The sequence below is a fragment of the Vigna unguiculata genome, chromosome 7 (genome assembly GCF_037176805.1).
Source record: "Vigna unguiculata cultivar grain cowpea cultivar isolate G323 ecotype 2 chromosome 7, ASM3717680v1, whole genome shotgun sequence".
NCBI lineage: Eukaryota > Viridiplantae > Streptophyta > Magnoliopsida > Fabales > Fabaceae > Vigna > Vigna unguiculata.
Window position 1 is genome coordinate 1,453,850 of NC_140798.1, and position 140,066 is coordinate 1,593,915.

At 32.7% G+C, this 140,066-nt stretch overlaps 24 protein-coding genes and 12 pseudogenes across 33 annotated transcripts in view; 17 read left to right on the forward strand and 19 right to left on the reverse strand.

Moving 5' to 3' along the window:
- The window catches only part of EMB2016 (mRNA methyltransferase EMB2016), a 19,408-nt gene extending 3,398 nt beyond the window's left edge, over positions 1–16,010 (reverse strand). For both annotated transcript variants that reach the window (XM_028081456.2, XM_085675629.1), the window contains exons 1-25: positions 15,779–16,010; positions 15,450–15,538; positions 13,695–13,818; positions 12,408–13,064; positions 11,884–12,252; positions 11,688–11,792; positions 11,343–11,525; positions 11,009–11,150; positions 10,739–10,920; positions 10,518–10,603; positions 10,387–10,435; positions 9,752–9,818; positions 9,172–9,650; positions 8,999–9,098; positions 8,598–8,731; positions 4,071–4,138; positions 3,775–3,991; positions 3,376–3,591; positions 3,114–3,269; positions 2,970–3,023; positions 2,663–2,871; positions 2,512–2,581; positions 2,030–2,355; positions 117–300; positions 1–29 (exon numbers count right to left, since the gene is read on the reverse strand). The exon at positions 1–29 is cut by the window's left edge and continues 1,333 nt beyond it. In XM_028081456.2, the coding sequence (XP_027937257.1) occupies positions 1–29; positions 117–300; positions 2,030–2,355; positions 2,512–2,581; positions 2,663–2,871; positions 2,970–3,023; positions 3,114–3,269; positions 3,376–3,591; positions 3,775–3,991; positions 4,071–4,138; positions 8,598–8,731; positions 8,999–9,098; positions 9,172–9,650; positions 9,752–9,818; positions 10,387–10,435; positions 10,518–10,603; positions 10,739–10,920; positions 11,009–11,150; positions 11,343–11,525; positions 11,688–11,792; positions 11,884–12,252; positions 12,408–13,064; positions 13,695–13,818; positions 15,450–15,538; positions 15,779–15,853 (4,370 nt within the window). In that variant the 5' untranslated portion in view covers positions 15,854–16,010. The remainder of the gene's footprint in view (positions 30–116; positions 301–2,029; positions 2,356–2,511; positions 2,582–2,662; positions 2,872–2,969; positions 3,024–3,113; positions 3,270–3,375; positions 3,592–3,774; positions 3,992–4,070; positions 4,139–8,597; positions 8,732–8,998; positions 9,099–9,171; positions 9,651–9,751; positions 9,819–10,386; positions 10,436–10,517; positions 10,604–10,738; positions 10,921–11,008; positions 11,151–11,342; positions 11,526–11,687; positions 11,793–11,883; positions 12,253–12,407; positions 13,065–13,694; positions 13,819–15,449; positions 15,539–15,778) is intronic.
- A 2,657-nt stretch (positions 16,011–18,667) lies between these two features.
- Positions 18,668–28,922, reverse strand: LOC114191075 (RNA helicase family protein). Of its 4 annotated transcripts, XM_028080234.2 has the most exons (16): positions 28,558–28,922; positions 27,789–27,934; positions 25,207–25,306; positions 24,921–25,133; positions 24,689–24,784; positions 24,118–24,393; positions 23,246–23,449; positions 22,989–23,144; positions 22,605–22,697; positions 21,761–21,975; positions 20,812–20,971; positions 20,339–20,612; positions 20,055–20,247; positions 19,757–19,943; positions 19,238–19,606; positions 18,668–18,987 (listed from the first exon to the last, which is right to left on the reverse strand). In XM_028080234.2, exons 1-16 carry the CDS (start codon positions 28,837–28,839, stop codon positions 18,859–18,861), a joined length of 3,093 nt encoding a protein of 1,030 aa, XP_027936035.1. In that variant the 5' UTR covers positions 28,840–28,922; the 3' UTR covers positions 18,668–18,858. The 4 variants fall into 4 exon arrangements, with proteins under 4 accessions (XP_027936035.1, XP_027936036.1, XP_027936037.1 ...); XM_028080235.2 differs by lacking the exon at positions 28,558–28,922 and having other exon boundaries at positions 24,921–25,128; XM_028080236.2 differs by lacking the exon at positions 28,558–28,922 and having other exon boundaries at positions 24,921–25,128; positions 25,207–25,310; positions 27,789–27,930.
- A 5,867-nt stretch (positions 28,923–34,789) lies between these two features.
- Positions 34,790–37,658, forward strand: LOC114189854 (syntaxin-121-like). The gene is made up of 2 exons (XM_028078571.2): positions 34,790–35,491; positions 36,884–37,658. Exons 1-2 carry the CDS (start codon positions 34,927–34,929, stop codon positions 37,309–37,311), a joined length of 993 nt encoding a protein of 330 aa, XP_027934372.1. The 5' UTR covers positions 34,790–34,926; the 3' UTR covers positions 37,312–37,658.
- Positions 37,659–38,566: 908 nt separating this feature from the next.
- LOC114189855 (syntaxin-121-like) lies at positions 38,567–40,294 on the forward strand. Its single transcript, XM_028078572.2, has 2 exons — positions 38,567–39,415; positions 39,592–40,294. Exons 1-2 carry the CDS (start codon positions 38,863–38,865, stop codon positions 39,945–39,947), a joined length of 909 nt encoding a protein of 302 aa, XP_027934373.1. The 5' UTR covers positions 38,567–38,862; the 3' UTR covers positions 39,948–40,294.
- Positions 40,295–42,070: 1,776 nt separating this feature from the next.
- LOC114190150 (33 kDa ribonucleoprotein, chloroplastic-like) lies at positions 42,071–44,820 on the reverse strand (annotated as a pseudogene). The gene is made up of 5 exons (XR_014983909.1): positions 44,392–44,820; positions 44,131–44,232; positions 43,166–43,462; positions 42,934–43,061; positions 42,071–42,618 (listed from the first exon to the last, which is right to left on the reverse strand). The product of XR_014983909.1 is annotated as a 33 kDa ribonucleoprotein, chloroplastic-like (transcript).
- A 1,561-nt stretch (positions 44,821–46,381) lies between these two features.
- On the reverse strand, positions 46,382–46,934 carry LOC146884506 (auxin-induced protein X10A-like). The gene has a single exon (XM_085665138.1). The coding sequence runs from the start codon at positions 46,830–46,832 to the stop codon at positions 46,548–46,550; it is 285 nt and encodes a 94-aa protein (XP_085521264.1). The 5' UTR covers positions 46,833–46,934; the 3' UTR covers positions 46,382–46,547.
- Positions 46,935–47,544: 610 nt separating this feature from the next.
- LOC114190173 (indole-3-acetic acid-induced protein ARG7 pseudogene) lies at positions 47,545–48,083 on the forward strand (annotated as a pseudogene).
- Positions 48,084–49,841: 1,758 nt separating this feature from the next.
- On the forward strand, positions 49,842–50,518 carry LOC114189929 (indole-3-acetic acid-induced protein ARG7-like; annotated as a pseudogene).
- A 1,336-nt stretch (positions 50,519–51,854) lies between these two features.
- LOC146884507 (auxin-induced protein X10A-like) lies at positions 51,855–52,409 on the reverse strand. The gene has a single exon (XM_085665181.1). It carries the CDS (start codon positions 52,291–52,293, stop codon positions 52,009–52,011), a length of 285 nt encoding a protein of 94 aa, XP_085521307.1. The 5' UTR covers positions 52,294–52,409; the 3' UTR covers positions 51,855–52,008.
- A 726-nt stretch (positions 52,410–53,135) lies between these two features.
- LOC114190174 (indole-3-acetic acid-induced protein ARG7 pseudogene) lies at positions 53,136–53,706 on the forward strand (annotated as a pseudogene).
- Positions 53,707–55,204: 1,498 nt separating this feature from the next.
- Positions 55,205–56,479, reverse strand: LOC146884508 (auxin-induced protein X10A-like). The gene has a single exon (XM_085665140.1). It carries the CDS (start codon positions 55,715–55,717, stop codon positions 55,433–55,435), a length of 285 nt encoding a protein of 94 aa, XP_085521266.1. The 5' UTR covers positions 55,718–56,479; the 3' UTR covers positions 55,205–55,432.
- Positions 56,480–56,514: 35 nt separating this feature from the next.
- On the forward strand, positions 56,515–57,201 carry LOC114190696 (indole-3-acetic acid-induced protein ARG7 pseudogene; annotated as a pseudogene).
- A 2,122-nt stretch (positions 57,202–59,323) lies between these two features.
- LOC146884509 (auxin-induced protein X10A-like) lies at positions 59,324–59,973 on the reverse strand. Its single transcript, XM_085665141.1, has one exon. It carries the CDS (start codon positions 59,855–59,857, stop codon positions 59,573–59,575), a length of 285 nt encoding a protein of 94 aa, XP_085521267.1. The 5' UTR covers positions 59,858–59,973; the 3' UTR covers positions 59,324–59,572.
- A 561-nt stretch (positions 59,974–60,534) lies between these two features.
- On the forward strand, positions 60,535–61,248 carry LOC114190695 (indole-3-acetic acid-induced protein ARG7). The gene has a single exon (XM_028079677.2). The coding sequence runs from the start codon at positions 60,777–60,779 to the stop codon at positions 61,053–61,055; it is 279 nt and encodes a 92-aa protein (XP_027935478.1). The 5' UTR covers positions 60,535–60,776; the 3' UTR covers positions 61,056–61,248.
- A 1,162-nt stretch (positions 61,249–62,410) lies between these two features.
- Positions 62,411–63,094, forward strand: LOC146884510 (auxin-induced protein 15A-like). Its single transcript, XM_085665137.1, has one exon. It carries the CDS (start codon positions 62,494–62,496, stop codon positions 62,920–62,922), a length of 429 nt encoding a protein of 142 aa, XP_085521263.1. The 5' UTR covers positions 62,411–62,493; the 3' UTR covers positions 62,923–63,094.
- A 972-nt stretch (positions 63,095–64,066) lies between these two features.
- Positions 64,067–64,639, reverse strand: LOC146884511 (auxin-induced protein X10A-like). Its single transcript, XM_085665139.1, has one exon. It carries the CDS (start codon positions 64,514–64,516, stop codon positions 64,232–64,234), a length of 285 nt encoding a protein of 94 aa, XP_085521265.1. The 5' UTR covers positions 64,517–64,639; the 3' UTR covers positions 64,067–64,231.
- Positions 64,640–65,144: 505 nt separating this feature from the next.
- LOC114192526 (indole-3-acetic acid-induced protein ARG7 pseudogene) lies at positions 65,145–65,944 on the forward strand (annotated as a pseudogene).
- Positions 65,945–66,715: 771 nt separating this feature from the next.
- LOC146884512 (indole-3-acetic acid-induced protein ARG7 pseudogene) lies at positions 66,716–67,509 on the reverse strand (annotated as a pseudogene).
- A 505-nt stretch (positions 67,510–68,014) lies between these two features.
- On the forward strand, positions 68,015–68,587 carry LOC146884513 (auxin-induced protein X10A-like). The gene has a single exon (XM_085676286.1). It carries the CDS (start codon positions 68,138–68,140, stop codon positions 68,420–68,422), a length of 285 nt encoding a protein of 94 aa, XP_085532412.1. The 5' UTR covers positions 68,015–68,137; the 3' UTR covers positions 68,423–68,587.
- Positions 68,588–69,559: 972 nt separating this feature from the next.
- LOC146884514 (auxin-induced protein 15A-like) lies at positions 69,560–70,242 on the reverse strand. The gene has a single exon (XM_085676285.1). It carries the CDS (start codon positions 70,158–70,160, stop codon positions 69,732–69,734), a length of 429 nt encoding a protein of 142 aa, XP_085532411.1. The 5' UTR covers positions 70,161–70,242; the 3' UTR covers positions 69,560–69,731.
- Positions 70,243–71,405: 1,163 nt separating this feature from the next.
- Positions 71,406–72,121, reverse strand: LOC146884515 (indole-3-acetic acid-induced protein ARG7). Its single transcript, XM_085676289.1, has one exon. The coding sequence runs from the start codon at positions 71,875–71,877 to the stop codon at positions 71,599–71,601; it is 279 nt and encodes a 92-aa protein (XP_085532415.1). The 5' UTR covers positions 71,878–72,121; the 3' UTR covers positions 71,406–71,598.
- Positions 72,122–72,669: 548 nt separating this feature from the next.
- LOC146884516 (auxin-induced protein X10A-like) lies at positions 72,670–73,330 on the forward strand. The gene has a single exon (XM_085676288.1). The coding sequence runs from the start codon at positions 72,797–72,799 to the stop codon at positions 73,079–73,081; it is 285 nt and encodes a 94-aa protein (XP_085532414.1). The 5' UTR covers positions 72,670–72,796; the 3' UTR covers positions 73,082–73,330.
- Positions 73,331–75,452: 2,122 nt separating this feature from the next.
- Positions 75,453–76,139, reverse strand: LOC114190443 (indole-3-acetic acid-induced protein ARG7 pseudogene; annotated as a pseudogene).
- Positions 76,140–76,174: 35 nt separating this feature from the next.
- LOC146884517 (auxin-induced protein X10A-like) lies at positions 76,175–77,449 on the forward strand. The gene has a single exon (XM_085676287.1). It carries the CDS (start codon positions 76,937–76,939, stop codon positions 77,219–77,221), a length of 285 nt encoding a protein of 94 aa, XP_085532413.1. The 5' UTR covers positions 76,175–76,936; the 3' UTR covers positions 77,222–77,449.
- Positions 77,450–78,947: 1,498 nt separating this feature from the next.
- LOC114190442 (indole-3-acetic acid-induced protein ARG7 pseudogene) lies at positions 78,948–79,518 on the reverse strand (annotated as a pseudogene).
- Positions 79,519–80,242: 724 nt separating this feature from the next.
- LOC146884518 (auxin-induced protein X10A-like) lies at positions 80,243–80,799 on the forward strand. The gene has a single exon (XM_085675399.1). It carries the CDS (start codon positions 80,361–80,363, stop codon positions 80,643–80,645), a length of 285 nt encoding a protein of 94 aa, XP_085531525.1. The 5' UTR covers positions 80,243–80,360; the 3' UTR covers positions 80,646–80,799.
- Positions 80,800–82,135: 1,336 nt separating this feature from the next.
- Positions 82,136–82,813, reverse strand: LOC114189956 (indole-3-acetic acid-induced protein ARG7-like; annotated as a pseudogene).
- A 1,757-nt stretch (positions 82,814–84,570) lies between these two features.
- On the reverse strand, positions 84,571–85,108 carry LOC146884519 (indole-3-acetic acid-induced protein ARG7 pseudogene; annotated as a pseudogene).
- A 693-nt stretch (positions 85,109–85,801) lies between these two features.
- Positions 85,802–86,293, forward strand: LOC146884520 (auxin-induced protein X10A-like). Its single transcript, XM_085665167.1, has one exon. It carries the CDS (start codon positions 85,888–85,890, stop codon positions 86,170–86,172), a length of 285 nt encoding a protein of 94 aa, XP_085521293.1. The 5' UTR covers positions 85,802–85,887; the 3' UTR covers positions 86,173–86,293.
- A 4,642-nt stretch (positions 86,294–90,935) lies between these two features.
- LOC114190800 (nuclear transcription factor Y subunit A-10-like) lies at positions 90,936–95,306 on the reverse strand. 5 transcript variants are annotated; one of them, XM_028079839.2, is made up of 7 exons: positions 95,212–95,306; positions 94,659–94,761; positions 94,224–94,524; positions 92,576–92,688; positions 92,413–92,481; positions 91,859–91,999; positions 90,936–91,726 (listed from the first exon to the last, which is right to left on the reverse strand). In XM_028079839.2, exons 3-7 carry the CDS (start codon positions 94,486–94,488, stop codon positions 91,325–91,327), a joined length of 990 nt encoding a protein of 329 aa, XP_027935640.1. In that variant the 5' UTR covers positions 94,489–94,524; positions 94,659–94,761; positions 95,212–95,306; the 3' UTR covers positions 90,936–91,324. The 5 variants fall into 5 exon arrangements, with proteins under 5 accessions (XP_027935640.1, XP_027935645.1, XP_027935644.1 ...); XM_028079844.2 differs by having other exon boundaries at positions 95,243–95,262; XM_028079843.2 differs by lacking the exon at positions 95,212–95,306 and adding an exon at positions 95,144–95,163.
- A 13,836-nt stretch (positions 95,307–109,142) lies between these two features.
- Positions 109,143–111,659, reverse strand: LOC114192197 (uncharacterized). The gene is made up of 3 exons (XM_028081836.2): positions 111,238–111,659; positions 109,753–109,857; positions 109,143–109,659 (listed from the first exon to the last, which is right to left on the reverse strand). The coding sequence occupies exons 1-3, from the start codon at positions 111,550–111,552 to the stop codon at positions 109,348–109,350; spliced, it is 732 nt and encodes a 243-aa protein (XP_027937637.1). The 5' UTR covers positions 111,553–111,659; the 3' UTR covers positions 109,143–109,347.
- Positions 111,660–114,981: 3,322 nt separating this feature from the next.
- LOC114192223 (RING/U-box superfamily protein) lies at positions 114,982–116,019 on the forward strand. The gene has a single exon (XM_028081866.2). It carries the CDS (start codon positions 115,299–115,301, stop codon positions 115,809–115,811), a length of 513 nt encoding a protein of 170 aa, XP_027937667.1. The 5' UTR covers positions 114,982–115,298; the 3' UTR covers positions 115,812–116,019.
- A 2,857-nt stretch (positions 116,020–118,876) lies between these two features.
- On the reverse strand, positions 118,877–119,803 carry LOC114189497 (agamous-like MADS-box protein AGL62 pseudogene; annotated as a pseudogene).
- A 3,190-nt stretch (positions 119,804–122,993) lies between these two features.
- Positions 122,994–125,057, forward strand: LOC114190076 (Immunoglobulin E-set superfamily protein). The gene is made up of 4 exons (XM_028078841.2): positions 122,994–123,214; positions 123,857–123,958; positions 124,300–124,460; positions 124,688–125,057. The coding sequence occupies exons 1-4, from the start codon at positions 123,127–123,129 to the stop codon at positions 124,793–124,795; spliced, it is 459 nt and encodes a 152-aa protein (XP_027934642.2). The 5' UTR covers positions 122,994–123,126; the 3' UTR covers positions 124,796–125,057.
- A 2,015-nt stretch (positions 125,058–127,072) lies between these two features.
- On the forward strand, positions 127,073–128,010 carry LOC114189967 (Glutaredoxin family protein). Its single transcript, XM_085675564.1, has 2 exons — positions 127,073–127,158; positions 127,290–128,010. Exons 1-2 carry the CDS (start codon positions 127,073–127,075, stop codon positions 128,008–128,010), a joined length of 807 nt encoding a protein of 268 aa, XP_085531690.1.
- Positions 128,011–131,820: 3,810 nt separating this feature from the next.
- LOC114190698 (structural maintenance of chromosomes flexible hinge domain protein) lies at positions 131,821–135,157 on the reverse strand. The gene is made up of 4 exons (XM_028079680.2): positions 134,695–135,157; positions 134,287–134,442; positions 133,466–134,155; positions 131,821–133,210 (listed from the first exon to the last, which is right to left on the reverse strand). Exons 1-4 carry the CDS (start codon positions 135,028–135,030, stop codon positions 132,053–132,055), a joined length of 2,340 nt encoding a protein of 779 aa, XP_027935481.2. The 5' UTR covers positions 135,031–135,157; the 3' UTR covers positions 131,821–132,052.
- Positions 135,158–140,066: the final 4,909 nt, after the last annotated feature.

A 140,066-nucleotide genomic window follows, 5' to 3' on the forward strand; every position in this document is an offset into this window, starting at 1 on the left:
AATGACAATGACTTAACAGACTCGGAAACCTTACATAAAAAATGAGCAGCAGAAGTTACAGAGTAATACGGGTAAAAAATACTAAAGAAAGAGGCTATATTCAAATGGCTATAAACCTGATGCAATGGGATTTGTGAGTAAGCGGTAACCAAACAGTCATCCATAGCAGCTTTGGAACTTAACAGAGCACTTAATTGTAGTATGTAATTTATATTTTCCTCAGGAAAGCCGACTGATGTTGTCGTATCATCCAAAATCCCAAAGAGGTACTTCAACGCAACCACTCTGTCGGAATTCAAACTAACCAACAAAAGAAACTGTAAGTTATCCTGCCATAGGATCAAAAATAATAACAGCAAGACAAAGTACGCAGAAATTTCCATATACATCAATCAAACCCTCCTTTTCAATGCTCTAAGAAACTTAGGATATCAACGTATAAAATCAAGATTTCAGATATCTACTTGATGTAATATAATCTGTTTGTTGCACTTCTTCACGTATATAGATAATATAAAGTCGAAATTTCAAATTGTTGTTTCTCCTTAAGAACGTATGAAAATAACCTACAAAAAGATTTTTTTCACTAAAATTGAAACAATATTGATACAACCAACAATTGAATAGTCTAAATTAGTTACGTTGAGAACTAATGCAGTAAGTATATAGTAATTCGTATATTTCAAAAGCATGACTCTGACCAAATATTAAAGTAATATCTTTCACTATCCTTTAGGATTATACATAGTTATCAATCCCAAATAATTGTACATAGTACCAATCCCTGAAAACATTAAATGACCACTTCACTGAGTTTTGAAATGGACTAAATAGTTTACTATACACAAAAATAAAATAAGACAAACAGTAAAAAGATAACTACTAAAAGCGAGAAAAGAACGAGAGCAGAAAATTGAGGCATGCAAGGCATGAAACTGAAAAAAAAAAAGCAAGCACGGCTGGTGAACCCAAGGGCCTGGCCAGACTTTGGTGAGAAGTGGGCCCAATCCAATCAAAAAGCTGAAAAGTATGTGAGACGGTGCCTAATAGATACGGAAGTGATGATTGGTCAAAAATTGACCATTATAATTTAACCAAGAGTCATGTTGGACAATCCCGTGATTCAAAGTCATGTCAAAAATAGCTTAACATGTGAAACGTGTCATTCTATTTTAAGGTTTTAAACTTTAAATTTCAAGTTATTGTTTATGTCTTATATTTTTCTTCCTTGGATATATTTTAGAATATTTTATCTAGATAGTAAAATAAAAAGTTAATAAGTATTACAGAACATTTAATTACATATTAAGTTAAAAAAAAAACATTTATATATACATACATACTTTGATAAAGGAATTGTTTCATAATATGAGCTTTTCCAGTTTACATGAATAACAAAAACCAAACATAGATATAGAGGCATGCACACAAAATTTATGCTAAAGAACAATGATAATAATAAACTGGTTGTAAATAAAATATGATAATATTAATATTACTTTATGTAATTCATAATAATAATAATAATAATAATAAATAACAATAATAATAATTATTATTATTATAAAATATATGGGCAGTAAAAAGATATTTTATTAATATTTTTAATAATTCCATATTTTTATTGACTACAGTAATTATTAGTTATTGTATAATAATATAAAATATAGATATAACTTTATCACAGCATAATTAATAATAGTAACACTAATCGTGTGTGTGTGTGTGTGAAATTAAAATATAACATAACATAACATAATATAATATAATATACAATTAATTATTTTGTTTTTGTATATATAATATTCTCCCGTCAGTTTTAATAAAAAATTATTTATTGCATAAGCAACGATTTCTTCCGTGAATCCTCACCACAAAAATTGTCTTAAATCTAAAAGCAAAGCAATTACATGGAGATCTGAGTACACGACTATGACTAAATGATTTTTTTTTTTGAAAACATGTTATCATAAGCACATGTGCAGGTTATTCAGCAGCAGTAATCCAGATATAAAATACGAAAACTTACCTATTACCATTCATGCAAAACTGTATGGACCCAACAGATAACGCATAGACAGCCTCAATTGCATAAGTTGACAAACCCTCCTTTGTATCATCCATAGATTTCAACAACTTCATCCAACAGCTGAGTAAAGGGGGGCATTTTCTCCATTCAGCTACACTGGAGACACTATAATTCATATTCCTATCACCTTTCTGAGGATCGAGTTCATAAGAAAGAGAGTGGATACCCAAATGAGTAGTTCCAAATGCCATTTGGCCTTCACCACAAGATGCTAATTCTTTGAAAGCTGTAAGACAAGCCAGTAACTCTTTTCCAACAGGCAGGACCTTGAAACAACAGAATTCTTAGTTTACAACTATACAGTGACTAGTAAGACAACTGAATTTTGGCACCCCTTTTCCCAAGGACAAGTAAAGACAAATCATTATCAACAAAAAATCTAATTAGATCTACAAGTACATACAGAAAGTATTGAGAGTCACCTGACAACCCTTCAAAATATATCGTAAAATTAGGGCACAATCTTCATCACTCATTTTTTCAAAATTTTTACTGCCAGAACACCAAAAAAATCATCACTGAGTTGTAAAACTTGAATAAAACATAATATTTACAGGAATGTAAACTGCTCACAAGTCATGTCTTTGAGGGTAATGTTCAGAAGTTTCAGAATGAAAAAGGAGCATGATAAACTTGAATATTGGGAGACACCAATTATAAATATTAAAGCTGCATCTTGCAGAACTTCTATCCGGAGTCTGCTTTCCATCATCAATAATAACAAAACATCTATCCAGTAGTTTAGTTAGGATCTGAAGAGTGCCCTCCCTCAACAATAGGGCCTGACAGAGAGAAAGTGTACCAGCTTTAAAACTGCATCGGTAATTATAATCATATCAAAAGTAAGAGACAAGAACAAATGGAAAAGCAGATAAATCACCTTTCCAAGTGGATGCTCCAACAGGCTTACAAGAAAATCAAGAAGCCTCAAAATCTAAAAATAAAGAAACAAAATTCCTCAAAATGTCAAAGTAAAAAGAAAGAAATACAAGATACAAATTTTAGGGGCAGAAAGGAATCTTACCTTGTATGCATCTGTATCTGATGGAGATGATGATTCCGAAACATGATGAATAATTGAGGACAACACTGGTTTTATAAGCATGGATGCATACTTAGGATTTTGGCAGGAGATTCGAATAACGAAAACCCGCAGAAGATCTTGAATGACCCCTAATGCCTGCCAAAAAATGAGAGCAACAAAAAATCATTCACGCAAGCTCCACCAATGATGCCTACTCTGTATTAGAAATTTGGAAGTTCATATTTAGGAATAAACTACATACAGAAATTGCATAATGTTCTATAATCTCAGCAATTTTGTCAAGATGTGGCCCCAGCTGACCAACCAGTTTCTCAAGGTGTCCAGATTCCAAATACCAGTTGACATGTCTCTCCTTCTGAGGCCCTAATATGGTTCCAATACCCAACATTCTTCGTGCAGTTAACAACGGCATTCCACTAGTCCAAAGCCATATATCTTCTTCAGGAAATAAATCACTCTTGAAATAGAAAACAAGACCAGAGGAGTTAATCATACAAACAGTCCAGTAATCTTATTGTACACAGCCTAAAAATAAAAACATAAATTTAAGAATGGAAAAGCACCAAGCAATGTATAGTTTTGATGAAAACCATCAACAACACAACCTTGCATAGTAAAACTTCAAATGGAATGGACATACCAAAAGATAGAGTAAACTGCAAGTTTCTTTTGGACCTAGAGTCAACAGTGAAGAACTCTGAACACTGGCAAGAAGGGTGTTAAAAAGACCTGGACTCCATCCATGCACTGGCCAGAAAGCAAGTGCTGATGCAATAAGATGACAGACAGCTCCATAACCAACAGCATAATCAGGATATGGAGATACTAAATCTGCTGCACATGCAGCTAGCTTGGGGCTACAATTACCAGGATTTGATCAGTGTAAAGAAGTAAGATTCTCTAACAAGATGCAAAGCAAAAGGAACTAAGAGATACCTTATTTCCCTGTGCAATCGTAAAAGAGCATTCATTAATTTTGTATTTCTGTGTTGCTCCTTTGCTTCCTAAAATGCAATCAAAACAATCTTAGTTTTTTACCTTGTGTTGCAGAAGGTACTGTACCTCTAATAGAAGAATTTCAGTCTTTTACCAAAAAGAAATTGAAGATAAAAGAAGGGTAAATATAACACAAATAGCCAGAAAAGAAACCTAAGCTAAAGATAACACAAATAATATAACACTTAAGTCCTATGGATACTCCTCAAATAGCATCATACGTGCTCATTAGTTAAAAACCATAAGATGTTAAAATGTAAATTCATCAGTGCTATCGATATAGATAACAGAAAATATTGGTGACCCAAAAAAAAATCATTTATGAAAAATATTGAAAGTAATTACTGGTAATGCAGAACCATTGCAGACAAAAAAGAAAATCAACACATGCATATAGTTAATTTACAACTTCAGAAATAAATTGTAATACTAAAATTATCAAAAGAAAACCAAATAAGTAATAATAACATAACCACAAACTCAAATAACAATAAAACCAAATTAAAACACCACCAAATTCATGTTATAGACCTAAAATAACAACTAAATATAAGATAATGTCCGAAATTTCTAATTATATAATGGATGTTCTTGAACTAACATGTTCAGATGCCGTTCAAGTTGCTGTAAAATAGGTGACCAAACGTTTCAGATATTCAGAGAATAATTATTGAGAAGAAAAAAAGAATTTAGGGAGGGTCGGAGGCACTGAACAAAGAGGAAATATAAAGAAAAATGAAAATAAAAGAGCACTTGCAGTGGAACTAGAGGTGCTGCAGCAGCAGGAGGACGACAGCAGGAAGGCAGTGATGTGACAGCACCAGTGTTGTATTGGGACAGCTGCACTGGAAACAGAGCAGGATGCATAGGCATGGAGTGTGTGAACCATAGGAGCTGCAGGTGGGGTGCTTAAGGATGGGGTGGGCTGTGTTAAGTTTATTTTCTGATGTAGATGTTTGGGTTTGGGTGGGGTTGTTTACCCCAAACCCTCTGCTTTAAAAAGAAAGGCTATTGGGCTGACCCAACATGCATTACTCCGAACATAGAAATATAAGAGAAAAAAATTAAGGCTCCAAGCGCCTTGGGTCAGATCCCATTGACCCAAGGCTTCTTCTTTATTTATGCAGATGATGGCCTCGTTGTTCAAGATTTCCCCCATTGCCACACCCAATTGCACTTTGGATGCAAGGGGCCACTATGAGCCGCCATGAAAAACCTGATTTGTCACCACCATGTTGTTGCAGCCAACAGAAAGTTGGCCACCAAAACCGTGGCTATTTTTCAAAAACACTGATTCTTTAAGGAACAATATATTTCTTGAGTATTGATAACGATTCAAAAAGATTAACTAATTACCACAATCTGAAGTTAAAATCTATAGGCTAGACAGCAACAATGGGTAAAAAGAAATCTTAGACAGAAGGAGTAAAAGAATGTATCTAAATCTCCATCTAGTTCCTTGGACATAATCCACTATCTTCGGCAAAGAGTCATCTGGGCGTGAGTTAATTCTGCCATCACATCTTCCTTCAACCCATTCAAGACCTCATGCATATTTGCTTTAACCCAGTACCATTTCATACAGGTTTTGCATCGCCTAGGACTGGAACCTCCAATCACAGCATCAAAAAAATCAGTCCAGGATAGGTTTTGTAAGTAATCCTCCCACCATTGGAATGGCATTGACAAAACCAGTCCAAGGATGTACACTAGTTAATGTGGGATCTCATAAAGAAACCATAGTAGCACTAAACTTCTAGCAAATCAATAGCCTCCATGCCACACCCTTCCCCAATCAGTCACTCTTTTGAGTTCAAAATATAATTGAACCTAATTGACCCATTCATCCAACCATAAGCATCATCTCTAAGGAATAGGGTAATCTCCCAATTCCTGAATCATACTTCAACCCATCCAGTTCTTGCTCCTCCTTTCACCATTTCCAACATTTCTAGCACCTTTAATGTTGTTTCCACCCAAAAGATTCACCAGGTTCTTCTGCTCTTTACATGTTGAAGTTGACCCTTAAGGTAGATCTTCCAGTTTCTTTATCCTCGTTAGTCAATCTTTAAGTTGAAACTTCATCCCTCCCTGTTTCCTGCCAATCACCTCTCCATTACTTATCCAAGATTCAAAGCCTCTCTCCAAGAACTCTAAAGTAGCCTCTAATTACCAATTTCAAACTAACTATCCCAACTAAGCACCTGTTTGGTTTTTGAAGCAATATAGCCTAACATACATTTGAACAAGCACACAAAAATATTGCTATCACGTTTTATGTGCCTCATAGCATTTGCAACAAATCCCACATGAGTAACAAATCACCCATACTCAGTATATATTACATCATTTAAAAAAGGCTTAGTTAAGTTTTAAATTCTTGATAAATTGGGGAACTTTTAATTAAGTCCCTATTAAATTTTTATGGCCTATTGGGTTTTCAACAAAATTAGATTTTCAATTGGGTTTCTACTGTTTAACTTTTCTGTCAAGTGGGTCATGTGAGTTTTATCTTATACATCACCTTGAGTTAGGAGACTGCGGAACAAGGGTGGTGGTGTTGGAGTTGTGCATAAAGGTCGTGTAGGACATCTGATAGAAAGTTTTGGATCACAGAAACAACATCGTATAGGGGAGATAATGGTCCCATGAGGTAAACTTGCCAAACACTTTCACTTTTTGAGAACTGTAATGAGCTAATTTTTCTTATAGTCATACCAATGAAGTGAAAGTGTTTATTCTGAATGCTAAGGTGAATGCTAATGTGAAGCATGACAAGGTAGAAGAAAACACAGATTTTTTTTTATAAAGAACTAAGGAGGATTTTATTTGCAGCCAGAAAAGAGGAAAGAGTTGGTGGAGAATTATAAAATTATAAAATAACAAAATTATAATATTATAAAATAACATGTGATGACAACTAAGCAAGGTGACGGAACAAGATAACCGCCACCCATGTCACTCAGTTAATGGTCACAACATCCGGTTAACAATAAAAATTAAGTAGTGGGGACTCAATTGAAAAATATAATTCATTTGAGTACCTAATAGACCATACAAATTTAATAAGAACTCAATTGAAAATTTTCAAATCTATCATGGACTTGAAACTTAAGCCTTTAAAAGGGGTTTTCATGGCAACCAAAGAAACCCAAAACTTAATTAAGCCTTTAAAATGGGTTTCATGGCAACCAAAGAAACCCAATCACATATGTTTAAAATTGAGTTAGGCTTGTCACATTTTAATATGGTATTGAAGTCTATACCCAATATGAACATTGAACCACACATATATGTCCAGTCCAAGGCATGAGAGAAGAGTTAATGTTCCACAAAAGCTAGTCTTATCTCAACCTCACCAACAGGTTTGTAAGATGAGAATTACATCCCTCTTATATAGTATAATTCAGCTTTATTCCTAGTCGATTTGAGGTTTCTAACACACCCACACGTGTCGAGGAATGAACATCACAAGTGTGAGATTAGATAACTATGAATGGTCTAACAAGAGCCCGATAACGGTGGTATAATGGCCCCAAAGAACTAGACTGATAGGCTTTGATACCATTTCAAATTTTGAGAGAACAATATATCTCTTCTATATTTCAATAATTAAGCCATTGGACCAGTAAATACGTGTGCCTGCTGGTTACTTTAGGAAATATAGAGAGATAATTTTAAGGAAACAAATCCATGTAACTATGGGATTGTTTTTAAATACATAATTCTAGTATTAAAAGCAAGATACACCTATAATAAAGAATAAAATTATGGCATGGATAAGACACAAAAAAAATCCTAACACACATAATGAACAACACAGTTTTGACATTAGAAAGTAAGTTTAAATCTAACTCATCTTCACTAAATTGGCTTGTAAGGTGACTATTGCACCCCACTTATGTATTATAATCCGGTCTTATTTGTAGTTGATGTGGGATCTTCAACAGCTAGCTTTTAAAGTTATGTTATGCTCAATATTTTTCTAATAGAGACTTCAAATTAAATTTCACAGAAACTTCAATTAAAGGAAAAATTAAAAGCAAACCAACTGAAGTAATAAAGACTCCTTTATTAACTGGTTTCCATAGTTATCTAGAACACATAATAGCGTGGCACATCTCCATAATAGGAAAGGCCAAAGATCCTTTGCTCAATGATAGACATCATATCATGCTTCATCAAGTGGGCCTCAGTTAGTGGCCGTCAGATGCAAGGGTGACTTTTTTAGCTCAGACATAATGTAAACCCAAACAAAACTACAAATGTACAAATTTTTAAGGTTTGAGATGTAATTACCAATCAAAATGTAATAATCAATTCCAACTCTATAAACTGTTCAAACTCTTTATAAACTATTTTTTTTGTTAGTAGGATATGTGCTCACATTTCAGATGTAGATTGTTCCGAAATTCCAATATAATCAAACCATCACATAAAAACACCAATATTCTATTAAGGACAGACCTGTAATTTCTGCAGTAATGTAATAAGTAGCACCAGTGATGGAACCAAGAGATCAACTATGTTCAGCTCACGATTACGTTCTAGGAGTAAATCTGAAGTAGTATTGCATTCTGTACCCTCGTCTACAAGATAATCTGTTCAAAGATATGGAACATTACATTTTGCAAACCTATAGAGAAGTAACTAATCTAATTGCATAAATTTAGTAGCCTACCCTAACCAGATACCAGAATTAACAATTAAATGTATGATTATGAAAAAATTTAAGACAATATAACATGTCTGTCAAACAGCAATTTTCTTGAAAAGTGTTTGTAGCATTAACTAACTAATCTGATACATAATGCATATCAAATATTATGAAGAGAAGGCAACCTATTCTAAATTTGTAATGAACTTACCATAATTGTTCGTGGACCTCTCAAGCATGAATCTGCAGTTCACCAAAATGGCATAAATAACTATTACAGCACCTTCATCATAGAGTGTCGCAGCAACAATCTGCATTGGTTAAAAGTGTCATAAGAAAGGACATAATTTTAAATGGAATTATTCTAAATAGATTATTACATACTGGGTTCTCAGAAATAAAAGACAAAATCCTTATTGCTGTTGTCAACTGTGCCAAAGAAGAATCACGAAGAGTGACACCATCAAAGGACTTTTCAGATATAAATTTTCCAAGATTCTCCATAACATTAATATCAGAGCCACTAGAAGGGTCTCCAACAACATTTTCCACATCGGTCAGATCTGAAACTAAGATGCTAGTCGAAGTTAATTGGGCATCCCCTCCTGAAGCCAATACAGCAGCATAACGCAGGAGACCAATTCCCCCATGTTTGTGGTATACTACGCCAGCATCAATCCATTCCAACAACCGCGAGGGAGCATCTTTTCTATTGGACCCTGGAGAAGAGAAATGCAAAGCCCTATGTAGTTCCATGGCATGTCCAATCCATGAACCCAAAGAAGAAGATGTGGAATCTGTAACAATGGCTTCAATGATCTCAGCAACTGAGTGAAATATTGTAAGATTTACCGCTGAAGATCCTGAATACAGTAGAGTTAGAACTAGCAGTTTAGACCACTAAAGAAGAAATCATGTCAATACCATGTCTGTGTATAAGAAAGAGATAGAGTGACTTGAGTACCACTGTTTTTCCCAAGAGATTCAGATTCCTTGAATGAACACAGTGCTTCAATTAAGATGGAAACAGCCTACAGAAAAGAAAATAATCATACTATAAAAGAGCGACAAATAAGCAATTTATTACGTACTAAAATGTCTAATACCACAAATAATAACTCCATTCTGGAACCCAAACTACCTTTGTAGCATTTACATCTAATTTCTGTAACTGCAGATTAGCACTGAATTTATTATGGACAAAAGAATGAAATTTCACAATACGCTAGGAGGCATTTGTAAGAGTTTCCATAGATATTATGTGGGTTTCTACCCTTATAAGCACCTTTTAGCTTATTTAAATAAGCTTCTTGGCACACAAATTATTTCTAACTTCTTTAATTGGTTTTACGGTCAAATTTGAGATAATCTCTAATGTGATAAGAGCTACCCTAGTGCTTAATAAAGTTGTTCACTCAAACTCCTCAGACATTGAAGAGTTCTGCCGGGAAAATTCACAGCTAACATATATGAGCATATTACTTAATAATAATCCAGCCACCCAAGTGAGTAAAAGCCAACAGACAATACAAACAAATACAATCATATAGCATAAGCCTCCTTATGCAGTATTATTGAAGCTAATATTTCAGTGCATACCTCAGGAAAATTTCCCAAAGCTAATAATGCCTGGCGCCCACAATCAGATCTACAAATCATCCGCAAGTTTAATTTAGAACTTAAACTGTATAAGAATATTTAAGATTCAATTCAAATAAGGCAATTGGCACCGTAAAAGCATAGAGAGTTCCCAGACAATCCATAGGAACTCTTCTGACTGTGGATTCGATGAAAGCAGACTGTCAGTGACATTGGCCTAGGCAATCACAGAAATCATCTCAATTAGATACAAACCAAAAACAAAGTTAAAACTCCAGGGAAAAACCAGCAGAAAGAGCAGTAACAAAGCAAAACAGTGGGCGTGAAATTATATTTTTGTTGCACAACTAACCATTTTTAAATGCATCTCAATTATCATCCCTATCTCCAGTGGACTACAAAAGAAACCCTTTGAAATCAAAATGGAAGCATATTGAAGAGGAATACAATTTTCCTTATTGCCTCGGTGACCACCCCTAAGAGCAAGGATTAATGTACTCGAAAGTTCAGCATCCTGCAAAAGGAATATCAAGCCTACAACGGTAGAGAGTTAATCAAATTACTTGACATCTCACCTGCATAATAATTGATGAAACTGATGAGAGTGTTATTTGTAACCAACCTGAACGACTAAAAAGGAAAGACAGGATCACAGCCTCAACTGATGATGTGACATCCATGAAGAGTCCCAAGGCATGGCCCCTCTCCGAGCGCAAAAAAGATGATGACAACAATGCGGTTGATAATGAAAGAAAACCCTTCTCCTGCAAAATGAAAATAGTCTCCAGCTCTCACATTCCAATACCATCTCCTTTATTAATTTACAGATACAGAAAAAATTACAGATTTTACTTGAGGCAGACACATGATGTTTAAGTTAGACAAGATGCATCTCAAACAACAGCAGGCAACATTTCTGAAAAAAAAAAAAAAAAAACATTGACAAAACGGTATACCTTCAAAAGCCCCAATAAATGTGAATCAATATCACAATCTGAAAAGCAACAACTTGAAGAGCTTATCAAGCTGGAAGTTGTTTTATATGACAACAATCCATCTGTTTGACCAGTAATCAGTGATCTGCTTGCACAAGCTATGGGAGAAGGATCTTCAATTGGACCACGCGAATTTATCAATTTCTGCATTAGTACTTGTTAACAAACATTAACAATAAACTTTTTTAAAGTTAAAATTGAAAAAAACAAGTAAAAAAAAAACATAGTGGGGAAATATAAAATAGAATTCTGCATATTACTACTTTATAATACTGCTAAGCCATAATTGATCAAATTAAAACTGACCAGGAGCTTTCTGAGCAAAATTTCAGCTGAGCTGAGCATATTCAGTGTGACATCTGTAATCCTGCCAACAGTACTGACATTTTCCAGCACAGAAAGAACTGCTGACTGGCAAAAATTAAATTATTACAAGATAAAGATGGAGTTTAGAAATGCAAAGAAACATTTATATCAAGCACAATCATTGGAAAAAAAATACCTCATATCTAGAAGCAATTTCATAAAATCGTAAGCGATGAAGCAAATAGGTTGCAAGAGAAGCAACATCGTGACGAGGTTTTGACAATATCAGCTTCACCAAATGGCTGTAACCTTCACTGATACCAGAGGGAATACTTTCATCTTCCCGAGGCCACCAACCTAAAAAGGCTTCACATCCCACAGAATACCTAGTAGCCCGCTCTATAACACCAAGAAGCAGTAGCATGATAGTAGTAGAATTTTGCCCATCCTTGGAAAAGAACATCCTCAGGTGCTCCATTCCCCCACCACTAACAAACTGAAAACAACTCTCTCTAGCAGAACATAGCAAATAAGACATGCTCAATCCTAATAAGGCATGCTCCTTCTGCAATTAAGCAAGCAGATACATTAGCGAGGGGGGGAAGATGAACAGAAAACACACGCAAATAAGCAATATAGGGAGAAATGCAATTTGATTCTAACTTTCTCAACTAATAGGAAGATGCTAGTAGAAGAATTGACAAAAAAACAATTTATTACCTGGGAAAGGCAGTTATCCCCTATACATGAAGAGTGTATTTGGAAATGAAAGTACCGGTTAAACATATCCACTAACATTTTGGAATCCAACATTTCAGCTTCCATTTCAAGATAATTGCCCTCTGATGAACACTCAGAAGATTCACTCCTAGATTTCTTATGAAGAACCTTATAAACCTCAAGAAGCTCTTTTCTTGCCTCATTAATAGCACTGTGCAGCTCTTCCAAATTCTCAGACCCCTTCCACATCTGATATCTCCCACTGATTGATTCACATATGTCACTGGAAATGTAAGAAGAAATTGCAGACACTACTGTATTTACAATTTTATGTCCAGCATCCCCAAGATCTGAAAACTCCAAAATTTTTAGCATCAACTGTAGAAAAATATTGACTTCAAGAGAAATATTTGTTGCAGGAACTGGAATAGACAACACGTTCAGAGAAGAACGTGAATCACGAATTGTAAAATTAGTAGAGTGTAATGCAGGCGGCAGGTCTTCAAGCTTCCCCTCAGTAGAATCAACAAGATCAGTCAATGCATTGTCATCAATATCAATGTTAAACTGACCCAGATCTTCTGCTGTGTTGCCATATATAACCAAACTCAGACTGCGATAGCTGCCCCTTACAACTAAATGACTTGTAACAACAGCCTGAGAAAGAGAAAGGAGTAAACACCAAAACGGTACAAATCTTTTGATAGAAATCTTTTTTTAAATAATCATTTTCTTAATCTCCCTTGGGACATTAGCAAAATAAGACAGTATTCCTTCAAAATAAACAACCAGAACACAACCTTAGGAAATAAGGTGAAATAACGAGGACAATGCATCCACCAAACATCTTTGGCAAATTAATAGTATACATTACTCTTGTAAAAACATATATGATAAGCAAACAAGATCATACCTATTCGGAATTTCAATAATATCCTTTTCACTAGTATCAGTCACCAAACAAATTATATTAGATCAAATCATGTGAAAAAATAATATTTACTTAACTATTCTATGATAAAAAGAAAAGAACTTAGAAACTAAGTTTGACATACAAATTACTTCTCATGAAATACATATTTTACATCTATTTGTTAAAAAAACAAAAGTTAAATAACTACACCATACAATTAGTAGATCAAACAGAAAATACAACAATATTAATACACCTTTGAACAAATCCAAACGGAATATAGAAGCAAATTAATATTAAAAACAGTTTGAGTAAAAAAAACCAGACACTTAATAATAGCCAGATTAGAAAATTATCTAAAATTTCATAAATACCTCTACTTCTAGTACATTTGATGAAGATTGTGAATAGAGAAAGGGCTGACAAAGTCTTCTAAACCTCGTCTCTCCCTCACAATGAACAAAAACCTCTATTGCAAATGATGGAGGTGAAGTCGCCCTGAAAATGTCACCAGCAATGAACTAAACTATTATAAAAACTTCAAAAGTCATCCAAAACCACAAATGCAAAGTGCATCGAGTAAACATGAACCCTAAGGCCCAATTAAACATGAGCAACATGGCAGAGTGCATCAAGTTAAAAACTTAATTCAGCACTTACTTTAAGCTTATCTATAAGTGCATATATCACAAGCTTACCATGAAGCTTACAGAAATAATCTAAAAAAAAAAAAACTTATTTTAATAACTTTCAGCAATTACCATGAAACCTATTGCAATAAGATTAAAAGAACTTATAACAAGGTCATAAGCCACTTTAATAAGGATAAATAAGTGGGTGCTTGGAAGACCATCTCACGTAATTTTTCACATTTAATGTGAAAAACTAGTGCAAATAGCTTCAAAAATTCATGTATCATTTGCACAATAAATGAGTTCAACACAACAAAACAGAGTATAAACTTCTAACCACAATCATAAATGCAAAATAATCCTAAGGACAAATGAAACATGAGCAACACCAAGCCAGAGTGCACTAAGTAAACAACTTAACTCAACTTCTTTTTAGCTTATCATAGACATGCTGATATCATAAGCTGATCATAAATGCAAAATAATCCTAAGGACGATATAAACATGAGCAACACCAACAAAGCCAGAGTGCATCCAGCAAACAACTTAATTCACCCCTTTTATTCAGCTTAACATGCATGCTTATACTATACGCTTCACCATGATGCTTACAGAAATAAACTAAGAAAAATAACTTATATTGATTTGTTCACAAATTACCATGACACCATCAGATCTATTGGAATAAGATTAAAAAAAAAAAAAAACTTACACCGAGGTCATGAGCCATTTCCATAGGAACAAATAACCAGGTGCTCTGAAGCCCATCCCACTAAATTTTCACGTTTAATGTGAATGCTAGTACAAATAGATTTAAAAATTCATGTATCATACACACGAAAAATGAGTTGGACACCATAAAACATAAACTTCCAACCAAAAACAGAAGCAAAACAATCCTGAGGATAAATTAAACATGAGCAACACCAAGCCAGAGTGTACCCAATAAACAACTTAATTCAGCACTTACATTCAGCTTATCACGCGTGTGCGTGCTTATTCCATAAGCTTAACCATGAAGCTTACAGAAATAAAAAAAATATATATATATTTTAATCCTTTCACCAATCACCACTATCACAAAAAGATTAAAAAAATCTGATAAGGTACAAGCCTTTTTCATTAGCACAAGTAAGTAGGCGCTTGTGAAGCCAATCCCACGTAATTTTCACAATTAATGTGAAAAGTAGTACAGATAGCTTTAAAAGTAATGTATCATACATTAAAAAAAAAAATGGGTTGGACACGCAACTAAACAGCATAAAATTACTACAAACTCTTCCAACCAATTCCGAAGGATATAAAGTGTTCTTCTACATTACATTACACAATGTGGTCATCTAAAGCAAGCAAGAACAACCACAAACTACATCACACTTTGAAACAAGAAAACAATCCAACTCTCAATACCACCAAGCAAGAAAGTATCCCCACTATTCAGTCCACCCTTCTATCACTCCAAACAAATTTCAAAAACCCAACACAAAAATAACATACCCAATGAGTGCCACTGCTTGAGCAACTGATGACGCACTCTGTTCAAGAAACTCACACGCGGTGATAACAATGGGCTCTGCGAAAATCACCTGCAAGAAAGGACTCTCAGTTACTACACCCAACCACAAGAAACCCACCAAACCCACTGAAACACATTCCAAACTTCACAGTCGCTAATACCACACAACTACGATGAGGAAGAGTAGCGAGTAGCCAACACCAACCACGCTCAAAGCTTACCCAAAAGAGTTCATTAAATTCCCACTCGGCAATGCGATTGAAAGAAAGAATCGCGTTGAGAGATAGAGAGAAGCGAAAGATGACGTTACCTCGTCGACGTACTCATCGAGGTGTGGATGAACGAAGGTTTGGGAGAAGAGTACACATGGCTCTGGTCGACCCATGAGAAAATTGAGATCAAGAAGAAAGACACATGAAAATTTAAATTCTAGGGTTTATGAAAGTGCCTCTCTCTCCTGGGTGGAACGCAGATTTGGTTTTATGGGTTCCGCGCTCGTGGCCGACCTCTGAAGACGAGAGAGAGTGGTGCTTAAGGAGAGAGGGAAAGGGAATTCTTAGTTTTTTATTTTCATTTTCATTTTCATTTTCATTTTCATTTTCGCGAGTTTGGGTGAATTACAAATAATGCTATTCTTCATCTTTTTCCTAAATCATTGGATGTCAAATCTAAACAATTAACCTTTAACTATGTTAAGCGTAGCTACATATCTATTCATTAATGAATAAAATTATTATATTTATAATTATTTTTTCAATTAAAATAAAATTTTACTATTTTTTAACTTTTTTATATACACTTTTTTATTATTTTTCTCTTCTAAACTTAAATAATTGTGTATAATGAAAAAAGAAATTGCCTACAGTAAAATTTATTTAGTTTGATAATTATTTTTATGGAAATTTTTATAATTTTATTCTAAATTTTGGTAACATTTTTAATTTAATAATTACTCTAATTTTTTTTGTTATCATAAAAAACCGGGCCCTTTTGCATTTTCCACGAGTTACTATGAGCAAATTTAGGAAAATTAAAAATTATTAGTTCTAAATTTTAAAATATGAAAATTTATATGTCAAGAAATAAATGCTTTTATTCATGTTTTTTTTTTTAATTCTTAAACAATCGTGTCTTTTTTTACATAAAAAAAGTTGTGAAACAAAACTAAAGTAAGAAAGAGTGCGAGAAAATAAGCGATCTAAGAAAATTTAGATTTACTGAAAAACCCTTATTCCAATAGAGTTGCTAACAAAAATTACGTATTGATTCATAAAAACTCTTATACATTAAAAACTCTTTGTACCACTTGATAAAGAAAGAAGAATACATTAACTCCAAGTTTTAAACCAAATAAATCAAAGAAAATATATATGGAATATAAATTTGCACAAATGTAAACAAAGAACCAACAAATGTTAAATTTAAAAACATAAGAGGAGATTATAAATGGAGAAACACGCTACCTTTATCTTGGAGTAGAATGATAAAACTTGCTACTTTAAAATTTTCAAGTTAAGAATCAAACTTATATAATCACGAATAGTGTAGAAGAACCTGAGTATAATATATATAATTTTTAGGTTTGTCCAAAATCTCATAGCAATTGCATATAATAATATATTTGTATGATCTAAAATGCAACATTGATCCATTAAAATATATGTCAAAACTCAGAATACAGTAATTATCAAAACTAAATAACATGAGAGTCAAATCCTAACCCACCAATTTGTGGTGGATTACTCCTAACCAACATTTTAACACATCATAAATAAGTTGAGTTAAATTAACCTATTTATTAAGAGGTGTGCTTTTACATATTTGTTTTTAATTTGATGTCTTAATCCTTAACAAAATCATTAATAATTAAAAATCATGCATAGTATTCAAATGTGTTTGCTTATCAATAGAGTCATTTGTTCATGTCTTAAATTAGGTTTTTATGATGATGATTCACTCATTTGAAAAAAAAAATGCATTGGTAAATGGGATGTTATTATGGTTATATTAAATTAGCCATCTTAGAACAAGATCATATTAAGTAGGAATGACAAAACGGACTGACCCGACTCGATTTTGGCCTTGCTGAAAACAGGTCGAGTCGGGTTAGAAGGTTGAACTTATCTCGTTTATTGGGGGCCTGACGGGTTGGCTCGCGCCATTTTTTTTTTCTTCCTCAGTTTACGTATCCCCTTGTATCCCTTTCCATCAAATTCATCCATAGACAAATCCCTAATTCATGCATCCCCTCTCGTTAAATTCGTCTAGAAAAGTCCCTAATTCATGTTGGAAATCATCTCATTTCACAATCACAACCAAAAATTAACAATTCGAAATCGTAACAAACAAATCCACAACATCATTACAAGGTTTACAACAAGAAACAAACAACAGAAAACTTGATGCAAAGAATAGTAATGAAGAAATCCAAAATCAAACAAGTTTGTCATTGTGCCGCCACAAAGACTCCCCCTAGTTGCCGCCATGAAGAACAACTTTAGGAACCCTAAATCATAAAATGAGGAAAAAGAATTGAATCAATGTCGCTGTGAGTATCGTCGTTATAGGTGAGGTCGCCACTAAGAAAAGTGTTCAGAGTCGCACTTGTACTGAGAGAGTCGTCGGAGTCGTGCTCTACGTCTACGATGTGGGTTTCACCGTAGGTGATGCCGCCATGAGTGAAGTCATCGTGGATCAGGATGTCGTCATGGTGAGGTCACTGTCGGTGCTACTGGAGTCGCACTCCGTGAATACATTGGAGAAGAACCTATAGAGCTTGAAGAATGAACACAGCTCAACAAAGATTGACGAAGAAAGATTAGGACAAAAATAAAAATTACGGATCAGTTGAGTTAGCCAGTCTTATGGCCCTACGAGCAAAGTTCTTACGAATTAATGGGTTCAAATATGTAACCCGACTTGCCTTTTCCAGTTGAGTTGAACCCGATTTGACATCCCTAATATTGAGAATTGGTGTAACCCTACTAAAATTGAACCAATATCATTTAACACTTTCTTTTTTAAGTATTAAATATGTTCATCTATAAATAAAATCACGGCAATAAATTTATTTAAAGATATTCTGATAGTTTTTTCTAAAATAAAGTGTTATTATAATACATAAGTTACACAAGCAGTCATATTTAAATCTGTACTTTGAAATTTTAAAAAGGCCAAACCTATTTAAACAAAACCTTGGTTGGGTAAACTCATTCCCATTGCTATCTTCCTTTTAACCAAGGAAATCAGATATTGCACATAAATATTCTAGATAAATACTAATGCTAGCAATCAATAAAAACTTTACCAAAATCGCAAAATTTTATGCTAAATATACTATTTAATGAATGGCAGGACTTAGAACAGCATGATTGAGCCCTGGAAAATAAATTATCTAATGACTTGACTGTGCAGTAACTCAACAGCAGCGGCAACCACACCCCTTCCTTCTGAAGAAACGTCAAATCCAGGTTCTTCAATTTTTCTGTTCAGAAGCTTGTCAAGCTCCCCACGTAATTTCTGCATTATTCCATTACCGAGAGATTGTTATGCTCAAGTATAGGTAAAATAGGATTAGGATCCTCTAAAGCGAGGAGTGCACTTTAGAGGATAAAATCCAATGATAGCACTTGGTTAGAAATTGAATGAACTACAGATTTTACTATATATACATTTGCTTTTGTAACAAATAATCATTGTGAGATCTTTTCTTTAAGTTATAAAGCCAAAACATAAGAGATTTGCTGGGAAAAGTCAGGGGGAACATTACCCTTATTAAGTCGATAACACTTTTTGAAGCAGAGAAATGAAGGTAACCTTCAAGCATGTCAATGCCCTCACCACTTTTGCTGGGGACTAAATTACCACCAAATAGAAGTAGGGCATAATCTGAAATATTCGTAGAGTCTCTAATATAGATGCTGGTTGTTTTCACCTTTTCACTATACACAATGTAGGGCAGAGGAAAGAGATGAACCCCAGCATTAACAGAAGCAGGATGGATGTCAACCTTCCCTACTTCTTTAGTGTAGAATGCTGTCCTTTTTCCTCTTCTTTTGCACTGCACAACATTGGGGTACAGCCCGGCACAAAGAATTGCACAAACCATCTCCAAATCGTGACTGTACTGGTTGTAAGCCTGCAAAGACATCATTGTGCTTGATAACCCTTTTCCTAATACTTGTTCAGAATTTAGCCATACATTCGAAAGAGAGGGAAACTAAACTGGGGGAAACATGGGTATAAGTATTTTATTTGAAAAGAAAAGCAATAGAGACTATTGGCTTACATTAGGTCCCCTGGACTTGTCAACAAATCCAATGTCAGATAATAAATTAAGAAACTGCATCCTCATATCATCAATCAACCTCAAGGTTACAGGGGACAGGAAATTATCCCAACAAAACTGCTTCTCATTCCCACTTCGCTTTGCATCCTTCCACCCTTCAAAAGCTTTGAGAAGGGCTATGTGATCACTGAGTCAAAATTATATTTATATTATAATTGAGCACTAGCGTGATATGCAGTAAAATTTGAATGAGCACCACTAAAAGGAACAATTTTCCAGCACAATATGATGGACTTACCTGCAAGAATCACCAGCAAAAGATTGTTTTGCCGCATCAGCTTCCTCTTTTCTGTTTATGGGTAAGACAAACGGGTTGCGGTAAGCAAGAGCAGCAGCAATAGTTAAGGCAGGATTGAGGCACTGGAAGATAGAGCCCATGAGAAGCATCTTTCCTATATTTGGGTCCAAAGGTATGTTACAAAGATGGCGACCTGTAAGTATCAAATTAGCTAAGCCTCAGATAACATCCCAAGTCTAGACTCTATATAGCTTAAGGAGACAAACTTATTCAGCATAATATACCCAGTGGAGTGAGCTCCTCGTGTTCATCTAATGCCCCAACTGTTTTAAGAAGTTCAATAGCATTCTTAACAGCTAAAGGATCTGGTGGTTGAAGTGCCTTTTCTAAAAATGATCCCACAGTTCCAAGCCGCAAACTTTTAATATGAAGGCACAACTCTTGCAAAGGTGTTCGGAGGATTTCAGCTAACTGGTATTGAGGCATTGCTTCATGGATCAGTTTTGGATACAACCTATAACAAACTCCAGGTTGCACTCGACCAGCACGTCCACGTCTCTGAAAAAGTCTACCAATTAGTAAAAGTAAAACATTGCATGTTTCTCCGTCTTTTATCTTTGGAAATGGCAAAGGGAGGGGAGCAGGGGGATTAGAGTCAAATACAATGTTTAACAACTAAGGGGCTCAGCCTGAAGAGTCACATGTTCAATGAAAGCAATAAATATGCTGTGAAAAATATATTGAACAACTTCAATACCTGATGAGCTGAAGCCTTTGAAATCCACGATGGCAACAAGCAGGCAAGCTTATTTAGAGCATCATAGCTGGTCTCCTTTGCTTTGCCACAGTCTATGACATACACAACGTCATCTATGGTGATGCTACTCTCAGCAATATTTGTTGCTAGAACAATTTTCCTACAACAGCAAAAATAACAATCAAATGTCAAGAAAACAAAATATACAAGAGAGAAAAATACCTCACATCTTAAAAGATCATTTGATGGATATTCAGTAAAGCAAAAAGCCAATTACAGTATCAATACATAAAATCACAAAACAAAGCAGAAAACAATATCAATGCAAGAAGTTAGGTTTTCCAAGAGTTTAGACTATGCAATTAATGAATGGTTATTCAATAGGTACCTAATTTCCCATGGTTATTTCAAGTTAATGAACAGCCACACCTTATAACAATATTATTTCCCGGAAACAATCTTCCTCTAGCAATTAACATGTTTCATTATATCATACATCAATTGTTAAATTCCGCAAATTGACACTAATGCACAATAATATTCAGTTTCAAGTATATTATTATTAATCTGCTGAAACTTTTGCAGCCTTTCTCCAAATTATTATATTTTGAGGACAACTTAAGTTTCTTGCCAACCTAAGCTTTTCTTATGAATAAAAACAAAGTACTTTCTCCTGGAATCTATCTTAAGCTACTTCTGAATTTGGTGAGTTAGCAATAGTACAGTTTATACAGGGAAAATCCCTGAAAATTAAACAAAGGAAACTAGATCAACCAGTCTACATTCACCAGATCCCCCCATTCAAGTCCAATATGTAGTTTGGCTTCTGGCTTGATCTTTACCCCACTTATCTATAGAGCATGTTAACTTTCTACCCATGAACTTCTCCAAGCATATTTCTAAAATGGAAGACGATATACAATGAAATTGACAAAAGAAACATGCTTGCCTCTTGTTTGGAGGAGGACGATCAAATATTTCACATTGGTTGACAGTTGGCATTGAGCCATGTAAAGGAAGGATCAAAAACTTGTGAGGGTCTCCAAGTAAGTTATTTCCTTTAAGTTTGTCAAGTAGTTTAGAGATTTCATCCCAGCCAGTGAGAAATACAAGAATTGCTCCACTACCTTCATTCCGACATATATATTCGATTGTAGACTCTACCTGAAACATTATAGTAATAGAATGACACAGGCACACTTTAAAAAGGATGCCACAACATGAGAAAAAAAAAGGAATAGGGTAAACAATATGCTACCTTACTAAAAATGCAAGATGAAATTTCAATGGATGTGTACAGCCACATACGTGACAAAAACAGTAAGAAACAGAGCAATAGTAGCAACAAAGGATACTGTCACTGAATGCACGATTCAATGCAAGAGGAAAATTAAGTAGAGGATTGTTGGAATACTTATCTAGGTTCGTTAGCAAATGTTAGAATATTAGTCAACTATAGCATATCATACTACCGTAGTTAATAGCTGTAAATTATCCCTGAAGTTAGTCCTTCCAAACTGATACAACACAATTGTTGAAATAATTATACGTAAGATGAACTCGTTCTATATATAAGATGAAGTATACAACACAATTCTCCCAAACACATTGTTTCAAAGGACTTTAACTCCATATGCAGCAAAAAAGTTCAAACATCTGATGCATCTTGACCAGATAAATTCATACAAAGTTTCTAAGACAAAAGAGAAAGATGAAAGAGATTTACCCAACTGCTGGCAAATTAAATTCATAAAACACAGATTGATCTGACAAAATAAAGTGAACACACGTACCAATCCCAAATCAATCTGCACACCCGACCAAGCTTCAAGAGATTTTCTTACACCCAAGCTGTAATCTTTGTAATTAGTATCTACATCTATATCCTGAAATAACGAGATGTGTGAGCATCTTACGTACATTTATTCATACTGTGATTACAGGAGAGGTGAATCAATTAGTAACAGAAACAGGCAACACATAAGGAGAAAATCACAATGAACAAGAAATAGAATAAATAACTTATTCATAGAAAAGATTAGTAAATACTTTAAGTTTCTAGAAAGTTCATACCAAAAATGTTCATCAACCTTAAGTCTCTTTTATTTATCAAAACAGGACATTATATTTATTATGAAGATTGTAAATACATAGATTGATAGTTCAAATATACATGCCTCAAACATTTCAGTCAAGGGATCCTTCTTTGAATCCTGTTGTTTCCTTCTCCTCCTTGAATTCCCCTCATAATTGTCAAAATCTGACTTGATGCTGTATCGAGTTTTCTCCAACACATCTTCTAAGAAGTATTCTGACACAGGATAAGTAAATCCCTGGCACATATGCCCAAAGAAAATAAAAGGGGATATTTAATTTGTATTGAAATAAAAAATAAAAAAAACCTTCATAATATGAAATAAAAAATAATGCATACCGGTATGTGTATTGTTGGGGCATTTGCAAAGTATTTAGAGAACAAATCAGCATTAATAGTGGCGCTCATCAAAATGAGACGCAAATCTGGACGTCGTGGAAGAAGGTCACGTAAAATTATAATTAAAAAGTCTTCATTCATGCCTCTTTCATGAATTTCATCCACCAGCAAATGACTAACACCTTTCAAGTCTGGGTCTTGTACCTATTAAACACAAATACAGTAAAGACAAGTCAAAGCCACTAGTTGCATGGAAGAATATAACAACATCCCATGATATAGCTGCAAATTTCTGAACAGTATATTTACCTCTTTCCAATTGAGTTTCAGACCAGTCTAGATCACCTAACTATTCTAGCCTTTATTCATAAAATGAATTTTACTTTTTGATCTATACAAGCACCACTTCATAATTTGCAATAAAAAACTGTCCCAAAAATTTCAACTAAAAGGTGAAGGATCATGATTAGTTTTACAAATTTATATTTAACTTCTTAGATGAGCTTTTATGACTAAGATCACAAACAAACCTATTGCTGAAATTCATTTTTCTTTTATTTGGAATAATGGTGACAGCAGGAAACAAATTTCTGACCATTATACAAAATCATCACCAACTCTCACATAAGTCAAAAGCTTGCCCTATTAGAAGGCGGCCTATAAAATGGGTTTATAGCTACTATAAGTAAGTGACATCCAACCTCCCCACCCTTGCCAAAGAAAAATGTAGGGTAAATAGCATAAGGAACATCAAAACCTCGGGCAACTACCAATTAGAGGCAATAGAAGAAAGACCTATACATAAACTAGTTTGGAAAGGAATTGGAATCTTAAAACAGGATACTTTCAGTTTTAGAGGAATCAAATATTACCAACTGCCGAAGTAAAACACCGGTGGTGCAGAAAAGCAGGCGCGTATCTGCAGAACGTTTTGATTCAAGACGGATTTGATATCCAATTGTTTCTCCAATACTCTCACCTCTCTCAGAAGATATTCGAGTTGCAACAGATATAGCAGACACCCGACGAGGCTGAGTGCAAATTATGTTGCAATCAGCTCCACGCAAGCACGATATTTCTTCTTCTAGAATGAATTGTGGCAACTGTGTTGTTTTACCACAACCTGTCTCTCCTGAAACTACTAATACCTGTGCAAACACAAGCCAGATTTTATGATGTTGCAGAGCCAAAGCAATAATGACTTCAACTGATCATAAGTCAGGATCAGCAATAAACAAAGAAGGAAAAAGAAGTCCAAACAGACGATGTATCATTAGTATTCACAATTTACTCGACCCACAAATCTAGTATTGAAGTTTGACCCTCATTATTTCCATTAAGATCTATAGATATTATTTCCTACAGACTTACTAAATGAATCAAGTCAATAAACTATGGTAAATAAGCCATTTTTGTCACGATAGATAAGAAATATCTGCTAACCTGATTTTCTTGAACGGCTTTTAGAAACTCAGACTTCATTTTAAATGCAGGAAGCTTCTCCCTAAATGATTTCATTTCCTTCAAGCTATCACTTGCCTGTATATAAATAATATCCAATCCTCATATAAGTTTAAAATAGAACATAAAGCAGTCAAGTAATTGGCACAATAGATGCAAATTGCAAACAAATGATATTGGATTCTGATCAAATTACTCCCAAATGCTTATCTACCTGTACAAGTTCTTGCTTTTCTTTGAGCTCAACACTAAGTTTCTCCTTTGAAGTATCAGTCTGTTGTGAAGAAACAGTTTTTATAGTGATTGCAGATTGTTTAGGTCCAAGGTCAGTTGACACAGAGCGCGAACTAGAGGGCGCTGCACCCATTGAATGTGAACTATTCAAAAGGTTTCCTACTTTCCTCTCAATGTCAGTGGACATTCTAATCTGCCAAAAACTTAACATAGTTAGTACAATTCTACATGCAGAAAGAAGTAGAAATAGGACTGGTACACTCCACCTCCTTCTGTGTTGATCCATGACGCTCATCAAGATCTGCACGATAATCAGGCAATGGAACTTTGCTAACAACGAGAATCTTCCCTTTACTGTAAGCATGGCTTTCTTTGCCCAAAGTACAAGTCAAGCCATTAAGATGTTAGTTAAAATAGAAAAATCAGATTAAGCTCGCATGTTCACAACAAGTACCATTAAATCTATGTTCAGTATGTAGCATATTCTATGCCAGAAATGTTATTTCCACAAATTTAATCATAATTAGGAATTTAAACATTTATGTAACATGTTATATTATAGTTGCCTAGCCCACACTTTTAGATACCAACATAATATTGTTAGTGTAAGTACCATAGTAATCAATACTGGATAGCAGCAGCTGGGTGGGATGACCACTATTATCATCTTTTAGACTTTTACACATATATAGTTTGCATTACATAACAATATATGTATTGTTTAATAGTTTTCATATTCTTTTTACACATTAAGCTATTATATATATTTCGTATTATTACATTATTTGAATTTTTTATTATTTTGCCTATTCTATTATATTGTGTTTTATTTAGTTTATTATATTTTAGTTACTTTTTATTAATTTATCTATTATGTTTTATTTAGTTCATTATTGTTATAATTCAGTTACTACATTTATTATACTAATTCTATTTAATTACTACAATTTTTATTTATATATTAACTGAGCTGACAAGCGTATGAATGAAGTCAAAGCAGTGGGGAAGAAATGGACACAGCTCAACTTCACTTGGTATATATTGTATCTCTATTATATAATATTTTTAACATAAAATTATGGGTTAATGTTTAAGTGTTCTTAAATATTAGAGTATCCTACAGTCTAATAATAACATACTATAAGATTGATGAAAAGGCAAAACATAAAATCATAGTCTGTTTAGGGTAGAGGTGGGCTTTTATGCTCATGCCTAAGGCTCACCGACCCCAAAAGCCTAAGAAACCAAATAAGTTTCTCCCATCCCATTCTTTCAGAGAAATAGATCACCCAAGAAAAGAAGCTGCAGGTACTCTCGACAGGCTATACAATGAAAGGAGATTGACAAGCGGAAAGGCTAAGACTTAATAAATGTTTCTACTAGTTGTCACCCCCTATAAATTATAATAACACTTGTTTCACGGTATTTTTACATTCAATTTAACGAAAAAACCCACTTCTGGTTGCAACTTTCTGAAATATCAACAGCAAATGGTAGCATGACAGCTGCTACAACAAGCCGGTCTGCAAAAAAATCCTCAAGAGCAGGGGTTGGCCACTCCGCCATCCCATGATAGTGCATGAGACAACCATGATAAGTACAATATGCACCCTAAGGAAGCCCAAAAACTGGCTGGACCAAGTACAGCACTAAAACAAATTCAAACCAAACAACGTTGGCAGTACCATTTGGTTCAGTGCTCATTACAAATTTACAATTAAAAAAAATGTCCAGACCACAGTTACGAGGGAAAATTAAGCCAATAATTTATGCTTCAATTTTAAATTTAAATATACTACGTTTACAAAGTGATAGTGGCACCTAAGTCTTGTTGTGGACTGCTTGATTCCAGCGTCAAATCCCAAAATGGCCACCATTACATGCAGTTTAGCCTACCATGAACATTCACAATTTTCAACACAAGGTCATTTCACTTATCTTGTTTCTAACAAAATAATCCCATAATAGGACCGTTGTTTAAAATGAGTTGCTTCCCTGTTACAGCTGAAAATCTATACAATAAGTCTGCAAGTTGTTAAACTGAAAATTTATGTCCACATTGCATCTGCTGCTCAGTGACCTACTTTTATGGTACACAGCCTTGTTCAATTCATCAGAAATCAGAGTGGGCTTGTGAATTTCACAGAATATGCAGTATGGTTTGGTAGTCTAATCCTCAAACAGAACCCAAACTTGGAACATTCCTAATTCACAAAACAACATTAATGTAACATCAAACCAAACTACAACCAAACACCAAAGTGGAGTCAAACATTAGCCAGAAAAAAGGGAAACTATCATGAGAAATAAGTTAAATACTTCAATTCATGTGATATTAGAATGAAAAGAAAACATCATTATAGGACAAACAAATTTGCTCCATAATGAGGAGTCCATTTCACAAAGAAAACCAGGAGTGTCAATAAACTACAAAAACCTTCTCCCACAAGGCACGCATATAAATAACAACCAAGTAGAGTCCCAGACACAGTTTGTTTTACATATGCCTGTATGCCATCAATCCCAATCAAGCATTGATTTTCTCATGAGGAATGATACATAAACACCTACAACAGCAGTCTATGCACCTAGTTGACACTCTCATTTTCTCTCTATCTCTCTTCTAGTCACTATTACCCATTATCTCTTTTCTCTCTTCTATCTCTATCTCTCTCTCTAGGTGTATAACAGGATTCAGGTGCCATTGTCCATGCTCATTTTCTTTTTCTTATCAACAACTGTACCTCTTCAGTCATAGTAAAACATCATAAATACAAAATTGAAATCAAAGTTCCAGTTAACTATCACGATAAATGATGAAGCAATTAAAAGTATCTAGTAAACATACAAGTAGAGTTCATGCTGATAGGCCATATCAGCTAGGGTTTTCTGATCTGCAATACTAAAGTTACGCTTAATCACCATCTCCTGCTCCCCTCCTCGTTTCATTTTCTCTATCTTATCCAACCACTCATTCTCGTCTAGCACCTCCTTCTGCAAAAAAAAAAAAAACGAAAAATATTCATACAAAAACTAAACAAAAAATATTAATCAAAAGCACTACGGAACTTGCAGTGCCCATTATCAAACACAACAGAAAAGAAAAAAAAAAAACTTAAATACAGCTCCATACGAACTGTCTATACAGTACTGCTGCATTCAAGATCAGAGAGACTTACTTAGATAATCTGCATAATAGAGGTTTGTTTAAAAGGATTTCCCAGATTATCAAGGTGAAACTTGTTTTAATCAGACAACGCAAATAGCACCTAAAGAACTGTATCGAAACATTATTTTTCCACAAAAGCAACTACCACTGATACTCATAGTAATAATAAACTTCATGCATTGACAAAACAGCATTAAAGGAGGGTTCAGGTTTAGGGTTTAGGAAAAAGGATGTGTAGATGACAGAGGTGAAACTTGCAACTTCACTCATAATCCAACAACAGCACAGACAGCTAAAGAACTATATCTAACAGTTTTTTTCCACAATAGATACTACAACAACAACTACTACTAATCATGATAATATAATATAATAATCATAGTAATAAACTTGGAACATTGACAACAGTTAAAATTATTAATTAGCTTAAACTTTAATTCGAATTCACCTCGGCTTGTTGTTGTCTGAGGCGCTCGGCGCGCCAAACAGGGTCCCACCACCTTTGCTCGCCGCGTCCGCCGCGTCCTCCACCACCTCCACGGCGGCCGCCTCCTCGACCGGCTGCGGAGGATCCTCCCCTGCGGCCGCCGCCTTGGTAGTTGGGGCGGTAGGCCATGACGGAGGAGGAAATCGGAAGGTTGGCGAGGAAAGATTTGGGTGAGGGCAGGTGCAGGAAAGCGAGGCTACGATGGGATATGTTGAAAGTAGGGCGCAAAAGGTTGCTACGCATTTATATGAGAGACAGTTGAGAGTGGAACATTGGCCTTAAACGTTTGCTTTTGGGAACACTCTGAAATGCGAAATGCTACGTGTTGGGCACACACAGTGAGCTAACGGTTTCACGGCATGGGCTTGCAAATAAATATGAACAAGATAAATTACTTTTTCTTACGAAAATTAAGATTTACCTTAGATTTTATAAATCATTGTAGTAAAAGAATGAGTTAGATATATTTTTGATCTTTTATTTTTTTTTAAATATGAATTATTTTTTTAATTTTTTTTTAAATTTAGTCTCTTAATTTTAGAAATGTGTGAATTTAATCTTATTAACCAAATTATGTTAAGTTTATTTAACATTTCAAACAAACATGTTTAACAATACATTTGGATTTTTTATACGGTTTGACATATTTCTACTTTAATGTTAGTTGACAAACGTGTTTGAAACGTTAAATAAACTTAACAAAATTTGATTAAATTGGTCTAACGTTTCAAATAAATATTAATTTCAATCCAATGAAAGTTAAGGGATCAAAAACATATTTAATATCAATTGTTGGATTGAGTGTTTACCACTAGACCAAAAGCTAGCTATTAGTCAAGGCACAAACAATCTCAACAATTGTTCCACTAGGAATCTCATTATTAGATTGTAATTTGACCCACCTATCATTTGCGATTATGCAACCCGCAACAGTCTCCCCCTTAACAATTGTCCATCGAGAATCAAACTTGTAACCACTAGGAATCCCACTCTTGGATTGTAATTCAGTCCACTTGACCTCTGCCACATGATAATTGTGCAACTCAGAACAATCTTTCCCTTAGCAATTGTCCACCTTGTAACCTGGATATGATACCACTTGTTGGAAAAAAACGCATCATCAATTAAGAACATCATTGTCTTTAACCCCAAGAATCATCATTTTAACAAATAAATAAGGTTAACACAAACAATATAACGTGGAAACCCTTAGACCGAAGACAAACCACGACAATTGTCTAATAACAACTAGAGAATAACACTATGTAAAAATTTGTACAACATGTAGACTACCCTCCCATGCCCTTTAGTCCCAAGTACACCCATATTTTCCAAAACAATAATTTAACCAAATCTTACGACACTCTACTACAAGAGTATAAGAAAAGTCAAATACAAGCTTAAAATGCTTTTAAGTGGAGCAAGAAACATCATGGACTTAAAGTCTATTATATAGTCAATAATACCTACTTCCTAGCTTATCCTAAGTGATGTGAGACTTTCCAAGACATATTATTTTCATTAGTCTGACAATGTACATCGGATTAAAATAAACACATCTTCATTGCTTATACCAACAGTCATACTTCACCATAAAGAGTATACTTAGTTGGAATTAAACCATCCCGATAATTTCCTGCATCAATGTTAATCCTAATATACCTTGCATCAATGTTAGTCAATGCTCATGCATAAACATCATACACTCTACATTAATATTAATCAATGTCCGTGTATAATCTCCATACACCTTGCATCAATATTAGTCAATGCCCATGTATAAAAATATCGCTAGAAAAACCCATCCTAACACTGACAATATTCCTAATTAAGAGTTGTCACATGTCATAGTCCTCCACTATCAAATATGACCAATTAGGAAATGCCACGTGTCACAATCATCCACTATCAAATCTGACCAACCAGGAGTTGCCACGTAATTTCCTTCTTCCTCAAGCAAATCTACAAGACAACCAACATTCTTAATCGCACAACCACCATCGGCCCTCTACGCAATCACCACAACAACCAAACCAACACCATTCGTTGGAAGCCACCGTCGCCACTAGAGATCTCAAGCTCCACCCTTACCACGCAGATCCAACATTACTAAACACCACAGTCTACCGCACAAACAACCAGAGTAGTATATGTAAACTACAAAAAGCTTCATCCATGCACATGCCGCAAATCGCAAAACACAATTGACAATGACCCTTCCATCAAAATTCTCATTACAAACACAAATTAAGCTGCAACCACAAAGTATACTAAGAGATACAACACCAATGAGACCTAAGTCAAATCACATAAGGATTTACATCACCCTCAACCCAAAACCTTAAGACAATGATGTTATGGGTTTTCATCCTTATATATGGTGCTTCATTTTCTCATCTTTATCCAATGTGAAACTTAGACTTACACTTGTATTCCCAACACATAATTAAAAATAATCCAATGTTGCATAAATTTAGTTCAATGCTCAACAATACCATATATAGCCAAAATCAGAAAATACACATGTTTCCATAACCTTAAATCATTCCATTCAACTAACCAATAGTGGAACTTATTCGACAATCCAATTTTCACTTAAATTAAGGGACAAAAAATATATTTAAACCTACAATAATTGGTATGGTTTGCAAATGAGTCTACAACCTATTTTTACGATAAATAGGAATGTATTAAATTAATTAAAATAAATAAATAGTAAAATAAGGGTTAAAGATGTTTTTAGTTCATAAGCTTTGACGTGAAATTGAAATTTATGTATGTCTAAAACTTTAAAAGACCACATCTCTTATTGTACATGACAATATGTTATGTAAAATAGTAGATGAATAAAGATGGATAAACAAATTTCACCACTATATAAATGAGTAGACTATTAAGTTACACTAAATGACATTTAATGCGTGATGATGGTTTTATTTTTGTTCACATTAACAAGTAGGCTATGTCATGTAAGCAGGGCTCAAGATGGAGTGTCAACCAAGCAAGTGTTAGTTTGTGTTTGGTTCATCTGATGTACTATAGTTGAAGAAGGAAGAGCAAGGCGTGTTTAGTTTAGATCAAGTGATTTGAATGAAAATGAAAGCATGGATTTGCAAGATTTAAAGGAATAAGTGCTCTCACTCAAGTGAGGAGAAGAAGGGAGACAACCAGCTCACCCCATACTAAATTACACATTTGGCCCTTCATTTTTTCACTTGAACTTTCACCCCTTATTTTATTTTGAATCAGAATCAATCCTCCTCTCGCCAATAATCAATTCTCTTCACCCCATTTTCACCCATAATAAATTGTCCTTTACCTCCCCCCCCTTTCAAAATCAATTCTCTTTTCTCCCAAAATCGATTCTCCTATTTATATGTTTACTCACAATCAATTCCCTATATATTTATTTTTCTCAAAATTGATTATTCGGTCGTTCACATCCTTCTTAAAATGAGTCATATACTGCCTCACTTTGTCGCCACGACTTCATCGAACACAACTCCTCCATCGTGCACCTTTCCATGTATCACTAAAAGTCGATGTCTTCACAACTTATCTTTCCTTATAACATTAGAAGCTAACATCACAAGATACATGGATAACAACAACAATAATAATAATCTCATTTTATTTTAGTATAATTTCATCAATTAAAACTTTTTATTTTAAATAATAACTCACAATTCATTTCAACATATATTTTTCACTAACAACAATTTATCTTAAAATACCTTTTAAACATAAGGGTAAAATTGTTATCTTACAATTTTATCAATTAAAATATTTCTTTTAATCTATCAAACCAATCACATTACTCACAGACTTTCCTCTCGTTTTTTTTTCATTTCACACAATTTTTTTTAATTTAAATAATTTCACTTTCACATCCTTTTTCCTTCAAATCCACTCATATTGGCTCATCTAAATTCATTTTCAAATTCAAACATAGACTTAATGTCTCTTAGTAACTAGTTTCTAGACTTTAAATGTATAAGAGAGTAACTAAAGAAAAAAAAAAAAAAAAGAACCACCCACAATGGATCTTTATGTCTTGGGAGAACAACAACCTTTTGTAAATACAAAATACTCCAAAGATTAAAGATTGTTTGTGCCTCTTGTAATATATTTAATAATGTGTCTTAGATTTACTCTTCATATGTGAGATTACGTGCTCATCCTCACTAAAAAGTGACGAAGAAAGAAAAAAAAAAAAGAATTAGAAACAACTTATCCATTACCTACCAAGATAATATTTCTTTTGGTTGAACAATTAGAAGTGTGAACCTATGTTCTAAGCATTTGAAATATTTGATATAACTTAGTGTTTTTGGAAATTGAGAAGCTTTATTAGAAAAATTGAAAAGAATTAAAGAATAGGAAACATTCCCTAATCATGACTTGAACTTTCTCTGAAGATTATTATTCCCATGGGATCTCTTGAATACACTTATTCTCTTGATTTGCATCTTAATATTGGAAGTTTGGGGAATTAATTTTTCTTCAAAATGATATCCATATAATTTTACTATGTATTAAATTTCTCCACACATAAATCTAGCCATAATACTTATACATTATCACAAGACTTCTCTTTTCAAGATTGATAAATTTAACCATGTGCCGCACATCCTAAAATAATAATATATAAAAATCAATAAGAAGTTTACCTAAAAAACGCATTCATTTTTACTTTGTAAGAACAAATTAACCCAAAATAATATTAAAAGACCATGTTCCACTCCTCCAAAAATAATATATATTAAATTAGTAAGAAGTTTGCTTAAAAATGCATTTTTATTTTGTAGAACTAATTAGCCCAAAATAATACTAAAACAGCTTTATAGAATTGCAACGAGAAGCAAAAAAGGTCGATTAGGTCATGCTCACCAAGGTATTTGGGTTGGTGGGAAATAAATAGCAAGAAAAAAAATTCTTATCTATGTGCTTTATGAGAAACAAAGACCTTTCACCTATGATGTAGATGATGAACAATAAAGGACAAGAATATATATATATATATATATATATATATATATATATATATATATATATATATATATATATATATATATATATATATATTACTAGAAGAAAAACTAAAAATTTGTATGGATTATTCTAATATCACCCGTTAATTTGTTTTTTTTTTTAAATCAAAGTGTGAAAGTGAGATTTATTAACATTATTTGATATGTTCGTTTAATCATGGAAGGGGATTATTCACTCTAGTGTCATAAATATAATATTGCCAAAAAAGAAGGTTCCCCTTCTTTTCATGTCAATGTGTGCATTTCTTTCAAGAATAAAGAAAAATAAATAAAATTTCTTAGTTTTAAAGTTAATGAATTTCATTATTGTTTTTCATTATCTTGGAATAGGACTAGCGATAATCATGGTATAGAATTTTGGTAAAATTGATTTTCAGAAAATTAAGTTATATTTAAAAGTGGCAGATGTAGCGTTGATTAACAAACTAGAACAACCTTTATAATTTAAATAAGATACATATTATAAATTCTATACTAGTTAAATTTACTTAAAGGAAAAAGTATTTTTCCAATAATGAATTTTGTTCTCTAGAATTAATTTTCTCCGGCGGAAAAAAAAATCTAAATATGTTACCATGCTCTCAAAATCGATTTTAAATTTTAATACTCCTGAAATTGATTTTTCTCTATTTATTTATAGAGTAGGTAAGATTTTTTTCTCTTATGCTTAATTTTCACCCTTTTAAATAATAAACTAATCATAGATAATTAATGCAAAATACAACCTCATAGGCCTTTCTGTTTACGCTGACTGCTAGGGTTGAAAACTGAAACGAAATACAAATTATCTTACCGTAAAAGTGCTCTTTCCGCTCTTAACCCATTCTAAACGCGCTTTCTCTTTAAGCTTAAGCAAAAGAGAAAATGATTTTTAGTACGAAATTAATGATTATTTTCTAATTTTACCATATATGTTTGGGAATTACCCCATTGCATTTATTTCGAATATGTTTTATTATTCGAAAATTTTGAGTGATTTAGTTTAAAAAATTATTTTACGATGAGATTAGAAAACGTGAAAAGAAGAATGTGATTATGTGACGCGCTTCTATTGTTCACCAGTTCAACTCTTTCCCTCTCATCCACGTCATCTTAAACCCCACGTTGACTTCTCTTTTCTTCTCACGACGCGGTAGTTGTTGAATCAAATTGAAAAATCCAGAACCATAATAAGCCTTCCTCACAAAGATCTGATTCTCATATTTCACAGTTTCACAATTTCACAATTTCACAAACACCTTCGATTCATTGTTCAGTCCCAGAAAACAAGGTAGCAACCATGAACGACTTGATCTCCAGTTCCTTCTCTCGCTTCCGCAGCGACCAGGCCTCCCCGGACCGCCACCACGTCATCGAGATGTCCAGCGCCGGTGACGGGAACGCCGGCGGGAAAGTGAACCTCGACAAGTTCTTTGAGGACGTGGAGGGCGTGAAGGAGGAGCTGAAGGAGTTGGAGGGACTGGCGCAGAGTCTGAGGAGCAGCCACGAGCAGAGCAAGACGCTGCACAACGCCAACGCCGTTAGGGACCTCCGTTCGCGCATGGACGGTGACGTTTCGGTGGCTCTCAAGAAGGCCAAGCTCATCAAGCTCAAGCTCGAGGCTCTCGACCGCTCCAACGCCGCCAACCGGAACCTGCCAGGCTGCGGACCCGGTTCCTCCTCGGACCGGACCCGGACCTCCGTGGTCAACGGGCTGAAGAAGAAGCTGAGGGACTCCATGGAGAACTTCAACGATATTCGTCAGCTCGTATCGTCGGAGTACCGGGAGACCGTGCAGCGCCGCTACTTCACCGTCACCGGCGAGAATCCCGATGATAACACGCTCGATCGCTTGATCTCCACTGGTAAGGTTTTGTTTCGGATTTATTTGTATGTTATCGTTACTGAGTAACCACCCTCCGTTAGAAGGTGGCTTTTCAGCTTTAGTGGGGTCTAAGCTCTCATTCCATTCAATAGATTCAAACCCAATAACCTGTTTAAGGGATCACATGGAACAGCGTAATGATGATGTGTTTATCTTAATTTGATCTAATTTAGCGAATTTTGTTGGTTATCGTTACAGAGACACGAAGAAATTATAGTATATAAGGGAGTTTAAAACTCACCTTAACTTCATTTCTTAGTCAATTTTAATGATAACATAGTCTATTTTAGTAGAGTTTGTTAGGTCTACTGTGTTGCCTGAAATTGGACTGCTATAGAATTATCCACAAAATATCTAATCATATGTTCAAGCCATTAAATTCTCGACAATGGATGTTGTGCAGTATGCAGTTTTGTGAGATTGAACTAAATTCAAAGTACATTTTTTAAGAAAATTTATTTGTATTTAATTTTATTTCATCAAGTCATAGTCGTGGCGTTGCCTGCCTTCTTGTCCATGTGACAGCCAGCTCATTTCTTTTCATACACTCTTCTAATGTTAAATGGTCCATTTACCACAAATCGCGTGGACCATGATTCTAGCTTAATAAATAGTCTTGAGTTTGAATACTAGTTATGTATCTAATACTTAGGATGCGAGATTTTTTGATGTGTGGAGTTGAGTTGAATAAGATTGTCTTATGTGGATATAAACTAGGTGTGGTTTCTTGATCATTGTTTGAAGGGAAATTATACTTGGACGTTATTTTATACAACAAAGAGAGATACAAGGAGGTAGATATGAAAAGAGGAGTTTGAGATATGATTAATGAAGTGAGAGAAAGAGATAAATAAAAAAAAGAAAGCAATAATGTTGGAGAGAAGTGTTGTGAATAATCTAATCGTTCTCTTATTCTCTAAGATGTTAAATCAAGTAGGAATTCGATAACCAAGGATTTTGGTTTCTCAAGGAAGTTCTTAGTTTAGACTCTTCAGTAGTATGGTGCTCGATTCATTTTTAGTTGGGACTCAGTGGATTTTGGATTGTATATTAAAAAAGTTGAAAAAAAAATAGTAAATCTACTAAAAAGAGACAAAAGTTTAATAGCAGGAAATTTGGGGCTTCAATTCTAATCTACTAGAACAAAGTCATGATTAGGTTCTCATTATCTCCATCATTGCTTCAAGTGAGGAGTAAATAAAACTTGATGAAATTAGTGGATAATTTATTGGACTTCTAAGTGGTCTTCCAAATTCCAGTTTGTGAAGCATTATTTCGTCCTCGTGATTAGGTTTGGGTTCAATTTTGTCTAAATCTGATTTGATGCAAGTTTTGGAGGTCCTATAGTAATATGTTTCTCACTTTTATGCAGGTGAGAGTGAGACTTTCCTTCAGAAGGCCATTCAAGAGCAAGGCAGGGGTAGGATTCTGGACACCATCAATGAGATTCAAGAGAGACATGATGCTGTCAAAGAGTTGGAGAAGAGTCTGAAGGAGTTGCACCAAGTATTCCTTGACATGACCGTGTTGGTGCAACATCAAGGTGAACAATTGGATGATATTGAGAGCCATGTGGCAAGAGCTCAATCGTTTGTGCACACTGGAACTGAGAATTTGCAGACTGCACGAAAGCACCAGAAAAACACCAGGAAATGGACCTGTTATTGTATCATACTTCTTCTGGTGATCATCTTGTTTGTGGTGCTCTTCACTGTGAGGCCATGGGAAAAGAGCAGTAGTGGCGGCAATGGTGGTAATCAGTCTACACCAACAACACCTTCGCCTCCACCTCCTGCTTAGCCTTAGGGATTAGGATCTATAATTCACGAAACATACTTGTTTCATTTACTTTGATTTGAAGATTGAGCTTTATATTTTGGGATCTAGCATGGTTGAGGGAAACATGGATTGGGTTGTGCATTCAAAGAAAATCTGTTGGGGGTGAACAACAGTTTTATTACAATCCATGGAACGGTTGGATGGTTAATCTGGGAAGGAAATGGTTGGTTGTTCTGTTGAGGTAGATTTTTGGAGATCATTATTTTGAGCATCATATTCTTTTTCTGTAAGTATTTTATGAGTTTGAACACTTGTATTGCTGACTGATGGTTTATATATTTATATATATAAAGGGATCTTTCCCTAAATATGATGTACAGTATCTTACTCTCCCTCATACTATCTTATATTCATCATACACTTCTCTTTCTGAGGGTCCAATAGGCAGAGCTATATCGCAATTATTCCAATTGATTAGTATACTAAGTATCTACTTTAAAAACTGTATCTGCAGTTGCCATTATTAGACAGAAACTTAACTCAGTTTCAACTGAATCTGTTGATATTATAATCATACACAAGTTTACATTGTCCACTGATCTATTACTTTTGCAACTTAAGATATTATTGAACTCGACAAATTATGAGGGGCATCTCAATGTACATCTCCATAATTGTCTTCGGTGGTGCAAGTGAAAAATGGGAATGGAAAATGACAATGGAGGTAAAGGGGATTTACGTGTAGGGTTTTATTTTTATAAATCACTTTAGACAAACGAGCAGTAAATTCTTGTTTCTAATGTCCTTTAGGTTAATTTTTTAAGAGGAAAGCGGGGAAACGAACCTGTGAATATGTAGCAGCATTATAGACTTCAACAGTGTAATTCTGTTTTGCTTTTGTTCTATCATGGTTAGGCTACAGTGATGAAACTTCTATATGTTAAAATTCTTCATTGACTTGCTGATTTTTGAACCATTTGATTGGGGTCCATTCCTAGGATCGTTAACAGTTGGGACTGCTTGTAACAAAATACTAGCATTAGTTTCTGCTAAACCAAAATCTCCTTTTTTTTTCAATTTTTTTCTATCTTTTGAGCCTTCTATTTCTGCAGTATTCCACCATTGCCCTTTCCTTGGCTCCCAAATTTCAAGACTGATTATACTTTTCCACTTCACACGAAATTTCCCACAAACCCATTTCTCCAGTCCCAACCTCCTTTGACCCGTTATCACCTTCTCTGTCTGCTACCTTTCCACACACATTCTTATTTTTCTCACATATTGTAAAGCCACCATTTGTGCATGACCCATCAACTTTGCATATAATAAAACCGTGTTTTTCTCATTATTTCTTACCCAATTAAAAATTACAAACCATGTTGCAATTTGAACCAGTCTTCCCCACTTTCACCAAAATATTATTCTTATTAAAGAAAATTTCAAACCCTTCGTTCCAAAGCCTCTGCCATTTATACACCCATATACAAATTTTCTCAATACTTTCATTGGGATAATTTTCTCTCATCTTATAATTCCTTTCACTTCTCTTCCTCCATACACCAGAACCTTAAAATGAACGACTTGTTCTCGGGCTCCTTCACCCGCAACGGCGACCAAGCCTCGCCGGACCACCACCACCACCACGTGGTCGAGATGGCGGCGGTGGAGGGCGGCGTGAACCTGGAGAAGTTCTTTGAGGAAGTTGAGCCGGTAAAAGCAGAGTTGAAAGAGCTAGAGCGTCTCCATGAGAACTTGCGCGGTTCCCACGAAAAAAGCAAGACACTTCACAGTGCTAACGCTGTGAAAGAGCTTCGCTCGCGCATGGACGCTGACGTATCACTGGCTTTAAAGAAAGCCAAGCTCATCAAGGTCCGGCTCGAAGCGCTGGACAAGTCCAACCAGACAAACCGAAACCTGCCCGGTTCTGGACCGGGTTCTTCCTCGGACCGAACCAGAACATCTGTGGTGAACGGATTGAGGAAGAATCTGAAAGACTCCATGGACAACTTCAATAACCTTAGACAACTGATATCGACGGAGTACAGAGAAACCGTGCAGCGGAGGTATTATACTGTTACCGGAGAGAACCCCGATGACAAAACCATCGACCTTCTCATTTCTACAGGTGTGTATCAATTTTCAAAATTTTGTTTCATATTTTTGTGCGTGTTTGGTTTATCATCCTTTAGATATAGGATATGTTTGACTTTGTTAGGAAACACAGATTATTCATAATCGAAAACATGGTACGAGATTTGAAAGACGAAACGAAACATGAAGTTAAGTGTTATGTTGGAACAGGTGAGAGTGAAACATTTTTGCAGAAAGCGATTCAGCAGCAAGGTAGAGCGAGCGTGATGGAGACGATTCAAGAGATTCAAGAGAGGCACGACACGGTGAAAGAGATAGAGCGAAACCTGAAGGAGCTGCACCAGGTGTTCCTAGACATGGCTGTGTTGGTGCAGTCCCAGGGAGAGCAATTGGACGACATAGAGAGCCATGTAGCACGTGCCAACTCGTACGTGAGAGGTGGGGTCCAGCAACTCCAAGTAGCAAGGAAGCACCAGAAAAACACCCGAAAGTGGACCTGCTACGCCATCATTCTGCTCATTATTATCATCTTGATCATAGTTCTCCCCATAGTTTTAAGAAATTGATTAATATTATTTATTATTATTCCTCCTTCCAGTGGTGGCTGCCAAGAACGTGGACTGGTTCAAACATCATTGTTGTTATGTTATTATAGTCAAGTCTTGTGTAATGTTTTTGGTCATTTTTTCTAAATTTTCCACGTTGGACCGGTACCTGTTTGAAGAAGTTTTGGTTCGGTTTCTAGAAGGCAGGAAGAGAATTCGCAGAAGCAGTTTTATGGAGGTGGTATATTCTTTTGCATGCATGTATAAATTACCTGGTTATTTGTAAATTTAGGTAGCTTCATATGAGTGAAGTACTATAGTGATTGTTTTGTTTGTTTATTTGTACATAAGAGTTGTACCATTATTCATATCATCTTTCTATCTTGTTCGGATAATCGGGTACGGATATGGACACGAAGATACAACTAAATTGAAAAAATATAGGACACGAGACATGACGTGTATATACATGTTAAGTTTGACAGTGTCAACTAATCCATTGTTAACTAACATAAAATGAATCTAATCTATCTATCTAATATCCAATATGCAAAATATAAGATTTGTTCCTTATTTTAATTGTTAAAATCATGTGAAAGATAAAAAAATATCTTTCAAATTGAATACAGTGTGTCTTACAAGTATCGTACAAGTGTATGTATCTGATACATATCAGATACAGAACACACCATTTATGAGACGTGTCGAAACATCATAGATTGAACCATCTGATTGGTTGGTAGATTCATGGATTTGGTTAACATCTTTGACGAACTCTATTGTCGAAGATGGTTTAACTTCTCTTTCTTTCTTACCCACATCAATAACTCATCCATTAACATTTTCACTCAACGTTGTACATGTTACATACAGAAATGTGAAATTCCTTTATCATACAAAACATAAAGTTTTGTGAGTTTAGTATGAAATAAAAAATATTATATTAAGCATGGAATATTTGAATCTTATATCTATCCGAGCCAAATAATTTTCTTTTTAAAATAATCATTTCGTTATTATAAAAATCTATTGAATATTAGTTTATTAAGTCCATTACAAAAAAAACATAAATTTAATTTTCAAATATTAATATCAGTTAATTACAACCGTTAAAAACAGTTTAATCAACTCTAACATGACTCAAAAGATTAGTCTTTTTAAATATATAAAAATCATTTTAAATCTTTTTTAATAAATAAATATTTAGATTAGAGTCAGATTTACGTTAATTGAAGTAATCCTAATAAAATAAAATTCGCTTAATATTAGACACTAATATAATTGAATTAAAATTAAACCAATATCATGAACCACTTAACATATAGATTAATGTAAAAACTAATGTTTAAAGTGTACAATTTCTTTAAGAAGGAACTGCCTATTTGGGACCATCTATAGGAAAAAAGAAGTAAAAGTCAATAATACAATTGTTGCATCACAGTAATATATGCACACAATAAATATAAATATGTATTATGTAATCATTGAAAAAAAGTACATCGTTATAATGCACTTAAGTAATTCCAAATGTCCTCAATAGCGACGTATCTATTGAATTATGTCTAGAAGAAGTGGTGGAGAATTTTCAAATATTCGCAACAATTATTAAAAGCAAGTTAAACTTAAACGTAATAGAAAGAAAGTTGTCCAAAACTTGTCATTAATAATTTGTATCATGACTTATGATTATACTCTACGTCTCACCTAGTAAACGAATTTATAACCACCTTATTGTTTATCACACTCCATTAAAATTAACAATAACTCTACGTTACACAATATCTGGATATGAAGTATTGAATAATGATTATAATTATCTTTGAGAAGATTCAATTTATAATTACATTAGTAAATGTTCAATTTATTGTGATGTCTACCCGATTTATCCATTCATAACACTAAAGACAAACATTAATTAATAGTTACCGACACGTTGGCATAAATATAAAACATAATTAATGTAAATATATAAGATCCAAGCACCCAAAACTAACCAAGAAAGCTTCCAAGATTCATTGAAGGGTTAAATATATTTTTGGTCTCTTCACTTTCAATGAATTTTGAAATTAGTCCATCTCGAAACTTTGGACCAATTTAGTCATTTTAATCAAATTTTATTGAATTTATTTGATATTTCAAGCACGTTTCATAATAATATTTGACTTAACAATAAAGTAAAAATGTGTCAAACAATATATACAATTCAAATACAATACTGAAATGCATACGAAACATCAAATAAACCTAACAAAATCTAATTAAAAGGACTAAATCCACCTATTTTGAAAGATGAATGACTAAATTGGTCCAAAAGTTTCGAAATTGACTAATTCCAAAATTCACTAAGAGTTCAGGGACCAAAAACATATTTAACTCTTCATTTAATAATCAACAAAGAAACATCCTACAAGCCTAACCAAGCAAATGCAAGTCATTGGTCATATATTCTTTGATTGGAGCTAAACACTATCGGTTCTTGTTCAAGGGCGACCTTCCAAGATTTTCTTCCAAGACTCATCTAGTAAGAACAACTTCAACTGTTTCACTAAACAATAAGGATACGTGAACATATATGCAAATTTTGAGTGACAATTCTTCTAAATATAACGTTACCTTGGCGATTTCTATGAATGTAAGGTTGCCTTGAATGTCCTGTATATTTGTTAGCATCAGTAAGGATGCTCTAGATAGGCTGTAACATGAAAATAAAAAAATTAATGAGAACCAGAAATAATAGTAGTCGACAAAACTCATAGAAGAAAACATAGAAACAAAAACGATTTGTTCATTCCAAATTAGTAACCATGAAAAATGCTCATAGCTGAATGAATTTTCAGTGTATTACTTATGATTGCTTTAGTACTATTATTAAATACATTTCTTCTACAACCAATGGGATAAATATGATTGATTTCCAGCAAATGACAGGAAATGAGAGGAAGATCACATTACACAGATTTAGATGAACATAAGCAACTTTTTGGGTAAAAAATGATCAATCACATACCTCAGATGCTGACCCTAAACACCAATTCAATGCTACCAACATTACTTGTGTTCTGATGAATTATGAGATGAGATAAAGTCCCCTCATCCTGCAGCTAGATTCAGACGTAAGGGCCTGCCTTGAACTTCCTAGAACAGTGTGTTACACATACAAAGAAAGTGGTTGCACAGTTAAATTGACATCATAAGATGAACTCAAACTATCAAAACAAATCAACCAAAATTGTCCATACCACTCCATTCATAGAATTCAAAGCAGCCTCTACATCCTCAGCAGTTTCAAAAGAGACAAACCCGTATCCCTGAGACTTCCCACTGTTCCTTTCATAGATGACTTTGGCACTCAGGAAGCCTGGCTGCTCAACAAAGGCATCTCTAAGACACTGTGAAGTCACACCCCAACCAAGGTTTCCAGCATAAATCTTGTGAGGGCTGTCTACAAAGCCTCTGTAGTTTGAACCCATTACTCTCCATTTTCCTTTTCTGGGTATTTCTGTGAAGTTTACCTTAATAATCCTACCTCCAATTTCCTGTTCATCATCATCACAGCCATTACCATCAGATGAATTCTGTTCACTTGTATAGCACAGCAAACAACTGAATTATGATGACAACTCCTCACAGAAAACTGTGTTGGCATGAAAGGCTTTTCTTGGCCCAGCAGTGGCCTTTGTGGCCTTTCATATTTCCTAAATCAAGACCCAACATCATAAAAAAAGATGATATATATTTCGTAGATAATGATAACAAGACATGGAAAACTGAACTGTTATCAAACTATTTCATAACCAGGCCTTGATTATGCACCAAGTTATAACTCTAGTCCCTATGTCCGCTTCCATCTTCACCATCTACAAAAGATAACTGAATTACCACCAATATGGCATAACAAGACAAAATAAACTCAAACTCTAATTCCAAAATAGCCAAGTTCTGATATCTCATCCTGCTAATTAGGACGTGTACAGCTTCAAAAACATGTGGTATTTATCACATTCCTTTGATTTTCCAATCAAAGGTTACAATCCGATATTTACCTTCACTTAACTAAACAAACTCAATCTCAAACTACATACAAATAGAATAGCGTAGACAGTAGCAAAAGGAAAAAGAACCCTACTTTGACATCTGAACTACTTCATTTTCAACGAATCACCCATCTGAAAATCTTCGACACTAGAGTATGAGCAAGACTTACAGAGCCATCAAACATTCGAGTTGCACATTCAGCTTCCTCCACGCTCCCCATTGTAACAAACGCAAACCCTCTACTTCTATCCGTAATGTCATCATACACAATCTACATATTCAACCGCAAAAATGAAAAAAGAGTCACAAACACAATCTAAACTATTATAACCAACACACCCCAGAAACCAAAAACCTCAAATCTACGTATGAAACAACCGAAATCGAAAAGGGTTTCAAGAAAAAGAAAAAAACTAAAAAATTCACAAACCTCAGAGGATACAACATTGCCAGCCTCTTCAAACCGCTGAGCTAACTGAGAAGAGGGCAACGAATAAGGCAAGTTTCCCACAAAGAGTCTCGCTGAATGGTTTAAGCGTGAGGCATTTGGCTCTGATTTTTGCAGGGTTTCATGCTGTAGTGGGTTTTGAGCGTCTTGGAAGGAAACCAAAGACAGGGGAAGATGGTAAAGTGAGATCGCAGAAGAAAAGGGAAATTGTGGCTTGAGGTTTTGAGGTTTGAAGGATATGACCGTGTGTGAGAAGTTAAAGGAGAGTGAACTGTTGAAGATTAGGGAAGAAGCAGCCATGGAAAACAAATTTACAGCATGAATGTTTCTCTGAATGTTTCTGGTTTGGAAAAAATAAGGAACCATTTGTAGTTGTAACAACGTGGACCTTGGATTGGAATGGATATGTTCCTTAGAATTCGCTTTTGTAATAAACATTTAGTTTGGAATAAAATAAACATTTATTTTATATAATTAAAATTTATAATAGATAAATAATCTTAATAATGTATATGACTTATATTATAATTAAAATTTATTGTGAGCGAATATTTTTTAATATGCAAATTATATTTTATGTTTATGATAGATTATTTTATGTAATGATATTTTTTTTCATTGTCGATAATTTTATTAAAATAATATTATCTCTTCTTTAATTAATTATTAAGGGTCATTTTGTAAATAATTAATTTTTTTTATGTAATATTAATATATTTTTTTGTCCCTATACATTTTTTTAATGGATTTTTTTTGCTATATTTTCCAAAATTTTAGTTGTAAATATTGGCTTACCTCTTCATTAAAAAGAATTTTATCTGATCTTTTGGTTAACTTTTTTCAGTTAGATCCTAATTTAATATTATTTATAATTTAGTTCTAACTTTCGTAAATTTTATTTAATTAATTTTTTTAAAATTTTTTTCTTTAATTTTATGTAAATAGTTTAGTTTACGTAATAATGTCCAGTGTGATTATTTTTGTGACGACACGTGACGCGTTATTTTATTTTGTTACTCTTTTTAATTTTAATGCACTTTTAGGGATCGATTAAAGATTGAGATTTCTGTAAATCGAATATGTGAGAAGATTGTGCGTTCACTTCCTTATTGTTCTGTGTGAGAGATTGTTGCGTTCCGTTGAATGCTTGTTTATATGCTTAGTCACCACTTCTTCTCATGAAATCAAACCCCTTCTGTCTCGAGTCACTGTTTCTACTGTTTTTTTATCTTGTGCGTTGATTTCTAATAATAGGGTTAGTCGTGAAAGGGAAAAGAATGAAATTGCTTTGGATTTTGGAGTCTCTAGTTTCATGTTTGCTTCTAAACTATAGCTTGTCAGTTTTCTTTAGTAGCTTTTCATGGGTGCGGGTACAGGTTTCAACTTACAAAAATTCAAGAACGAGTCTTGCGAATTCACGGGGTTGGAGAAAGAAAGGGAAAGTTTTGATCTTTTTGGGTGCAGATAAACAATTTTTGGCGTTACCCATTTAAGTTGAAAGTCTTAATTCACTTCAATTGGCGTTTATGAGTGATAAAAAAGTGAAAAAAAGATTGATTTTTTGATAACGTCTCAACACCTTTGTTGTTTCTACAGTTGGTTTCTCCAAATTTGTGGCCAATGGAACACGGTTTGAAAAGAAATTCTCCAGAAAATGGAGACTATTCACACTTGAACGTTTTTTTCTCTGGATGACCTTTATGAAGATCTCTTAGAGAGAGTCCTTTCATGGCTACCAACTTCCTCCTTCTTTCGCCTTACTTTTGTCTGCAAGAGATGGAAATCAGCTGCTGCTTCTGTGAGTTTGAAGCTAGGAAAGAGTTTGGAAATAATCACTTCTTTTTTTTTTTTGAAGCGAAAAAAGTTTACTGCATTAAACATTGAAACTTTCCTATTTCTGATCAGACACCTTTCTTCTTCATATAATTGTAAAATGTCAGGTGATGTAGAAAATCCTAAAGCAACAAAAATGTTTATGGAAATGCATAGTCCTAACGTTCTCATTCAAGTAAGAATTTCCAACTTGGATTATACAGGGATGAAAAATTTGGAAAATAATTGCAAAAAAAAATAAATGAAATTTCCTTCTGTACAAAATTGCCTCAAGTAATCTATCCTAGTTTCTATCAAAGCTTGATTTACAGCAGCTCATTCAAGCGAGAAGTGAGGCTTAGAAACTCATCCTCATCGCATGGAATTGTGAGGCCACCCGTTGGATGATCATATCCAAACTCTTGTTCAGCTTTGCTTAGTAAATCTTGAAATGAAGATTGGTTCACGTATGATATTGGAATCACAAATCGTCTCATGTTAACTCCAACATAGACTGCGAGATAGCCTTTGGGGACTTCAAGTCCCTTGCGAGTTGCTTTGGATGCTGAAAATGATCCCTGTCTAACAATACCTGGCATGCGAAAACCCATTCTTTTTGTTGCTCTCTCACAAAGAAATAATATGCTGAGTGTATATATTGAAATATTGGAATTCTGATGCTTCAGAATGCAAATGAATTAGGTTGCTTGAGGACGCAAAACAATAATGTATATATAGTCTGTAATGAGAACTCTGTGAATGATTTTTGGCAAGGCCATGATGGGGTCCAAGGAGAGACAGATGATCACATGGTATTGTCTTTGAGACCTCATTCATTGATTAATGAGAGTTCATGCCATACCCCACATTCTACCTTCTAAGAATGTGCCAGTCCACATGAAGTTAGATACATCACCAAAGCTGAAACCTAATTCTTGTTCACTGATTTGGCTCTAGCTACATCATTAATAGATGTACCAACTAATAATACAAGGGTGGCATAAGCAACCTGTAAATGTTGAGGATTGAGATGACTCTGAAGCAGTGGCGACCAACATTGAATGTGTGATGAGACACTATGAGCCACAACTTCTGTGGACCCCAAAGTCTAACAACAAACCGTGAAATTTGCACACTGCCCTTAATAAGTGTAACATACTAAACACGATACATCTCTCTCTTGTAGAGAGATACATGTTATTAATCGAAGACAACACCATATTGCTTGTCTCTAATTGGGCCCCATTATTCCAATCTCATATCCCTCCTCAATCAATAATTCATCTATTAAGTGGTTTCTCAGATAGCCTTTTATCTCTATATATAATTCATGGCTGCACTCGTTTAGGACCAACACAATTCATTCACATCCTAAAACGTTCAAAATTCAAAAACTTAGTTTCAAGAATTTCTCAAAACCCTTTTGTTCTCATATTTCTCACACGGTCAATACAACAATGGGCTTTCGTTTGCCTGGTATCAGAAAGACTTTATCTGCCAGAAATCAAGCATCTTCAAAAGGGTTGGATGCACCAAAGGGCTACCTTGCAGTGTATGTGGGAGAGGATATGAAACGATTTGTGATTCCTGTATCACACTTGAACCAACCTCTATTCCAAGACTTGTTGAGTAAAGCAGAGGAAGAGTTTGGATATGATCATCCCATGGGTGGCCTCACAATTCCTTGCACCGAAGATGTCTTCGAACATATAATTTCTTGTTTGAGTGCACAATAAATCTCAATTTTTTAGGCTGACATAGATTATAGTAGTAACAATTTTGTAAAATAGGAATATTCGCAACTTGTAAAGTTATCTCTTTCTTGAGAATTTGGGAAATGAAATATCATCGGATTGACGAAATCAGAGTCTGTCATTTTTTTTTTTCTGCAATGAGAATGAACTCAACTGCTCAAGCATCTCCTTTTTAGTTTTTTGGTTGTTAGTTACAGTGCTCCATTAGTTACAGTGTTCTATGGAGGAAGGAAAGTTAATGCTAGAAACTACAGAAGCGTGATAACAATTTATTTTACCTCATTAATTTAAGGTAGGTCTGATATCATGCTTGCAAGAAGTTTACTATTTCCATTCACGAGTGATCCAAGTGATATCCATCTAGGTGCAGCAAGAAGAGTGGTAAGATTCATTCTGGTACTTTGAGCTATGAAATAAAGTACGTCAAGAAGACTGAACCAATGTTAGTTGGCTTCTGTGATAGTTATTGGGCAAAATGCATGAATGGTATGAAAAAATCTTCTGGATATATTCTTTCACCCGACTTAGGTGTATCTCAAACTTCTACAAAGGTTGGATATATTTCAGCTAGCTTAACATCCCAACAAACAATAGCAATTTATTGAACAGAATACTTGAAAATTTTGGTGAAAACGAGATGTTGTAACTATCAGCTGTATTGACAAAACAGCCATTGGTACGGGCAAGAAACTACCATGGAAGAACAAAACACATAACGGTTAAACACCATTTTATTCGTGAAATAGTTAAAGAGGTAAACTTTGAGTTTTGCAAGTCCAATGATCAACTTGCTGATATTTTTATCAAGGACTTCACCTTCAAAAAATAAGAGAAGCTTACAGAGTTTAAGAAGAACACATTAATTGGAGAATGTTGAATAGTGTGGTATCATAAATGCTTAGTGGAGATTGAGTGTTTATTAAATCGCTTTTAAGAGTATTTAGTAGTATTTATGTAATTCTTATTAACTTATAGCATTAAGAGTTACTTTTCAATATTTAAAATGTTTTGATTGTAGTAAAGAAAGTAAGAAACAAAAATAAACAAAAGAGAAAACAATTTAGCCCCAAATTATATTCCTCGTTTTAAATTTTCTACACAACTTCAAGTAGCTATATTTCATCATAAAACTTAGTTCCTTGAGTGTTTGAAAATCAGCATCGTCTCTGGAATACTATAAACAGATTTCAAGGCCATTGTGAGTTGCTTTGGCACCAGAAAATGATGTCCGTCTCATAATACATGGAATGCAAAACCCATTGTTTCTGGTTGCTCCATAAACAAATATGTTGATTGCTGTCAAAGGAGTTGCGAGAGAAAGAAATATTTGAATTGTTATGCTTCACTATGGCAATGACTTGTTTTGCTTGAGGATGCAAGAAATAGTGTTTGTACACTTGCTAATGGGAACACAGGAACTGCCATTTATTTATACAATGAGTGATTTTTTACAAGACCATGATGGGTCTATGGAAGTATACGAGATCACATGGTATTGTTTTGGAGACCTCTTTTATGGATGACTGGGAGTGCAGACATTAAACACATCATCGAAGGTGAAAGCTAATTCGTGTTCATTTATTGTGATCTAGCTACATCAATGACAGACAAGAGTAGGCACGCCTAAGACATCGTCACATGTTTCTTTGAATAAGACTATAATGTTCATACACTTCTACCACGTACCAACTAATATCAGTAGAGGCTTAAGAAGAGAACCACATTTTTTTGCTACGTGCCAAATTCTAAGCAACAGAACATGAAATTAGAAAAAATGAAGTTTCCGTTCCCCACCACTATCAATAAGTGGCATACAAGATGTTCCCATTAACTTTCCTTTCCATAAATACATGTAACATTGATTATTAAGATAAGTTCTTGAAGACAACACCATATGCCATGTCTTTCATCTGCTCCCATTAGTCCAATCTCATATCCTTCGCTAACCAATAATTTATGTATCAGCGAGTTTCTTATCCTTTTATCTATATATATATACATGGCTTCAAGCATATAGGCCAACACAAACCATTCTGAATTACACAGCTTATATTCAAGAGTTCTCTCAAACTATTCTCTTCTCAAGTTTGTAACAGAATCAATACAACAATGGGTTTTCGTTTACCTGGAAGCAAGAAAACAATATTTGCAGTCAGTGAAGCGTCTTCAAAAGCAGTGAATGCACCAAAAGGCTACCTAGCGGTGTATGTTGGAGAGAAAATGAAGAGGTTGATGATCCCTGTATCATACTTGAACCAACCCTCATTCCAAGACTTGTTGAGTCGAGCTGAAGAAGAGTTTGGATATGAGCCTCACAATTCCTTGCAGCGAAGATCTCTTCAACCATATAATTTCTTGCTTGAATGGATGATAAGTCTCACATTTCAGGAGATTGACTTAGAGTAGAAGTGACATTTTTGTACACTAGGAATCTTCTCCACTTGTAAAGAACTCCCTTTCTCAAGAAATAGGGAACAGATTGAAAAAATCACAGTATTTTGTGCAATGAGAAAAAATTCATTTAATCAAGCTTTTTCTCTGTCTTTCATGTTTATTAGTTACAATTTTTCCTTCTTTTTGTGTGAACACCGTTGATAGCCATATGAAAAAATAGCTAGATTTTACTTTTATTAATTTAAAAACTGTTAGAAATAATCCAAGTATGAGTCAAAATCTTACATAGGTGAAAATATTATATAAGATGATGAAAGACTTATAAGACATATAAGTCCATTGCATTGAGAGTTAAAATGCAGGTTTTCGTGTAACCATATGCATTGAAAAGACTAAAATATAATCAAGTAGAATGTGTTGTTGTTCTCATAATGAAATGTCGGGTGATCTTTATTTACATAATACAATTAATTATCTTTGGTACAGAGTTTTTAGAATATAATTAATTTTTATAAAAATATGAAATATTTTAGGTTGACCAGAATCATTTCCATTCAATAGATATTGGTACAAAATCTAATCATTTAATTTGATTTAGATTCAATATATTCCTAGTTAAAAGTTGTTCAAGAGAATGACACTCTCTAAACGAATAAAATGAAATTTTTCTCTAAGAATGAATACCCTAAATTGTTCATCATGTTAATCCAACTTTTAAAATAAAACTATCTGTTTTCTTCACGTCTTTGATATTCATCTCTCTATTTCATTTTCTGGTTGTAACTAGCTTACAAAGCTTTGATCACCCTTCGTTCTTTATACATAGCTTACTTACTCTCCATGAACTTTACTTACTGAGGATGTCTGAAACGCTAATCCACGGTAACATGATCATAAGTATTTTTTTCTTTCTTTTAATTTTTGGATTGAGAAAGTTTACTGCATTCAACACTGAAAATTTCCCAAGTTTGATCACACAATTATTCCTCATATGATTGTAAAATGTTTGTAGATATAGAAAATCCTAAAACAAATTAATCACCGCAATCAACACTTCTATTGATAGGGTTTAATCAACCTATGGAAAAACTTCTCACAAAACTAGCCTTTTGTTATTTTATTACATAATATAAAATGCTTTGTGACGCTTTCGTGGACTCTTCTCTTCTTTTGGAATCCAAATCAAAGTTCCCTCATTACCTTAACTAGTTCTGAATCTACATAAATTTCGGTTTTATTTATGTATAGTGTATTCGAACATAAGACATGAATAAATACAGACGACCATGAATTCATAATCAAGTGGATTATGGACTTTGTTGTTTGTGTTTATATTTATATGTCAGTGTAGATGTACATAACCATGTGTCCCAAAAACCACAACAGAGCATAAAAGAAATACAAAAAGGAGCAAAACTGTCTGGTCTGAAAAGGATAATGTGGTATAAGAATTCGTTGAGATTTGGCAAAGAGCAATAAAAAGTGTTTACGGAAATGTCATCTTCATTCATATCAGAATTTCCAGCTTTTCTTGCATTATACAGGGATGAAAAACATGGAAAATTTTCATGAAAAAAGAATGTTCCTTCTGTACAATTTTGCCTCAAGTAATCTATCCTAGTTTCTATCAGAGCTTCAATTACAGCAGCTCATTCAAGCGAGAAGTGAGGCTTAGAAACTCATCCTCATCGCATGGAATTGTGAGGCCACCCGTTGGATGATCATATCCAAACTCTTGTTCAGCTTTGCTTAGTAAATCTTGAAATGAAGATTGGTTCAAGTATGATATTGGAATCACAAACCGTCTCATGTTAACTCCAACATAGACTGCAAGATAGCCTTTTGGGACTTCAACTCCCTTGCGAGTTGCTTTGGATGATGAAAATGATCCCTGTCTAACAATACCTGGCAAGCGGAAACCCATTGTTTTTGTTTCTCTCTCACAAACAAATAATCTGCTGAGTGATGTAAAACTTGTGTGAGGATGAAATATTTGAATTCTGATGCTTCAGAATGCAAATGACTTGGATTGCTTCGGGAAGGAAAACATTAGGATATATATAGTCCCTGATGAGAACTCTGAATGATTTTTCACAAGGCCATGATGGGGTCCAGGAAGGGGTATGTGATCACATGGTATTGTCTTACAGACATTATTCATGGATAAATGGGAGTGCGTGTCATAATACCCCACATTCTTACCTCATAAGAAAATGTCCAACAGATTTTTCTACACGAAGTCAGCAAAGGTGAAACCTAATTCTTGTTCACATATGGACTTTGGCTACATCAACAATAGACATGTTGTAGACATACCGTAGACATCTCACATGTTTCTTTAAATAAGACTAATGTTATTGATATATGCCTATCATGCACCAACTAATATCATGGTGGCATAAGCAACCTGTCAATTTTGAGAATTCAGATAGCTCTGAAACAGTGGCTATAAGTGAAGCAACATTGAATGTGTGATTATGACCCACAACTTTTTGTGGATGCCAAACTCGAACAACAAAGTAAGAGATTTGCATAAGTGAAGATTCTGGCCCACATTGCCCTTAATAAGTGTAGCATACTAACATGATCTAACTTTCTCTTGTAGAGATTCACGTTAAGCCTATTCATAAAATAAGTCCTTGAAGACAACTCCATATAACTTGTCTCTGATTTGGCTCCATTACTCCAATGTCATGTCCCCTCTTGAACCAATAATTCATCTATCAAGTGGTTTCTCCGATAGCCTTTTATCTCTATATATAATTCATGGCTGCACGCGTTTAGGACCAACACAATTCATTCACATCCTAAAACGTTCAAAATTCAAAAACTTAGTTTCAAGAATTTCTCAAAACCCTTTTGTTCTCATATTTCTCACACGGTCAATACAACAATGGGCTTTCGTTTGCCTGGTATCAGAAAGACTTTATCTGCCAGAAATCAAGCATCTTCAAAAGTGTTGGATGCACCAAAGGGCTACCTTGCAGTGTATGTGGGAGAGGATATGAAACGATTTGTGATTCCTGTATCACACTTGAACCAACCTCTATTCCAAGACTTGTTGAGTAAAGCAGAGGAAGAGTTTGGATATGATCATCCCATGGGTGGCCTCACAATTCCTTGCACCGAAGATGTCTTCCAACATATAACTTCTTGCTTGAATGGATGATAAATCTCACATTTCAGGAGATTGACTTAGAGTAGAAGTGACATTTTTGTACACTAGGAATCTTCTCAACTTGTAAACAACTCCCTTTCTCAAGAAATAGGGAAAAGATTGAAAAAATCACAGTATTGTTTTTTATGTGCAATGAGAAAAAATACAATTGATCAAGCATTTTCTGTGTTTCATGTTTGTTAGTTACAATGTTTCCTTCTCCTTGAGCGAACACCGTTGATAGCAGCAAGAAAAAATAGATAGACCTCACTTTTATCAATTTAAAAACAAGAACTGAAACACGCCATTTCCTAACAAGCGTAGATACATGCTCTGTACTTATGGTCTATGCTCCACCTTCAATTACATAAGTAGTATTTCTTGAGACAGAATTTGGTGACAAATTACATTCAGCTATGTATATGCCCTAATCATACCATAATTTACTGTATGTATTTTGTTGAGTTCTCACTGTATATACAGATTCTGATCCTTAAGACCATCTAAAACTTTATATCCAAATTCCTTAAGAATGCCATTAGAAATTATTCACAGGGCCAACTTTAGATTGAACAAGGCAGAAAATAATGATTATGGTTACAGCAAATTGCAAAATGATTTTTAAATTGTAAATCATCAAGCAATTCAGTTCTTCTCTAATTTGGTATCATCTAATGTAATTAAAAATATCCCTTTCCAAATGGGTTTCAAATAATGTAATTAAAAAGGCCAAGTTGACATATTTAGTGTTTAGGTGACAATCACTTTGACACATACAGATAAAAATGTCTCTTTCCATGCTATATGATCTGTTAACTAATAACATCGAAAACTTTTCGAAAATACTTCTTTCCTGATGTAGTTATTTTTTGTTTAGATTGGTAGTGTTCTGCTAGGTGAGAGTTTCTTCAGATTTTAGAAAATTTCTAAAACTAATGACAGTGGGAAAATATAATCAAGTAGAATGTTTTGTTGTTCCTAATTTCATAAGGACGAAATATTGGGTGATCTTTATTTAGATGATACAATTATAAATTACTGAGGAAGTCTGAGACACTAATCCACGGTAAAATGATCATAAGTATATTTTCTTTCTTTCAATTTTTGGAATTGAGAACGTTACTGCATTCAACATTGAAAATTTCCTGTTGTGTATCACACATTTATTCTTCATATGATTGTCAAATGTCAGGATATATAGAAAATCCTAAAACAAATTACTCACTGCAGTCAACACTTGCTACTGATAGGGTTTAATCAACCTATGTTAAAAAACTACCCTTTTGTCATTTTAGTATTTTATTTCTGCTGGACATGACATAAAATGTTTTGTGACGCTTTCGTTCTTAGAGATATGTCCAAAATATCCTTGTGTCAATATGGGCTCTTCTCTTCTTATGGCATCCAAATCAGAGTTTCCTCTTTACCTCAACTAGTTCTGAATTTAAATAAATTTAGGTTTTATTTAGGTATAGGGTATTCAAACATGAGGGACAGAAATAAATACAGAGGAATATCCATCCAACTTTTTGTGAAACTTACATAGCCTATAATTAAGTGGATTGTGGAGTTTGTTGTTAGTGTTTATATTTATATGTCTGTGTAGATGAACATATATCATGTGTGCCAAAACCCACAACAGAGCATAAAAGAGATAAAAGAAAGGAGCAAAAGAGTCTGGTCTGAACATGGTAATGTGGTATATATTAGAATTCATTGAGATTTGGCAAAAGAAAAGAAGTGTCTATGGAAATGTGTAGTCCTAAAATCTTCATTCGTATAGAATTCACAGCTTTTCTAGGATTATACAGGGATGAAAAACATGGAAAATATTCATAAAAAAAGAATGTTCCTTCTGTACAGAATTGCCTCAAGTAATCTATCCTAGTTTCTATGAAAGCTTGATTTACAGCAGCTCATTCAAGCGAGAAGTGAGGCTTAGAAACTCATCCTCGTTGCATGGAATTCTGAGGCCACCCGTTGGATGATCATATCCAAACTCTTCTTCAACTTTGCTTAGTAAATGTTGAAATGAGGGTTGGTTCAAGTGTGATAATGCAATCACAAACCGTCTCATGTTAACTCCAACATAGACTGCAAGATAGCCTTTAGGGACTTCAAGTCCCTTGCGAGTTGCTTTGGATGCTGAAAATGATCCCTGTCTAACAATACCTGGGATGCGGAAACCCATTGCTTTTGTCGCTCTCACAAACAAATAATATGCTGAGAGATGTCAAACTTGTGTGAAATATTGGAATTCTGATGCTTCAGAATGCAAATGAGTTGGGTTGCTTGATGATTCAAAACAATAGTGTATATATAGTCCCTAAAGAGAACTCTGAATAATTTTTAGCAAGGCCATGATGGAGTCCAAGGTGGGACAGATGATCACATGGTATTGTCTAGAAACCTCATTCATGGATTAATGAGGGTGCAGGCCATACCCCACATTCTACCTTCTAAAAAAAATACAATCCACATGAAGTTAGATACATCACCACCAAAGGTGAAACCTAATTCTTGTTCACTTATTGGAGCTCCAACTTCACCAATAGTAGACATCTTGTATACATATTGTAGACATCTCACATGTTTATTTAAATAAGACTATAGTGTTATTGATATGTACCTATCAGGGTGAAATAAGCAACCTGTAAATGTTGAGGTTTCAGATAACTATGAAACAGTGGCTATAAGGGAAGCAACATTGAATGTGTGATCATGAGAGACTATTAAAACCCACAACTCTTTTGTGGACACTAAACTTGAACAACAAAGCATGAAATTTGCATAAATGAAGATTCTGGCCCACATTGCCCTTAATAAGTGTAACATACTAACATGTTAAGCTTATTCTTAAAATAAGTCCTTGAAGACAACACCATATAACTTGTCGCTGATTTGGCCCCACTATTCCAATCCCATACCCCTCCTGAACCAATAATTTATCTATCAAGTTCTTTCTCACATATCCTTTCATCTCTATATATAATTCATGGCTGCACACGTTTAGGACCAACACAGATCATTCACATCGTAAAGCTTTGAAAATTAAAAAGCTTATTTTCAAGAATTTCTCAAACCCTTTCGTTCTCATATTTCTCACACGGTCAATACAACAATGGGATTTCGTTTACCTGGTATCAGAAAGGCACCATCTGCAGCAAATCAAGCATCTTCAAAAGTGGTGGATGCACCAAAGGGATACCTTGCAGTCTATGTTGGAGAGAAAATGAAACGATTTGTGATCCCTATATCACACTTGAACCAACCTTCATTCCAGGACTTGCTGAGTCAAGCTGAGGAAGAGTTTGGATATGATCATCCCATGGGAGGGCTCACAATTCCTTGCAGTGAAGATGTCTTCCAACATATAACTTCTTCTTTGAGTGCACAATAAATCTCATCTTTTTAGGCTGACATACATTAGTAGTAACATTTTTGTAAAATAGGAACATTCTCAACTTGTAAAGCTGTTTCTTTCTTGAGAATATAGAAAATGAAAAACCATCGGATTGACAAAATCAGAGTCTGTCATTTATTTCAGCAAGAGAATGAAGTCAATAACTTCTTTCTGACTTACCCACATCAATAACTCATATCCATTAATTTTTTTCACCCAATGTTGTACATGTTACATACATTAATGTATGGTTCAGACTAATTCCTTTATCACACTCCAACAAATTTATAACCACCTTATTGTTTATCACACTCTAACAAAATTAACAATAACTCTACAAGACACAATATGTGAATATGAAGTATTGAATAACGATTATAATTAAGGTAGCGATGATCCAATTTATAATTACATTAATGAAGGTTCAGTTTGTTATAATGTTTACCCAATTTATCCATTCATAACACTAAAGACTAATATTAATTAATAGTTACTGACACATTGCTATAAATATAAAACATAATTAATGTAAATATATAAGATCCAACCAAGATCTTGATCCTTTTCTTCCCGAAAGCTTCCACATCTTTTGCACCAAAAGCCAACCAAGAAAGCTTCCAAGATTCATTCAATAATCAACAAAGAAACATACTACAAGCCTAACCAAGCAGGTGCAAGTCATTGGTCATAGATTCTTTGCCTGGAGCTTAAGACTATCGGTTCTTGTTCAAGGGCAACCTTCCAAGATTTTCTTCCAAGACTCGTCCAGCAAGTAAAACATCAACTTTGCAGAAGAAATGGAAACTTGTGGCTTGAGGTTTTGAGGTTTGAAGGATATGATAGTGTGTGAAAAGTTAAAGGAGAGATAACTGATGAAGATAAGGGAAGAAGCAGCCATGGAAAACCACTTTGCAGCATGAAAGTTTTCTGTGTTACAGGTTTGAAAAATCACTGATAATACTTTCACACAAATTATTATCTTTTTAACTATCCTTCCTTCACTGTCATTATTTTTTTATAAACTTTTTATGACAATATCAAATAAATATAATGTATGTCAAAGCATCATTGAAAAAAAAAAAGAATAATAAAGAAACATTAAAAATGTGAGCCTTGGCATTGAAAAAAAAAATAAAGAATCATTTGTGAGGGTAACAATGTGAACTTGCGGTATACGAGAATGAACAAATAATTTGTTTTATTAAAATTATTATTGAACATATGAAAATATTTTATTTTACCCCTTTAATTTTATATAATTATCACCTCAACATATTGTTCCACTCACTTAGGATCTAGATATTGAACTTAGATTAGAATGAACACTTTGATAGAATTTGATTTACTAATAAACATTTAGCTTGGAATAAACTAAACATTTACTTTGTATAATCAAAATTTGTAATAGATAAATAATCTTAATTATACATGACTTATATTATAATTGAAATTTGTTATAAAAAAATATTTTTGAATATAAAAAAAAAAATTATTTTATAGATAGTATGGTTGCAGATTAAGTAATAATAATCTCTTTGTAATTGTGAAGATAGAAAATGTTATAAAACTGATTTGATCTATGAGAGACTAAGGTTTCGAATCATACTTCAGCGATAAAAGAACTTTATTGTGAATAATACTCATTTTTAATTGCCTTTCGATTCACTTTGAGTTTAAATTTTAAAATTAACTCAATCTAATATAACCGATTTTTAAGATAAAATTATACTCATTATTTACTGTAAATTGATTTTATGTGGAGTTCCACCATCTCTTTAGGTCGAAGCATATAAACTCCTTATATAACAATGGGTTTCAATATCCGAAGAGCACAACCAAGCATATTTAAAAGGAATTTTTGTAATCTATGTTGGAGAGAAAAGTAAGAGGCTTTTGATTCTTGTAATCTATGTAATCAAGAGTCGTTGAGTCAAGCCAGGGATGAGTTTTTGAAGAGAAAAAAGTTTACTGCATTAAGCATTGAAACTTTCCTATTTCTTCTTCATATAACTAACTGTAAAATCCCAAACCAAACTTATCTTTGCAATAATAGTGAGATTCTTTGTCATTTGAGTATTCTAAGTCTATTGGACATAATATCAAATGTTTGGCACGCTTTCCTTTCTACAGATATATATGTATATGCTCTTCTCAGTTTATGGACCCCAAATTTAGGTTTCCTCTTTACCTTAACTAGTTTTGAGTCTATAAAACTTTCGGTTTTATCTATGTATATATATTTAAACAAGAGAAAGCAAAAAAAAAAAAAAAAACAATACAGACAGCATTTTTTTGTGATTGTGAAAACTTACACAGTCTTCAATCAAGCGGTTTGTATACCTTAGAAAATGGGTGCTAAAAAACATAAATGAGCATAAAAGAGATAGGAGAAAAGGAGTAAAACTATCCAAGCTTAACATAAAATGATAATGTTGTATGTATTAAAATTGGTTGAGATTTGGCTAAAGCAACAAACAATGTCTATTGAAATGCCTAGTCCTAATGTTCTCATCCAAGTCAGAATTTCCAACTTTACTTGGATTATACAGGGATGAAAAAATGGAAAATATTCACAAAAAAATGAAAGTTCCTTCTGTACAAATTGCCTCAAGTAATCTATCCTAGTTTCTATCAAAGCTTGATTTACAACAGCTCCTTCAAGCGAGAAGTGAGGTTTAGAAACTCATCCTCATTGCATAGAATAGTGAGGCCACCCGTTGGATGATCATATCCAAACTCTTGTTCAGCTTTGCTTAGTAAATCTTGAAATGATGATTGGTTCAAGTATGATATTGGAATCACAAACCGTCTCATGTTAACTCCAACATAGACTGCAAGATAGCCTTTTGGGACTTCAAGTCCCTTGCAAGTTGCTTTGGATGCTGAAAATGATCCCTGTCTAACAATACCTGGCATGCGGAAACCCATTGTTTTTGTTGCTCTCACAAACAAAATAATATGCTGAGTGATGATAGACTTGTGTGAGGATGAAATATTGGATTCTGATGCTTCTGAATGCAAATGACTTGGTTGCTTAGGGACGCAAAACAATAGTGTATATATAGTTTCTAATGAGAACTCTGTGAAGGATTTTTGGCAAGGCCATGATGGGGTCCAAGGAGGGACAGATGATCACATGGTATTGTCTTTGAGACCTCATTCATGGATTAATGAGAGTTCATGCCATACCCCACATTCTACCTTCTAAGAATGTGTCAGTCCACATGAAGTTAGATACATCACCAAAGCTGAAACCTAATTCTTGTTCACTGATTTGGCTCTAGCTACATCATTAATAGACATGTAGTAGACATCTCACATGTTTCTTTAATTAAGACTTTAATGTTGTTGATATATACCTATTATGTACCAACTAATAGCAGGGTGAAATAAGCAACCTGTAAATGTTGAGGTCTCAGACAGATCTGAAACAGTGGTGGCGACCAACATTGAATGTGTGATGAGACACTGTGAGCCAAAACTTCTGTGGACGCCAAAGTCTAACAACAAACCATGAAATTTGCACACTGCCCTTAATAAGTGTAACATACTAAACACAATACATCTTTCTCTTCTAGAGACATATGTTATAGTTCGAAGACAACACCATATGACTTGTCTATGATTTGGCCCCATTATTCCAATCTCACATCCCTCTTGAGCCAATAATTCATCTATCGAGTTGATTCTCAGATATCCTTTTATCTCTATATATAATTCATGACTGCACACGTTTAGAACCAACTCAGATCATTCACATCCTAAAGCATTCAAAATTCAAAACCTTAGTTTCAAGAATTTCTTAAAACCCTTTTGTTCTCATATTTCTCACACGGTTAATACAACGATGGGTTTCCGTTTACCAGGTATCAGAAAGACTTTATCCGCCAGAAATCAAGCATCTTCAAAAGTGGTGGACGCGCCAAAGGGCTATCTTGCAGTATATGTGGGAGAGAATATGAAACGGTTTGTGATTCCTGTATCACACTTAAACCAGCCTCTATTCCAAGACCTGCTGTGTCAAGCAGAGGAAGAGTTTGGATATGATCATCCCATGGGTGGCCTCACAATTCCTTGCAGCGAAGATGTCTTCCAACATATAACTTCTTGTTTGAATGCACAATAAATCTCATATTTTTGAGGCTGACATAGATTATAGTAGTAACAATTTTGTAAAATAGGAATATTCTCAACTTGTAAAGTTGTCTCTTTCTTGAGAATTTGGAAAATGAAAAACCATCAGATCATCAAAATCAGAGTCTGTCATTTTTTTTTTCTGCAATGAGAATGAACTCAACTGCTCAAGCATCTCCTTTTTAGTTTTTGGTTTGTTAATTACAGTGCTCCATTAGTCACAGTGTTCAAGTGTTAAAGAAGAGGTAAACTTTGAGTTTTGCAAGTCCAGTGATCAACTTACTGATATTTTCATCAAAGATTTCACCTTCAAACTTACAGAGTTTAAGAAGAACACATTAATGGGAGAATGTTGAATAATGTGGCATCGTAAATGCTTAGTGGAGATTGAGTGTTTATTAAATCGCTTTTAAGAGTATTTAGTAGTATTCATGTAATTCTTATTGACTTATAGCATTCTAAGAGTTACTTTTCAATATTTAAAATGTTTTGAATGTAGTAAAGGAAGTAAGAAACAAAAATAATATAAAGAGAAAACAATTTAGCCCCAAAGTATATTCCTCGTTTTAAATTTTCTACACAATTTGCAGTAGCTATGTTTCATCATAAAACTTAGTTCCTAGAGTGTTTCAAAATCAGCATCGTCTCTGGAATACTATGAACAGATTTCAAGGCCATTGTGAGTTGCTTTGGCAGCAGAAAAGGATTGCTTCTCATAATACATGGAATGCAAAACGTTTCTTGTTGCTCCAGAAACAAACATGTTGAGTGATGTCAAAGGAGTTTTGAGAGAAAGAAATATTTGAATTGTTATGTTTCACTATGGCAATGACTTGTTTTGCTTGAGGATGCAAGAAATAGTGTTTGTACACTCGCTAATGGGAACACATGAACTTCAATTTATTTATACAATGAGTGATTTTTTACAAGACCATGATGGGTCTGTGGAAGTATACGAGATCACATGGTACTATTTTGGAGACCTCTTTTATGGATGACTGGGAGTGCAGACATTAAACACATCGTCGAAGGTGAAAGCTAATTCGTGTTCATTTATTGTGATCTAGCTACATCAATGACAGACAAGAGTAGGCATGCTAGGACATCCTCACATGTTTCTTTAAATAAGAATACAATGTTGATATACATCTACCACGTACCAACTAATATCAGTAGAGGCTTAAGAAGAGAACCACATTTTTTTGCTACGTGCCAAATTCTAAGCAACAGAACATGAAATTAGAAAAAATGAAGTTTCCGTTCCCCACCACTATCAATAAGTGGCATACAAGATGTTCCCATTAACTTTCCTTTCCATAAATACATGTAACATTGATTATTAAGATAAGTTCTTGAAGACAACACCATATGCCATGTCTTTCATCTGCTCCCATTAGTCCAATCTCATATCCTTCGCTAACCAATAATTTATGTATGAGGAGGTTTCTTATCCTTTTATCTATATATATATACATGGCTGCAAGCATATAGGCCAACACAAACCATTTAGAATTACACAGCTTATATTCAAGAGTTCTCTCAATCTATTCTCTTCCCAAGTCTCGAACAGAGTCAACACAACAATGGGTTTTCGTTTACCTGGTAGCAAGAAAACAATATTTGCAGTCAGTGAAGCGTCTTCAAAAGCAGTGAATGCACCAAAAGGCTACCTAGCGGTGTATGTTGGAGAGAAAATGAAGAGGTTGATGATCCCTGTATCATACTTGAACCAACCCTCATTCCAAGACTTGTTGAGTCAAGCTGAAGAAGAGTTTGGATATGAGCACTCCATGGGTGGTCTCACAATTCCTTGCAGGGAAGATCTCTTCAACCATATAATTTCTTGCTTGAATGGATGATAAATCTCACATTTCAGGAGATTGACTTAGCGTAGAACTGACATTTTTGTACACTAGGAATCTTCTCGACCTGTAAAGAACTCCCTTTCTCAAGAAATAGGGAACAGATTGAAAAAATCACAGTATTGTTTTTTTTTTTTTGTGCAATGAGAAAAAAATCATTTGATCTCAAGCATTTTCTCTGTGCTTCATGTTTATTAGTTACAATTTTTCCTTTCCGCGTGTGAACACCGTTGATAGCCATATGAAAAAATATATAAACCCATCAAAAACAAGAACACAACATGTCATTCATAACAAGGGTAGATTCATAACAAGGGAATCGCTTCACATGAAGTAACTTGTTGCGTTCATGATGAATTGAAATAAAAATAAGAGGAGAGAAAGAACGGGCCTAACACCTATTTCTATTTGCTATTAATATTCCTCAGAATTTATCTTGCGGATTTTGATACACCACTATGTTTGGATATTTTCTCCCATATGTTACTCTTGCATAATTATAAATGTCACCTTACCTAATTTATACCTGGCTTGCTTACTTTCCATGAAATTTACTTGCTGAGGATGTCTGAAACGCTAATTTTTGGATTGAGAAAGTTTAGTGCATTCAACACTGAAAATTTCCTAATTTTGATCACAGAATTATTCCTCATATGATTCTAAAATGTTCGGAGATATAGAAAATCCTAAAACAAATTAATCACTGCAATCAATACTTGCTACGGGTAGGGTTTAATCAACCTATGGAAAAACTTCTCAAAAAACTACCCCATTGTGATTTTAGTACATAATATAAAACGTTTTGTGACGCTTTTGTGGGCTCTTCTCTTCTTATGGAATCCAAATTAGAGTTTCCTCTTTACCTTAACTAGTTATGAATCTACATAAATTTCGGTTTTATTTATGTATAGTGCATTCAAACACAAGACATGAATAAATACAGACGACCATAATCAAGTGGATTCTAGACTTTGTTGTTTGTGTTTATATTTATATGTCTGTGTAGATGTACATAACCATGTATCCCAAAAACCACAACAGAGCATAAAAGAGATACAAAAAAGGAACAAAACTGTCTGGTCTGAACAAGATAATGTGGTATAAGAATTCGTTGAGATTTGGCAAAGAGCAATAAAAAGTGTTTAAGGAAATGTCTAGACCTAAAATCTTCATTCATATCAGAATTTCCAGCTTTTCTTGCATTATACAGGGATGAAAAACATGGAAAATTTTCATAAAAAAAAGAATGTTCCTTCTGTACAAATTTGCCTCAAGTAATCTATCCTAGTTTCTATCAGAGCTTGAATTACAGCAGCTCATTTAAGCGAGAAGTGAGGCTTAGAAACTCATCCTCATCGCATGGAATTGTGAGGCCACCCGTTGGATGATCATATCCAAACTCTTGTTCAGCTTTGCTTAGTAAATCTTGAAATGAAGATTGGTTCAAGTATGATATTGGAATCACAAACCGTCTCATGTTAAATCCAACATAGACTGCAAGATAGCCTTTTGGGACTTCAACTCCCTTGCGAGTTGCTTTGGATGATGAAAATGATCCCTGTCTAACAATACCTGGCAAGCGGAAACCCATTGTTTTTGTTGCTCTCTCACAAACAAATAATCTGCTGACTGATGTAAAACTTGTGTGAGGATGAAATATTTGAATTCTGAAGCTTCAGAATGCAAATGACTTGGATTGCTTCGGTAAGGAAAACATTAGGATATATATAGTCCCTGATGAGAACTCTGAATGATTTTTCACAAGGCCATGATGGGGTCCAGGAAGGGGTATGTGATCACATGGTATTGTCTTACAGACATTATTCATGGATAAATGGGAGTGCGTGTCATAATACCCCACATTCTTACCTCATAAGAAAATGTCCAACAGATTTTTCTACACGAAGTCAGCAAAGGTGAAACCTAATTCTTGTTCACATATGGACTTTGGCTACATCAACAATAGACATGTTGTAGACATACCGTAGACATCTCACATGTTTCTTTAAATAAGACTAATGTTATTGATATATGCCTATCATGCACCAACTAATATCATGGTGGCATAAGCAACCTGTCAATTTTGAGAATTCAGATAGCTCTGAAACAGTGGCTATAAGTGAAGCAACATTGAATGTGTGATTATGACCCACAACTTTTTGTGGATGCCAAACTCGAACAACAAAGTAAGAGATTTGCATAAGTGAAGATTCTGGCCCACATTGCCCTTAATAAGTGTAGCATACTAACATGATCTAACTTTCTCTTGTAGATATTCACGTTAAGCCTATTCATAAAATAAGTCCTTGAAGACAACTCCATATAACTTGTCTCTGATTTGGCCCCATTACTCCAATGTCATGTCCCTCTTGAACCAATAATTCATCTATCGAGTTGATTCTCAGATATCCTTATCTCTATATCTCTATATATAATTCATGGCTGCACACATTTAGAACCAACACAGATCATTCACATCCTAAAGCTTTCAAAATTCAAAAGCTTAGTTTCAAGAATTTCTCAAAACCCTTTTGTTCTCATATTTCTCACACGGTCAATACAACAATGGGCTTTCGTTTACCTGGTATCAGAAAGGCAGCATCTACCAGAAATCAAGCATCTTCAAAAGTGTTGGATGCACCAAAGGGCTACCTAGCAGTGTATGTGGGAGAGGATATGAAACGTTTTGTGATTCCTGTATCACACCTGAACCAACCTTTGTTTCAAGACTTGTTGAGTAAAGCAGAGGAAGAGTTTGGATATGATCATCCCATGGGTGGCCTCACAATTCCTTGCACCGAAGATGTCTTCCAACATATAACTTCTTGTTTGAGTGCACAATAAATCTCATCTTTTTTGAGGCTGGCATAGATTAGTAGTAACATTTTTGTAAAATAGGAACATTCTCAACTTGTAAAGTTGTCTGTTTATTGAGAATTTAGGAAATGAAAAACCATCGGATTGAGAAAATCAGAGCCTGTCAATTCTTTCAGTAATGAGAATGAAGTCAACTGCTCAACCATCTCTTCTGATTTTTTTTATTGGTTACAGTTTTACAGTACAGTACTATGTTTTAAAAACTTGAAAGTAGGAAAAAAACACCTGATTCTAAACAAGGGTAGAGCAAAGTCTTTTTCTAGGACCAAAGAGAAAGACAAATTTATTTGGGACATATTTAAAGTGAGTTATATTAATAAGAACACATTAGAAATTAAAAATTTTAGGTTCCTCGCCAGAAATCCCAATGGAGGGACCTTCCCTGCCACTGCTAGCTGGTCCACAATGGACTTAAAATCAAGGTTTACATTTTTCCTACAATAACAGTGGCCTACATTAGCACAATCTCTCTTATACATGCCACTGACGTATGATATGGCTCATTATCTTTTAACTCCATACATTTATAGCACAATCTCTCTTACACTGCAATAAGCAGAGGTTTAAGGCATATACATAGTAGAATGCAATTTGTCACCAATTTCTGTCTCTAGAAATTCTACTTGTGCGTATGAGGGGGGAACATAGACCATAAGTAGAGAGCATGGATCTACTTTTGTCATGAATGATGCGTTCTATTCTTGTTTTTAAATTAATAAAAGTATAGTCTAGCTATTTTTATCTTTCTCTTGGGTCCAAGAAAGACACTCTGTTCTACCCTTGTTTAGAATCAAGTGTTTTGTTGCTACTTTCAATTGTTTTAAAACGGAGTCTAGTATTTTACTGCATTGGACCTTGTTTATATAAGGACAGTGAAACACTGTAACTAATAAACAAAAAACTCAAAAAGATATGCTTGAGCAGTTGAATTCATTCTCATTGTAGAAAAAAAAAAAGCTACTTTGTCAATTGGATGGTCTTTGATTTCCCAAATTCTCGAGAAAGAGACAACTTTACAATTTGAGAACATTCCTATTTTACAAAAATGTTACTACTAGTCTATGTCAGCCTAAAAATGAGATTTATTATGCATTTAAACATAAATTTATATGTTGGAAGACATCTTCGGTGCAAGGAATTGTGAGGCCACCCATGGGATGATCATATCCAAACTCTTCCTCTGCTTTACTCAACAAGTCTTGAAACAAAGGTTGGTTCAGGTGTGATACAGGAATCACAAAACGTTTCATATCCTCTCCCACATACACTGCTAGGTAGCCCTTTGGTGCATCCAACACTTTTGAAGATGCTTGATTTCTGGTAGATGCTGCCTTTCTGATACCAGGTAAACGAAAGCCCATTGTTGTATTGACCGTGTGAGAAATATGAGAACAAAAGGGTTTTGAGAAATTCTTGAAACTAAGCTTTTGAATTTTGAAAGCTTTAGGATGTGAATGATCTGTGTTGGTTCTAAATGTGTGCAGCCATGAATTATATATAGAGATATAGAGATAAGGATATCTGAGAATCAACTCGATAGATGAATTATTGGTTCAAGAGGGACATGACATTGGAGTAATGGGGCCAAATCAGAGACAAGTTATATGGAGTTGTCTTCAAGGACTTATTTTATGAATAGGCTTAACGTGAATATCTACAAGAGAAAGTTAGATCATGTTAGTATGCTACACTTATTAAGGGCAATGTGGGCCAGAATCTTCACTTATGCAAATCTCTTACTTTGTTGTTCGAGTTTGGCATCCACAAAAAGTTGTGGGTCATAATCACACATTCAATGTTGCTTCACTTATAGCCACTGTTTCAGAGCTATCTGAATTCTCAAAATTGACAGGTTGCTTATGCCACCATGATATTAGTTGGTGCATGATAGGCATATATCAATAACATTAGTCTTATTTAAAGAAACATGTGAGATGTCTACGGTATGTCTACAACATGTCTATTGTTGATGTAGCCAAAGTCCATATGTGAACAAGAATTAGGTTTCACCTTTGCTGACTTCGTGTAGAAAAATCTGTTGGACATTTTCTTATGAGGTAAGAATGTGGGGTATTATGACACGCACTCCCATTTATCCATGAATAATGTCTGTAAGACAATACCATGTGATCACATACCCCTTCCTGGACCCCATCATGGCCTTGTGAAAAATCATTCAGAGTTCTCATCAGGGACTATATATATCCTAATGTTTTCCTTACCGAAGCAATCCAAGTCATTTGCATTCTGAAGCTTCAGAATTCAAATATTTCATCCTCACACAAGTTTTACATCAGTCAGCAGATTATTTGTTTGTGAGAGAGCAACAAAAACAATGGGTTTCCGCTTGCCAGGTATTGTTAGACAGGGATCATTTTCATCATCCAAAGCAACTCGCAAGGGAGTTGAAGTCCCAAAAGGCTATCTTGCAGTCTATGTTGGATTTAACATGAGACGGTTTGTGATTCCAATATCATACTTGAACCAATCTTCATTTCAAGATTTACTAAGCAAAGCTGAACAAGAGTTTGGATATGATCATCCAACGGGTGGCCTCACAATTCCATGCGATGAGGATGAGTTTCTAAGCCTCACTTCTCGCTTAAATGAGCTGCTGTAATTCAAGCTCTGATAGAAACTAGGATAGATTACTTGAGGCAAATTTGTACAGAAGGAACATTCTTTTTTTTATGAAAATTTTCCATGTTTTTCATCCCTGTATAATGCAAGAAAAGCTGGAAATTCTGATATGAATGAAGATTTTAGGTCTAGACATTTCCTTAAACACTTTTTATTGCTCTTTGCCAAATCTCAACGAATTCTTATACCACATTATCTTGTTCAGACCAGACAGTTTTGTTCCTTTTTTGTATCTCTTTTATGCTCTGTTGTGGTTTTTGGGATACATGGTTATGTACATCTACACAGACATATAAATATAAACACAAACAACAAAGTCTAGAATCCACTTGATTATGGTCGTCTGTATTTATTCATGTCTTGTGTTTGAATGCACTATACATAAATAAAACCGAAATTTATGTAGATTCATAACTAGTTAAGGTAAAGAGGAAACTCTAATTTGGATTCCATAAGAAGAGAAGAGCCCACAAAAGCGTCACAAAACGTTTTATATTATGTACTAAAATCACAATGGGGTAGTTTTTTGAGAAGTTTTTCCATAGGTTGATTAAACCCTACCCGTAGCAAGTATTGATTGCAGTGATTAATTTGTTTTAGGATTTTCTATATCTCCGAACATTTTAGAATCATATGAGGAATAATTCTGTGATCAAAATTAGGAAATTTTCAGTGTTGAATGCACTAAACTTTCTCAATCCAAAAATTAGCGTTTCAGACATCCTCAGCAAGTAAATTTCATGGAAAGTAAGCAAGCCAGGTATAAATTAGGTAAGGTGACATTTATAATTATGCAAGAGTAACATATGGGAGAAAATATCCAAACATAGTGGTGTATCAAAATCCGCAAGATAAATTCTGAGGAATATTAATAGCAAATAGAAATAGGTGTTAGGCCCGTTCTTTCTCTCCTCTTATTTTTATTTCAATTCATCATGAACGCAACAAGTTACTTCATGTGAAGCGATTCCCTTGTTATGAATCTACCCTTGTTATGAATGACATGTTGTGTTCTTGTTTTTGATGGGTTTATATATTTTTTCATATGGCTATCAACGGTGTTCACACGCGGAAAGGAAAAATTGTAACTAATAAACATGAAGCACAGAGAAAATGCTTGAGATCAAATGATTTTTTTCTCATTGCACAAAAAAAAAAAAACAATACTGTGATTTTTTCAATCTGTTCCCTATTTCTTGAGAAAGGGAGTTCTTTACAGGTCGAGAAGATTCCTAGTGTACAAAAATGTCAGTTCTACGCTAAGTCAATCTCCTGAAATGTGAGATTTATCATCCATTCAAGCAAGAAATTATATGGTTGAAGAGATCTTCCCTGCAAGGAATTGTGAGACCACCCATGGAGTGCTCATATCCAAACTCTTCTTCAGCTTGACTCAACAAGTCTTGGAATGAGGGTTGGTTCAAGTATGATACAGGGATCATCAACCTCTTCATTTTCTCTCCAACATACACCGCTAGGTAGCCTTTTGGTGCATTCACTGCTTTTGAAGACGCTTCACTGACTGCAAATATTGTTTTCTTGCTACCAGGTAAACGAAAACCCATTGTTGTGTTGACTCTGTTCGAGACTTGGGAAGAGAATAGATTGAGAGAACTCTTGAATATAAGCTGTGTAATTCTAAATGGTTTGTGTTGGCCTATATGCTTGCAGCCATGTATATATATATAGATAAAAGGATAAGAAACCTCCTCATACATAAATTATTGGTTAGCGAAGGATATGAGATTGGACTAATGGGAGCAGATGAAAGACATGGCATATGGTGTTGTCTTCAAGAACTTATCTTAATAATCAATGTTACATGTATTTATGGAAAGGAAAGTTAATGGGAACATCTTGTATGCCACTTATTGATAGTGGTGGGGAACGGAAACTTCATTTTTTCTAATTTCATGTTCTGTTGCTTAGAATTTGGCACGTAGCAAAAAAATGTGGTTCTCTTCTTAAGCCTCTACTGATATTAGTTGGTACGTGGTAGATGTATATCAACATTGTATTCTTATTTAAAGAAACATGTGAGGATGTCCTAGCATGCCTACTCTTGTCTGTCATTGATGTAGCTAGATCACAATAAATGAACACGAATTAGCTTTCACCTTCGACGATGTGTTTAATGTCTGCACTCCCAGTCATCCATAAAAGAGGTCTCCAAAATAGTACCATGTGATCTCGTATACTTCCACAGACCCATCATGGTCTTGTAAAAAATCACTCATTGTATAAATAAATTGAAGTTCATGTGTTCCCATTAGCGAGTGTACAAACACTATTTCTTGCATCCTCAAGCAAAACAAGTCATTGCCATAGTGAAACATAACAATTCAAATATTTCTTTCTCTCAAAACTCCTTTGACATCACTCAACATGTTTGTTTCTGGAGCAACAAGAAACGTTTTGCATTCCATGTATTATGAGAAGCAATCCTTTTCTGCTGCCAAAGCAACTCACAATGGCCTTGAAATCTGTTCATAGTATTCCAGAGACGATGCTGATTTTGAAACACTCTAGGAACTAAGTTTTATGATGAAACATAGCTACTGCAAATTGTGTAGAAAATTTAAAACGAGGAATATACTTTGGGGCTAAATTGTTTTCTCTTTATATTATTTTTGTTTCTTACTTCCTTTACTACATTCAAAACATTTTAAATATTGAAAAGTAACTCTTAGAATGCTATAAGTCAATAAGAATTACATGAATACTACTAAATACTCTTAAAAGCGATTTAATAAACACTCAATCTCCACTAAGCATTTACGATGCCACATTATTCAACATTCTCCCATTAATGTGTTCTTCTTAAACTCTGTAAGTTTGAAGGTGAAATCTTTGATGAAAATATCAGTAAGTTGATCACTGGACTTGCAAAACTCAAAGTTTACCTCTTCTTTAACACTTGAACACTGTGACTAATGGAGCACTGTAATTAACAAACCAAAAACTAAAAAGGAGATGCTTGAGCAGTTGAGTTCATTCTCATTGCAGAAAAAAAAAATGACAGACTCTGATTTTGATGATCTGATGGTTTTTCATTTTCCAAATTCTCAAGAAAGAGACAACTTTACAAGTTGAGAATATTCCTATTTTACAAAATTGTTACTACTATAATCTATGTCAGCCTCAAAAATATGAGATTTATTGTGCATTCAAACAAGAAGTTATATGTTGGAAGACATCTTCGCTGCAAGGAATTGTGAGGCCACCCATGGGATGATCATATCCAAACTCTTCCTCTGCTTGACACAGCAGGTCTTGGAATAGAGGCTGGTTTAAGTGTGATACAGGAATCACAAACCGTTTCATATTCTCTCCCACATATACTGCAAGATAGCCCTTTGGCGCGTCCACCACTTTTGAAGATGCTTGATTTCTGGCGGATAAAGTCTTTCTGATACCTGGTAAACGGAAACCCATCGTTGTATTAACCGTGTGAGAAATATGAGAACAAAAGGGTTTTAAGAAATTCTTGAAACTAAGGTTTTGAATTTTGAATGCTTTAGGATGTGAATGATCTGAGTTGGTTCTAAACGTGTGCAGTCATGAATTATATATAGAGATAAAAGGATATCTGAGAATCAACTCGATAGATGAATTATTGGCTCAAGAGGGATGTGAGATTGGAATAATGGGGCCAAATCATAGACAAGTCATATGGTGTTGTCTTCGAACTATAACATATGTCTCTAGAAGAGAAAGATGTATTGTGTTTAGTATGTTACACTTATTAAGGGCAGTGTGCAAATTTCATGGTTTGTTGTTAGACTTTGGCGTCCACAGAAGTTTTGGCTCACAGTGTCTCATCACACATTCAATGTTGGTCGCCACCACTGTTTCAGATCTGTCTGAGACCTCAACATTTACAGGTTGCTTATTTCACCCTGCTATTAGTTGGTACATAATAGGTATATATCAACAACATTAAAGTCTTAATTAAAGAAACATGTGAGATGTCTACTACATGTCTATTAATGATGTAGCTAGAGCCAAATCAGTGAACAAGAATTAGGTTTCAGCTTTGGTGATGTATCTAACTTCATGTGGACTGACACATTCTTAGAAGGTAGAATGTGGGGTATGGCATGAACTCTCATTAATCCATGAATGAGGTCTCAAAGACAATACCATGTGATCATCTGTCCCTCCTTGGACCCCATCATGGCCTTGCCAAAAATCCTTCACAGAGTTCTCATTAGAAACTATATATACACTATTGTTTTGCGTCCCTAAGCAACCAAGTCATTTGCATTCAGAAGCATCAGAATCCAATATTTCATCCTCACACAAGTCTATCATCACTCAGCATATTATTTTGTTTGTGAGAGCAACAAAAACAATGGGTTTCCGCATGCCAGGTATTGTTAGACAGGGATCATTTTCAGCATCCAAAGCAACTTGCAAGGGACTTGAAGTCCCAAAAGGCTATCTTGCAGTCTATGTTGGAGTTAACATGAGACGGTTTGTGATTCCAATATCATACTTGAACCAATCATCATTTCAAGATTTACTAAGCAAAGCTGAACAAGAGTTTGGATATGATCATCCAACGGGTGGCCTCACTATTCTATGCAATGAGGATGAGTTTCTAAACCTCACTTCTCGCTTGAAGGAGCTGTTGTAAATCAAGCTTTGATAGAAACTAGGATAGATTACTTGAGGCAATTTGTACAGAAGGAACTTTCATTTTTTTGTGAATATTTTCCATTTTTTCATCCCTGTATAATCCAAGTAAAGTTGGAAATTCTGACTTGGATGAGAACATTAGGACTAGGCATTTCAATAGACATTGTTTGTTGCTTTAGCCAAATCTCAACCAATTTTAATACATACAACATTATCATTTTATGTTAAGCTTGGATAGTTTTACTCCTTTTCTCCTATCTCTTTTATGCTCATTTATGTTTTTTAGCACCCATTTTCTAAGGTATACAAACCGCTTGATTGAAGACTGTGTAAGTTTTCACAATCACAAAAAAATGCTGTCTGTATTGTTTTTTTTTTTTTTTTTGCTTTCTCTTGTTTAAATATATATACATAGATAAAACCGAAAGTTTTATAGACTCAAAACTAGTTAAGGTAAAGAGGAAACCTAAATTTGGGGTCCATAAACTGAGAAGAGCATATACATATATATCTGTAGAAAGGAAAGCGTGCCAAACATTTGATATTATGTCCAATAGACTTAGAATACTCAAATGACAAAGAATCTCACTATTATTGCAAAGATAAGTTTGGTTTGGGATTTTACAGTTAGTTATATGAAGAAGAAATAGGAAAGTTTCAATGCTTAATGCAGTAAACTTTTTTCTCTTCAAAAACTCATCCCTGGCTTGACTCAACGACTCTTGATTACATAGATTACAAGAATCAAAAGCCTCTTACTTTTCTCTCCAACATAGATTACAAAAATTCCTTTTAAATATGCTTGGTTGTGCTCTTCGGATATTGAAACCCATTGTTATATAAGGAGTTTATATGCTTCGACCTAAAGAGATGGTGGAACTCCACATAAAATCAATTTACAGTAAATAATGAGTATAATTTTATCTTAAAAATCGGTTATATTAGATTGAGTTAATTTTAAAATTTAAACTCAAAGTGAATCGAAAGGCAATTAAAAATGAGTATTATTCACAATAAAGTTCTTTTATCGCTGAAGTATGATTCGAAACCTTAGTCTCTCATAGATCAAATCAGTTTTATAACATTTTCTATCTTCACAATTACAAAGAGATTATTATTACTTAATCTGCAACCATACTATCTATAAAATAATTTTTTTTTTTATATTCAAAAATATTTTTTTATAACAAATTTCAATTATAATATAAGTCATGTATAATTAAGATTATTTATCTATTACAAATTTTGATTATACAAAGTAAATGTTTAGTTTATTCCAAGCTAAATGTTTATTAGTAAATCAAATTCTATCAAAGTGTTCATTCTAATCTAAGTTCAATATCTAGATCCTAAGTGAGTGGAACAATATGTTGAGGTGATAATTATATAAAATTAAAGGGGTAAAATAAAATATTTTCATATGTTCAATAATAATTTTAATAAAACAAATTATTTGTTCATTCTCGTATACCGCAAGTTCACATTGTTACCCTCACAAATGATTCTTTATTTTTTTTTTCAATGCCAAGGCTCACATTTTTAATGTTTCTTTATTATTCTTTTTTTTTTTCAATGATGCTTTGACATACATTATATTTATTTGATATTGTCATAAAAAGTTTATAAAAAAATAATGACAGTGAAGGAAGGATAGTTAAAAAGATAATAATTTGTGTGAAAGTATTATCAGTGATTTTTCAAACCTGTAACACAGAAAACTTTCATGCTGCAAAGTGGTTTTCCATGGCTGCTTCTTCCCTTATCTTCATCAGTTATCTCTCCTTTAACTTTTCACACACTATCATATCCTTCAAACCTCAAAACCTCAAGCCACAAGTTTCCATTTCTTCTGCAAAGTTGATGTTTTACTTGCTGGACGAGTCTTGGAAGAAAATCTTGGAAGGTTGCCCTTGAACAAGAACCGATAGTCTTAAGCTCCAGGCAAAGAATCTATGACCAATGACTTGCACCTGCTTGGTTAGGCTTGTAGTATGTTTCTTTGTTGATTATTGAATGAATCTTGGAAGCTTTCTTGGTTGGCTTTTGGTGCAAAAGATGTGGAAGCTTTCGGGAAGAAAAGGATCAAGATCTTGGTTGGATCTTATATATTTACATTAATTATGTTTTATATTTATAGCAATGTGTCAGTAACTATTAATTAATATTAGTCTTTAGTGTTATGAATGGATAAATTGGGTAAACATTATAACAAACTGAACCTTCATTAATGTAATTATAAATTGGATCATCGCTACCTTAATTATAATCGTTATTCAATACTTCATATTCACATATTGTGTCTTGTAGAGTTATTGTTAATTTTGTTAGAGTGTGATAAACAATAAGGTGGTTATAAATTTGTTGGAGTGTGATAAAGGAATTAGTCTGAACCATACATTAATGTATGTAACATGTACAACATTGGGTGAAAAAAATTAATGGATATGAGTTATTGATGTGGGTAAGTCAGAAAGAAGTTATTGACTTCATTCTCTTGCTGAAATAAATGACAGACTCTGATTTTGTCAATCCGATGGTTTTTCATTTTCTATATTCTCAAGAAAGAAACAGCTTTACAAGTTGAGAATGTTCCTATTTTACAAAAATGTTACTACTAATGTATGTCAGCCTAAAAAGATGAGATTTATTGTGCACTCAAAGAAGAAGTTATATGTTGGAAGACATCTTCACTGCAAGGAATTGTGAGCCCTCCCATGGGATGATCATATCCAAACTCTTCCTCAGCTTGACTCAGCAAGTCCTGGAATGAAGGTTGGTTCAAGTGTGATATAGGGATCACAAATCGTTTCATTTTCTCTCCAACATAGACTGCAAGGTATCCCTTTGGTGCATCCACCACTTTTGAAGATGCTTGATTTGCTGCAGATGGTGCCTTTCTGATACCAGGTAAACGAAATCCCATTGTTGTATTGACCGTGTGAGAAATATGAGAACGAAAGGGTTTGAGAAATTCTTGAAAATAAGCTTTTTAATTTTCAAAGCTTTACGATGTGAATGATCTGTGTTGGTCCTAAACGTGTGCAGCCATGAATTATATATAGAGATGAAAGGATATGTGAGAAAGAACTTGATAGATAAATTATTGGTTCAGGAGGGGTATGGGATTGGAATAGTGGGGCCAAATCAGCGACAAGTTATATGGTGTTGTCTTCAAGGACTTATTTTAAGAATAAGCTTAACATGTTAGTATGTTACACTTATTAAGGGCAATGTGGGCCAGAATCTTCATTTATGCAAATTTCATGCTTTGTTGTTCAAGTTTAGTGTCCACAAAAGAGTTGTGGGTTTTAATAGTCTCTCATGATCACACATTCAATGTTGCTTCCCTTATAGCCACTGTTTCATAGTTATCTGAAACCTCAACATTTACAGGTTGCTTATTTCACCCTGATAGGTACATATCAATAACACTATAGTCTTATTTAAATAAACATGTGAGATGTCTACAATATGTATACAAGATGTCTACTATTGGTGAAGTTGGAGCTCCAATAAGTGAACAAGAATTAGGTTTCACCTTTGGTGGTGATGTATCTAACTTCATGTGGATTGTATTTTTTTTAGAAGGTAGAATGTGGGGTATGGCCTGCACCCTCATTAATCCATGAATGAGGTTTCTAGACAATACCATGTGATCATCTGTCCCACCTTGGACTCCATCATGGCCTTGCTAAAAATTATTCAGAGTTCTCTTTAGGGACTATATATACACTATTGTTTTGAATCATCAAGCAACCCAACTCATTTGCATTCTGAAGCATCAGAATTCCAATATTTCACACAAGTTTGACATCTCTCAGCATATTATTTGTTTGTGAGAGCGACAAAAGCAATGGGTTTCCGCATCCCAGGTATTGTTAGACAGGGATCATTTTCAGCATCCAAAGCAACTCGCAAGGGACTTGAAGTCCCTAAAGGCTATCTTGCAGTCTATGTTGGAGTTAACATGAGACGGTTTGTGATTGCATTATCACACTTGAACCAACCCTCATTTCAACATTTACTAAGCAAAGTTGAAGAAGAGTTTGGATATGATCATCCAACGGGTGGCCTCAGAATTCCATGCAACGAGGATGAGTTTCTAAGCCTCACTTCTCGCTTGAATGAGCTGCTGTAAATCAAGCTTTCATAGAAACTAGGATAGATTACTTGAGGCAATTCTGTACAGAAGGAACATTCTTTTTTTATGAATATTTTCCATGTTTTTCATCCCTGTATAATCCTAGAAAAGCTGTGAATTCTATACGAATGAAGATTTTAGGACTACACATTTCCATAGACACTTCTTTTCTTTTGCCAAATCTCAATGAATTCTAATATATACCACATTACCATGTTCAGACCAGACTCTTTTGCTCCTTTCTTTTATCTCTTTTATGCTCTGTTGTGGGTTTTGGCACACATGATATATGTTCATCTACACAGACATATAAATATAAACACTAACAACAAACTCCACAATCCACTTAATTATAGGCTATGTAAGTTTCACAAAAAGTTGGATGGATATTCCTCTGTATTTATTTCTGTCCCTCATGTTTGAATACCCTATACCTAAATAAAACCTAAATTTATTTAAATTCAGAACTAGTTGAGGTAAAGAGGAAACTCTGATTTGGATGCCATAAGAAGAGAAGAGCCCATATTGACACAAGGATATTTTGGACATATCTCTAAGAACGAAAGCGTCACAAAACATTTTATGTCATGTCCAGCAGAAATAAAATACTAAAATGACAAAAGGGTAGTTTTTTAACATAGGTTGATTAAACCCTATCAGTAGCAAGTGTTGACTGCAGTGAGTAATTTGTTTTAGGATTTTCTATATATCCTGACATTTGACAATCATATGAAGAATAAATGTGTGATACACAACAGGAAATTTTCAATGTTGAATGCAGTAACGTTCTCAATTCCAAAAATTGAAAGAAAGAAAATATACTTATGATCATTTTACCGTGGATTAGTGTCTCAGACTTCCTCAGTAATTTATAATTGTATCATCTAAATAAAGATCACCCAATATTTCGTCCTTATGAAATTAGGAACAACAAAACATTCTACTTGATTATATTTTCCCACTGTCATTAGTTTTAGAAATTTTCTAAAATCTGAAGAAACTCTCACCTAGCAGAACACTACCAATCTAAACAAAAAATAACTACATCAGGAAAGAAGTATTTTCGAAAAGTTTTCGATGTTATTAGTTAACAGATCATATAGCATGGAAAGAGACATTTTTATCTGTATGTGTCAAAGTGATTGTCACCTAAACACTAAATATGTCAACTTGGCCTTTTTAATTACATTATTTGAAACCCATTTGGAAAGGGATATTTTTAATTACATTAGATGATACCAAATTAGAGAAGAACTGAATTGCTTGATGATTTACAATTTAAAAATCATTTTGCAATTTGCTGTAACCATAATCATTATTTTCTGCCTTGTTCAATCTAAAGTTGGCCCTGTGAATAATTTCTAATGGCATTCTTAAGGAATTTGGATATAAAGTTTTAGATGGTCTTAAGGATCAGAATCTGTATATACAGTGAGAACTCAACAAAATACATACAGTAAATTATGGTATGATTAGGGCATATACATAGCTGAATGTAATTTGTCACCAAATTCTGTCTCAAGAAATACTACTTATGTAATTGAAGGTGGAGCATAGACCATAAGTACAGAGCATGTATCTACGCTTGTTAGGAAATGGCGTGTTTCAGTTCTTGTTTTTAAATTGATAAAAGTGAGGTCTATCTATTTTTTCTTGCTGCTATCAACGGTGTTCGCTCAAGGAGAAGGAAACATTGTAACTAACAAACATGAAACACAGAAAATGCTTGATCAATTGTATTTTTTCTCATTGCACATAAAAAACAATACTGTGATTTTTTCAATCTTTTCCCTATTTCTTGAGAAAGGGAGTTGTTTACAAGTTGAGAAGATTCCTAGTGTACAAAAATGTCACTTCTACTCTAAGTCAATCTCCTGAAATGTGAGATTTATCATCCATTCAAGCAAGAAGTTATATGTTGGAAGACATCTTCGGTGCAAGGAATTGTGAGGCCACCCATGGGATGATCATATCCAAACTCTTCCTCTGCTTTACTCAACAAGTCTTGGAATAGAGGTTGGTTCAAGTGTGATACAGGAATCACAAATCGTTTCATATCCTCTCCCACATACACTGCAAGGTAGCCCTTTGGTGCATCCAACACTTTTGAAGATGCTTGATTTCTGGCAGATAAAGTCTTTCTGATACCAGGCAAACGAAAGCCCATTGTTGTATTGACCGTGTGAGAAATATGAGAACAAAAGGGTTTTGAGAAATTCTTGAAACTAAGTTTTTGAATTTTGAACGTTTTAGGATGTGAATGAATTGTGTTGGTCCTAAACGCGTGCAGCCATGAATTATATATAGAGATAAAAGGCTATCGGAGAAACCACTTGATAGATGAATTATTGGTTCAAGAGGGGACATGACATTGGAGTAATGGAGCCAAATCAGAGACAAGTTATATGGAGTTGTCTTCAAGGACTTATTTTATGAATAGGCTTAACGTGAATCTCTACAAGAGAAAGTTAGATCATGTTAGTATGCTACACTTATTAAGGGCAATGTGGGCCAGAATCTTCACTTATGCAAATCTCTTACTTTGTTGTTCGAGTTTGGCATCCACAAAAAGTTGTGGGTCATAATCACACATTCAATGTTGCTTCACTTATAGCCACTGTTTCAGAGCTATCTGAATTCTCAAAATTGACAGGTTGCTTATGCCACCATGATATTAGTTGGTGCATGATAGGCATATATCAATAACATTAGTCTTATTTAAAGAAACATGTGAGATGTCTACGGTATGTCTACAACATGTCTATTGTTGATGTAGCCAAAGTCCATATGTGAACAAGAATTAGGTTTCACCTTTGCTGACTTCGTGTAGAAAAATCTGTTGGACATTTTCTTATGAGGTAAGAATGTGGGGTATTATGACACGCACTCCCATTTATCCATGAATAATGTCTGTAAGACAATACCATGTGATCACATACCCCTTCCTGGACCCCATCATGGCCTTGTGAAAAATCATTCAGAGTTCTCATCAGGGACTATATATATCCTAATGTTTTCCTTCCCGAAGCAATCCAAGTCATTTGCATTCTGAAGCATCAGAATTCAAATATTTCATCCTCACACAAGTTTTACATCACTCAGCAGATTATTTGTTTGTGAGAGAGAAACAAAAACAATGGGTTTCCGCTTGCCAGGTATTGTTAGACAGGGATCATTTTCATCATCCAAAGCAACTCGCAAGGGAGTTGAAGTCCCAAAAGGCTATCTTGCAGTCTATGTTGGAGTTAACATGAGACGGTTTGTGATTCCAATATCATACTTGAACCAATCTTCATTTCAAGATTTACTAAGCAAAGCTGAACAAGAGTTTGGATATGATCATCCAACGGGTGGCCTCACAATTCCATGCGATGAGGATGAGTTTCTAAGCCTCACTTCTCGCTTGAATGAGCTGCTGTAATTGAAGCTCTGATAGAAACTAGGATAGATTACTTGAGGCAAAATTGTACAGAAGGAACATTCTTTTTTCATGAAAATTTTCCATGTTTTTCATCCCTGTATAATGCAAGAAAAGCTGGAAATTCTGATATGAATGAAGATGACATTTCCGTAAACACTTTTTATTGCTCTTTGCCAAATCTCAACGAATTCTTATACCACATTATCCTTTTCAGACCAGACAGTTTTGCTCCTTTTTGTATTTCTTTTATGCTCTGTTGTGGTTTTTGGGACACATGGTTATGTACATCTACACTGACATATAAATATAAACACAAACAACAAAGTCCATAATCCACTTGATTATGAATTCATGGTCGTCTGTATTTATTCATGTCTTATGTTCGAATACACTATACATAAATAAAACCGAAATTTATGTAGATTCAGAACTAGTTAAGGTAATGAGGGAACTTTGATTTGGATTCCAAAAGAAGAGAAGAGTCCACGAAAGCGTCACAAAGCATTTTATATTATGTAATAAAATAACAAAAGGCTAGTTTTGTGAGAAGTTTTTCCATAGGTTGATTAAACCCTATCAATAGAAGTGTTGATTGCGGTGATTAATTTGTTTTAGGATTTTCTATATCTACAAACATTTTACAATCATATGAGGAATAATTGTGTGATCAAACTTGGGAAATTTTCAGTGTTGAATGCAGTAAACTTTCTCAATCCAAAAATTAAAAGAAAGAAAAAAATACTTATGATCATGTTACCGTGGATTAGCGTTTCAGACATCCTCAGTAAGTAAAGTTCATGGAGAGTAAGTAAGCTATGTATAAAGAACGAAGGGTGATCAAAGCTTTGTAAGCTAGTTACAACCAGAAAATGAAATAGAGAGATGAATATCAAAGACGTGAAGAAAACAGATAGTTTTATTTTAAAAGTTGGATTAACATGATGAACAATTTAGGGTATTCATTCTTAGAGAAAAATTTCATTTTATTCGTTTAGAGAGTGTCATTCTCTTGAACAACTTTTAACTAGGAATATATTGAATCTAAATCAAATTAAATGATTAGATTTTGTACCAATATCTATTGAATGGAAATGATTCTGGTCAACCTAAAATATTTCATATTTTTATAAAAATTAATTATATTCTAAAAACTCTGTACCAAAGATAATTAATTGTATTATGTAAATAAAGATCACCCGACATTTCATTATGAGAACAACAACACATTCTACTTGATTATATTTTAGTCTTTTCAATGCATATGGTTACACGAAAACCTGCATTTTAACTCTCAATGCAATGGACTTATATGTCTTATAAGTCTTTCATCATCTTATATAATATTTTCACCTATGTAAGATTTTGACTCATACTTGGATTATTTCTAACAGTTTTTAAATTAATAAAAGTAAAATCTAGCTATTTTTTCATATGGCTATCAACGGTGTTCACACAAAAAGAAGGAAAAATTGTAACTAATAAACATGAAAGACAGAGAAAAAGCTTGATTAAATGAATTTTTTCTCATTGCACAAAATACTGTGATTTTTTCAATCTGTTCCCTATTTCTTGAGAAAGGGAGTTCTTTACAAGTGGAGAAGATTCCTAGTGTACAAAAATGTCACTTCTACTCTAAGTCAATCTCCTGAAATGTGAGACTTATCATCCATTCAAGCAAGAAATTATATGGTTGAAGAGATCTTCGCTGCAAGGAATTGTGAGGCTCATATCCAAACTCTTCTTCAGCTCGACTCAACAAGTCTTGGAATGAGGGTTGGTTCAAGTATGATACAGGGATCATCAACCTCTTCATTTTCTCTCCAACATACACCGCTAGGTAGCCTTTTGGTGCATTCACTGCTTTTGAAGACGCTTCACTGACTGCAAATATTGTTTTCTTGCTTCCAGGTAAACGAAAACCCATTGTTGTATTGATTCTGTTACAAACTTGAGAAGAGAATAGTTTGAGAGAACTCTTGAATATAAGCTGTGTAATTCAGAATGGTTTGTGTTGGCCTATATGCTTGAAGCCATGTATATATATATAGATAAAAGGATAAGAAACTCGCTGATACATAAATTATTGGTTAGCGAAGGATATGAGATTGGACTAATGGGAGCAGATGAAAGACATGGCATATGGTGTTGTCTTCAAGAACTTATCTTAATAATCAATGTTACATGTATTTATGGAAAGGAAAGTTAATGGGAACATCTTGTATGCCACTTATTGATAGTGGTGGGGAACGGAAACTTCATTTTTTCTAATTTCATGTTCTGTTGCTTAGAATTTGGCACGTAGCAAAAAAATGTGGTTCTCTTCTTAAGCCTCTACTGATATTAGTTGGTACGTGGTAGAAGTGTATGAACATTATAGTCTTATTCAAAGAAACATGTGACGATGTCTTAGGCGTGCCTACTCTTGTCTGTCATTGATGTAGCTAGATCACAATAAATGAACACGAATTAGCTTTCACCTTCGATGATGTGTTTAATGTCTGCACTCCCAGTCATCCATAAAAGAGGTCTCCAAAACAATACCATGTGATCTCGTATACTTCCATAGACCCATCATGGTCTTGTAAAAAATCACTCATTGTATAAATAAATGGCAGTTCCTGTGTTCCCATTAGCAAGTGTACAAACACTATTTCTTGCATCCTCAAGCAAAACAAGTCATTGCCATAGTGAAGCATAACAATTCAAATATTTCTTTCTCTCGCAACTCCTTTGACAGCAATCAACATATTTGTTTATGGAGCAACCAGAAACAATGGGTTTTGCATTCCATGTATTATGAGACGGACATCATTTTCTGGTGCCAAAGCAACTCACAATGGCCTTGAAATCTGTTTATAGTATTCCAGAGACGATGCTGATTTTCAAACACTCAAGGAACTAAGTTTTATGATGAAATATAGCTACTTGAAGTTGTGTAGAAAATTTAAAACGAGGAATATAATTTGGGGCTAAATTGTTTTCTCTTTTGTTTATTTTTGTTTCTTACTTTCTTTACTACAATCAAAACATTTTAAATATTGAAAAGTAACTCTTAATGCTATAAGTTAATAAGAATTACATAAATACTACTAAATACTCTTAAAAGCGATTTAATAAACACTCAATCTCCACTAAGCATTTATGATACCACACTATTCAACATTCTCCAATTAATGTGTTCTTCTTAAACTCTGTAAGCTTCTCTTATTTTTTGAAGGTGAAGTCCTTGATAAAAATATCAGCAAGTTGATCATTGGACTTGCAAAACTCAAAGTTTACCTCTTTAACTATTTCACGAATAAAATGGTGTTTAACCGTTATGTGTTTTGTTCTTCCATGGTAGTTTCTTGCCCGTACCAATGGCTGTTTTGTCAATACAGCTGATAGTTACAACATCTCGTTTTCACCAAAATTTTCAAGTATTCTGTTCAATAAATTGCTATTGTTTGTTGGGATGTTAAGCTAGCTGAAATATATCCAACCTTTGTAGAAGTTTGAGATACACCTAAGTCGGGTGAAAGAATATATCCAGAAGATTTTTTCATACCATTCATGCATTTTGCCCAATAACTATCACAGAAGCCAACTAACATTGGTTCAGTCTTCTTGACGTACTTTATTTCATAGCTCAAAGTACCAGAATGAATCTTACCACTCTTCTTGCTGCACCTAGATGGATATCACTTGGATCACTCGTGAATGGAAATAGTAAACTTCTTGCAAGCATGATATCAGACCTACCTTAAATTAATGAGGTAAAATAAATTGTTATCACGCTTCTGTAGTTTCTAGCATTAACTTTCCTTCCTCCATAGAACACTGTAACTAATGGAGCACTGTAACTAACAACCAAAAAACTAAAAAGGAGATGCTTGAGCAGTTGAGTTCATTCTCATTGCAGAAAAAAAAAAATGACAGACTCTGATTTCGTCAATCCGATGATATTTCATTTCCCAAATTCTCAAGAAAGAGATAACTTTACAAGTTGCGAATATTCCTATTTTACAAAATTGTTACTACTATAATCTATGTCAGCCTAAAAAATTGAGATTTATTGTGCACTCAAACAAGAAATTATATGTTCGAAGACATCTTCGGTGCAAGGAATTGTGAGGCCACCCATGGGATGATCATATCCAAACTCTTCCTCTGCTTTACTCAACAAGTCTTGGAATAGAGGTTGGTTCAAGTGTGATACAGGAATCACAAATCGTTTCATATCCTCTCCCACATACACTGCAAGGTAGCCCTTTGGTGCATCCAACCCTTTTGAAGATGCTTGATTTCTGGCAGATAAAGTCTTTCTGATACCAGGCAAACGAAAGCCCATTGTTGTATTGACCGTGTGAGAAATATGAGAACAAAAGGGTTTTGAGAAATTCTTGAAACTAAGTTTTTGAATTTTGAACGTTTTAGGATGTGAATGAATTGTGTTGGTCCTAAACGAGTGCAGCCATGAATTATATATAGAGATAAAAGGCTATCTGAGAAACCACTTAATAGATGAATTATTGATTGAGGAGGGATATGAGATTGGAATAATGGGGCCCAATTAGAGACAAGCAATATGGTGTTGTCTTCGATTAATAACATGTATCTCTCTACAAGAGAGAGATGTATCGTGTTTAGTATGTTACACTTATTAAGGGCAGTGTGCAAATTTCACGGTTTGTTGTTAGACTTTGGGGTCCACAGAAGTTGTGGCTCATAGTGTCTCATCACACATTCAATGTTGGTCGCCACTGCTTCAGAGTCATCTCAATCCTCAACATTTACAGGTTGCTTATGCCACCCTTGTATTATTAGACGGTACATGAAAGGTGCATACATCAACATTATAGTCTTATTCAAAGAAACATGATAGATGTCTACAATATGTCTACTATTGATGAAGTTAGAGCTCCAATAAGTGAACAAGAATTAGGTTTCAGCTTTGGTGATGTATCTAACTTAATAATGTGGATTCGCAGTTTCTTAGAAGGTAGAATGTGGGGTAGGGCATGCACTCTCATTAATCGATGAATGAGGTCTCAAAGACAATACCATGTGATCATCTGTCCCTCCTTGGACCCCATCATGGCCTTGCCAAAAATCATTCACAGAGTTCTCATTACAGACTATATATACACTATTGTTTTGCGTCCTCAAGCAACCCAGTTCATTTGCATTCTGAAGCATCAGAATTCCAATATTTCAATATATACACTCAGCATATTATTTCTTTGTGAGAGCAACAAAAAGAATGGGTTTTCGCATGCCAGGTATTGTTAGACAGGGATCATTTTCAGCATCCAAAGCAACTCGCAAGGGACTTGAAGTCCCCAAAGGCTATCTTGCAGTCTATGTTGGAGTTAACATGAGACGGTTTGTGATTCCAATATCATACTTGAACCAATCTTCATTTCAAGATTTACTAAGCAAAGCTGAAGAAGAATTTGGATATGATCATCCAACGGGTGGCCTCACAATTCCATGCAATGAGGATGAGTTTCTAAATCTCACCTCTCGCTTGAATGAGCTGCTGTAAATCAAGCTTTGATAGAAACTAGGATAGATTACTTGAGGCAAATTTGTGCAGAAGAAACTTTCATTTTTTGTGTGAATATTCTGACTTGAATGTGAACGTGAGGACTAGACATTTCCATGAACATTTTTTGGTGTTTGCGAAATCTCAACCAATTCTAACATGTACAACAATATCGTTTTATGCTAATGATAGACAGTTTTACTCCTTTCCTTATATCTCTTTTATGCTGATTTTTGTTTTTAAGCACACATGATTTGTTCATCTAAGGTACACAGACAATAAACTAAACATAGTAACAACACAACACAATCCGCTTGATTAATACAGTCGTCTATGTGAGTTTCACAACCATAAAGAAGATGGATTGGTAGTTGTCTCATGTTTAAACACAGTATACAAAGATGAAACCGAAAATTTTATAGAATTAAAACTAGTTAAGGTAAAAGGGAATTCGCTGGTCCATAAGCTGAAAAGATCCCATAGAATTGATACATATCTCTCTAGAAAGCAAAGCGTGCCAAACATTTTATATTATGTTCAATAGAGATAAAATATTCAAATGAGAAAGAGTTAGTTTTAGCATTGGCTTATTAAACCCTATCTCGAAACATTGTGGGCTCTGAGCAAGTGTTGGACTGCAGAGATAAGTTTGCTTTTAACATTCGGGGGCTTCTCCGTGCTGCCCGACCTTTCTCCTGTATCTCCAATAATTACATTTTTGTCTCTCAGAAAATTGTGTTGTAGATATCGATATCTGTTTCGTAATTTTTCTTCTTTTTTTTGTATTACGGATGTTGACATCCGTTTTAGAAAATTGTGTTGCGGATGTCGACATCTGTTTCGTAATTTTTTTTTTTTGTATTACGGATGTTGACATCCGCTTCAGAAAATTGTGTTGCAGATGTCGACATCCGTTTCGTAATTTTTTTTTTGTTTTATGTATTACGAATGTCGACATCCATTTAAGAAAATTGTGTTGCGGATGTCGACATCCGTTTCATAATTATTATATTTTTTTGTATTACAGATGTCGACATCCGCTTTAGAAAATTGTGTTACGGATGTCGACATTCGTTTCGTAATTTTTTTTTTTTGTTTTTTTTATTACAGATGTCGACATCCACTTCAGAAAATTGTATTGCGGATGTCGATATCCGTTTCGTAATTTTTTTTGTTTTTTCTTATTACGGATGTCAACATCCGTTTCATAACTTTTGTTTTTTTTGTTTTTTTTTTCTACACAAAATTATTGAGCATGAATTAGGGTGTTCAGATTGAAGACTATGCAAAATTTGGTTCTCTTCTTTTATATGAATTAGGGTGTTCAGATTGAAGACTAAAACCAATGTTTACAAGGTTTGACAAGAGAAAGCTGGCTCTTTTTTTCTTGGGGAAGTAGCACTAACTTATGTAATCATCTTACACAGACAACCACCAGAGACTACTATTTCTCCACTATAAAGAAACTTCTCTTGTACTCGACAAGGATTGTCCACGTGGCCAAACTATTCGTATGTAAAGATTCTTAAAGAACAAAATAAAAATAGGAAACAGATGTCGACATCCGCAATTCAAATTTGCGAAGCAAATGTCGACATCCGCAGTGACAAAAAAAATGAAACGGATGTCGACATCCGCAATTCAAATTCGCAAAGCGGATGTCGACATCCGTAATGACAAAAAAAGACAAAACGGATATTAATATCCGCAATTCAAATTTGTAAAATGGATGTCGACATCTGCAATAGTAAGAAAAAAATGGATATCAACATCCGTAACTCAAAAGGTATAGGGTCTCTGTATTAATTTGGGATGTAAAAGGTAGGTAGGTATTCTTTGGGGATGCACGAGTTAGGGGTTGCAGAAGGTGGGTGGATTATTTTACTGTTTTTTCTTTTAATTTTGCTGGAAGCAAAAACGGAATTTAAAAGAGTTTTGGGGGTATTGGAAAATGTTTTCCCGGTACAGGGAGAAGCCCCTTAACATTTTCAATGACATTTTACTATTATATCAAGAAGAAAGGTCTGATCAGCAAATGAAAATGAAAGTTTTGTTTTTTAATGCAGTAAACTTTTTCGCTTCAAAAAATTGAAAGAAAAAAAACTAATAGTTTAATTATTTATAAAGATAAAAATACATTTTTTAAGGAGAACTTTTTTTACACAAAATAAACACTTTGAAATTTCTAAGATATTTATTAAAATGTAAGAAAAAATATCTCTCTAACACTTGAAATGAAAGTTTGAAATGTGAAGACTTGAAATGCTTGAAAGATATAATTTTTAATTTTTGTAAAAAAAATATCTTTTTAAAATTTCTAACAACATTAAAATATAGTTATTTTATTATTTAATTATTTTTTTTTTAATTTTTAGATATTTAACACTATTTTTTTCTTAATTTTTTTAATTATATTTTAATTTTAATTTTATTATTTTTTAATATTAAATAAGATATTAAAAATAATTGTACAATACTTATAGACATTTTTGTTCTCTAAATTTAAAAAAATGTACTAATGATTATTAAGTTAAAATTTTATTTAATATCATAGTTAATTATAAACTTTTATAAAATTTGATGTTTATTAATTACTCTTTACCATTGTTCCAAGACACACCGTTAACATGACTCCTAAATATATCATTTAAGGTATTATTTATTATTGATAAAACTTATACATGAAACTTTATTCTTTATTAATACATTAGTATATGGGGAATTTCCACTTATTAAGATATAATTAATGATCATTCATTTTATTATATTTATGTTAAAATTAAAATAATTATATTCACTAATTAAATAACGTATTGTTTAAGGTATAATTAATGATATTTGATATCATTACATTTATGTTGAGCTCCAGAACAATTAACTTGATCGATTAAAATAATATAAATTTATATAACACATTTTTTTAAAAGCAAAAATAATCTATTTGTCCTTTTTTTTCTACATTCGTGTTCTAAACACTTTACAATTTTTAATGTCTCTGCCAAAAATACTAATAAAAAATATTTCTTTAATACTTGAAGACCGTCTTTTTAGTGAAAATTTAAAAGGTGAAGCATTGAAACTTTTGAAATGTACGATTTTTAATTTTTGGAAAAAAAAAATCTTTGGAATTTTTAATCTTTTTCAAATTCTCCTTTCTTTATGTTGCTTTTTGTCACTTTTCCAAATTAACTTTTTATTTTTTATTTGAATATGCGTAAATGATAAATAGATGATAATTTTTTGTATTTTAGTTATTAATTATAACACTATAACACTTATGATATTTTGACATTTTTATCTTTTAAATAAAATAAAATTTCATTGAAGTAAAAAATTATTTAATTTCATAATTAATTATGAACTCTTGTAAGACACTAATTACATGTATGGAAAAACTTCTTTTACTATGTACATTTATTTTACACAAAAAAATAATAATATAAAACAAGTGTATATTTTCTTTAATCATCAATTATATTCAGCTTTTAACTTTGCTCTCAGATAAAAAATTTTAAAAATAATGAATTTGGTGGCAAGATTAGAAACTAATACTACTCTCACCAAGCTCCAGTGTTTTTATCGGTTAGGAGCCATACTGCACAGGAATGGTTGGAGAGAAACAATTAATGAAATAATGAAAACACCAAAGCTAAACTAAAAATAAGAGAGTGACTCAAGACATTTAAAATCTGGCTCCACAATACACAAATTTTTAAAGTAGATTTTGTTTTCAAAACTATATTTAAAAACAGAAGCCAAAACTTTTTTTTTATCAGCAAAGAGTAAATATAAATTAAAGACATGGTTATTTTATTTTAACAAAACAGCTTCAAATTTTGAGTTTGCCTTAGTTAATTTTGGCATTGACTCATTTAACCATCTATAATTTGGTTCTCTTTTTTCATTTATGATTTTTGTACAGATATTTTGTGTTTATTTATTTAGTATTTTATATACTAGAACATGAAATAAAATAGTAGTAAATATAACTTGTATTAATTAAGATTCAATATCTTTAGGAGAAATAAAAAATAAAATTTAAGAATGAAAATGACAAATTTTCTTTTATATATATATATATATATATATATATATATATATATATATATATATATATATATATATATATATATATATATATATATTTTGCTATTATTATTATCTATTTATCTATGTATATAATACATACAATTTGCAATCAATATAATGCTCTGAATTCCATAAAATCTATGTTTGTCTTATTTAACTAATAGAGTTCAATCTTTAAACTTGAACTAATTCATCAAATAAGTGTATAACATGGTTCACAAGATACTTGTAGGAAAGAATTTTAAGGTTGAACACATTATTGGAGATGAGACAAGAACTTAAGCATGACCAAAAAATTCAGTCTGATATTCAACCTAAAAAACCAAAACATATGCAGGAATACTTTGAGATCCCGTGGGAGAATCAAAACCCTAATCACACTAGTAAAAAAGTTGAACATTTTTTTTTTAAAAAAGAACTCAATCAAGAATATAATAATCTTGGACCTAGTTCATCTACTTTGTTAACTCTTGTCAAAACTGGTTGGGAGCAAGAACATGGCTACTTCATTTCCTACATTACTATGGGTTTCTACCAGCTAAAAATTTGGCCTAAACAACTTCAAAACTACACAGTTCAGAAATATTTGAAAAGCACACACAAAAACCTATAATAATTCTTAGGCTTAAACTAACCACAATCCATGTGAAAATGATTACCAATAGCATGTGACACCATTTTTTTAAGCAGCCCCTTCTAGGCTTAGCCTCCGAAATCAATGTTTTATTTTTCCAACTATGTCACAATTTAGAGTTCTAAGATGCACATTACATAGTCAGAAATTCAGAACCAAACGACAAACCTAACATACCTTAAAAAGCTCTCACTCACTCAGAATTGAAGTTATTTAGCACAGACATCACGTAGAATGAGCTTCCCAAGCTTAGCCAATAATGGTTTTGCCTAAATCAGATAGAACCAAGTTTTTTTTTCAGAACTAAATTTGTCACAACAAACACTAGAAAATGCAAGACAATTTCTTCATCTGGTCTTTTTCCAAGGGACGTGTTCGGTGCAACATCACACCAAACCCACTACTTCTCCTCGCAAATCAAACACATTCTTAAGCCCATCTATTGGGCATGCTAACACCATTTCCACTACCTATCATGTTCTTTATCGAACGCACAGAAGATCCCAGAGGATACACAGAAGCTCCAAGAGCATTCACAGGAAACCCCTCGAAACCTTCCCTCGAATACATGCTATTCACTTCTGAGCTAGACATGTTTGGACTGCAATCATCTGTCTCCATAGGTGAGTTTATTCCAACATCAGATTGCAGCATTTCAGAGCTCTGAGAGGCACTGGACAGAAATTGTAGACCACCCATTTTATTCGCTTCATTATCAGCATCATTTCCACCATTATTTCCATTGTTGGAGTTTCTTGTGTTCAAGAACCGACCACCATTTCCTCTTGGTCGCCTCATTGCATGCAGATGGCGAGATTCATGCATGTAGGGCTGCAAAGACAAACACAGATCGTATTAATGAAAAGAAAAACTCTTTCACATGTATTCAAACATTATCAAACGTTGTCTTTTGTGTATCATCGTATGACAAAAATGTTTTGATGCCCATGCATGTGATCATACCTTGCGACGTTTGATGAATTTGTTCTCAAGAACAGCCTTGGCACGTGACTGCCTGCGTCTGATGATTCCATGGTACTGCTTAGCATTCACGTAGGTTGGTGCATCATCAGAGGCCATGTTATGCGGAAGCATTATACGTCCCTGGTTTATTAAAAATGGATGCATATATATGAATTAATAAACAAACAAAATGATAACTTCTTTTGTTAAAACAATAGTGCTGATGCATCATCAACTATGCTGGAACGATTCTTAATTTTTTGAGTTCTCTCTTTCTTCTTTCTGGAAGAGGAAGCTTAATCACCTTGCCCTTTGTTTAGAACCTAATGTATATATCTAGGGTACACAGACATATATATAAAGCCAGTAACACATTCCACAATTCACTTTATTAAAAGACTATGTAAGACTGTCATAAACATGGATATAGGTAGTTGTAGGAATAGATTTGTTGCTTTTTCATGTGTTCATACGGTGCAGAGATAAAATAATTCCCATTTAAGCATGTTAAAAGCACTATAATTGATAGGAAACTAATTTAGGTAAAGACAAACCGAAATTTGAGGTGCATAAGCTGAGACGAGCCCACAATATTGATCCGTGCAGGGATATGGTGCACACATCTAGGAAGGAAAAGGTGCCAAATATTTTAAATTATACCCAGCAGAAATAAAATAGTAGTAAAATGACAAAAAGGGTAGTTTTTAGAGGTTTTACCATAGGTTGTTGATTAAACCCTATGTCGAAATTGTTGGTGGGCTCAGCAAGTGGTGGCTGCAGTGCCAAGTTTGCCTGAGAACTTTGAGCTTCGCCTAACATTTTACATTCATCTGAGAAGAAATGCATGATTAGAGACATAGGAAAATTCCAACGTTGAATTCAACAAAATTTCTCACTAACAAAAATTTAAAAAGAAAGATACTTCAGATAAATAGAAAATGTTCCTGGTGGTGGGAGAAAAACGTTAGGGAAAGCCTTAAAAAGCATAATCTCATTTTTGTGAGCAGGTTAAATGAGAGTGATGTAACTTGTGTTTTTCTTTTTTTTTTCTGATACTAGTTTTATCAGCACTTTTTAAGATTAAAGCTGTTTAGGTAACTTTGGAAACAGTACAAAAAGAGGGGGGGGGGGAAGAAACCACTGTGCCAGAATTTGGCTCAACGTTCAAAAAATGGTCTTCACTCTGAAGAAGTCATAAGTGCAATTTTCCTTGCTTTCTCTGATTCTGCTACAGTGAGTTAAAAGTCTGAGTGAATGCATCGCATTAATGCTGCCTCAGTCCTAATGATTATTAACTAATAGCAACCCTCAACTTAAACTCATCTTTAGGATGTAAACCCTGTAATATAATACCATTATACAACAAATTAGTTTCAAGCTTCAACTAATGCTAGGTCAAACAACATCATCTGATTGGCCATGCAAGAGGTTCTCCAGAGGGTAGTGGATATTTTTTTGAAAATTACTTTCCCATTTATTGTCTTTCTCTAAAAGTATATTAATTAGAGAATGAGGCTCATAAGGCAGAGAAGAAACCCCATAAGAGTGAGTAACTGTGGAAAAAGGTTGCCCTCAAAATTTTAAAAAAACCAACTAGATCTGCAGTTATTTTTCTTAAAATATATATATATATATATATATATATATATATTTATTTATTTATTAAAATTGAATATGTAGTGTAGGAGTGTGGAAGCCATGCAGAAAGCAAAGAGGGGGAGACCAGGGATTTCTCCATTTTTTGTCATGTCTCAGAGCTGATAACCAAAGACTGATATGTGCTCGCGAGTCATGACTTTCACCGGAAAAACCTTATATTTTAGTTCGGTGGAAATCAATCTCAGTAGCTGCAAGTTCAAAGCTTTTTAAGCCGGTTAGAGCCAGAAATTCAATATCAAACACTTGAGATAACACAGAAACTGAATGAATATCAAAGACTTGAGATAACATAGGCTTTTTTGTTTAAAATATCAGAAACTCCGTAGTGACATTGCAAAAATTTGGTACTAATTTCAGTGCCAACAGGAATCAAACTCTTGATCTCCCATTACACACATACTGTAACTCAAATACATACATGCAAAGCTGAAAATAGTGCATGCAAACCAAGATTTCTTGAAAAAAAGGTAGACCACCCAAATCTGCAGCTTCCCTTGTTTCAGATTTCTTCAAAACAGGCATTTCTGTGTTGTAAGAGACACCAGTTGCATGTTGCTCCATCTTTTATGAATTGTTATGGATAGTTTCAACCATCATAACAATATACATACCAATTCACAAGCATTGCAATTTGGTATAAACAACAGAAGCAAATCATGCAATGATGCAACTCTGGTAGAAATGCATCCAAAAGAAAGTTTAATACCTGGAAAGATGGAAAACTGGGTTGCATGTCCTCTATCGATCACTGGCTCAGCTCCTCGAACTACTTGCTTACCAGCAGCATATGGGTCGACGTAGTTCGAAAACTCCAACGAAAAGGGCTTGTTCTGGGCACAATAATCTCCATAAACTGGTTGAGATCCTGAGCCATTCCACCATGGAGCTGAAGTAGCAGATGATGACAACTGTCCGACAGAATTGTGAACAATTCCTTCGTGTTCTTTCAGGTAAGCAGTCTGCATCGCCATTTTTAGCCTCCAAACGTTGATGATGTAGACTGCTTCCTGTAAGAAAAGATTCAAAAACAGTTAGAAAAAAAAAAAAAAAAAAAAAAGAACAAGTACGAAGAAGGTGTTAAAAAAGAGAACAATTTTGCAACAAAGGGAAACAAATAACAAGGTGGCATGTCTATGTCTACCTCTAGCTTTCAAGATTCTTTTAGCTCCACGAGGTTTCTAAAAACCACTATTCTGCCTCAGATTTCTCCACTCGTAAACGCCAGCGTCAAGCGAAAAGGAGAGCTGAAATATAAAAAAAGACAAAAAAGTATAAATTATATAAAAGAAAACAAGTTTTTGTTCCTGAGATCCTGAACCGTAAGTCTCAAAACACAACCTTAATGCTTCCGATAAAAATACACAGATATACAATATATAGCAGTTGGAGTTAAAGTAAAGTTTAACAGATTGAGCTGCGAAGACGCATTGTTGGAACGAGGAGGAGCAAAGGAAGAAAGGGATAACACTCACTTCTCAGAGTGAGTAGTAAAAGTAGAAGAAGAAGAAGAAGAATAAGTAGCAGCATCGATTTCTACGAAGTAGAAGTAGTAGATGAATCAACACCCCAACAGGTTGGAGTCATGTCGGTACTTAATGAAGCAAAACACACACATAGTACACTTACACTTACACACACACACAAGAGAGAAGAAGGAGCAAAGTGAGAGAGAAAGGGGCAAAAAGAATTCGTACATGTGATGTAGAAGTGGAAATCAAATCACACCTATGTTCTTTGGTATTGATGGGTCGAAAGGATGTGCCTCCTTTTAGTACTATGTTTTTCCGCTTTTTATTCATTTATTTCATTTTTATAATATTTTATAACAATTTAATATATTAATAAAAATATGAAACACGGTTTCGCATTTCAATGCACTCCCCAAGTTTAAAGTTTTACAATGATGATTTCTTTTCAAAGGGAGACATTGCAGGTCCCAGTTTTTATCAGTTGTTATTATTTTTTTTTTTTTGTAAGAATGTGTTTTTACAAGTTTGAACTCCCAAAATCTCACATTAGTGGTTAACTTTTTCAAAATAAGAATCTCAAGTCGTTTATCTCGTTAAATATACATTAGTACTAAAGTTATAAAAGCAATGCCGGAAGTGATAAGACTGGTTCACACTATATATGAGAGTTGTGGTTTGAGCCTAGCAAGATTTGTTTATTGTTGAACTTAGTGTTTTACTCATACCTGATCATCTAATAATATTTAATCTCTCCTGTATACATCTCAACATGAGAAAATAGATTGAAAATTTCACTTTTAACTAGTGTTAAGACGATTTTAGAGTATTAAAATTTAAAAATATACAAAAGTAATATATATATATATATATATATATATTAATATTATATATTAGGATATATTTTGATCTACTTTTAACCCACCACTCCGATCACCTTTAAATCATCATATCACACCACTATAAATCAAAATAAATAATTGAGGATGATCCGAGAGATAGATTAAAAGTGGATTAAAATATTATTATCCAATTGCATAAGATATCTATATTGGAATATGCTGACATTGTACAAAATTTAAATTTTAGATTATAAGAATAAAATAAAATTTCTGTCTTGAAAACATTATCAATCAAATATGACACTCACTAAAGTGTAAAGTAAATTAAGACATCATATTATAATTCTTAACTCTTATAATGAAGATGGCTAAAGAGTCTTTAACATGAAGTTTTAATTTACTTTTTCTTAGATCCTCCTAGATATTGTAAGTTTTATGTTGATACAAGAGTTCAGTAAGACCCCACTTTACTAATATGTTTGTTTAATATTCTTGAGAGAAGAGCTGCTTTAAAGAAAACATTTTTTGCTAAATCTCAAATTTTATATCATATTAATCAATTGTATAAAATTAAAATTTGATAGATACCCTTGCAAACAAAAATTGATGTTGATCCAAGCCTTTTTATTTATGTTGAAGTTTCTGGGAATGTATGCATAGAGAAGAAGGTGAAAGGAAATATTTGAACAGGTGTTAGTGGTGAATTAAGAAGCGTTTAGTGTTATATTATATACTGTGATGCGAGCAAGTTGAGGGGTTGTTCGTATTCGAAAAGTGGTCCCAAAAATTTGCATAGTTACTGAGTCATACGGTGCATTAGATGAGTCTCTGTGGCCCATCATCTCGTGACGAGGTGCGCAGCATTAGGCTCATTTTTCTATTCAAAATTTTCGATATTCAAGAATCTCGTCGTTGCTTTCAAGGTGATCGTGATCGTGTTGTCATAATAGTCTAATACATATTGTTGCTTTCATCACCTCAAACCGATCATGCCTCTGCCTGACAACTACATTTGACGTAGCCAATTCATTCTTGTAGGCTTATGTAATTACAAAGGTTGTTTCAGTAGATAGATAGATTCAAACTTTCTCTTTCTTCTCTTTCTCTTTCTCTCCGCGTCTTTTAATTCCATAACCTCACTCTACTCTGCTTCGTATTAATCATCATTAATCATCACTAAAAAAACATTAAACTAACCTTGGTTCATCAAACCAACAACTTTGTCCAAACATATACTTTATCAAAATTTCACACCTAATCCATATGTATCTATCACTAAAAGTTATGCAAAAAGATATGCGTGTTCACAAGGAACCCTAATTAACTAAAATGTGGTTGAGTGACTGTACTTTTTTTTTTTCAGACAAAGTATGTGGAAAGAGTGAAAGAGGTAGTACCCTACTGCCCCATAAGTAAGTACCATATAACATGGTTAAAGTAATTTTAACTTCTGTGACCACATGATATAGTCAACTGTACTAACAAGAAACAAGTAGAAAGTACACCAGATCTCTGTGCCCTTTTTCAGCTTATGAATTAACTCATCCATGCATGTTCCACAACTAGCACTTAAACCCGACATAATTGCATTACATACGGAGAATGTTACCTATGTTAATCACCAAAAGGCAAATTCGAAAGTTAAGGTAAGGTAATTTTTTAGGATATATGAAACCTTGAAGCTGGTGCGTACTAGTTAACTAGTTATGTCACGGTCATCATCATCCTAGCAGTTGCTACAGTGGTTAAATTGGACATTTTCAACAAAATTTAACCCAAAATTCATCATAAGTCAATTTTAGCCCTTTGCTGTATAGTAACTACACTGTACCAAGGTCTCAATACCTTCAGGCTGAGATTGGGCTGTTTTTCTCTGCCGTCCATCATGAACATTTTTTATTTAAATGTATTAAAAGAAACCTGATTAATTAGTAAAAAAAATGGTTTATATATATATATATATACAAGATTTGGCTCTACAATGAAATGAAATCAATTAGATTCTGTTTTTAGATTCATCATTTTAATTACATTAAGAAACAGCATTTCCCGTTTAAGTTATAAAAAAAGAAAATCAATCTCACTTATAGCAACTCTTTTGTTGCATTATATGTCTCCTTCTAAGTGATACTTTCTTGCTTTGTTCCTCTTTTAAGAACTTCTTTGTTAATCCTTGTCACTAACTAAAAGAGGAAAAATTACTTATTGTTCTATTAACACTTAATTTACCACTAGGGGAAAAAAGGAGAGAGAACGAATATGAAAAGGAGAGAGAGAGATCGATAGAGGGGAACAGAGGACCACATGTTAATGTCAATGGGGTTGTGGTTGTCGGTTCTTTTTTATGTTCCCAAGATGGTAATGTGGTATTGAATGAATTACCTCTCTTGTTAATCTTGTTCGTGTGTTGTTAATTGTTATGAGATAAATAAATAAACATGAATACCTTCTTCTTTGGTAGATGTGATCTTCATATTATATAAATTATTTTGTGAGATTTCTCTTACTGTTTCACTTTTTCTTCTTAGGATAAGTATGAAGTTGGTAATTAAAAAAATAATGTCAAATCTTCATGCTATGTTCCCCCTAACTTACTAAGAAAAATCTGGATACTATATTATAAGACACATTTTAATAAAAGAAATTTAGTGAAGATTTTTGTAATATGGTATTTATCTTAATGAATATACTAATAGTGTTTATGTTGATCTAGCTATAGAAGAGTAGAAAGAAAGATATATTGTTTTATATTCTCCGATGTGTTTCTTTCATAACTGGAAAGGTCTTTTACTTTTCTTTTTTCTTTTTTTTAAAGAGTTATAAAAGCGAAGAATCCTATGCGGATCCATCGAAGAGAGCCGTATTCATCTTCAAATTCTACTATTTAAGGTTCATATCGGCATTCACCCCAACATAATAAATGTCCAACTACTAAAAAAAAGTCAAAGTTACAAATTTTTTAATTAAAAGATTATTGAGAAGGAAAATTTCATTGAAAATGATTACCAAGTGTTCTTCTCCAACGTTTGATCATATCATCTATAAAATCAATAGACATTTTATATTACTAAAATGATTATCCAAACAATATAAAGGGTTTAAAATTTTATTTTAGTTCAAATGTTGTGATTGTTTAAACACTCTAAAATGGTTTGATTCTTAATCCAAATGCAAATTATTCAAATGATGGTTTGTATAGAACAATTTTGAATTCGATTGGTTTTGGAAAACTCTTAATAAATGGTTTTCAAGGTTCAACATGATGACAAATAATTTGATTTTGATTTGGATTAATCATAATAAATACTAAATAAGTCAAGAAATTCAAATAAAAAAGGGTTAATTTTAATTTTATTAAATGTGCAGTTCAGTGCAATTTTATAGGATCTGATGTTGACAAGTTTTTCTTTTCAAAAACCTAATATTGTAATATATCATATATGAATTATCTGCCAACAATAAAAGTGCTATGTCGGATTGTTAGCATAAATTTGCAATGTATTGTAATTTGTCCAGCCTTCAAAGCGTAACAAAAAAACATATATTACTCAGGATTGAAACATGAAAACAACATAAAGTAAAGAAGGTTCATTCTTTTGCACTTCCATTCATGCAAAAGTTATTTTCAGCACTTATTATTGGATCTCTGGTGGAAATATAAATTACTGCTAAAATGTATTCATTCAATAAATCTATTTATTTGTTATTATAAAATATTTTTACAATACTAATGTTTATTTGTCTGGCTTTTACACCAAGTGACATTTATCCAGATTGATGATCACTTGTACTTACCGAGGCGTCAACCAACTCATTTAAATAGGGTATATATACACTTTTTTTGTGTAGACTTAATATTTGTCTTTACATTCCAATTTAATACCCCTTTGAGGATTTATCAATCAAAAGATGATGAGTCCTTTTCTACCTTTTAATTAAAGTGAAGATCATTTCATAATAAAGAAAATTATCATTTCAGGTATATGGGATGATGTATGCAGATTTAGTTCTATGTTACTATGTTCCTCATAATGTATCATATTATAATTTCTGATATTCTTTTATCAGCAAAAAGTTATATAATTATATTATAATATTTGGGATGTTTTAACCTATTTATAAAGTATTTGTCTACATTATTTTTCATTATTTATATCATATATGTAATATTTTTATCAAAAATCCAATAGCATGATACTTGATATCATACTCAAAATCTCTATTGGTTGATAGATAAGAAATATGAAAAAACAAATCTGTTATATGTTTTTCAAACAACCGGCTAACTGCTTAATGTTTTCCTTTTTTTCACAAACATTGACGCTCCCATTGTGTACGACATGTCTTGGATCTGTGATGCTGATGATGAGGTATGATGTGGTTTCCAGGTCAATATTGTACGAAACCTACTTTTTCAGATGTTCTTTTCAAATCTTAATTTCTTCGTATTGTTTTGTCTCTATAACTCCTCTTTCAATATTGTTTCGTATCTTGCAGCTTAGTTCTGACCTCGTAGTTCCTAGGTACGGACATAAAAGTTAGACCAGAAATCTAACATATATGTTATACATGTTCATCCTTTGCAACTTGATTATCCTAGTTCTTGATTGGGTTTTGTCAACTCTTTGGCTAGTTTATTGTTATTATTTTTTCGTAAATATTTCATAATTTCCATAATTAATTGTAGTGCATGAGAATAATCATCATTGTTCTTATATTCTTTAGAATCACATATGTACCACAATTTTATTTTATTTATTGAAGTTAAGACTTGTGGTTAAGTATTTTTTTTTTAGATTAAATATCTTTAAAAATATCTAACCTCACTTTAGAAATATATCATCAATTTTATTTTTTATTAGCAAGAAAGAATATTATATATCAATGTTGAAATATTTGGAATACTCTAACCTACAGAGAAACTAATTTCAGAAGAAAAGAGGAGATAAAAGAACATAGATAAGAGGGAAAAGAACATGTATTCTTTCTCATGGGTTTGTAATAAAATGAAGGCTAAGAAAATATTTTCATTTTTGTTTTTTCAATTATATATATGGTAAGAAATTATATACATAATGTTTTCGATTATAAGAGAAACATTTTTTCTTTCCTATTGCATCCATATGTACTTCTTTAATTAGGCTTAGGTACGTCCTCATTTGTGACCTTCTGGTCTTGTTATTTAAGCCTTGATCTATTTTTCAAGTCTAGGACAAAGTTATAATTCATCAAGAGTCTAAATAAACAACTAAGTTTTCTAGATTATAAGATTTGAATATGGTCACTTTTAATCCTATCACGCAATGAGAGAGGTTTGAAGATGTGATAAAATTAATAGTAGTAGAATAACAAGCTCAATAAGTTATAATTTTATTTATGGTTGCTTATTTATTATACTAAAAAAACAAATTTATTAACAAATAAAATCTATTGATAATCACATAAATCCGCCAACAAATCAAATTTATTAACGGATAAAAAAAATCTATTAATATTTTTTTATGGTCAAAATTCATCAATAATTTTTCATCAATTAATTTTACATTTAATTTAATTTTTCTTATTTCTCTTCCTCTTTCTATGTCTCCTCTCTTGTTATTTCTGGCTAATTTTCATCTTTCCCTCCTCCTCCTTCTTTTTTCACTTTCCAATTAATATTTATAACAAATATTTGGTTCAATTTAACGAAAAAATTGATGTCCATTTTATTGATAAATTTCTTGACATGATTGTTAAAAAATAATTTCAAAATCACTATCGGTGAATTTACTGATGAATGTTCAAAATATTCAAATACCAACAGATTAAAAAATTTATTACTAACGTATTTTACCAACAAATTTGCTACCGAAGAATAAAAAATTCTAAAATTTGAAAGTAAATTTTATTTTACCAAATCCATCAATAATTTAATATTATCTTATAGTGTTAATTTATGATCGATATAATTTATCCCTATAATTTAGGATCAATAATTGTTGCCGGTAAATAATTCTCCTAATTTTCAACCAAAAAGAATATTATATATAATTGAAATATTTGGAATATTCTAATCAATATACAAAAACAAAACTAGTTTTAGAAGAGAAATAAAAAATAAAGGAAACATAAATAAAAGGGAAAACATGCGTGCTTTCCAACAGTGTTCATAGCTGGACTTCTAATACTTCAGATTTGTTGCAAAATGAAGGCAGAAGACAATATAGATTCCAATAATATATAAATATAAATTATATACCTCTTGTTACTCTATTTTGATATACCAAATATAAAAGATATTTTGTTACATGTTGTTAGATTACATGTTCCCAAAAATATATCAGTAATGCAAAAAAGAGTTTTGATCACAATTATTTTTTATATTGGACTTTCTTTTCTAAATATACTGACGAGATAAAAAATGGTGTCCTTCTAGCCTCGATTATAAACTAAAGCATAACGTTTAACATTATGCTTTGGTTCTACTAATAACTAGAACCTAATACCTATAAAAAATAAATAAAATTTTAAATCAAAAAGGGTATTAGGCCTCAGTTAGTACCAGAACTGAGGCCAAATATACTATTAAAAAATTAAGTTTTATTTTAAATCAGAAAGGGTATTTGACATCGGTTATTATCAAAATTGAGATCAAATACATTTTTTATGCTTCAATTTTGGTCTTAACTGAGACATAAAGTATGTGTTTCTTTTAAATACATTATTTATTCAGAAAGGGTATTTTGGCAGCGGTTATTTTTGTTATTTTGTCTCGATTTCATAATCAAGGCATATAAGGTTGAGACAAAAAAGAATCAATTTTTGGCCTCGGGTGTTACCCGAGGCAGAAACCCACCTTTCTGCCTCGGTTCTAATGACAACCGAGGTCATATACTCCCCCTTTCTGTCTCAGTTCTAATAAGAACCGAGATCGTATGTCCTGTTAACTTTTTAAATAAAATTTTTGTTTTCTGTTATTCCCACATTTTTTAACCTACATATTTTTCCAGAAAACCAGACCAAACCAGAAACCAAACTATAGATTTTATGAAACATAACATCATCAATAATCCAAATACATCTAAAAGTGTCTTGTAACAACAAGTCAATATCCTAATCAATACTATTGTACAACTAAATTATCAATTTCCCACATGATATACTACCAAACTTTATGGACTTTGCGAGAATTGGTGTATTACTCTTGAATGTCCGCGAAATACGACATTAACTTAAGCAAATAATTAATCACATACACAAACAATAAAACTAATACACAATAGACTACAAATTCATAAACTCATATTACAAAAATAAGAACCTGGGAATGTGAAAAGAGAAACGAATGACAATAGGAGGATGCAACGGTACTCACGTTTCCAAAAGCTACACAGTCCCACCACAATGCAACAATACTTGATAAAGAACAAAACCATAAAAAACACAAGGAACAATCAAAAATAGGAGAAAAAAATTAGAAACCAAGAAAATCCTAACGAAACCCCAACAAAATGAAAAACAACAACCCAAATTGTAAAAATAATTATATAAAATGCGAAATAAAAAAAGGGAATCACGTAATTTTTCAAATTTCAACTAACCACCACACACAGGGAGAATGTGGTGGAGCGCGACAGTGGCTTGCCGGAACGAGAGCAATGATGGTGAGAGACTAACAGACAATGGAGAAGCTTTGTTTGGAGAAAACAAAGAGTTATTGACGACATAGAATGGTGGCGCGAAGGAGGCTGGCGTGGTGGCTACGTGGGACAAACCAGCATCTATTGTGGAACCCCAATGACCGCAGCAGTGTGGAAGGAGGCTCGACGGTGGCTGACAGCGCGAATGGAGACTGGACGACAATGGTTGTGGATAGAGGAGGCGCGATAGAGGAGAGAAAACGCGAATGGTGTGTTGTGAAAGACGAAGAACAATGCATTCACATTTTAAATCCCTAATTTGGTATTGACTTCGGTTCAATTTTTAACCGAGGTAAAATAGTAATTTTTAGCCTTGGTTCAATTTTAACCGAGGCCAAATGTCCCTCTCCCAATTAATTTTTTGCTTCAGGTTAGTGAAATCGAAGCCTAAAAGAATTTATGGTAGTGGCTCTACTGCAACCGAGACAGAAAAATATATTCTGTTTTAGGTATTGAGGGAATCGAGACAGAAAAACTAGCAGGAATTGCAAAAATGTCACCGCGTCATTATATGCTTCGTTAAATAGTTAAAAGTGCACTAATGTGTGAAAGGTAAATATAGAAACATTCTCGAAATTTGATTTTTTACGACAAAGTTCATCCATCCACTTCATTCTTTTACACTGTATATTTAAAGTAAATGACAAAATTTAAATAAACGCTAGTGGATTAATATTCTAAATATTTTTCATTTGACCTACTGGGGTGATTCATATGATTTGGTTGTTAAATTGTGTAAAAGAATTACTCTTTTAGAATCTTCTTGTAGTTTTTAAAATGTGAAGATTCTTCTGTCTTGGAATCTACTCTTTTTATAATGACCTCCTCAATTTATTCACCAATAAAAAAGTGAGTGGGGAGGTACGTCATGGTGTTTTTACATGATATTACATGATAATACCAATAATTATTTAGTACTAATTTTATATTTTTGTGGGTTAAGCAAGCTACATGATGAGATATAAGTAGATGATTTTGTTTGTCTCAGAAAAGCTATTTAAAATACATTTTGGGAGATTAAACTAGTGGATCTTTTATAGTGTGCAATAAAAAAAAGAGAGAATTCGAATTTAAAAAATAATGAGAGAAGATTTCTTATGGTGAAATATTTGCTCTGAAATATTTTATAAAATAAAATAATTTTTATTTATAAACTAATTTTAGTTTATAAGAAAACTTACTTCATTTTTTTTCTTTTAAAAGTGTTCGTCTAAAGTTTATTTAAACAATATTCATTTATTTACACAAATTTTAGCCATAATTTTTATGATACAAAATGTACTTGCTAATGTATTGGAGGACCTTGGATTCCATGCGGAAAACTATCTCACCGTAAATTTTAACTGTATTTATTTGGTAAGAATTTAATTGAAATATGTTCATTAATTATATAATTTTTTTATATTGTTAACCGATATTAAATTTTCACCAATCGAAAATTATTAAATTTTATAATAATTTTGAAATGAAATAGTTTAATTAATTAGTTAGTATTATTAAATTCATTTTTCAAAACAAAAAATATAAATAAATTCAATAATTCTCAGGTATGTTAAATTAATTAAGCGAAGGTATAGATTATATGAATGTCTAGTAGATTGTATGAATATACAACTGACAACCTCATTTTATCAATAAAAAAATTCATTACAATGAAATCAAGGAAATAAAAACTCTTTATAATAAATATAGTTGGATTTTTGTTTGAAGTGTCTTCTTATGAAAGAATTCAGAGTTGACATCAGCTTTTGAAGATAAAAATACACTATTTATAGTTTAAACCACACTAAATTAGACAATAATTAAATAAATGTAACCTAAATATATAATAAACAATATTTTATAAATATTGTATAAATATCATGAAAGTCCATGATTATATAATTGTTGTTTTAAATTATGTGTGCAAAAATAGTAAAAATGTGGTACAAAAATATAGGTAAGGTCTAAAATCAACTTGAAAAATTGTTGTCTATTGTGAGAATTTTAAGCAACAGTTGTAAGAATATTGTCGTACTAAAAATCATTGTCTATTACTTATAACTACACTCCCCTATATCACACTTAAAAAATTGTGGTCTAATATTTAGACCACAATTTTTATAATTTAGATCACAATTTTATGTTATTGTCTAAAATGATTTTTGTTGTAGTAATATTACTGTTGGGATAATTTATATTTCATGCCTTCCATTCGTTCTTTAGATAATAAGTTATTTAACCATACTTTATTTGGATGCTCTCTATCTATACGTTACAACTCTTACAAAATCTCTTTTCATCTTAATTTTTCGAAACTATATTATATATATAAGTTAAACTTAATTTATATAAAACATTCATCCATTTTGTCTTTCTTATTTTTCTTTTATAAATATTTATGAAGTAATTCATCTTCTAATTGAATTGAAAGATGAATTACCATTCATATATTAAGAGTTTAAAAGCTTCTATTTCTTGTAAAAAAAATTAAGTTAATTTACTATATTACGATTCAAAAGTTTTACATTACTCCCATCTTGGGAAAAGTCTACATTAATTAAAAAAAACATTATTAATGGTAGAAATGAAATAAGTTAGGTTGTAAACACCTTAGTTATCTCATTTCTTAAATATAAGGTGCCAAATATAATCTCTTTCAGCAAGGCTAACTTAAAAACCTATTTAGAAACTGACTTAAAATTTATATAACTGGATATCAAATTCTTTTAGTAAGTCAGATCTAGCTTTTTATAAAAGCTTATTTGGTTGAAAATATCTAGCTTTAGGTCATTAAATGGTAGACCTCATAAATCTGTGTAAATAATAATTTTTGTCAATATTATTATATTAAATTTGTTACTGTGAATCAAAATCATATATTTCTTTACCTTTATTAATTATTAAACAAGTTAATGTATGTGAAAAAGGTCAAATAAGATTGTTTACAGATAAATGTATATTTTATTTGATGGTATAATAAAAGAATAGATTTTTAAATAACAAATTTATTCTGTTATTTTATACATATCTAATTAATTATAAATAGCTTGAAGTATAATGTATTCCCTTTATATTTATTATTATATTTAGTTTGATTGTTTATCTTTTTAAATTTTCCATTTAGCTTTTTAAGCAAAGTGAATCAAAATTTTGAGAAGTGGTGAAGTAAAGGAAGAGAAAGGGTGGGGTGAGCAAGGTCGGAGTGGCCTCTGGTGGAAAGAGGGAGAATAAAGAAATATGAATTTTAATACTAGAACGTGTAATTTTCAAACTACCCTTCTTTAAAATTATAATAAAAATTTAGGTTAAATATGTTTTTGTTCCTTATTTCAAGTGAATTTTGAAATTAATCCATTTCAAAACTTTGGATTAATTTAGTCTTTCATCTTTCGAAATGCGTGGATTTAATCTTTTTTAATCAAATTTTATTAAATTTATTTGACATTTCAAGTGTGTTTCATAATAATATTTGACTTAACATTAAAGTAAAAATGTGTCAGCAATATAAACAACTCAAATATAATCCTGAAATGCGTACGAAATATTAACTAAACCTAACAAAATTTGATTAAAAGAGCTAAATTCACGTATTTGAAAAGATGAATGATTAAATTAGTCTAAAGTTTCAAAATAGACTAATTCCAAAATTGACTGAAAATTAATGGATCAAAAGCATATTTAACCCTAAAAATTTCTACACATTTTGTTAATATCTTTTGGATTGAATATTTCGAAAAGTATTTTGAATCTAAAAATATATTCAAAACATTCAATCTATAAGATATTCTTAAAATGAGTCTTTTAGATCCAAAAATACCTTTAGATAGAGTATTTTAGAATCTAAAAAATACACACCCAGCCTCTTCTCTTCTTGCACCCTTTTTCTTCTTCCCCATATTTTCTTCTCTTCCACCATTCATCATACAAATTTATTTATTTGCATGTTATGTCTAATTTAACTTCTTGATGAAATTTTCAACAACACAGAAAATGAAAGGAGGTGCAAGAGGTAGAGTGAGGAAGGTAGGTGCGATGCAAGGGTAAATGGGAAGGAAAATTAAGGTTAGAGTTTTTATTATTAACTAAGGGTAAAATAGGCATTTTCTAAATTAGGAGTGTGCAGGAAGAAAACAATGTGGTGGAGGAAGTAGGAGCCTTGATGATTGAAAACAGCTTGCATGTATAATGAAATATTTTTCTAAGAAAAGTGTTTTGGGTGGTTTTATATAGTCAATACGGTTAAGTTATTAAAGTAATAGGTCTAAATTTATGAAAGAATTAAAGTCTAAATTTTATAGTCAATAAGGTTTTTATTGTTTTAAAATATAAAGGACTAAATTAAATATTTAAAAGATAAAAAGTAAACTGAAAATAAGTGAAAGGATAAAGACCTGTATGTATAATGTAACCTATAATAATATATACACAATACATATATTACACAATAATATAAGAAAATTGTAATTATTAATAAGTTTATTTAAATTAATAATATAATACGTTTATTGGTCTTTTAAAGGTATTATATAATTAAAGGCAGTTTAAACTGGTATGTCAGAACAAAATATACCATTCATTCCGAATCTTTGAGAAAAAAACCTATAACAGATAAAGACTTCATGGTTTTAACAAATGCCATATTCATGCTTTAATTTCTAGAGGAATGAACGGAGAAATAATGCAATTTTTTTTTTCTAAACACATAAAAAGATTTATACATATATAGTGTAATTTTGTATAATAAATAAATTTTTAATTACAATTAAACTTTCATCAAACAGTAAATAAAATAAAATATGATACATTAGTAACAATTACATATTGTTTTAAAAAATACTTTAGAAATGTATAAAATAAAAACTAGAACAAAAATTGAGCAACAAAAATATATCCTGTAAGTTATGATAGTAAAGTTTTATAGTTACAGGTCCAAAATTAAAACTTTAAGTTAAATTTAATATTTAAATAATGCATCCATGAACAAACGAAAATTTTAGTTATTATGATTTAGACATTTATAAAAGTGACTACAATAAGCACTGGTAAGAACAATAGATTGAGACGAAATAAGGTTTAGAAAAGAAATCTGAGGTAAACAAATAAACAATATTTTTATAAGTTGTGTTTTTAATACGAGGATTTTGTTGTAATATTTAAATGGTTTTGAATGACATGAATAGTATAGTAGATATTTATGTCCAATCAAAATTAGTTCGCGAACCCATTAAAGGTCAAAACTTCATACTTCATACATAGAAGATTTCTTTCAGATCCAAAGTTGCTAAAAATACCAAGGAAACAATATCTAGATCAACAATCTTGAACCCTGCTTCTAATTTTCCTTCTTCTTTGATGAATCCCTGCATCTTTATAAGAACAATACTTAAGATTCAATTTATTTACCATGAGATTCCTTGGAGCACTTGTAAGGCACTCAAGAGAAGACCATTTGAATAATTCATCATCCATGGCAATAGGCAAATAGCTAACTGCACCTCAGAATAATATTATGAACTGCCCACTTGCTAAATAATGAACATGTATCAGTTTATCACACATCTCACACACTAGAAGGACTTTTCATGCTAGTTTGGTCGAAGTTTGGACAGACTACATTCTTCAATCACACTATTTGGAATCTTCAAGTCCAACACAGTTTACTTCGGTCAATGACAAATTCATGTTTTGTACTCCTTCCACCATAATAAAATAACTTTGGTATACAATATACAAGCCAATTCTGGATTCTCACAAATATATTGATAAGAGAAGGGTTGGGATGTGGATAACGTAATAACAAGAGCAAATCATAACAGAATGGTACAAGACAAAATTAAAAAAAAAAAAAAAACTAAAGGGAATTAGAAAAATTTATCATACTGGCTTGTGAGGGAATCTCTCAGATTTGAATAAAGGCCATACAGTGAATATTGGCGAAGGTTTTTCACTTCATACCAAGAATTGAGAACTGCAAGGTGCTTATCTGTGCCAGAGAATGCCAATTGTATACCTATGCTGCAATCCACAGTTCCTCCATGACTCTTGCAACTGGACGTTTGTAGTGCACAATCCTGATTGTTGAGACATACAGCTTTCGAATTACTTGAGCATTTAGCACACCCATCTCTTTTCCAGTATAAATTTTGCAGTCTGCCCTTCTTAAACTCTAGGACCTGCAAAGCCAGGTCAAGTTGGTTCTCAGTATGAATTATGGTTATGACCACAAATATCAAAACACTACTTTCAAAAGAAAAACCACTCCTTACAAGAGTAAAACTGGTAACAGTATATGTGCCGTTTGCGACAAAAGCAGGGGGAGACCTTGCAGCATATCTCCTTCCAGCAAATGCAACCATATAGCCATACGTGTCCTGCACAAGAAACGGTTAACAGACCCAAAACGGTAAAACAAATTAATCAACAGAGACAAAAAAAAAGAACAAAAACAAAAGTTAAGCCTTAACTCAACTGATGATCAAATTAATCAACAGACACAAAAAACAAAAGTTAACCAAACTGATGATCAAATCAATCCACACAGGTCAAGGGTTAGGAACTGTTATAAACTGTGCCTTCCATTCGCTTAAGCCCAACCAGTTTGACATCTGTATGAAGCCCAAACAACTCCAGGATATTTTGACTATAGTCAAAACTGGGACACTAGTTTATTGCACATACACGCTGTGATAGCCTGCCATTGTCCACAAGGGACCTTTGACCCTCAGCTATACGGATTCTAGCCTAGAGCTAACACTTATAAATGCTACCAACATTGTGAAAGATATGCATCTACTAAATCTAGTCACTTAAGTGAATTATTATTGGTGTCTTGAATGTAGAAGTATCTTTACAGGTACACATCTTATATTTTGGACATAAGTCATGTCCCGTATTTGTATCATGTTCAATGTTTGTGTTAGAGTCGATTTGGTGTTTCATAGATTATTACTTCAGTGTTTCTGAAGGTATCATGCATTTTGGCCACTCTAAAGTCTAAGCCTGAATCAATAAGCTCGGATGACTAAACAATCAGTTCGGTCAAATCGACAATCAATTTGGACTGATCAGTGACCCTGCTCAAACTAGTAGCCTCATCCATTTTTGACAAAACAGGGACTAATCAGGCTCATTTAGGGCGCCAAACAAATTTGAATTTTGCTATAAAACTGAGGCAATAAATGTTTATGTAAGTTGAAAATACGAAAGTAGAAAATAGTAAGAGAATTGAAAATGGAACGAGAGAAAGGTTTCAATCTCATGTTTCACTAAAAAACAATTTCAACTCGCTTTCATACCACAGGATGTTTAACTGGAAAAAAAATTGTAGTCTATGAGTTGCACTCCACTTTAAACCGTCATATTGTTATGTTGTAACGAAGAAAGGAGAAATGAGCTTCCTTCCAAATCCCCTAACTCCAAGCTTTCCAGTTACTCAAACAAGCATAGCTTGAATTTAGCATAAACAAACATCTCACCAAAAAAAGAAAAAGATTCCTATTCACATGAACCAAGGATTCTGCAATTAGGGTTTCGTGAATACTTTCTAGTCAACTGGCATGTCAAAACAAATGATCGTACTTCAACGCTAAATTTTGGAGTAGCAAAAAAGAATTAAACACACACACACAAATTAACAAAATTATGAATTAACAAAAGAAATTGACTTCGGTTACTTCGATCACCAACAACAGAAACTATACCAATCTCTAAAATCTAAATTGAGAAAACAAACAGAGAAACTGAAAACGAACCGCGGTGAATGATGAGGAGTTAACGGTCAGGAGCGAGATCTCGTCGACCTTGGGTCTGAACACAGAGATCTGATAATTTGAATTGGAGAGCGAGAGTCTCGTATCACACGGTGACAGCTGAACGCTGCTGTTGTTGTTGAAGAAGAACTTGTCCTTCGGCGCGAACACGATTCCAAACGAGAATCCGTCGGATCGCTGCACTCGCGTGTCAGAGCACGGAGAGAATACTGGGTTGTTGTCGCCGGCGTCCGCCGGCAACGCCGCCACGAGCACCGCAACCACGATCGCCGCCGCTAGTCCTTTGATAACCTCCATGGAAGAATATTCTAGAAGTTTTCCCCAAACTACAGGGAATCGCTGCGTGCGGTAGAGTGCGAATTTCGGTTTTCTCGCGTTAACTTTAGCCGTTCATCCCGTTGAAGAACTAATGTCGTTTATAGGTTAAACGACTTCGTTTCTATTAAACAACTACGTTTCTATCAAACGGCTTCTTTTGTGTCAAACGACTTCTGAAAGTGCTACACGTGTTTCTAAATAATAATAATTAGGACTGAATATACTTTTTTTATTTATAGTGTAATTTTGATTTCTTTAAAAAAAAATATTATATATTTTATCCTCCTGGTTTCAAAATTTAGTCAATTTTCCTTTTTAAGAAAAAAAAAACTGATAACATGACACTGATTTTGTAGAAAAGTGTATACAAAAGTTCTTTTAAAATGATTAAGTAATCAATTATTGTGAGAAAATAATGATGTTGAATTACAGAAGCAAAATAAGGATAAAATTTAATTATACTGGCTACTGTTTTAGTAATTAATAATTGAAGGAGTGTTCTTATAGACAAAAACTTGGGCTGGACCCAGATTACAATGTTTTTATTTAGCGTCTTTCTATTTACATTCCCTCTTTTGCTAAACATATCTTCACTTGTATTATTTTATCAAAATGACATATTTATCCTAACCTTTTTCTATTCTGTTTAAACCACTCCCATCCATCTCATTTCCACACAACACGTTAATAGTAAATCCTATAAGAACGTGATAATAGTAGTTTAGTCATCACATGGTTGGACACGTACAACATGATTTTGTTTATGACATATTTTTAATCATGTAAATATGAAATCAAAGTGGGTCAAATTGACTTATATGAATTGTCTTACCATGAGTTTGGTTAAAAATGAGTGAGTCCAATCCGACTTAAGTTATAATGAACCAAAAATTTACAATCCAGCTTAACTCATCATTGGTTTGTGAATTAAGTGAATTAGTTCACTGATCTATATAAAAATATAAAAAGAAAATTATTTTTGAATATTCGAATTTGTGGTGGATGAGTTGCGATGGACAGACATGAATGGTATGAGATGAAGTTGTGTGTAATGTGGACGAAATGAAGGAAAAATGTGTGGTGTAGATGAAGCAAATGGAAATTAATTTCAAGTTAGGGTTTGTTTGATTCTAAAAGATTAATTTGGTAGTCTTAAAATATAAGTAGATCAACTCAGATTAATCCGAATTTAACTCATGTAGTTTGTGGGTTAAATGAGCTGAATCTATTTTAACTCATAGCCAACAAAAACTTTAATTTTCTAATTTGACCCATTTGAACACATGATGAAGGGATTTATTCACGGAGTAAAATTCATTTTGACATGTTTATTTGTAAGGTTATAAAGTCATCATTAGCTCTTAATTGAATAATACATTCTTTCACTAATCTTGTGAATTTAATGATTGTAATTGAAATTTGAAGTTAAAATAATTGGTTGTGCAAAGTTATATGATTACCGAACCGACATTAAAGTTGTTTATATGTTTAAGCTAAAGACATGGTCACAAATAATACACAAAGCTGAAATCAAAAGTCAAAGAGGAAGCAAAACACTCAATCGAAAGAAAGCAAATTATTGACATTGAGTTCAACAAAAAAAAAAGAGTAAAAACTTAAATGAAAATAAGTCTATTAACATTTTTCTGTTTCTAGAAATCCTAAAACTCTAAAAGCTTTTTAAAAACATTATAACAAAACATGTTAACACATGAAACGACCATTTTTTCTGTTTCTAGAAATCCTAAAACTAAAAGTTTTAAAAGCAATTGTAACAAAACATGTTAACTCACATGAAATGAAATTTTTAATTTTAAAAGAAGATTTAAAACTAAAATAAACAAACACACCCTGTGATTTTGCTTTCTTGTTTTTCAGAATCCTTTTTGGGTTATATACATAAAATAATTGGCCAGTTCACATGCAATCATGCTTTAAAATAAATTATACTTAACCACTCTATTTAAATAGTATTATACTCGTCCCCATTTTTTTTATCCTATGCTATTATTTGGAAATTCTTATCACACTTAGACGTATCAAAGATTTTTTCTTCTTTAACGAATAGTTGTCACCTCATCATATGATATTATTTAATGCATTTTTCATACTTAAAATTATTATATACGTTATTCAAATTATAATAAGTTATGCCTGTCACCTTTTAGTTATTTTTAGAAAAGAATGGAAAGAGATGTTGTGACGGATCAAGAGTATAAATGTCACAATATTATAGATTTTGAAAGCAGTGAAAAATTTAGCCAGTGAAAAGTTTGTTAATTTTGTTATAATTATTAATTAATAAAACAAATTAACGTTTACAACTATACGATCAATATAGATATGCGTTATTAATAACTTATTATAAATTACAAAATTATCTTGATTTTTTTAATCAAGTGTTATATAGTTATACACCTATTGTTTTTCTTTTTTAACTTCTACATCTAATCATCTCACTACCTTACAAGAGTCTGATCCAATTATTAATATATTTCATACTTTTAATTTAAAAAATACAAGGGCTGATCCATACGCAATTTTGTTTACTCTTCTGCAAGTTTGACTTTTCCAAAACTTAATGATTTTTTTATTAAATAAAAAATATTACGGTATTAATGTGGTTGGTGATGGCTTTATCTAAACAGGTGAACCCAGAAAAATACTTTTGAATTACACAACTAATCTAGAATTATATAAATAAAAATAGACTTAAATATGTTTTTGTAATTAATTTTCAGTGAATATTAGAATTAGTCCATTTTGAAATTTTAGACCAATTTAGTCATTTTAATCAAATTTTGTTAGATTTATTTGATGTTTCGTACTCATTTAGGATTGAATTTGAGTTTTTTATACTATTTGAAATATTTTTGCTTTAATGTTAAGTCAAATATTATTATGAAATGTGCTTGAAATGTTAAATAAATTTAACAAAATTTGATTAAAATGACTAAATTCACATATTTCGAAAGATGAAAAACTAAATTGATCCAAAGTTTCAAAATGGACTAATTCTAAAATTCACTAAAAGTTAAGGTACCAAAAACATATTTAATCCATAAAAGGTTATTTTAGTTTATCTAAGAACTTTAATGTAAAATCAAAATTATATAAGGGTCGAAGCACTCCTAAAATGTTTATATATATTAATATTCTTTGCATATAAAAAAAATATAAATTCAAGCATAAAACAGTTAATCTACAACCATAGCCAAAAAAATAATAAAACTTGATTCACAACTTTCCTAGTAATGCATGGAACGTGGCCATTCTGAAGCATTGACCACTGACAGATAAGGTTTTTGTAATATAATGATGTTTGTTTGTGAACACAAATGAATCGTAGATACATGGAAATATTGACATCAAGGATATCGTTGACCTGCACAAACCAGTGAACATGTAAACATAATCTAACGTTGAGAAAGTGGAATGTATTCACATGCAATGCCTCATTATTGGTTTTCTTTACTTAACCCTAAATACATACATGTCTTTCCTTCATTCAAACGCAACCCTTAATTTTCTTACCCTTCTTCTTCTTCCCTTCTCTCTCTCTCTGATCACATTCATTTTCCGTTGACTTCGTATCATGAAATCTTGCAGCAGCCAAATCATTAACGTCTCATTGCAAGTTGATCTCATCCATCACCATGGCTAACATAAACACTTGAATATCCAACCAAAACCATCTTCTATCAAACACTTTCTGCATCAAGAAGATGAACAACAACACAAGTGATTCATCTGGGTACCTTGGATCCAGCAACATAAGTGGGTTTGGCATGGGCATAGGAATCTCAATTGGGATTCTTCTGCTGATCACAACCATCACACTCACCTCCTACTTCTGCACCAGGTCACAGGTGCCAGCTGCTCCAAGGAGAAGAACTTCTTCTTCAACTGGCCCACAATTCCTTGAGCCACACCACACAATAGTTGATGTTGGGTTGGATGAAGCCACAATCATGAACTACCCCAAGATGCTGTTCTCTGAAGCCAAGCTGAGAAAATCTGATTCCACACCAACAAGCTGTTCCATATGTCTGGGAGATTACAAAAGTTCTGATGTGCTAAGGGTTTTGCCAGATTGTGAACATGTGTTTCACCTCAACTGCATAGACCCATGGTTGAGGCTGCATCCAACTTGTCCTCTCTGCAGAACATCACCTATCCCAACACCTCTCTCCACACCTCTTGCAGAAGTTGTCCCATTAGCAACAAGGCGAGATTGATTCCTAGTTTCAAATGTTTTTGCATTGTTCTAGTACTAGTTCACCTTCACAATTTCATAAACTACTTTATTGATTCATTCTATATGTAAATTCTTCTCTTCTGCCTTTTCTCCAAAACAAAACAAATGTTTAAAGTTCACAAATATCAGTTCATGAGTAGAAGCTACAGTAACTGCTGCAAATTTCATTTTTCTTTCCTTGTATGAAATCTTGAAAACCTCGCACAGTATTATTCATAACATGTTTCTTTGGAAAGAAAAATTATTATTAGTGGTATCATTGGAGAGATAGAGTGAATTTATATATTGAATGAAGACAACTCTCGTCTTATAAGCTATAAGCTTGTTTGTTAGAATTTAAAATTACTTAGGATTAAGTTAATCTTAAAATTTAATTAAAAATTTAGTTCTTATATTTAAAGTTTTTGATTTAATTTGTCTTTATATTTGTTTTTGGTTAAGGAATATTATTGTAAAAAAAATGTAATCCCTTTAATTGAATTGGTGTTTTTTTTATCAGTAAGTATATATATGTATATATTTTGAAATTTCAAGAGTGTTCCAACCCGTATACAAATAAAAAAAAATTCTCATAATATAGTGTATCTACAATCAACCAAAATGATTGGTGTATTTTTAAGCCAAAAAAATCCTAACCTATATTCATTTATCAGGAAAGTCCAATGATAAATACAAACACCTTATATAGCAAGGTTGAGTCTAATTGTATGTCCAATGTAATGTATCATGTCTTAACAGTCCATCCCATATCTTTATAGGATTTCTGTGTAAAGTTTTCTCAAAATAATCTGCATAAATATGTTTTGCATCGTGTTATGTCAATGGGTGTCTGCAGATCAGTTTTAGTTCCCGTAGATGTCTATATATACATTGGTCTATCAACATTCCTCGTTAGATACCTTTTGAAAAATATTTATATCAAAATTAAGTTATTCTTTTTTTATCTTTAACGCATGTCAAACCTTAACAAAGAAATCCAAATTTTGACACGTGTCACCTCCGAACAACATTATCATTAATTTAATGAAAGACATCACAATTTCTTTTAAAAAATTAGTTAATTGAATAAAATAATATAAAAACCAAAACAAATAAAACAACTAAATATAGAAACTAAATTAATAATTAAACCTATATTTAAAATAAATCTCATGAAATATGGATTTAGTTTTATAAAAAAATTTTGATCTGCGAATGTTTTACCTTAATAATAATTTGGTAATAAAAGTTTACATGTCTACATAGATTACCAAAGTGTAACTCCTATTCTAATTGAATAGTAATAAAAAGCATCTAAGGATATGCGTATGTAAGTTTTGTTTTTTTTACAAATGATCTTCTGATATTTTACAAGACTCCAATCAAAGTTTCAAAGTATTATATTTTAATAACCTTAATTTTGAAGAAAAAAAAAATACTAATTAAACGTTGTCACTAAATTCCAAATAAAGTCATCTTAATTGTTGAAATGTCTACATTATTAAGTTATTTGAAATTAAAAAAATAAACCCAAAACTTCCTTAAACACGAAAAATCCAAACGTCATGCTCCCATAATATCTTTTTTCCTTCAATTTGAAGAGAGAACCGTAAATTTCTTCAACTTGATCCATCTCTTTTGTCTTTATCTGTTTATTTCAACATATACGGCTACAAGCTTACTGAGTCTGTTTTAGATCTCTTCGATATTAATTAAGAAGAGTCATGGACATTAATTTAGAAAAATTATTAAATAAAAAAGGATTCGATTTCTTTCACTTACCCTAAATTCTTATTTTATGGTTCATTTTTTTCAGTAAAGTTTTTAAAAAAATTGTCGAGTTTCTTACGAGTTTTACCCATTCAAGTAGAAACTCAGCCTACTTTGGTGGAAACAAGAACAATAAAAAATTAGTTCAAAATTTTAACAAAGAACAATGAGTTTTTGAATTCCTAATAGATATTGGGTTCGAGCCCACCAATTTTTAAAATCGCAATCCCTCACCAAGTCAACCTTGTGTGAATAAAAATAAAAATGAAGATTGACTACTCTTTTCACTTTTTAATTAATTAATTAATAATGTGTTTATAACAATATAATCATATAATAATAGCTTCCTTTAATTTAATTATTAATGATTTAGTATTTTATTAAATAATTAAGTAAGTCACAGTGAACTTATATAGATAATTATTATTGACTTATCAATATATATTAGTACTTAAAATAAAAACTATAACCCGGCACTTGAAAAAAATATCTAGGTGTCAAATTAATTTTTTTGTATATAATTTTTTTAATTAAAAAAATTATTTTCCTTTATTTAAATAATACAATTCAAATTTTTCAATTTTTAATTTTCTTAATTTATTGAATTCATATAAATGAGTATTCTAATTTTTATTTCAATTCAAAACTATTCAACTAATTCATTGTATGTAGTTGAAAATACAAAATATCAACATTTTATAACGTTGGGTTATACTAATTTGAGAAAATATAATTAGGGTTCATATCAATTTCATATAAAAAATTTCTAAAATCATAGATAGGGTTCATACTAATTTGGGAGAAATATCGTAATTGGAAGAATTATAAATCTAACATATACAAATCATACTAAGATACTTATTCATGAGACCGTGTGAGTTTGCATTATTTGTTCTCTTTGTTCTCTAATCTTTTTTTCCTAATCTGTCTTTCTTTTATTTCACACTTTTTGTATGACTTGTGAAAAAATCTTATAACCATATATAAGACTTTAATCTCTTTAATCCAGTTATTAATCTATCAAATTAATTTTTATTTGACTTTTTAAACAATATATATATATATATATATATATATATATATATATATATATAATAAAATTAAAAGTTTGGGGAGCCATTACTCCCTTTCGTTCCAAGCAAGGTCTGCCGATGGATGTGATGTAATTATCTAATTGTGATCGGAGTGGTGAGTTAGAAGTAAATAAAAAAAAAATGGATGAAAATTTTATTTGAAAATAAAAATATTAAAGTTTAAAAACAAAAAGAGATATATTGATTTTAGTTAGATGCCCTTCTCATTTAAATAAGAAAACATGAGGAAACTACATGCCCTATGTCAAAACATACAGAAAACACACTTCACCAACAACAACACTTGATGAAGATTATTGAAGACAACGAAAACTATAGAATTCTAGAAGTTAAACAAACAGACACTATAAGAATTTAAACAGGGCATCGTATCAGAAGGTGTTCGACGTCAGAAGTTGTCACAAAAAGCTCTCATCATCAGTCACAGAAAAGCCATGCGCTTCTACAACGACAATGGCGGATGTATAGTTTCAGAGTTGTTATCAACACTGGAAGAAAAGGAGTTGTTGCTTCCAGCTGAGAGAAACTGAGAGGGTGAGTTGTAAGCAAAAGTGGTCTGCAGAAGGAGCTTCTCGCGTTTTTCATTCACGCGTTCCTTCAGATCCTCCAACATCTTCTTGTACTTCTCAAGCTGCGCATCGTTCATGCAATCCATCGGCATGGCCCACCACGAGTGTTCTTCCACGTCCTTCATCACACGTTTCAGACCCTCTTCGTGTTTCTTCTCCGCCGCCATCTGGTCGGAGAGGTTGTTGAGTTGCGCATGGAGTTCTCCCTCGTCCACGGTGCTGTGAGCCTCGTTCAGGTCCAGCGTCAGAAGCGGAGGTGGACCCTGCGCCATGTAGCGCTGGATAACAGGGTCCACGTTAGGGCTTCCGAACGAGAAAACCTGGTTACTCGGAGAAAACATGATGACAGCAATGTCCACGCCACACAGCGTTGCAAGCTCGCTAGCTTTCTTGAAAATCCCGGTGCGACGCTTCGAGAACGTCACCCGAAGGTTATGCTCGTTGCTCATCTTTTTTATCTCAATCTTCTGACGACCCTTCGTCTTCTTCAGGGTCTTCTTTGCCATGTTCTTGGAATCCATGTGTGTTATTGTTCTAAGCTCTATATATGTTATCTGATATGAAAAAGATGAGGTGTGTGACAGAGGAGGGTTTTGGGTTGAATTTATAGGAATTTTCAGAGTGTGGTTTGGCCAACCAAAAGAGTTTTTGTGAATGCATTAAGTGGTTTCTAGATTAAGAATGGGAACATCATTGGACCTTCCATATTCGGCTTCTGAGATAAACATATTTATGCCTGCAGATGAATTTTTTTCATGAGCTTTTCTAAATCTAATCATTTCTTTTTAAACAGTATTTTTTTTAATAATTAATTAACTACAGCAAAGGTAAGTATTTACTATATGCCCAAACTGTTTTTCTGCATTTGACTTTATACTTCCTCCTCTGCACTTCTTTCTGCTGCTAAAATGTTAAACTATCTCAGGAAAAAAGGAAAAGGAGAGTAACGTTATAACTTTCTATCCATATATTACTATGTAATATATATATATATATATATATATATATATATATATATATATATATATATATATATATAAAATAATATTTTAACATAACATGATATTACATCTTTTAAGTAATTTTTGAATATATAAAAATTAATAAATAAAAAAATGGATAATCACTTCAAAAATATCACTTTATATTGTAAAGAAAGAAACTGTTCAAAATTTAGTTGTTAAAAAAATATTTTCCTAATAATGTTAATTATTATATAAAAATATAATTTAGTGTGTTTGGTTAATAATACTAAAAAAAATTATACGAAATTATATTTCAAGTCTTTATAAATTGGAATACTTTAAATTAAGTACTTAATTGAAAAAAATTATTTACAGAGTATTTAAAATGTTTATAATGTCTAATGAAGTTTTTACAGTTTTATTTTTTCCATAACTAGATGTCTAATTATCTTGTTTAGTTTAGTTGTCTTCACATATGTTAAAAGATATGAGATTTTGTGATTAATACAAAACGACATTATAATTAATGTAAACTAGTAATCAAGTTTTATTAAGGAACAAAATAAAAATTATACCATTGGATTTAATATTAAATGACAAATACTAAATTGAAAAATATAAAATTTTATGTTGTACAATAAATGAAAATAACAATAAATAATAACTTTGAAGACTCAAAAATATTTAATAAAAAAATTCAAAGAAGTTGGTAAGAATTAATCGGTTCTGGGTACGAAAACAAATCTCATCGACTCACGCGGGAAAGTATATGCATTCTTATTTTAATATCTATCGGATTTTATTGTTTATTTCTGATATGAACATTCATATTTTAACTATTAAATTTTAACAATTTTTTCTTATAATATAAGATGTTATCTTTTAAATGATTTTGAAATATTAAAAATAAAAAAATAAAAAATTAGTGAATTATTTAAAAGATGTCACCTAAAATTGTAAGAGAAAGTTATCAAAATTTAGTAATCAAAAAATATTTTTCCTTTTAGTATCCGGCTATTTTATTTATATCTTTGTTTCTCTATATTTTACTTTCTCATGATGCTTGGTATCTTTCTTTTATCCTTTCGACTTTTGTTATCGTAACTATAGTTGTAATATCAAAATTTAATAAAACTTTTAATTTAAATCATTACATATAATCACACTTATTATATATATATATATATATATATATATATATATATATATATATATATATATATATATATATATATATATATATATTACTCACAAGCTACATTGTTGTGTTGTGAAGATAAAAGTGTCCCTCCATATGAGTGACAATTAAGATATCTTTTAAATATTCATAGGTATTAAGCATGTTGCCACCAAAGACTAACACTAACATAAGATCAAATATGTGTATGCATATATATACTTACATTGGTATTCACTTAATGAACTTACATGTTTAACACTCTACGACATATGCACTTGATACCATCCAAGTCTCCATAATATATATATATATATATATATATATATATATATATATATATATATATATATATATATATGTATATAATCCCAAATATAATATAACAAAATTGTGTATTGTCGACGGACATAATCCGTCGATTATAGAAAAAATTGTCATCAATTCAATTTTATTGACGATAAAAAATTTGTTGATAAATTTTATCAACAAAATATTGTGATCCGTCGATAATTATGATGAATTCTGACCAATAGTAAATTTGTCAATAAAAATCACAATCAAGTCTTCTTCTTCTCTTTCTCTTTCTTTTTCTTCTTCTTCACCTCCTCTTCTTTCAACATTTTAAGGTAATTGATTGCCTCTATCTTGTTCTTTTCATTTCATTATCATTATATTTTATTATTTCTTTACTTGTATGTTACCAATAATATTATGATCCCAATTACTTATTCTCAATGAAATTCTAATTATGTCATTGTCAGTTTACTTATGATTGTAAAAAACATCATATGTTTTTTTTTTCATTTCGTTTGTTTTGACTTCTTGTATTAGCTATATTTGTTAGCTTTAGTGTAATTAACTGCTTTTTTCACTCTTTTTCTAGATTTGTATTTTTATTTCTAAACATGAAATGAGATCCATTCATCTTCATTTCATTTTGAGGATGAGGATAAAATAAAGAAAAAATTTCATTACAAGACTTCTTGTAAACTTTCATAGATGTGTAAAGAAGCTAGAGTAAAAAAGAAGCTAAAAACCTAAATGGACTACAAATATTATATGGAACAACGTCCTAAAGAAGTGAAATATGCTAGTGTATCAATCAAAATGTAATAGAACTAAGAAAAGTTGCACTTCTAATAAAGGTTTGAATTTGCACACCGAGAGATCCATTAATTTTTTAATTTTTAAAATTTAAAATTTTACTATTTTCATCTGTGCTGCTAAAGAACCTCTAAATATTGATATAATAAACAAAATATCATCCAACATTTTGTGTTATTTCATACGTTACATTAAGTTGGAAGATCTCACTATAAAAATTAAAATAGAAAAAATTCTATTACAAACTTACTAAAATGATAAAACAAGTATATATATATTGGATAAACAAATAACTTATTTGAAGAAGAAGAAAAATACATTATACATAACCCCTTTAAAAATGTTGTTTAAAAAAAATAGTAAACATATTTATTAATTTCGTACAATTTCCTGTATCATATATAAAATTGGAAAACATGTTGTGCAAAGGTGTCATTTATCTAAAAATATGTTAATATTGTTTTGCAATTAAGGGTCACCAGCGAAAATTAAACAGAAAAAAAAACAGAAAGCATCAATAATATCCTTAAGCCTATGCTTATCCATTCCTATAAAACGTGGCAGAGAAGAAGAACATCAAGAAGTTAACCTGCGGAAGCAAAGTTGCTTGAGCTCTTTCCAACTACCCTTCTCCATGGAAATCCTAAGCTCCAAGTTCTTCTTCTTTTCAACTCTCTGTCTTCTCTGCGCATTTACCAACGCCGCAGATATTCGCTATTGCGGTTAATCCCTTAACCCTTTCTCCTGTTTTTTTTTTTTTTTCCTTCTGTCCCCAACATATGATCTTATCAAGTTTCCTTTTTTTCTTTTTGGGTAAAAGGTTTCAAATTTTAGTTCTAGAAGCATTTATAGTTCAATTCTTGATGCTGCGGAAAATTGTGGGAATAAGGTTCGGTACTGGAACTGTGGTTGCAGAAACCCCCAAATTTTCGGTGGCGGGTTTTTTCAAACCTTAGATCTATATTCTTTAATTGAAATATTGTTTCCTTGATTTGGGGTTTGAAAGTTTTAAACTTTCCCTCGAAAATGATTTATTAAACAATTGGGTTCTGTCTGTATACGGTTTTTAATTTATTGGATCGTGCCTAAATATTTCGTCTTTATCTGTTTCTTGGCATCAATGTTATTCAATTGGGAAATTTACCGTTGTGTAGATTTTTTTTATGTGTATAATAATCTGAATATAATTGAATAATGAGTTTTGGTGAGTTGAGTTAACGTATTGACTACTTCTTCGAAGCTGTCTTTTAGTTTCTAAGTATTTTTTTTCTCTTTCATCAGTCTTATAATTTAATAATCTATTGATGTTTTGTTGCATTATATTACTGTTTTTATTGTTATTGAATGAACTATTGCTATGTCAGATAAGAAAGCTGACTACGATGTTGAGGTCAGTGGGGTTGAGATATCTCCTGATCCCATCGCAAGAGGCCAGCCTGCTACATTCAGCATTGCTGCAACTACAGGTACTCTGTGGTTTAACATGTTTGTTATGATACTGTGTTTCATTTCCTTTTTATAATATTTTAATTTCTGTTAGTGTATCCACTCCATGCACATGGTGTTGTGTGTTGAAAGTTTCCTATCATACTTATTCATTTGTTTATTCTGTACTCACTACATGGCTCTTGTTACAAGACCAGATAGCTGAAAGAAACTTCTGTTGTTGATTTTTTTATGCATATATTCTGAGTGTAGAAAGTAAGTTTATTTGGAGCATAGTGATACCATTCAGCTAGAGATGGATGAGACTTTGGTGGATAAATAATTTGCCTATTTTCTCTAAATCAAGCATTTCATGATCCAGGTAAAGCATTGTCAGGAGGGAAACTAGTGATTGATGTGTCTTATTTCGGATGGCACATACACAGTGAGACTCACGACCTTTGTGGAGAAACCACTTGCCCTGTTTCCATTGGAGATTTCGTCATTGCTCATTCACAAGTTTTACCTGGATTCACTCCACCTGTGAGTCAATGTTCTCTTCATTCCTTGTGCATGTGCGTGTAGTTAGGTGGAAGAAGAAACCTTTCTATTTATCTATCTGTGTAATGTCTCACTTCCTGATCTGGGTTTCTCATATGATCATTGGAATTTGGAAAAATATCCTTGTACTCATGTTATGGGATGTCTATGTATTGTACACTGAGGTCTCATTTCTTGTTCAATGCTAATTTATGATGTTGTATTTGCAGGGTTCATACACTTTGAAGATGAAGATGTTCGATGGAAATAAGCATGAGTTAACCTGCATCACATTTGGTTTTGATATTGGGTTTGGTTCCTCTGTTGCAGATATGTAATTGGCATTGGTTGTTTAAGTCTATGATCAGGAACAGATCTATATATTTTGTACAAACTGCAGAGTACCATATCTTTCTTCTATAATCCAGCATATGCTTGGAAAGTAAAATGTGTTGAAGTTCTTTCGGGGATTCGAAAACACAATTTCCTTACATATTTGTCTGTTATTGATGAACATTATGTAATGTTCATTACTTGTATATCCACAAAGAGACGTTAAATTATATTATTGTTTCTTATCTTTTATTTTAGCAAAGTCAATTTGGTCTTTCACTTTTAAATTTGGTTGTTTTGAGGAATATCGTTTATTTCTTTCTTTGGTTTTTCTTTGTTTGGATGTTTTAGAAGTCATTATTTGTTCTTGAAGAGAAGTTAAATGTGGGGGGAAAGATAACAAATAACCATTCACTTTAGAATCCTAAAGTACAAAATTGGATCTGTCTTTTGAAGGATAAGAAACCAAACTAAATAAGATAATAAAGATAAATATTGTTGTTAAAAATAGGATTAATCTACTATGTTCAACAAGTTAACAAATTAGAAGAGTAAATCATTTAAAATTATTTTATTTATTTATTTCGTTTATATATTTATTTTAATATATTTAAATTGGATTGATTTAATTTATTATTTTCATTTGTTTTATTAAATATTGTTATAAATATAAGAGTTGAAAACTAAACTTACATAATTTAGACACAATTTAATTACACATGTCGAATTATTAGTGTCTATTTAGTATTTGTGCTAGACACTGTTATTAAATTTTGGTCATGGAGGTGTCATGGTGGAAATCGGTAACGATTTCTCAATCTTCCGTCAAAACAAAGTGGAGGCGAATTGGTTTTTTCATGGTGGGTGGCGGTGGTGATCGTGAGTAGAAGGAAAGAATGGTGAAGAATCGCGGTGTTGGCAATGTGGGAGGAGGAAGAAGTTGAAACCCTAAATTATCCTTCTTCTAGTGTTTAATAAATTGGGTCTAGCCTATTAAAATACAAACCTCTTCATATTTTTTACCATTCACTCTCATTTTTACCCTATTCTATTATTTCACTTACGTTACTGCAGTCACATAGCAGTAAAAAAATTTTACCCTAAAATTTCTTTATTTTTCTTTGACCCAAAAGTCCAAAGCACATTATTCCTTCACTCTTGCAATTACTGCCGCCAGCCACCACCCCCAGTTGTCACCATCGGTCGTCGTCAATTTTCATCGCTGGCTGCCATCGTTGGCCGTGGCCACTGCCAATTTTGTTTTTTCATTTTTTTTCTATTTTTCTACTTTTACTATAATTATTTTACAAATAATATACCTATTTTCCAACAATGATCATGATACTTCAAAAACATTTCATAGAAATGACACTTGTTGGAAACATTGTCATATTTCCGCCATAACCCGTTATAGATTCTAATATAATGTTATAAATGTTTTTTGAATTGCCGATATTTTCCGTTATTCGATATCAATAACATTGGTGCTAGATAACTTTCCACTCTTTTCTTAACACTCAAAAGGAGTAACTCTACTCTCATAAAGACAAAGGACAAGGTTGTATAGAAGACAACATGTCACATGTCTTTCCATCCTTATCTTAACACTCAAGAGGGGGCAACTCCTCTCTCACCCTTCGTATTTCCATCTTTCCATCTTCTAAACCAATAATCCAAACGAGAATAGTAAAGTATGCACCTCCTTTTGTTTCTCAACACTACATTAGTGGATGATGTGAAAAAATATACATATCTGATGTGAAAAAAACTACATAGAGTAAAATCCAATGAATAAAAGCTTCTTTCACTAAAAAACTTTAAAGCAATATGTTCACACCATAGGCATAACATGTACACCAATGGCACTTTAAAGCAATGGTGTTGCTAAATCCTCATAACCATGTGCAAGATTGGGATTAATGCTGGCAATTCGGCATAGTTTTCATTGTTTTTAGTTGACCAATATCTATCACAGTTCAAAGTTCAGATGATGATTGAGGCACCCAATGTTAGGTAATGGGTCATGCACTCTCATCAGATAAGGAAGTGAGGGGTCAACCATGCCCCTACACCATGCATTCATTATTCAAAACTTAATAAAGCACTTAACTTTCAGTTAAAACTTTATACCCTTTAAAAACTCAAACAACATTCTCATCCTCAGCCTTTCTGTCACACTCTATTATGCATTTTTCTTATCTATCATTTCAACTTATCTTTTCTTAAACCCATAAGTTGGTAGCCTCACCCTCACACCACATGAAACCAAGTTTTGAAAAGATATGAAAGGGATGAAAAACAAGTTCCATGGAAAACTGGGACTCATTCCAACTATTAGCAACTTGGAACCAGGTCTAGTTCTTCGGCTTAACCTCCAAATGTGTGTTACAACCACAAATCCTCCGAAGTAGACTTTAAATCTAACTACAAAATCGATTTCTAAGGTGAGATTTGTGCTTATTTATATATTATAAATTGTCTCTGATAACGATTTCAACACAATCCACTAATCTATGATGATCAGGTTCACAACGACAACAAGCTGGCTGAGCAAGAGATTGGCCTAAAAGAAAGTGAAAATGATAACCATTACGTGGAATACAAAATGGGATTTCAAGTCACACCCATCAAAGGGTCCAAAGACAAAGAGCTTGTTGATGAAAACTTAGTTGTTTCTAGTCCAAGCAAAATTATGCAGCAAATTGCAGGCAACAACGAGTGTCCATCTCTTGCAGATTTTGATGAGATACATCCACCAGGTGGAAGCCAAGCAGTGATTCTCTACACCACAAGCATGAAAGGCATAAGAAAAACCTTTCAAGACTGCAACACTGTGCGCTTTTTGCTAAGAAGCTTCAAGATAATATATCATGAGAGGGATGTTTCGATGCACTTGGAGTACAGAGAGGAATTGTGGAAGATATTGGGTGGCAAAGTGATCCCTCCGAGACTTTTCATCAAGGGAAGATACATTGGAGGAGCTGATGAAGTTGTAGGATTGCATGAGATGGGTTGGCTTGGAAAGCTCTTGGAAGGAACACCAATTGACTTTGTTGATGCTTCTTGCAATGGTTGTGTCTGTACGAGGTTTGTTATTTGCTACAGTTGCAATGGTAGTTGCAAAGTTTTCACCACCTATGGTGACAACAAAAATGAATGCTTCATCAGGTGTCTTGAATGCAACGAGAATGGGCTTGTTAAATGTCCTATTTGCTGCTAGAAATTGGTCTAAGAGCAAGTGTATTTCTTCTTTTATCTAATAACTTTTGGTTGGAAACCTACTCAGAAAGAAAAGGTCTCGTTCCAAAACGTGAAAACTATAATTATTAGTTTCTCAAAACCACATTTTAACTGTTAAAAATCACAAAAAATAGGTACTACCAAACTGTTGTTAGGAATAGTCTAAGTGTGAGTCAAAGTCCCACATTAAATATAATAGACAAAGTTAAACACTATATAAGAATAAAAACTCATAACATCATTGCCTTAATGTTTTGGGGTAAAAGTGGTGTCAAATGTCTTATATGTGTAAGACTAATGTATGTCATATAACCATATAGAACCACAATCTCTCACCATAACCATAGCCCATCACAAACTTGCCCAAAGTCCTGAGGAAGTTGATGTTGGGACAAATAAATGAAGTTTTTAAGTTTGCGATGTTTGTTTAAGGGAAGATGTTTATACCTACTTATATATTATAGATTGATTTTATCTTTAATTTTGATGTTGTAGATTTTTGATCTCGTAGTTATAACACTTGGGGACAAGATTAGTAGATATGTACTAAAATACATTTAAGCAAAGAGCTTAACATTCTACTTTATCTAAACTTTAAAAGAAATGATGGTTTAACAAAACATAAAAACAAAGTGTACTATAAAATTCCAAAATACAAAAACTATATTTTAAAATGATTATTTTGTAATATTCTATCTACATGAAATGTGTTAATAAGTTGATTCATAAAAAAAAAAAGTGTTAATCTGAAAACAAGTTTATATTGTATTTTTTTTATTGTCCAAGGATATTAATAGATAAAAGAACATAGAGAGGATAACACTATATATTCCCATTTTGTTTTATTTGTGTTGTGGGAAGAAAATTATGAGGCAGAATAAGTTTTGTCCTTAAAGTATTGCTTCTGCATCATACTTCCATTATCAATGTTAATAACGATATTGGTATTTTTTTTGTGAATACACAACAAATCAACAAATAAACATATTATATATAAAAAAATTAATTTTTAAAATAGCTACATTTTTTTAAAACGTTAAATTAATAATTTTAAAAATTAATTATTTTAAGTGGTTTGACTTAATCCATTTGATAGATTTGTTGGATTAATCCGTCTCTATTTTGAAATTTTTAAAAGAACCAATTTACTAAAAAACAAAAGTGAACAAATTGATAAAGAAAATTAAAAGGGGTCAAGAAAGAAATGGACGGGCCAGCATAAACCCGACATGACAAAGCCCACAAAAGATTTTCTTGCTTAAGGCTTATGATCTTATTCCTATCTCAATCTGTAACCCTCCATTCAATCCCTAGAAAGTTGAAAAATATTGTGCAGTTTTGTATAATTTAATTGAAAAAAATAAATTAATATGTTTTCCCAAAAGCAAATATTGAAGAAGTTAAATGATATATAAAATAAAATAGACAAAAAAAAAAATACTATACTTAAGAAATGAAAAAAACATGTTTATACACTATTAAGTAACGCATGGGAAATAAACTTCAGGAATCGTTTTGGCAAGATGCCATGTAAAGTGTATCTTATGTTTCAAATATTCATAATTGGTTCTTAACTTTTATGAAATATTTTATATTGTTTAAATCAATCATATAAATTAACTATATTTTCATTTCTATTAATTACTAGATGACATATCTAAACAAGAGACTTAATTTGAACAACTACAAAATTAGAAAAGAATAGAAAATGTATATAAACTAAAATGTAAAATGTAGAAACTATAAAAGAGTAATTACCCTTTTCCTTATCAAGTGAAATTTCATGCTAATTTTAACAATCAAAAGGGAACATAGTTTGGAAAACTAGTCACATATCATAAAGGGATTAAGTCAAACTCTTCTTGATCATCATAATAAAATATAAATATCATTGGTGTAAATAGCATTTGTAGAAGAAATGCATAATGCCATATTTGACCTAATTGATACACACTTTGATTTTATGTTCTCATATTCTGGGACAGGGTGCGGATAAGTGACGTGTTTTTTGTTTTGATCATCACTTCAAAGAAAGTAAGAGTGCTATGAACAAAGGTTTGACCAGAAAAAAACTACTAGCATCGAAGATATAAGGCAGTTTTTGCTTTTTGAAAAGTTATTTTTTGTGTTGGAAATTGTTCATCGAAAAATCTTAGAGATAAACTTCAAACATTTGTGCTCAAAGTCTTAGAAATAGTTCTTGGTGAAAGTGAGAACAAAAATTTGTTCACGAAAAGTAACTTTGTACAAAATTATGTTCTATGTTCTTATCCAAAATCATCACAAATTTACCTTGAAAAGCACTTCTTTTATCGATCCCTGAACATAATACTAATAAACTACATTTTGTTTCCATGCCTATTTTAGAGGGAATCGTGAAACTCGTTGGTCAAATAAAAATCACAAGCATTCAACATCTGAATTGGTTCACAGATTTCGTACAGAATCTGAGTCATTCATGCACATTTTCCCTTGCATTCATGTTTTGAAAATGAAAAACCTCTAACAAATAAAATAATAACACAATAATGAACTCAGAAAACCAAAATGCTGTGCTATCTGCCATTGGATTGTACTTTGTAGCTCAGTTTTCCTTGTCTTTGGGCAAACAAAAGGATCCAACATGGTAAAGACAAACCCATCGACACAGTTTCTCATCACCAAAATTAGAAAGGAAGAGTGCAATGTGGGAAAAGAAAAAGTGCATTTTATGTTGTTCACTTTAATCTAATTCTAGACCAGCCTCTGTAACCTTACTTGTCTCCAACCTTTGCAACCATATATGAAACAAACTCATATCAACATGGATCTCAAAATCAGCATGTAAAATCACAGTGTTCTGTCATCTCATTAGAATGTCACTAGATTATATTTATCTTATCAGTCTTAGGTTTTTCTTGCTAAAACTACTTCCATTTAAGTCATCATTTTCAACTTATAATACTATCATTATTATTAACTTGATGAAATTTTGCATACAGCAGAACTCAACCTTTAATTCTCTGTTACATGCATATAGTCTCATGTTAACTTATGTTCAATCTATTATGAACTGACTAAAATCTCAAGTTCCTACAGACATTGTAACTGAACCAAATAGACTGATTTTTTATTTTCTTATACATAGAAGTCAATATTAAATTGTATTCTTTTATTATTATGGATCTCTTCAATAAAGTATATTAGAATCTAATTTTACTTGTAACACTCTTACAAACAAGAAAGAAGATGATCATTTTAACTTCTGTTTTATCTATTGTAATGTAGACTGAGACGTAGAGAGGTGTGTTGGATATGGATCCAAAGAAAACCCCAACCGCTATTCACATGATGCACAGTTCTTCCTCTATTGATGCAGACCTTATATGCTTGGAGATTACACGTGTAGTTAATAAACTCGCCGATTTTCTAGCAATCGAAGCATTGATTATAGTGTTTGATGTATACATGCATTATACATTTTCCCCTAACCCCACTAGCCAAAGACATTATTTTATATTAGAAGACACTTCAATTCGACTAGTAGAAGTATATTCCAACGTTATTCGTAGACAGACTTTGATTATAACTAAAATAGACAATTTGAGAAAGAGAAATACTTTAACCAGTTGTCATTGTCCAACGTTTGAAATTCCTTTTAAATTAACGAAGTACTAAACTATTGTAAACATTCAAACCATAACAAGTTGGAATAATAGCCAACAAGATCAAATATTCCTTTGTGTAACCTCGAGGACAGTGAACAGATGAGAATACCAGTGCTATCTCAGTAAATAATACAAACGAAAGATTGGAATCATAGTGCAAAATGTTTATGAAGCCAATTCACAGGTCTTTTGCAAACTACAGGTTAGGTGCAAAAAGTTTGAGCTCACATGAGAGGAAATTACAGTCATTTACAGATACTCTTCCTTAGAAAGATGAAGCAAAACAAGGCCTTTTTGTAAACTCAAATCAGAAAACACTCTTAAAAGTAGTAAGACTAGTTAGAATAACCGCATTCTGTCCAATATACAGTAAAATCATGCGGAAACCTCAGTTACAGCGAGTGCAAGAGTATCGGGCATAGTCATGGATGCTTCAGCCTCAGTTACAGCGAGTGCAAGAGTATCCGGCATAGTCATGGATGCTTCAGCCACTGGAGGTGCAACATAAGACGGCAAAAGCTGAGTGTAGTGAAACTCAATTTGTAGCCTATGATGAAATGGTGTTTGAGTGGATGATATTAAACCTTTCTTGACATCTGTTTGCAATTCTCTAATAGGGATCGCAGCCAAGAAGCTTTTGATATATTCTTTGCATGCTTCCTTTCCTCGGCACACAACCTCCTCTTCCTGGTCATTCTTCACCTGTTCTTCAGTATCCACAACAGAGTCCACCTCTTTACCACTGATTGGCTGGATTTGCCTGTCATTCTGCTCTAATACTTCTGCAACAGTCTGCAGGTCATTAGCTGGTTTTTCTCCTGACCCTTGAGCAACATCTTGCATTTTGTATATCACCGTGTTGCTGTCAAATTTCAAGATATATGCGTGATTGCATCCTTCATAAAGCCTCTCTCCCAAAGTGTCAATTATGCAGTAAGCATCAGCTTCAACTTTGAGGATGAAGAAATGGTCGTTCCAGCTAATAATGTAAATCTGGGGTTCATCATTACTAGTGCACTCCTGTCCAGCACGACTTATCTCATCCCAGATGTTATCAAAGGACATGGCCCCATGCAGAAAATCAAATCTGCCTTCATCCATTCCTTCTGGATGAAAAAACCCAATAAAGGATTTGCCAGGAACCACAGAAAGGGGGCGGATTTTGGCTTGAATGACTGTTTCGAGATCAAAATGTTTGTCAGGGAATCGCTCCCTGTAGGTTTGGTTTTCATACAAGTTCCTCCATTCCAATGAGCCATCTCGAATAAGACTATCAAATTGGGACTTTATCGGCATAAGATCATGATTGTTTTGGAACCAATCAGCTATTACTGCTACAAGAGCAGTACATGCACTCTCACCTGCAGCACGTTCACTACGCTGATCAATTGAGGCAAAGAAGACCTGTGTCTGAAGTTTCATGTGGCCATCACGGCTCAATACTTCTTTCTGCTCCCAACTCCCAACAGCAAAATTGTCATCCCCGAATTCAGATACTGATGATCGATTCGCACCTGAATCATCTTCAGTCTTCTGCAAGACAACAGTAAAACAATAATTAACAACAGTTCTCAATAGTACCCCCAAAAGATCAGAAGTGACTGTCACTAATTCCTTACGAAACATACATGGTCTGCCATAAATGTCAGATTACGAGTACAAGAGTACTAATCAGTAGTCACAAAGACCAAAGAATCAATTTTCAGGATACCCAGCAATCTATTATTTCATTCGTTTGAGCCAAAACATATAGATTAATAAAATTAAAGACAACAAACAAATTCTTACCCCAAGTGAAAGGGATTCATCAGAGCTAAGCTGTCTGCGATCATAATCAATGTCATCACCACCTTCTTCACCATAAGCCTTCTTTAACAATGGCTCCCCCTTAGATTTAGGAGATCTGAAACTCAACTTCCTCTTCCTCCAAGGCAGTATACTACGCCTTGAGCTCTGCAACACAGAAGGCTCGGTCGCTGACACGGTAGAATCGTCTTTGTGGGAAATCCCAACATCTGATCTGTGATTGCTGTAGTAAACCCAGTCTTCGTCCTCGCCATTCACCCTCATGCTGGAATAAAACGCCCCTCCGGCATTTGCATAGGCCAGTTTTCCATAACTAAACGACTTCCTCACACTGGAATCCTCCTTAACCTCATCGGACTCACCCTCTTCGAAATCATCAAGTGAATCAGAGTCAAAAGGGTAATTGTATTCACCATCGTCACTCCTGCCAGAGAAATTGCCCTCACTTCCCTCTTCCTCATGCCCAGCTTTCTTTGCCTTCCTAACAGACACAAACTCGGTAAAAATTTTCACTTTCCGAAGACCAGCTTTGAAGGTCGAAAGCTCATCTTTCTCAGCCAAGGTAGTTTCTCCTGGCTGAACCAAGGGTGAAGAAGGCACAGGCACTATCGATTTATGAACTATTTCTGTGCTCTCTTGAGCCGCTCTTAATTCCACCAAACTAATTGATATCTGCAAGCAACAACCAAAAGCTACCACTATGAACACAGAAACAACAAACACAAAGGCGCAATGTTGATTAAAAAACAATCAACAGAGTCTGTCAACAGAATCAACTAAAAACCCGTGGATGATACACGTACACTAAGTAAAGGAGAGGACTCCGCAGCACCGCCAGAAACTGTAATAGGAATGTTCAAATCAAAATCCTTTTGATCAACCACAGATGCAAATTCAGCCAGATTCAAAGTCGCAGTTCCAACCACCGGAACCTTAGTCTTTGACCTTTGATTCAAACCCTGCAACACAGAACCAACCAATTAAAATCAAATTCAAAGGAACAACAACAACAATTATTACTACAATAATATAATAATAATTCACAAAACAAGAAAAAGAAAAAAGAAAAACACCCCTTTTCCAATTAACCCCCCAAATCATTTCTTTTTTTAAAAAAAAAAAAACCCAAAACAAAATTAATCTAAAATTCTAAAATTGCGGCAGAGGAAAAAAAACGAAATAGAGAGGGGGAGAGAGAAAGAGAGACGGACATTGAAGAGAGAGAAAGCGATTTCCCAGGGGTGAAAGGCATTGTCTTTGTAGGCAGAGAGGGTGCAGAGCGTGTGAAACTCCTCGTCCCAGAAAACGACGTCGTTAGGTTGAGGTTGCGCCTCTCTGGTGAAGTTCCTGGCTATGGCGTTTCTTCGCAGCGAGCTAAGCGTGAGTTTGGGACCCTTCCACTTAATCTGGAGTACCAGACCCTTATCTGCGCCTGGCCGCACCAGATCGCATCCCTGGAGAGTGAGGGTCTTCACCACCAGCCTAACCTCGTACTTCTTCGACACCAGCGGCGGCCACGGCCTCCACCGCATCATCTTCACCACCATGTCGCCAAAACGGTGTCGTTGGGTCAGGGGAAGGAAGGAAAACGCAGAAAGAGAGAGAAAGAGAAAGAGAAAGAGAAAGAGAGAGAGAAAGAGAGCTTAGAGAAACGGAAAACGAAAGAAAGTGCGATACAGAGAAGGATTGGGACGCTGTTATATTAACGTCATTTTGTCATTTTTCTGAGGTACAAAAGATAAAATTACAATTAAAGCAACTTTTATTGGTTTTGTCAGGATATACCTCATTTCTGGAAATTATCACCATTTTTTTTTACTTTCTTAATTTTAATTTTTAAAATTAATTGTTGTGTGATTAATTTTAAAATAAAAAAAAAATATGTACACATAGATGAAGAGAAATAAATAAATGCTATCAAAGAATTTCAATAGTCAATTAGGCTAATTAGGCTACAATGTTAATATGCTTTAAAAAGTTGGTCATTCTAATTTATTCAAAGTAAATGATGTAACAGTTAAACGAAATTTGGCCAAAGAGAAAAATAAATAGTTTAATACGCGTGTAGCGTAAATATAAAAGCTTTTATAGCATCATTAATTAAAAACGGTTTGGGGTGTATTTTTTTAAAATATATATTAAAAAAGTCAACGGAAGTGTTGTGTGTAATATTTATAACTGAAAAAACTTTAAAACTGCAAGCTTGTTGTTTATTATCTGTTTAATTGCATAATAAATTTACAACGGAGAAAATTTTTTATACATAAATTTAAAATGAATCTTCTAAAAGGGACGTTTGGTATATTAAATCATGACTAGGAATTATCAATTTTTGTGCAAATCATGATTTTTTTATTAGAATATTTACATAAAGCTTTTAGAAATAAGGTGATGTACAAAATAATTTATTTATTGTTCTATTAAATACTTTTTTCAATTAGTTTGTCAACTCTGGTCGTAGGAATTTTCAGTTTTTACAACTTTAGATTTCAAGAAATACTCAACCATATATTTTTTAAAGAAAAAAAACAATAAATGATTAATTTAATATTTAAGGTTGTGTTTGACCAAGTTAATAAATAGTTAAAATATACTCAGTGTTAACTTCTTAAAAAAATATTAACTATAACATATATTATTTACACGATTTTATATTAGAAGAAAAAAGATAAAACATTTCTCTTAATATATGAGATCTTATCACGATTTTATATTAGAGGAAGAGATAAAATATGTCTCTTAGAGAATTAGTTCTTATCTCTAAAATAATAAAAGATATTACATTTCAAATTTCTTTCTAAAAAAACTTATTCTAAAAGTTACAAAAACTTACTTAAATCTTAAACATAAATACTACTATAGTAAAAATTAAATGAGATGTTATATCTTATATGGTATAGACACCTACCAAAAAAAGTAGTCAAATCTCAAAATAAGAGCTCACGATATATTCTTAATGACTAATAAATTAAATTTTAGTAAAAAGTAAAACAAACATAACAGTAATTAAAATATACATTAAACATAAAGAAGAATAATGATAAAAGAAAATTAAATACTTACCATCTACCCATTTTAGATGGCGTTGTGCTTACCATCTAAAAAATGAATTGAAATAACTACTATTTAAGAATTTAAAACTCTTCAAATAATTTAATTTATGGTTAAATATGTTTTTAATTTTCTAAGTCTCGTTGAATTATGAAATTAGTCTATTTTGAAATTTTAGACCAATTTAGTTATTCATTTTTCAAAATACATACATTTAGTTCTTTTAGTCAAATTTTATTAAGTTTATTTGATTAAAATGACTAAATTCACGTATTTTGAAAAATAAATGACTAAATTGGTTCAAAATTTCGAAATACATTAATTCTAAAATTTACTCAAAATTAAGGAAAAAAAACATATTTAACCCTATAATTTATTAAACATTCTTGAATTAACAAAACTAAGGTTATAACTCAATTAAATAAGTCAATAAGTAAATTATTTATCCAACAAAATGCATTTTATATAATAATAATATTGGATAACAATCCTTAAAATAATGGAAAATTTGCACTGTATCCTGAGACTTTGCTTATTGGCAAAGATAATGTAAAAAGAGTAACTGCAAGGGTTTTGTCGTTATTATGATGCCCATAAATTACTATTTCACACACTGTTTTATGCTTAAACCTCATTAACCATTATCACCCTCTTCTATCCACCTTAATTAACTTAAGAAAACATGATTAATTTTTATATTAATTGTTCTGTGATTGAGTGATGATTCAGAAGCTTAATCTTGAAGGATAAATAGGCTTGTTGGAAAGCTTTGAAGACCCTATCGTTGTTGCAAGGAAGATTACGCATATGTTGTAAGAACAAAGACACATCACGTGCCATTGATTTCCATTTACTTACAAGGAAAGTATATGAAGGTAGTTAAATGCAATTGAATTCACCATCTTAACACATCAAACATAAATAACCTAATTATGATGTTTTATTACAATTCAAAAGTATATATAGTAAAATCAAACTTACTTTATCAAATCTGGAAAGATGGTACTAGTTAATGTTTCTTTTATTTTATTATTATAATCTTTTTACTTGCATCTCTTGACTTTTTAAAAAATTCTAAATTTAGTTTTTTCTTTTTAAATGAGTTAATGGTGACTATATATGGATGGTGAAACGTGTCATTCCTTATTTGTATTGTTTATCAATTTTATAAATAACTAAATAAGTCAATTTTCATTAACTATATATCATTTATGCTTTGTATCATATTTTGATTCACTGTTAATTTGACATTAAAAAAAAAGAGATTTGTTTATCATAATGGTACAATTTTACATGTCAATTACAAAAATAAACAAATTTTATAAATTTTATAATATAGACTAGTCTTGCTTGCATGACATGATTTTATTGTAAAGATATCAAGTATGCATGGCTCAACTTCAAAATGACAATTTTTGGGTAAGAGAAAAAGTTATGTGAGTTAAACATGATTTTGATTATTTTGTTTAGTTGAACTAAAATTGTGTAAGACATAACTTCAATGTTATCTGATTTGAATTGAAGTCATATAATGATCTGCATATCTTTCCTTCTCATCTAAGAATAGATTTGAATAAAAGTCGTGTAGATGTTTACACGACTTCTCAACTCATCTAAAAGTTGTGTAAAGACAACATGATTTTATTTTTAAAAGTCTAAAGTTGTGTCATGCATACACAATTTTTTCACAATAAAATTGTATCATGTAAGTGAGATTTGATCATATCCGTCAAATTTTTAAGACTTATCATTTGATAATTATTATCATTTAAAATTACACCATTACGGTAATAGAATTGGTACAAAATTAGAATAAAAGTTACATCAGATTGTTTAAAAAAAAAAGAAAAACCATATTAAAAATTAAAGTAATGAAACAAAATTAAAAAACGATTATAGCAAAACTCATAGAAAACAATGTATTAATAATAGTGGTTACATAAAAAATAATTGATAATTATATGACAACCCACTTAACCCACTAACTCATGGTGGGTTGAGATGGATTGCAAATTTCTAGCTCACCTCATCATAAAGTGAGTCGAATTTGGTTTATTCATTTTCAACTCGTGATGAGCCAACCCTTGTGAGTTAGATTGACTTATTTTGACATGTCTAACATTTACTGCTTAATATTTGAATAATTTACTTTTATTTTTATTTTTAATTTTAAAATATAATTAAAGATGAAATGAAAATCGTGTAAAAAAGTATATATATATATATATATATATATATATATATATATATATATATATATATATAAATAAATAAAAGTAAGTGTGTGTGTTTTTTTTCTGTTCTATTATAAATAAAATTATTAAACATAATTTGTGCTGTAAGTGAAGAGATAAGATTTTTTTTTTCATAAATAAATTTATTTCCTGTCTGTAATGCACTCGTCATACCCAGTAGAACTTTTAACTAAAATATTGCCATGAATCCTAAATGTACTTTACACATTTATCATCACTTTTTAATCACTTTTATAATGTGCAATATATAATCCCATCTAAAATTAACACCTATCTAATATCCATTAATAGAAGTTGTTACAGCATCTCTATCGATATTATTCAACAACAAACATGTGCTGAAGCTTAGGTTATGCATTATCATATTTTAAAATTTAAATTTAAACTTACATGTAAGTCCAAAAATCATATATGATAAGAGTATGTAGGAACATGGCATCTTCCTTAAATATGAGTAAGTAGCAAAGAAAAAACCTTAACAAATGAATTTGAATATACTCAAGAAAAGGAAAACAATACCCTTTTATGATAATGCAATACAAGTGATGGATTTAATGAGAATGGATTTGGATATAGTTAGATATATGGATAAAGAACAATGAAATTTCTCCTAACTACAATCACGGAAAAGCATAATAATAATAATGCGTTTCAAAAAGTTAAAAAATAAAAAATAAAAGTGAGTCAACTACCACGTTATTACGGCGTTAAAATCTAAACCTTAACCTTTAACTAACCGTGTCTAAGGTTAAGTTTCCAAGGTAAGACAGATAGATACACGCAAATGATGCGTTTGTTTGTTACTCATTATGTGGTTCACATTGCAACAAGAAAAATAACGGCTAACGCGCTTCCGTTTCCACCGGACGAATCTTCTCGGAAAGATCCTATTCCGGTTTCTTAGCTTTACATTCTGTCACAGAATTTCAACTTACAAATATTTTATTTATTAAATTTTAAATACTCATATATTTTAAGGTTAAATATGATTTTGATCTTAAATTTCAATAAATTTTAAAATTAGTCTATTTTAAAATTTTTTGGATTAATTTAGTCATTTATTTTTTGTGTGAATTTAGTCATTTTAATCAAATTTTGTTAAATTTATTTGACTTTTCAAACGCATTTTATAATATTATTTGACTTAACATTAAAGTAAAAATGTGTCAAACAATATAAATAACTCAAATACAATCTTGAAGTGTGTACGAAACATCAAATAAAACTTATCAAAATTTAATTAAAATGACTGAATCGACGTATTTCGAAAAATGAAA

What these genes read in the sequence shown, in the direction of transcription:
- LOC114190076 (XM_028078841.2), top strand. Translation starts at nt 123,127, where the DNA reads ATGGAAATCCTAAGCTCCAAGTTCTTCTTCTTTTCAACTCTCTGTCTT. An exon ending in CGCAGATATTCGCTATTGCG is followed by an intron (nt 123,215 to 123,856) that starts GTTAATCCCTTA and finishes TTGCTATGTCAG; the next exon opens with ATAAGAAAGCTGACTACGAT. An exon ending in CAGCATTGCTGCAACTACAG is followed by an intron (nt 123,959 to 124,299) that starts GTACTCTGTGGT and finishes TTCATGATCCAG; the next exon opens with GTAAAGCATTGTCAGGAGGG.
- LOC146884510 (XM_085665137.1), top strand. Translation starts at nt 62,494, where the DNA reads ATGTATGAGGAGGTTTCTTATCCTTTTATCTATATATATATACATGGC.
- LOC114190695 (XM_028079677.2), top strand. Translation starts at nt 60,777, where the DNA reads ATGGGTTTCCGTTTACCAGGTATCAGAAAGACTTTATCCGCCAGAAAT.
- LOC146884517 (XM_085676287.1), top strand. Translation starts at nt 76,937, where the DNA reads ATGGGTTTCCGCATCCCAGGTATTGTTAGACAGGGATCATTTTCAGCA.
- LOC146884513 (XM_085676286.1), top strand. Translation starts at nt 68,138, where the DNA reads ATGGGTTTCCGCTTGCCAGGTATTGTTAGACAGGGATCATTTTCATCA.
- LOC146884518 (XM_085675399.1), top strand. Translation starts at nt 80,361, where the DNA reads ATGGGTTTCCGCTTGCCAGGTATTGTTAGACAGGGATCATTTTCATCA.
- LOC146884516 (XM_085676288.1), top strand. Translation starts at nt 72,797, where the DNA reads ATGGGTTTCCGCATGCCAGGTATTGTTAGACAGGGATCATTTTCAGCA.
- LOC114189967 (XM_085675564.1), top strand. Translation starts at nt 127,073, where the DNA reads ATGAAAGGGATGAAAAACAAGTTCCATGGAAAACTGGGACTCATTCCA. An exon ending in CCAGGTCTAGTTCTTCGGCT is followed by an intron (nt 127,159 to 127,289) that starts TAACCTCCAAAT and finishes ACGATTTCAACA; the next exon opens with CAATCCACTAATCTATGATG.
- LOC146884507 (XM_085665181.1), bottom strand. Translation starts at nt 52,293, where the DNA reads ATGGGTTTCCGCTTGCCAGGTATTGTTAGACAGGGATCATTTTCATCA.
- LOC114190800 (XM_028079839.2), bottom strand. Translation starts at nt 94,488, where the DNA reads ATGGCGATGCAGACTGCTTACCTGAAAGAACACGAAGGAATTGTTCAC. An exon ending in GGTTTAATCAACAACCTATG is followed by an intron (nt 92,482 to 92,575) that starts GTAAAACCTCTA and finishes TTTCCTTCCTAG; the next exon opens with ATGTGTGCACCATATCCCTG. An exon ending in AATTCATCAAACGTCGCAAG is followed by an intron (nt 91,727 to 91,858) that starts GTATGATCACAT and finishes TTGTCTTTGCAG; the next exon opens with CCCTACATGCATGAATCTCG.
- LOC114189855 (XM_028078572.2), top strand. Translation starts at nt 38,863, where the DNA reads ATGAACGACTTGTTCTCGGGCTCCTTCACCCGCAACGGCGACCAAGCC. An exon ending in CGACCTTCTCATTTCTACAG is followed by an intron (nt 39,416 to 39,591) that starts GTGTGTATCAAT and finishes ATGTTGGAACAG; the next exon opens with GTGAGAGTGAAACATTTTTG.
- LOC146884514 (XM_085676285.1), bottom strand. Translation starts at nt 70,160, where the DNA reads ATGTATGAGGAGGTTTCTTATCCTTTTATCTATATATATATACATGGC.
- LOC146884509 (XM_085665141.1), bottom strand. Translation starts at nt 59,857, where the DNA reads ATGGGTTTCCGCATGCCAGGTATTGTTAGACAGGGATCATTTTCAGCA.
- LOC146884508 (XM_085665140.1), bottom strand. Translation starts at nt 55,717, where the DNA reads ATGGGTTTCCGCATCCCAGGTATTGTTAGACAGGGATCATTTTCAGCA.
- LOC114191075 (XM_028080234.2), bottom strand. Translation starts at nt 28,839, where the DNA reads ATGCGTAGCAACCTTTTGCGCCCTACTTTCAACATATCCCATCGTAGC. An exon ending in TATCAGCATGAACTCTACTT is followed by an intron (nt 25,307 to 27,788) that starts GTATGTTTACTA and finishes GGGCAAAGAAAG; the next exon opens with CCATGCTTACAGTAAAGGGA. An exon ending in CCCCAACAATACACATACCG is followed by an intron (nt 23,145 to 23,245) that starts GTATGCATTATT and finishes CATATGTGCCAG; the next exon opens with GGATTTACTTATCCTGTGTC.
- LOC114192223 (XM_028081866.2), top strand. Translation starts at nt 115,299, where the DNA reads ATGAACAACAACACAAGTGATTCATCTGGGTACCTTGGATCCAGCAAC.
- LOC114190698 (XM_028079680.2), bottom strand. Translation starts at nt 135,030, where the DNA reads ATGGTGGTGAAGATGATGCGGTGGAGGCCGTGGCCGCCGCTGGTGTCG. An exon ending in TCGCTTTCTCTCTCTTCAAT is followed by an intron (nt 134,443 to 134,694) that starts GTCCGTCTCTCT and finishes TCTGTGTTGCAG; the next exon opens with GGTTTGAATCAAAGGTCAAA. An exon ending in AGTCCTCTCCTTTACTTAGT is followed by an intron (nt 134,156 to 134,286) that starts GTACGTGTATCA and finishes TGTTGCTTGCAG; the next exon opens with ATATCAATTAGTTTGGTGGA.
- LOC114189854 (XM_028078571.2), top strand. Translation starts at nt 34,927, where the DNA reads ATGAACGACTTGATCTCCAGTTCCTTCTCTCGCTTCCGCAGCGACCAG. An exon ending in CGATCGCTTGATCTCCACTG is followed by an intron (nt 35,492 to 36,883) that starts GTAAGGTTTTGT and finishes ACTTTTATGCAG; the next exon opens with GTGAGAGTGAGACTTTCCTT.
- LOC146884520 (XM_085665167.1), top strand. Translation starts at nt 85,888, where the DNA reads ATGGGTTTTCGCATGCCAGGTATTGTTAGACAGGGATCATTTTCAGCA.
- LOC146884515 (XM_085676289.1), bottom strand. Translation starts at nt 71,877, where the DNA reads ATGGGTTTCCGTTTACCAGGTATCAGAAAGACTTTATCCGCCAGAAAT.
- LOC146884506 (XM_085665138.1), bottom strand. Translation starts at nt 46,832, where the DNA reads ATGGGTTTTCGCATGCCAGGTATTGTTAGACAGGGATCATTTTCAGCA.
- LOC146884511 (XM_085665139.1), bottom strand. Translation starts at nt 64,516, where the DNA reads ATGGGTTTCCGCTTGCCAGGTATTGTTAGACAGGGATCATTTTCATCA.
- LOC114192197 (XM_028081836.2), bottom strand. Translation starts at nt 111,552, where the DNA reads ATGGAGGTTATCAAAGGACTAGCGGCGGCGATCGTGGTTGCGGTGCTC. An exon ending in ACTCCTCATCATTCACCGCG is followed by an intron (nt 109,858 to 111,237) that starts GTTCGTTTTCAG and finishes TTTCTTGTGCAG; the next exon opens with GACACGTATGGCTATATGGT. An exon ending in CTGTTACCAGTTTTACTCTT is followed by an intron (nt 109,660 to 109,752) that starts GTAAGGAGTGGT and finishes CTGGCTTTGCAG; the next exon opens with GTCCTAGAGTTTAAGAAGGG.